The 125,637-nt window shown below is 39.0% G+C and overlaps 5 protein-coding genes across 21 annotated transcripts in view; 3 read left to right on the top strand and 2 right to left on the bottom strand.

Annotated features, from left to right (window-relative positions):
• Positions 1-4,434: 4,434 nt before the first annotated feature.
• On the bottom strand, positions 4,435-64,992 carry ephb2a (eph receptor B2a). Its single transcript, XM_060893925.1, has 16 exons — positions 64,884-64,992; positions 51,628-51,692; positions 50,593-51,277; positions 30,648-30,803; positions 28,674-29,009; positions 17,751-17,875; positions 17,405-17,567; positions 16,604-16,712; positions 16,439-16,503; positions 13,578-13,700; positions 13,244-13,491; positions 12,573-12,788; positions 11,626-11,775; positions 11,116-11,309; positions 10,791-10,946; positions 4,435-7,843 (listed from the first exon to the last, which is right to left on the bottom strand). Exons 1-16 carry the CDS (start codon positions 64,981-64,983, stop codon positions 7,735-7,737), a joined length of 3,000 nt encoding a protein of 999 aa, XP_060749908.1. The 5' UTR covers positions 64,984-64,992; the 3' UTR covers positions 4,435-7,734.
• An 8,004-nt stretch (positions 64,993-72,996) lies between these two features.
• Positions 72,997-79,989, top strand: lactbl1a (lactamase, beta-like 1a). Of its 4 annotated transcripts, none has more exons than XM_060894704.1 (6): positions 72,997-73,102; positions 75,108-75,196; positions 77,016-77,173; positions 77,400-77,602; positions 78,475-78,580; positions 79,011-79,989. In XM_060894704.1, the coding sequence occupies exons 1-6, from the start codon at positions 72,997-72,999 to the stop codon at positions 79,987-79,989; spliced, it is 1,641 nt and encodes a 546-aa protein (XP_060750687.1). The 4 variants fall into 4 exon arrangements, with proteins under 4 accessions (XP_060750687.1, XP_060750685.1, XP_060750686.1 ...); XM_060894702.1 differs by having other exon boundaries at positions 75,081-75,196; XM_060894703.1 differs by having other exon boundaries at positions 72,997-73,120.
• A 1,459-nt stretch (positions 79,990-81,448) lies between these two features.
• Positions 81,449-83,601, top strand: LOC132861931 (guanylin-like). Its single transcript, XM_060893634.1, has 3 exons — positions 81,449-81,593; positions 82,110-82,296; positions 83,044-83,601. Exons 1-3 carry the CDS (start codon positions 81,525-81,527, stop codon positions 83,106-83,108), a joined length of 321 nt encoding a protein of 106 aa, XP_060749617.1. The 5' UTR covers positions 81,449-81,524; the 3' UTR covers positions 83,109-83,601.
• Positions 83,602-83,735: 134 nt separating this feature from the next.
• eif4g3b (eukaryotic translation initiation factor 4 gamma, 3b) lies at positions 83,736-122,029 on the top strand. Of its 10 annotated transcripts, none has more exons than XM_060893626.1 (34): positions 83,736-84,714; positions 91,621-91,693; positions 97,375-97,551; positions 100,003-100,095; positions 100,431-100,463; positions 103,555-103,734; positions 104,528-104,642; positions 104,768-104,874; positions 104,967-105,092; positions 106,123-106,210; positions 106,553-107,320; positions 107,404-107,483; positions 108,192-108,411; positions 111,928-112,052; positions 112,144-112,263; positions 113,162-113,317; positions 113,429-113,626; positions 113,834-113,980; positions 114,245-114,481; positions 115,443-115,547; positions 115,641-115,785; positions 115,905-115,993; positions 117,278-117,380; positions 117,485-117,599; positions 117,712-117,926; positions 118,064-118,179; positions 118,280-118,452; positions 118,735-118,860; positions 118,967-119,048; positions 119,189-119,287; positions 119,727-119,873; positions 120,010-120,091; positions 120,197-120,343; positions 120,992-122,029. In XM_060893626.1, exons 1-34 carry the CDS (start codon positions 84,569-84,571, stop codon positions 121,171-121,173), a joined length of 5,115 nt encoding a protein of 1,704 aa, XP_060749609.1. In that variant the 5' UTR covers positions 83,736-84,568; the 3' UTR covers positions 121,174-122,029. The 10 variants fall into 10 exon arrangements, 9 of the variants coding, with proteins under 9 accessions (XP_060749609.1, XP_060749607.1, XP_060749604.1 ...); XM_060893624.1 differs by having other exon boundaries at positions 91,594-91,693; XM_060893621.1 differs by lacking the exon at positions 83,736-84,714 and having other exon boundaries at positions 91,234-91,693; positions 118,076-118,179.
• A 276-nt stretch (positions 122,030-122,305) lies between these two features.
• Positions 122,306-125,637, bottom strand: part of phc2a (polyhomeotic homolog 2a (Drosophila)) — a 41,590-nt gene continuing 38,258 nt past the window's right edge. For all 5 annotated transcript variants that reach the window (XM_060893629.1, XM_060893628.1, XM_060893630.1 and 2 more), the window contains 5 exons: positions 125,153-125,285; positions 124,923-125,037; positions 124,698-124,815; positions 124,326-124,611; positions 122,306-123,298 (listed from right to left, as the gene is read on the bottom strand). In XM_060893629.1, the coding sequence (XP_060749612.1) occupies positions 123,144-123,298; positions 124,326-124,611; positions 124,698-124,815; positions 124,923-125,037; positions 125,153-125,285 (807 nt within the window). In that variant the 3' untranslated portion in view covers positions 122,306-123,143. The remainder of the gene's footprint in view (positions 123,299-124,325; positions 124,612-124,697; positions 124,816-124,922; positions 125,038-125,152; positions 125,286-125,637) is intronic.

The raw sequence follows: 125,637 nt of genomic DNA, 5'->3' as shown, positions 1-125,637 counted from the left end.
TGCATTCCTTATATCGCACTGTAATAAGTAACAGTCACAATTTTCACTCATTTCAGACTGTCAGACTGACACTCTTTACACACATCTCTTTATCCCAGACATTTCATTTTAGCTCTCTAGCTGTTGTTTGGTATCACTAGGTTTTTTTAGGTTTGCAATTCTCAAGTGTATGCTGCTGTTGACACACACACACACACACACACACACACACACACACACACAGCACATGTGCTGGAGGCTCAGACTAAATACAGTTACAAAATGCCCTCAGAACCCTAAAGCTTTGACCTTGACCTTGTCCATTTGACAGACACCCAGGCCAGGAAATGCCATTTTCATTAATGAATGAGAGGATATCCTACCAGTGGGATAGGCGACATGCCATTTGCTATTAATGTTCAGCATCTGAATAAATGATGAATGTCAGGAGTGGCATGCTGCTGCAAACTTTAGGCATTACAGTAGGTAGGCAGTTTAACGGAGAAGCCAGAGTGGAAAATACAGTAAACACTAAACAGCCTAAGAATAGTCAGTATGTAAGGCTGCTGTTGCACACCACTTGGGTTCGATAGCCAGAATGGAATCTACCACTATGAACTGGCTGGAGCTTGGAAACGTGAGATGACCGTCCTTTGTGTAGTCGTGCATGTGTGTATGAGGTAATATGTTGGTTGGCAAACCTTAATGCTAAGGAACATTGCACATTTCACAAGCCAACAGTGAGACTATGCAACTATAAGCCTGCTGGAATGTAAAACGAGCATATAGCAAGAGAGGGGAATTTCTGAATGATAGTATGATATATGAACATGAACAAGAAATAGAATGACTACTACAGAATTTGTGACACTGTGATAAACGAGCTTTATTAGATGTCTTTCATAATAAATATCATATGCATTATATATGAATATGCATAATAGCATATTATTAAAAAAATCCTTTTCATTCATCTTCTGTAACTGTGTTATACTGGGTTGTGGATACAAAGCCGCTCCTGAGAACACCGTGTATACGACTGGATATAATACTCCTGTCTATTTCAGGACACCATGCAAACCAGCATTTACACACTCATTCATACCTAGAAACAATTTAGCGTCGCAAATCCAGCTGCATGTTTTTGAGAGGTGGGATCAAACCTGAGGCACTAGAGCTGTGAGGCACCGATGCTGATTGCCTCAAAATATACAATTTTACTGTATAAATATTAGACTGTCTAAATTAAATTGTCTGACAATGTCAGAGTATAAATTTCAAGTTGGTTTTAATCAGCACCAATCTAAGCTTTCCTTTAGCAGCAGATAGAAGTGACATTTTGGTTAATCAAATAGGCTTCAGGCATCAGATAGACAGCAATCTCTCTAGTTTCACTCTTGTTTTCCATTTAACTTTGCTTACCGTCTATAAATTATGACTACTTTTTTATATATTATAATAAAGTATAATTAAATAAATATATAATATATATTATAATATATATTATATATTATAATATATAATATATATTATATATTATAATATATATTATATATTATAATATATAATATATATTATAACTGCCTTCTAAAACCAATTCAGTCACTGCTACTTGATGGGATTTTCATACTGAAATTTAAAATGGAGCAGGTGTTAAGTATTCCTCCATCGTTCATCATACCCAGAAGTCCTTTCCTCACAGATTGACTGCTGGCTAATAGACCATCTCCTCCCTTTCAGATTGCTTTTCTCTGTGTTTTTCTGACGTCAGGAAGATGGACAAGTTTAGACAGGCAACAGTATTTAGGCTTTTGGCCTTGCTGCTGTGAGGTCACACTCTAAAAGCTTTTGAGGATGTGCAGTCTCACTTTCTGAAAATAACCTCCAAACAAGCTGGAGCAGATTATAGGGTGTAAGAAGCACAGCGAGCTCTTGATTGCTGATGCCTTGAAAAGAAGCTGAAGCAAGAGCATCTGCAGGGAACAGATGAACGCAAATGTAATTAATCCTAATGGCTGCCTGGAAGACTGAGTTAGTTTGTTCGTTTGTTCGTTTGTTCTTTCTTTCTTTCTTTCTTTCTTTCTTTCTTTCTATGCATCCATCCTACCATCCATCCATCCATCCATCCATCCATCCATCCTGATTGTTGGTGCCAGAAATCAGGCATAAACACCTTGCTGATGAGAGAGGTCAGAGGATAATGGGCTGACTGGTTCTGGCTGGCACGAAAGGTTACTCTAGCTAAAATTACTACGACTACTCTTCTTGCTACTAGAGCAGAAGAAAACCGTCAGGTTTCCACTCCTAAAAAAACCTGCCAGAAACATGAACTGTAAAAATGTATACTTCAATTTAAGTACATAATAATAATAATAATAATAATAATAATAATAATAATAATAATAATAATAATAATAATAATAATAATACCAACATTTTTGTGTTTTGTGTTTGGTTTCTTAGCTTGTTAATCCTGAATTTATTAACACACACACACACACACACACACACACACACACACACACACACACACACACACACACACACACACACACACACACACACACACACACAGTTATAGTCACACTACCATCTAGTGGCAGTAAATTGTGCTGTAAATTTCAAGGAAAAAAAATTAATTATGAAAAGAAAATTGTTAAACATATTTAAGTAATGAGCCTAAGATAATATAAGATCCCCTAAAATCCCCAAACCTGCTGGAATCCATAAAAATAAGAGAATGAGAAACTCAAAATGAAAAAACAAAACAAAACAGCAAACACTGAAGAAATATTACAATAAATTCAGAAAACTGCACAACTCTGACAGTAATGACATGAATGCCATAATATGAACGATGACATTTACCGTATATTAATATGCTCGTTTTAAAACATTATTATCTATACAGGAACTTGTATGACTACTAATCAACAGGTTTTAAAAAATGATGTTTAAAAATAGTTGACGTGGTGATATTTTTGCTAGGAGCAAAAATTATAAAAAAAATTTTTTTTAATGTTTATGAAAGGATAACAAAAATCAGCTTTTTCACAGAAAATGCTGGACCATAAATAGTATTGCAATTAGCCAACTGAGCTTCATCTAGTTCTCACTGATAGCTGGAAAGCAATCATACTCAAGCAGGAAATGGCTGTTAAAATGAAATTTCCAACAGAAAGATGTACACTCTGAAAATAAAAAAAAATAAGTGCTAGTTTAAGTGTTTCAGGAAGAAGTAGTCCCTCACTGGTCGTTTGAAGCTGTTTGGACGTCTAGGGGATGTTCATTATACCACCTCTGTGCCAGAACAGAAAAAAGTCTTGCTGTGAGTCTACCTCTTACCCTGAGAGATTTTGAGATTGTACTCAATTGTACTCAATTTTTGCCGTAAACTTCTGTTGCTTCTCCACTTAAATGGATATGTGAAACTGATTGTTGATGGGAATTGGCATTGGCACTGAAAGTGAAGCACTTGAAGAAGTGATAAAGTGTAATGTAGCTGGTAAAGAAAAGAAAAATGTTTAGGAGGAGCGTGGCAGAGGAAGCCAAGCAGCCAAAATGACAGCCTTGAAAAGTGTAGTGAAATTTATGACAGTCCGACTACAGCAGAGGAGGCTGAATACAAAGAGAATGGACCATGAAAGGGAGAAGATGCAGCAGCCGCCATTGTTTAGCAACCTGCAAGTTCCCAGGCAACAAAACAAAACTGGGAAGTTCCCTGGAAATGCTTAGATTCCCATGTCATACATTTAAAACTAAATCAAGATACTATTTTTATTTTTGAGTGACCTTTATAGATGTACAACTATTGAGCTTCCATACAGTTATTACTGTACCATATGCTCAAAAATAGGATCAAGCTATAATAGAAGCCCATTGGGGAAGGAATCATGATGCCCCAATGTTCAAGGAAGGTGCAGCGTACAGGATGGTTAATGACAGGGATGCCACGGTGAACTAGTTGCTTTTTTTAATTACCCTTTCGTCGTGAAAATGTTTTTCAGCATATCATTGGAATGAGGTCTAATAAACATCTGTAAAATAAAAGTGCAATTATATATAGTGTTCTATTTTTAAATATATTACAATAAGAGGTGTAAATTGGGGATTGTAGATTGTTTTGATGTCCATACATCACAAATGTATGTGATATGCTTGCTTCAGAAGTGTTGCTTTTCCAAAACCCAAGGTTATAGTATTGTATTAGTAGTTTCAGATGTTTTGTGTGGTTTATATGTAGATAACATATTACTATTTCTATATTTTAGATTACTTGGATCATATTTGATCTCATATCTGGGCCCTATCCTTTTCCAGAGTTTTTTTTCAGGCATGAAAATCTAACAGTGACGGTTTGGAAAAACAAAAGGACAGCTAACGTGCACTCTACATGTTCTGTAATTATGCTGAAATAAGCAATAGGATATAATGACTTAGAGCAACCAACACCGATTGATCGATTCATTTAATTTCCCTTTCTTTTCTCAGTAATACAAGATGGCAAAGTTTGGTCCAAACAAGGCAGAAATGTGCACCATGAATACAAAGAGCAAATGGGTGCATGTAAAACATCACAGACATGCCTGAGAGTTGTTGTTTTGATCCTTGCATTTCTGTCATTACAGTCTTTAAGATAAAGAAAAGAAAATACAGCAAAAATCCCAAACATTTCACTTGTATAGCACAATGCCACATCTCTATGAACTCTGTAACCAAACAAAGAAGAACGTGAGTGAAAAGTGGAAGACTGGATTACTAAATGAAAGGAAGCACACTGAGTTGAAAGGAGAAGACGTGATTGTCACACTGAAAACTCAACGACTGGAGTTAGGGTTCCTGTTAGAAATGTGCAGTATTTAGAAACATCTGTCAAAGCTGAAACTTCAAATAAATAAAATAAAAAAACTTGTAAATCTTGTACTTTACAACAAAGAGATTGAACTGGGTTATATACTATTGTACAAATGAATTCATTAATTAACAAATGATTGATTGACAAGTCATACCAGTAAAGATCGTTTCGTGTCATACATGATTACCGACTGAATAAGACTCACTTTAATAAACCGTTAAGTGAAATTCTACCATATGTAGACGTTATATAAAAACCCAGGATGGCTGGTGAAAAAATCGGTAGAGGTATGAGAAGACATTTTTCGAATGATTTCAAACAACCATGATGAGTTGACACACCACCTGTATACAAGACAGCCATAACTCCGGCACGCCACTATGCAGATGAACTGCTCTATACTATACTGCCTAATGTACATATCATTTTTATTAACTCACAATGTTTTATCATTACAAAAAAGCGAGATTTCTAGAAGCCAACTGAAAAAGTGATGCGTGATGTGTTCAGATTCAACAGCACCCAATCAGCTGTACACGTTCATTTCTGTCTGATTTTTCATGAAAACGCATAAAAGAAGGGAAAAGAAGAAATCAAGGAAACGTTTAACTTTGTCACTAAGGTGCACATATTGTATTAACACCAGGTAGAAAAGAAAACGGAAATTAACATCTGAACTATTTCAGGCTGCTGAGAAGTAACTTCAGCTTTAATCGGAGTCGGTGATGAAGTCAGAAAGTTCCTGTGATATGTGTGCATGTGGTACTTCAACCGGAAATAGCTATTTGGATTATTACACTGTTTGTTAAAAAAGACAAAATAAATAAATATACACTTACTTGGCCACTTAATTAGGAACACCTGTACAGTTCATTTATTTATCCAGTCATCCAATTATGTCGCAGAAATGTAATGCATAAAATCATGACCAAGAGCTCAGACCAAGAGCTTCAGTTACACTTCACATCAAATCTCACAACGGAAATAAAATGTGAGTTCAGGGACACTGACCATAGCATAGTTGATAGAACCAGACCCGTTGTTTTGAGTATTTTAGAAACTGCTGATGTCCTGGGATTTTCAAACGCAAAAAAAAAAGCCATGTTGATGAGAAAGCCTAGACTAGTTTGATAATGAAAGTTACAACAGCAGATAGCAGAGATGGGGGACTCGAGTCATATGACTTGACTTCAGTCAGACTTAGGTCGCAAATTTGAGACTTGAGACTTGCTTGATAAATATTAAAAAAAGACTCGACTTGACTTTGACTTGACATTCATGACTTGAGACTTACTTGTGACTTGTACATGTGTGACTTACTCCCACCTCTGGCAGATAGTCAACTCAAATTCCACTTCTTTTAGCCCAGGATAGAAATCTAAGGCTACTGTACAATGATACAATGATAAGCAGTGACTATTGGGCAGCGATACCTCAGCGATTAAGGTACTAGACAACTGAATGTAAAGTCATTAGTTCAAATCTCAGCATTACTGTTGGGCCCTTGAGAAAGACCCTTAACCCTTAACTGCACAGTTGTATTCTCTCTTACTGTAGCTGTAAGTCTCTTTGGATAAAAAACATGAGGTAAATTTAATTCTTTTCTGAGATATAGATAGTTAGTAGGCTAAAAATGCAGTGCAAAAACATGGCTGCATGGACTGCATTTATGTCAACAGTTCCAGGTGGTGTTGGTGTAATGATGTGGGAATTGCTTTCTTGGGCTCGTTAATTTCCATCCAGCATCAACTGAATGCCATGATAATGAGCCATCTAACTAACAAAGAACAATTTGTCTGAACCGGTCTCCAAAACCATGACAACGAGTTCACTGAAGTTCAGTGGTATCCTTATTCCTCAGCTCAAACAGAATCGAACAGAACACCTCTGGGATGTGGTAGAACGAGAGATTAGCAGCATGAATGTAGCTCACACATTTTCAGCAATTATGTAAAGCAGTCATGTCATCAGGATATCAAAGAAATGTTTCCAGCACTTTCCAACAACTGCTTCATCTTTAGCCATTTTAAAGGTTTTTATTCTAGGTCTAATTATGTGGTTTAATGTGACATTACATGATGTTATGTACAGCACTTGGGTCGAGTCGTTACGGTTAAACGACACGCACTTCGTGGAATCTATGCTATGGAGAATTGAGGCTGTTTTGAGAGCTTTTACATAGTATTAGTATGGTGTTCCTAATAAAGTTGCCATTGAGTATATATCCAAAATGAAATCCAGAAAAAAGGAGAAATAAAAAATATCACCATAATATTTGAAAAAAAAAAAAATAATAATAATAAAAAAAAAATCCAGACTCGTTTGTCACTAATTTTCACAATTTCTACATTACTCCTCTTGGGTTGCCACATGGATCCTTCCTTACCATATGGCATCAGCAGGAGTATAAGAGGCTCATTTTTGTGCCATTAGTCCATGGTCCATTTTCATCTTTCTCTCCTCTTGTTACTCTGCCACGCTAAGCTTTATACTTTCTCTGTCTCAAAGGTTTTATCATGAGACTAGTACCGCTATAAATAACAGAACTGTTTGGATTTTACTTATTTCCCTATTAAAGGGTTATATAATCTAACAAAACTAGACACTGGTGATGATCAATGTCTCCCTTTGAATCCTTTAATCGTTATTCTCTTTGATGTTACAATTAAAATCATCACCACTGTAATAGTACAGTACATGTGTGGGCCTCCAGACATCGCTGTCCGACTCCATCCAGTCTGCTGCGTGCTGGTGGATTTTAGGGGGTGTTTGCTGTGTGGGAGTCCCTCCTGAGGACCTACTATGCCGGGGAAATCTCCACAGGAAGGACTGCAGCTGAACTCTGAAGCCAGGGGGCTGGTGGAGGAGGGAGTCAGTCTGAGAGCCTCTAAGAATGAGGGTCAAACCTCCACCGATTGGATTTGGTTCATCTGAGCTCGCATCATTTGCACGCTGTTGAGAATCTTCTTCTGGTGGCCGGCCAAAGTGACTCCCACTCGTAGGATGTCACTGTAATTAAAAAAAGACAAATGAAAGATAAATTAAGGGCAGCATTCAAAAGAATCCAATGGTGAGGGAAAAAGTATAAGTCCAGAGTCTTTCCCTGGAATGCTGGGCATAATGCAGCTGGGACACCAGTCCATAACAGAGTGCACACACACACACACACACACACATACACATACACACACACATACCTATACACACAAAAGTATAGTGGCTTGGGTCTACTTGTCATCAGAAACTATAAATATAGCTCAAAATATGGGTCTCAAAAATTTGAGGTAATGAGAGCTGTAATCTAGCATAAAAATACATTTAGAACCTGCCAAGTGCCATAAATGTAAACTTAAATGTCTTCTATATTAATATTGTTTTGTGAGCTGTAATTGACTTGAAAGATAGAAATTTACCGAGCCAATTTACAGGTTTTACAGAAGCTCCAACTTTGTAAATCATTTTGGAAAATATATTAATGGGCAGAAGAGATGGTACAGCAGGTAGCTTTTTTTTTTTTTGCCTTGAATCTCCAGGTCCCAGGGTGAATCCTAAACACACACTATTTCTGTATCTAGATTTGCATGTCCATGTGGAAATTCCTCCAGGTTTTTCTCACCTACAAAAAACCTTAATAGTAAGTGACTTGGCTGTGTTAAATTGCCCTCAGGTGTTAATTTGTGTGAATGGTACCCTGTCATGGACTGGAGTCCCATCCAGGCTGTGTTCTGGCCAGTGTTGTATAAAGTACTAGAAAGCAATACTTGAGTAAAAGTACAAGTATTAGAACTACTACTACGTACTAGAAAAAGACTTTGGTAGAAGTGAAAGTTACCTTTTAGAATATTACTCAAGTAAAAGTCTTAAAATATCTGATATATACTGGACTTAAGTATCAAAAGTAATTTTCTGATTTTTAATGTACTTAAGTATTTGAAGTAAAATACTCTTTCATTCCAATGTACAGAAACATTTCTTGCAAATACGGCCAGGGGTGTATAAAGTTATCTTCTTCACCGAGTTCACCACTATTGTCGGGGTGGTCGTCTACCACAGGTAGCTCGTCTACCACACAGTCGTCTACTCTTTGCCCGGTTTCATGCGGCTCTTACGTTCATATCGAAGTTTGTATTTGTGTCTTTTTAATGTGCGGGTTCTCTTCGCTTGAGTTCAATACAGTAATTTTGTCAAACGCGCATGTGAGTGGGATGAAAATACCTCAAAGTTTCCCAGTAGGAGCAAGATCAATTGAGTAAACAATTTGTGTCAAGTTCGCTCTTAAAATGTTAGGGGAAAAAGGTGATGTTCATGTGTGCCCATGTGTATAATGCGGCTCTTTGCCGTAACACAGTAAAAAGGTCTCTGACCGGTTGGCCACCCCTGGTCTACGATAACGGGAGGTCCTCCAGTAGGTGCTTCCATGGCGGTTTCAGTTGTGCTTCCGCCTCCTTTAGCAACATTACGCTGAAATAGAGTGTGCGGAGCGTGATGCAATCTAGGAGCAGTGATTCGCCAAACCTCCCTTATTGCAGTCGCACACATTTCTTCTGATTTTATTTTGTAGTAATGAGTAACGAAGATGCTTAGTGGAAATATAGCGGAGTAAAAGTATACATTTTATCTAGGAAATGTAGTGGAGTAAAAGTGAAAGTTGACATAAATTTAAATAGCGTGAAATTTCTACTTAAGTACAGTAACGAAGTATTTGTACTCCGTTACATTACAACACTGGTTCTGGCCTCATATCCAGCGTTCATGGGACATATTCCAGATTCACAGTGACTCTAAATTGATTACTGACAGTGACATTATGTCAATATTATGAGCTATTTTGTGTAGATTCATGAGACATAATACCAATAAAATAAAAGCAGAATTTAGACACCTGTACACATGCACATTCAGTTCATTCAGAGCTTTTTGTTCACAACAAATATTGGAGTGGGGGAAAATGTGACCTTAGTGACTTTGCCATGGTTGTTGGCATGAGTGGTAGTTTGAGTGTAGAAACATCTGGCCTCCAGAGCTTTTCAAACCAAGGAATCTGGGAGGACAATGGGAACAAGCTCTCCAAAACTGCACAGGAAAAAATTCTGGCAATGTTTTTCCAATCTTTTCCAAGCTGTCCAGTTGGGGCTGTGTCCACAGACTGCTCCTCCCGTCTGACAGGAATGGAACCCGATGTGGTCTTCTGCGGTTGTAGCTTATCCACCTCAAGCTTTGATGTGCTGTGTGCTCTGAGATGAATTTCTGCTTGTTATGTGTTTATTTGATTTATCATTTCCTTCAGCTTATCATGCTTCTTCTCCTTTGGTCTCGCTCATTAACAAGGCGTTTCCTCCTGCAGAACCAACACTTACTATTTACCATTCTGTCTAAACCATCGTTGTCCAATCTTATCCACAAAGAGCCGGTGTGGGTGCAGGTTTTCATTCCAACCAAGCAGAAGCCACACCTGATTCCACCTGTTTAATCAGTTGTTCTTGGCTTTGAGTAGACTCTGGCGTGGCTTCTGCTTGGTTGGAATAAAAACCTGCACCCACACCGGCCCTTTGTGGATAAGCTTGGACACCGCTGGTCTAAACCCTAATGACTGTAGTATGTGAAATTCCCAGGAGATCATCAGCTTCTGAAATATTTAACCGTATACCGTTCCATGATCAAAGTGATGGAGAACACATTTTCCCCATTCTGGATCATTTCGACTCGTGACTTGTATTTGCATGAATTTTTCCTTTGTCACATGATTAGCACATTGGCTAAATGGATGTATGAGAAGGTGTACCATGGGTTGGTCAGTGAGTGTATGTTTAATCTGTTCATGTACGTTCAGAATAAAACCATTCATAAATGGCAATACATTAAGCCATTCAAGAGAAGATGCTCATGATGTATGGAAACTGAATGTAACTGTAATGGGGTAATTTGATGCTTCTGACTTCAGAACAAAGACACTTACTCCAGAGTCATTTGGGAAACGGCGTCGAAGGAGCTGAAGCCCTCACTGGCAAAGTTCTCCTTGTACTGGCCCATCTTGATAGCGTCCAACCACTCATCCACGCTACTGAAGCTGGAGAAGTCTGGAGTGCTGCGGTCCAGCAGAGGTAGGTGTACGCTGGAGTGAAAAGAATAAAAATACATACTGTATCTTTCAGCAAAACAGAAATAATCTAGACTCTAACTAGTAGCAAGCACATAGAGATCACCTCCACAATAAGCAGAACATTATGGTGGCCTCTATCAAGTGCTTTACAAGTGAATATATAGAAATTGCATATTCTTACCCGGAAGAAAGTGGGGTGGTGGCTTTCAGGCTATTAGGGTTGCGGATCATTTTGTCCAGGGTGTTCACGATCTGGCTGAATTTAGGCCGATTGTTTCTGTCCTTCTGCCAGCAGTCCAGCATTAATTGATGTAATGTATTGGGGCAGTCCATAGGAGGAGGCAACCTGTAATCCTGCTCTATAGCATTAATCACCTGGAAGGATTAGCACAACGCTTACTATGCTATCAGTTCAAACAAAGATTAACATGCTATTAGCTTGACCCCTATTTTATTGTGAAATAGTGATATATATATATATATATATATATATATATATATATATATATATATATATATATATATATATATATATATATATGTGCAGAGTCAAAATAATTATTCACTTCATTAAACCAGACAGAACAGAAGAGAACTGATAGTTTTCCACTAGAGGTCACTGCTGTATTAGCAAGACAGGAATAAAGGATCTTTTTCTAAGTGACAGGATATGGCTGTGCAAATATCCTACATCTTGATTGCTCATGTCCCAGTATGGTCTCTCTCCGTAGGACATGACCTCCCACATGACGATACCGTAGCTCCACACATCACTGGATGAGGTGAACTTCCTGTACTGGATGGCCTCTGGAGCGGTCCACCGGATGGGAATCTTTCCTCCCTGAGAACAAATGTTCACTTAGCAGATCTGGACAACTTAACACAAGGAGACTAAGATAGAAGAGACCAGAGTGAGTCATTTTAATTTTTAGATTCTCTTTGGGTTGAAATGATCCGATTCATTTTTTTTTTTTTTACAATCATATAATAGAAACATAAAAACATACTTTTTTAACGGGAGATTTTATGTCAGTCTTAATTTCTCATGCTTACCAATCTTGTGTTACAAATACTTTGTTTAGGTCATTTTTATTTGATACATTCACTTGATTCACATGATTACTTTAGTCTCTCTCACATGAACTTTATTAAACCTGAGAAAAACACAATCAACCATCTGAAAATGTTCTGTTTGTAAAATAAACAGCTACTTACAGCATTTGCATTGCTATTAAATGAGTAAGATTTAATAGACGTGACAAACGTACAGGAATAAAACTAATTCTGACAATGGGACATTCATTGCTAACCAGTAATGTGTGCCAAAACAAGTGTGCCAAAATGTTGAAAAAGATTTGGTCTATTTAGAAATACATCTTGTATGCATCTTGTATGTAAATGCATGTTTATACCTATAAGTAGCTTTTAGAGTAGACGTTAAGGTGCAAATATCTCACTTAAAATAATTTGAAAGGATTTTTAAAGGCAATAATATGTACACTAAATTTAGAAAACGTGCCGATTGTCGACACCGAAAAATAAAGTTTGGGTTGTGTACAAATGTGACACCCATTAATCTCTTCTGCTCCATGGCAATAATCTATGGCTTGGGATTTCATTGACAGCAAATGTACTTACTAGGGCACTGGTGTATGTAGGGTCTGATGTGTCATCCTCTAAGAAGCGAGAAAGCCCAAAGTCAGACACTTTGCACACCAGGTTGCTGTTGACCAGGATGTTGCGGGCAGCCAGGTCTCGGTGCACATAGTTCATATCACATAAATACTTCATGCCAGCTGCAATGCCTCTCAGCATGCCGACCAGCTGAATCACAGTGAACTGCCCATCGTTTTGCTGAAAGCACATGCAGCAAAATAACTTGACCAACATGACCAAACTGCAGACACTCAACTAAATATGCAGCAGCGGTTTCTGTAAGCTATTACAAAACACCCTTTGTATCATATTTATAATAAAACTATGACTGGCCCTTTATGCCATACAGCCCAGAAGCACTACATTTGGACTTGTAATGCCCCCTGCAGCTGTGCCTTCATTTAGCCACATCTGCTCCCTGTCTACAGGGACGCCAGTCAGCTGGAGGCCAAACTGACACACAAGGCACTGAACAATATGAAAGCTATAAAGAAAATATACAAGAATATGCAGCTAAAAGGATTCTACATTCCGTGTTTCCTTCTTTGATGCAATAGAACAAAAAAAACATGGTTTACAATTTCATATTATGTGTTAGTAACGTACATCTTCACTGAACACACAGAAAATAAGAAGCTAATATTAAGACTCACTCTAAGGAAGGAATCCAGTGAGCCATTCTCCATGAACTCGGTGATTATCATAACGGGGAAGCTTTTTGTCACTACGCCCTCCAAGTGGATGATGTTGGGGTGATCAAACTGACCCATGATGCTGGCTTCACTCAGGAAGTCCCTCCTCTGCTTCTCAGTGTAGCCAGACTTCAGCGTTTTAATGGCTACCAGGATCTCTCTCTTCCCAGGCAGGCGCAGATTTCCGCTGCAAACCTCCCCAAACTCACCTGCAGGACAATCAGTGGATGCACCTGACTTCTAAGGACCTTTTCTCAGACTAGATTTTAAAATGTTAAGAGGATGTCTTACCTACCTGCACCAATAACTTGCTCAATCTTCACACAGGACATGTCTATTTCTTTGGCAAACTCTCGTACTGCCTCATTAGGATCCTCGTATGTAAAGGGATCGATGTAGATCTTCATACCTGGTGACACTTTGAAGGAGAAGGTGAAGATTAAATTCATCTATTTAAAGTATGTAAATTAGGATTTTTAGAGCCCACTGTCTCAGTGAAAACAGTCAGAAGCCTTCACCACCACCGACTACATACAATTCATAAGTTACCTTGTAAACAACAGTGGCTGTATTCAGGCTGGGGACAGAGCTACTTTACAGTTGGGAAAAAGGAAACAGAAATAAAAACCATCATCTGGTTTTTACCAGATGTTATTGACATTACATGATTATCATAGGTAAACACTACACTGCCCATTACTCTATGTTGTAGTCAATAATGACCTAAAATCAATGACAAATGAGGCAAACGAGCTGAGCTGGGTATATAGATGGATATACAGTATACAGTACTTCACACTATATACTGAATCACTGAAGTGAGTAATCAGGTCTTATAACTTGTCCTACCGCTATGCTGACGGATGGGTGTAAATTTCATTTAACAGTAAAGGGAACAATAAATATAAAATTTCTCATGAGCAATTTTTGAAGGGGACACAAATAATACAGTCAATAATACAGTCAATGGTAAAACTATCATAAAAAAAATCACAACAATAAAAACAAGGAATTAAAAAAAAGGTTTAAAATTTTATTTCAAATTAAGACACTTAATAACAGAATATAAATTGATTATACAAAAAAAATACAGTGGGGTCAGTTCGGACGTAGCACAGTGCTCATTTAGTAAATGCACAGCTAAACAATATGCTAATTGTGGCCGTTAATGTTAAGTTAACATTATGCCAAGTCGTCCTAAATAAAACAATGCATGGGAAACGGCTTTGGCGTGTTAATTACAGTGCACTATGCAACAGGCTATTGTAAACAAGCTAACGTTAACTAGATAAGTCATATTTTAATTGCTAATATAGCAGATTCATGGAAAATTACATCGGTAATCAGCATTTTTGCCGCAACTAATTTATGAATGAGTCTGCATCAACTACATTAAAGAGAATCGCTTTATTTAAAGTGAATACAATCCCCTACTTAATGGAGTGCAACATTAACTGAGCCGCAGCCACACAACTGACTCGTGTGTGCAGAGTAGGTGATGAACTGGGAAAGCAGGCAGTGGGTCAAACCACTGTGAAGAAGGGGAGGGGGAACTCAACTGTTTCTAAATGCATTGATTGGGGTTTTTTTTTGTTTTGTGTACTTACACATTTATTTAGGTATTCATACATATATTTTTCACAATAGACAGTGCGATATTTTTTAAATCATTTGGGGGGGGGGACAAATCCTCGGGGGGAGGGGGGGTTGTGTCACGGGACGGACATGTCCCCTTCGTCCCCCCCCCGGGATTTACGCCCATGTGCTGACGACATGCAACTACATATCAACTTCCTATGAAACTTGATCACTCCCGTAATAGATGTATAAGAACTTTATTTCAAAGAGATATTGTATCTTTGCCTTATGTTCATTCTTTCTGGAAACGGTTTACAGATGATATTGTTTGGAAGAAGGTTTGGCTACTTCCAAATCAGTATTTAATCACAAATAAAATAAAGGAAGTCTCATTTAAACTTATTCATAGGATCTACCCAACAAAACATTTTCTTGTGAAATTTAAAAGCGATATAGACACAAATTGTACATTTTGTAGTAACAGCTTAGAAACTGTGGTACTGCCCACTTGTAAAACCCTTTTGGGAAAATGTTTGGGATTTTATTGTTAAGAATATTGATGTTAATTTTGCTTTATTTTGGAAAAATGTGCATTTTGGTGTTTTGAAGAATCAAAGAGACTACCATACTACCAATAGTATTTACATAATAAATCTGATCCTTTTATTAGCAAAATTTCACATTCACAAATGTACATTTTCTGGGAAAAAACCCTGTTTCATGTCATTTAAAAAAGAAATGGAACTTTATGTTTATTCTATAAGACTGTCTCTAAAGCAAACGGCACTGAAAACTTTGAAAATCTGTACTATGTTTAATATTTTGTTGTAAATTCCCCCTAGCATACTTTGTATCTGTATTGTTATTGTCTAGTTTGTTAATTGATGTCTGTTGTTAATTCAATAAAAAAAAAAATTAAACTTGATCACTGTCAACATGAGAACTGAGCTATTTATCAGCTTTGGCCTCTTGGCCACTTAACGTGTTGATCACCACTCACAATTTCGTTTGAATATTTTGGCCCAATTTCCTCAACAGTTTGATCACTTGTCAATTCTTACCCACCAGCCAGCTCTCCCCTAGTAGATTGCTACCAACTGGGAAGGCTGAAAGCTAGCATGTGCTTCCTCCATCCAGATGACTGCATTTTGTTTTAAATCACAGGGCAATATACTGTAACAAACATGGAGGAAAGGTTCACACATGAGCTCACAGATGTTACCGATCAGCTAGTGTTGCAGTGATGACATCCCAAACAACACATGGCTATGGCTATGTTGGAATTTGCTTTTGCGATTTCACAATAAAAAAGCTAACGATTTCTATTGCATCATTTGGGAGCTTGCAACTAAAAATGGAACTATTAAAGGTGATAGCAAAACTTCACCAGTCATATCATTACTACTCATTGTAGTTATCTCTGAAAACACACATCTGTCAAATGACTAAATTTAAATGATGTCTTCTGTTCTTTATTTGTATACTGATCCAGATAGGGAAGATTACTATATAGTATTTATGCTGTGTGATGAGGTTATGCTGATACAGGTCACTGTGTGGGATTGAAAGGCTACTTACAATGGCCGCTTGTGTAATGCTGGAGCTTGTCTGTGAACTCAGATTCTGTCCTGTCATTGCCTCTCCTGGGAGAAAGCAGAGATACATGAGGATGTGAGATTACATAAAGCAATCGGAGTTTTAAACTGCATGCAGTCCGTCCAAGGAAGATTTAGGATAACTCACCGGTTGCAGACGATGATGAGCACAATGACTGAGATGAGAAAAACAACACCTGCAGCGGCAGAGCCAATGATGAGTGGCAGCTTTTCCTTCAGGCTGGAATCGTACTCCTCTACACACACACACACACACGTGCGCACACACACACACACACACACAGTAAGAACAACATATAGTTTAAAACAGATGCCTAACTGGACATTTCCCTCTTCATAAAGTAAACACCTTGCAATCCAAAGGGCCAACCTGCCTAAGGTCATCCTAAAGTTACATCTTGGCAATCGTTTCTATTCAGCCATTTGGGGGTTGACAGTTAATAATATTGCCACACACTCTGTAAAATCTTCTTTTAAATGTTGACTAAAGCTATATGATTGCCAACTGGCAAAGCTTTTATTTCTGTTAGCTTATAAGAAATGTGTATAAAAAAAAGTAGCAGGAAAAGAGCAGTATGCCAGTTCACTTTTGGAAAAGCAGCAGCATGCTGGGACTGGAGTTTTGACATCTGTTTCTTGGCTATGCTCCTGGCAAGGAGATGTACTGACATGCTTAATCTGATTGAAGTTAGTGCCATTTCAATGACTGGCAGTGATTTTAAAACAGTAACTCTGTTACTTGTCAGCCAGCACCAAGTGATCAGACTAATAGCTGACAAAGATTTAATTGGTCTGTGCTGTCAGGATTATACATGGTGCAATTGTGATTGATATAGTATTTTTCAGAGGCAAAAACAAAGAAACTATTCTTTAAAGGTAAAAAAAGACAAACCTGAGATGTCTATTTCTAAGCAAATAAAAGCCTTACCTTCAGTCATGGTCTGGAAGTACATCTTTCCACTGAAGCGTCCAAACCCCGCGACTGTCCGAGCTCGCACCTGGAACACATAGATGGTGCCTGGCTTTAGGACTCGAACTACAGCTGTATTTGTCTGGCTCCTTAGTGTAGAAGAGTTGAATTCAGCAGTATTCTGGAAGAGATCAGAGGACACTTTAAAATTACAGTTATGATACAGCACATGCACCACAGTTTGGCCATCAAAACATTTCTTCAAGAAAACAGAAATGTCTCGGTTTCCATTCTTGCCAAGTGCAACACAGAAATGAAGAACTTGGTGTAATATGTGCATGTGAGTGAAGGTGTGTGTGATTACTTTCTCATAGTACTGCAGCTCATAGTCCAGTATGACCCCGTTGGGCTGATCTGGTTGAGACCACGACAGCGTGATGCTATCGATAGTCCTGCTGACCTGATGCATGATGGACACCATTGATGGAGCTGTTCAGGGAAAATAGGAAATAGGAAAAGCAATAATGAGACTCATTTTTAGGTGCAATTCTGCCCAAAGAACCTTAGTATTAGACTAAATGTGCAGTTTAAGTGCATTGAATAAGCCAACCCATAAACAGTAGAAAGTGGGAATTCAACATAATGAAAGGGTTTGGAAATAGAAAGTGCAGCTGATTACATATTCAACTTGATGACTAAACTTTGGGTGAATTAAACTGTGTGTGTATGATTTTGTCCACCTCCAAAGCCAGGTGTAAATTATACACGCACAATGCTTGGCGCAGAATAGACAATGTTGCCAGGTCTCCTAATTAACTAGAAAACTTTTGAACTGCTATCTCGCTCTCTTTTTGTTTTAATCAGTTATTGTGGATATTCTTTATTCAGGAAAATTATGAATAATAACACATGTCCATCTTTGAACCATGGAGAAAGAACTACTAAGACAAGCTATGTTTTTAAAACTGGACTACATTTGTTGTGAAGATCTTGGTGACAGTACAAATGCCATGAAGAAACACAACAATTTCCTTGCATTTAACAAAGAAATTTAATTTACCATCTGTGCCACTTTTCTTAATGTTGTAGATACCACAAGAAAAATAGAGTGCATTTGTAAAGATACATTTTCTTATTTTGTACATAACATTAGTAGGTCATCAGCAGTGGGCAGCAGTGTACAGCACACTGCAACCAAATATGTACAGAGAGAAGCAGCATTTCTTCATCTTGGATGTTGTCTGTCTGTCTGTCTGTCATGAATGGGGGTTGCCATGCAGAAATAAGGAATGCTATTTAGAAGATAAATGCTGACTTGCTGGATGCAAAGTGAGAATATTATCTCCCTCTACTTTTCCTGCCATTTTAGATTCCAGGTCTTTTCAAACAAACCATTAAACATATTGATATGCTGTCAAATGAACAAAAGTGAATTGATTTTTCCTTTATCCTTTTTTTGTACAACCACGTTCCACACACCATTCCAGAGAAGTGATATTGTAAATGGTATTTATGGTTGGCACGAAAGATTAGTCATTGCTTGATTGCTCTGTGACTTCTAGGCCTTAGGTTGTAAAGCTCCCTTTTACTTAGAAGGTTGCTGAGTAGAGCCCAGAAACATTAAACACACCAGAGCATGCAAAGCAGCACTTCACTGCATGCAGGACCTTTTTCTTCACCATGAATTTTAGGAAAACACCATTTCTGGTAAAGACTGTCCCTTTACTGTCAATTCAATTCAATTTGTATATTTTAACAATAGAAATATGGGTGTAGACTTAGATCCCTAATGATCAAGCCAGAGGAAAAATTGGCTAGGAAAATCTCTCAGAGACGGAACAAGGAACATGACTGCTCTGAATTTATTATAAAGATTTATATGCTGTTTATCAGGTTTACATCTAAGTTTAATCAAATCCAATATGACTCGTTGGCTAAAATTCTAAGCTTAGACGAGTAAAAAGGGTGAAATTCTACCAATTAATAACTGATAATTGAGTAATCAAATATCACTATTCATGATACGTAAACACCATAAACACACATATAAAGCTAGACAAATAGCAAGAGAAACTTGGAGAGGGGAAAAGTAAGAAGAGATTATTTGTTTTTTATAGGTAACGTTGGGTTACTTAACGTAATCCCCGGTTCTTTGATAACAGAGTGAGGTGTTTCACTATGGGAATCGCTTTGGGCGTGACCAACTACGGAAGCTCTTATGACACCACGTCTGTCTTTGACAGACAGGTCGACCTGCGACCAGACTCCGCCTTGCCTATATCAGCCAGGTCGACCCCTGTCTTCGTCATTAACGAGATTTCTTCCCGTCCAAGTGCAAGGAGGGAAGTGCTGGTGAAACACCTCACTCTGTTATCAAAGAACTGGGGATTACGTTAAGTAACCCAACGTTCTTTTTCTAACTTCGCTCGGTGTTTCACTATGGGAGATATAGACAGCTCCCGGATTGCACCCATATTACTGTTTCCAAACGGGTACAGCAGTACCGGCCCCCAGCACCGCGTGTGCTAAGGACGGTCCCGAAACGTCCAGCCTATAGAATCGTACAAACGTATGCGGCGTTGCCCAACTCGCCGCCGAGCAAATGTCCAGAACGGAAACTCCCCTGAGTAAAGCCCACGACGTGGCCATACCCCTAGTGGAGTGGGCTCTCAAGCCCGCAGGGGGCTGAAGACCTCTGCAACCATACGCCACAGATATCGCCTCCACAATCCAATGGGACAGCCGCTGCCGAGATAACGGCTTCCCTGTGTGGGGAGTAGCCCAAGACACAAACAGCTGGTCACAAGTTCTGAAACCAGCTGTCCTGCCCACATACGCCCGAAGAGCCCGCACCGGGCATAATGCATTGAGTTTCCGCTCCTCCGGAGAAGAAAACGGTGGAGGATGAAAAGCCGCCAGTTCAGTAGACGGGCACCTATATGTCGACTCCAAAACCTTGGGCACAAACGCAGGGTTAGGACGGAAAGAAACTTTAGTGAGCCCCGGAGCGAACTGTAAGCAAGACGGGCTAACCGACAAAGCATGTAAATCACTCACACGCTTGGCTGTCACCAAAGCCAGGAGCAGTGCCGTCTTAAGAGAGAGATACTTAAGACTCACCGCCTCTATCGGCTCAAAAGGATGTTGGGACAGGGCTTCTAAGACGATGGGCAGATCCCATAAAGGAACCATCTGCCTAGACACCGGCCGTATGCGGCGCGCCCCCTTCATAAAACGACTTATTAAAGGGTGCTGGCCTGCCGACCTGTCACCAAAACCTACATGGCAGGCTGAAATAGCCGCCAGGTACACCTTAATGGTGGAGAAAGCCTTCCTTTTATCAAGCAGATCCTGGAGGAAGCATAATATATCCCTAACAGAGCACTGAAAAGGGATAATCACTCTCCACCCACACCATTCCTCAAAAACACGCCATTTATTGCTATAAAGAGCGCGGGTAGAAGAGGCCCTCGCACTCTGAATAGTCTGTATAACTGACGAGGGCAAGCCAGCCGCATTCAGATTCCACCTCTCACGGGCCAGGCCCAGAGGGCTAACATGTCCGGATGAGGATGGTAAATCTCCCCCCCCGCCTGAGACAGGAGGTCCCTCCGTGGGGGGAGGGGCCACGGCTGCCCCGACAATAGCTGGACAATCTCCGCCACCCAATGTCGGGATGGCCAGCGCGGGGCTACCAGAATCAATGACAGACACCGCTCCCTCACTCTGGCTAAAGTGGGGGAGATTAAGCTCAGAGGGGGAAACGCATACAGAAGCACGTCCGGCCATCGATGGGCCAAAGCATCCACACCCAACGGTGCATTTGCGTCCACCAGGGAGAAATACAGAGGGCAATGAGCGTTTTCTCGCGAGGCGAAGAGATCGACGGCAGCCTGACCGTACCTCTGCCATATCTGGCTGACCACCTGAGGATGGAGTTTCCACTCTCCGTACAGGGGATTTCCCCTGGACAGTAAATCCGCCCCTCTGTTCAAGATCCCCGGAACGTGAGTCGCCCGGAGGGACAGAAGCCGTGTGTCGCACCACACGATCAGCTTCGTCGCCAACCGATGCAACTGAAGGGAGCGTGTGCCCCCCTGACGGTTGATGTAAGCAACCACCGTGGTGTTGTCCGTTTTCACTAAAACATGCCGACCTCTGAGGAAACTCAGAAAATGTTTCAGTGCCAGCCACACCGCCAACAGCTCCAAATAGTTTATATGTTCGTGCACCAACTGTGGTGGCCACGCGCCGTTCACAGTCCTGCCCATTAGGGTTGCACCCCAACCCTTCAATGACGCGTCCGTTGTCAAAGTTATTCTCGATGACACCGCCCCTAAGGGAATCCCCGATCTGAACGTCACAGGGCCTTTCCAGTGTCCGAGCGCTTCGACGCACGCATGAGTGACTCTCACCGGTCGGCTGAGATGCCGGCGAGAGCACAGACGCAAGCGCGCGATCCAGCGCTGAAAATCCCTCATTTTGAGTAGCCCCAAACGCACTACCGCGATCACCGAAGCCATCAGCCCCAGCATTCGCAAGCACAGCCTGTACGGGACTACTCGTCCCCTCTGAAAACGAGCGAGACATTGTGTGAAAGACGCTATTCTCTCTTCCGTCAACGTGACTCGATACGAAAGGGAGTCCAAGCCGAGCCCTAAATACTCCGTATGTTGAGAGGGCACCAGCCGGCTCTTCATCATGTTTATCCTGAAACCCAGGTCTCTGAGGTGATACAGGACAATCTCTGCGTCTCTTATGGCTCGCTCCCTTGACGACGAGCATATCAGATAATCGTCTATGTAAGACAATATCCTTATGCCCTTGTCCCTCAACGGGAACAGGGCTGCCTCCACACACTTGGTAAAAACCCTCGGAGCTAATGATAGCCCGAACGGTATAGTTTGAAATTCGTATGCTGTGCCCCGGTATGCAAACCTGAGGAATTTCCTGTGAGAGGGATAAATATCTATGTGGAAGTACGCGTCCGCCAGATCTATCGTAACAAACCAATCGCCTGGACGAATCGATCGACACAGCACCTTGTGTGTCAGCATTTTGAATGAATACTTTCTGAGGTGCTTGTTCAATACACGTAGATCCAAAATGGGACGGAGGGCTGAACCGCCTTTCTTTGGAACTACGAAATAACGGGAATAGAAGCCCTGACAGCTTTCCTCCCCGTGTACCACTCTGATTGCCTGCTTGTGCAGGAGGGTTTCGATTTCGGCCGTCAACACACGAGCCGATTCTCCCTCGGCCACTGACATGATCAGCCCGTTGAATCGAGGCGGTTTCATGGCAAATTGGAGCCTGTATCCCCGTGACACTGTTGCTAAAACCCACGGATGAGCCACGCATGCGCGCCAGCTGGCTATGCGGGTCGAGAGAAGGCCCCCGTACACTTCCGCCCCGCCATCGTCGCGCAGTGATGACGTCATCACACGCGCCGTGCGGGCCCCCGCTGACGGGGAAGCGAGCACTGCCCCCAGCGGAGGGACTGGGGGAGCGCATTCCATGCCTTTGCATTTTTCGGGATTTTTTAGACATATCGCCCTCGGCTGTTTGCCTGGCTGCGATAGTGCAACATTTATTTCCATGTGTCTCGAACCCGGGGAGCATATCGCCCTCAGCCCGTGGCTTGGCTGCGATAATGCATGCTTTATTATGAATTCCCCTGTGTGTGTGAGTGCTTGGTGACACCGCACATGGCTCTGACCTCCCTCTCTTCGTTGAACTGGAGGAGAGCGAACATAATGAGCCCCTAACAAACTCAGAACAGAAGGGCTGAACTCCCGCCTTCTTCTCTTCGCCGGCGGAGAGAGAAGGACCGGGGAAAAACCTGTGCGTCAGGTCGCACGCTTTTTCTTCCGTTCCTCGGGGTGGGGCGGACGGTTCCTAGCCGCCGCGGCCGCAAAAGAATGCTTACCCCAAGGTCCGGAGCCATCTGGACGCGGTCGCTGACCGACCTGTCCGCTGTGAGCTGGTCTCACAGCTCTCGCGGCCATCGGCCTCCCCCTCGATGCTGCGGCTGCTGCGAAGCCCTGCCGCGTCGGCTGAGGGGGTGGTCGCGCCGCCTGCTTGCGCGGCAAACAGAGGTGAAAAGCCTCATCCTCCTGTTTTCTGAGGGTGCTGGTTTCTCTCATTTTCTCGAGAGCGGGCCCGAATAAGCCCTTAGTCGGGTCGTAAGGGGCATCCATCACCTCCGCTTTCTGAGCGTCGCCCAGGCCTGACAGGTTTAACCACAGCGCTCTCTCACCTGACACGGCCAGGCCCATTACGTGGCCACAGCCCTGAACCGCGCCGCGTGAGGAGCGCAAAATCAGGTCGTTCACCACACAGATCTCGTCCCAGAGCGCCGGGTTCGGTACACCCGAGTCCAACTGGCGCCCCATCTCCTCCAAAATCTCCGCTTGATATGCTGACAGCAAAGTCACAGCATTCAGCGAACATACGGACTGCCCCGCGTATTTGTACATCCTCTGAAAGGTCGCGGCGGTCAAGCGGTCCGTCTTACTTGGCAGTGAAAACTGCGATGAGGAAGAAACAGATTGCCGATTCGGATGGAGGTGGAACGCCACCGAAGGCTCCACCGCTGGGGGTCCGGCCAACCCCAGCTCCTCCATCCCCTGAATCTCCAACATCGAGTGTCCCTTGGTGGGGAGCTTACTCTTAAAGGGGCTAGACCAATACCGAGACATCTCCGTCATGCACGCAGGCACGGCAGGCAAGAGCTGTCTCGCTGCCGAGTGGGTCGGCGGCAGCCTTTTCCCATCGTAAAGGTCTCTCACGGCACCTTCGGCAGCTTTGGCGGCTGGCCAGGCTAGGCCCAACTTTGCCGCGGCTCGTTTGCACACTTCGTGCAGGCTGCTGTCAGCCGGGGGAGCCGAATCGGTCGTGCTAGGTGGTCTAGACTGTTGGACTGGGAAGGGGGAATTGTCCTCCTCCTCTTCGTCGTCCATACCCAGATCGAGGAGGTCAGAGTTAGCATCGCCATCTGCGTCCTCGTCCCCCAGTTCATCATCCACCTGCATGAGCAGGCCATCGAACCGCGGAGGCATGTCCGGGGACTCGGCTTCCATCATGTCCGCCCAGCTCTTGCTAGCTCGCGGCAGATGGGCCATATCTGTCGAGGCAGCTTCAGACAGGCAAGGGTCCTGCTGGTTAGCCACCGACACTTTCAGCCTCCTTTCCAAGATTTTCACCGGCAATGACGCACAGTGAGCGCATGTCTGCGGGTCCGCTAGCGACGTCTGAGCGTGCTTCGGGCCCATACACACTATGCACATAGGATGAGGGTCCCTGCCCGAGATGGTAGCTCCACATGATGATGGACAAGGGCGGGATACAGCCTCCTTAGTCTTCGACTCATGCCCTTTGGCGGGGGTAATTGCCGTCGACATAGCGTAGTCTAAAGACTCGTCACAACACGTTAGCCTGTTAGACTGTGGATTAAACCTCCGGTAGGTCCGCCTTGACGCGCAGACCGAAGCAAATTAGATGCTATCTACCGCTGTAACTAAACACGCAGCAGGAGGTAAGAATAGCTCGCCACGACGCGGACGCTACTCCAAGTGTAGGGTTTGTCACTCACCACAATCCCTCTACTGATGTCGCGTTCGGCGACGGAGTCCAATAACGGTCCGTCTATTGAACAGTTAAGCAAGATCAGCAGGTCGGGATGCGCTGAGAGAGCTTGCTGCAGTCTCCCACGGGAAGAAAGCGCGAAAAAGACAGGGGTCGACCTGGCTGATATAGGCAAGGCGGAGTCTGGTCGCAGGTCGACCTGTCTGTCAAAGACAGACGTGGTGTCATAAGAGCTTCCGTAGTTGGTCACGCCCAAAGCGATTCCCATAGTGAAACACCGAGCGAAGTTAGAAAAAGAACTTGGAGATACAGTCTATATATATGTACACATACACTCACCGGCCACTTTATTAGGTACACCTGTCCAACTGCTCGTTAACGCAAATTTCTAATCAGCCAATCACATGGCAGCAACTCAATGCATTTAAGCATGTAGACATGGTCAAGACGATCTGCTGCAGTTCAAACCGAGCGTCAGAATGGGGAAGAAAAGCGATTTAAGTGACTTTGAACGTGGCATGGTTGTTGGTGCCAGACGGGCTGGTCTGAGTATTTCAGAAACTGCTGATCTACTGGGATTTTCACGCACAACCATCTCTAGGGTTTACAAAGAATGGTCCGAAAAAGAGAAAATATCCAGTGAGCAGCAGTTCTGTGGGTGCAAATACCTTGTTGATGCCAGAGGTCAGAGGAGAATGGCCAGACTGGTTCGAGCTGAAAGGCAACAGTAACTCAAATAACCACTCGTTACAACCGAGGTATGCAGAAGAGCATCTCTGAACGTACAACACGTCGAACCATGAGGCGGATGGGCTACAGCAGCAGAAGACCACACCGGTACTAGTAAGGTGTACCTAATAAAGTGGCCGGGGAGTGTGTATATATATATATATATATATATATATATATATATATATATATATATATATATATATATATATATATCACATATTTGTGTGTGATGATCCCCTAAAAATGCTGCGCATGAACTACTTCTTCTTCAAAAAAATTTTTGTGTGTGTGTGCTGTAGCAAAGATAAACAGAATGTGCAGACGACAAGTTAAAAAAATAAATCAGCCTACAATTTTTTTTCTTATGGATATGAGAATTGTGTCCCAGCTTGAAGAAACTAATATATTTTCTACCAAAGAAACTAAAATATGGCAGATTTCAGGCCGAATAATATGGATGGAATTACATGCTACATCTGAGTCTAATTGTTCCTTGTGTTTTGTGAGGCAGGTCCGCACTGACAGAAAGAGCCACACAAATGGAGCCAGAAATCTTTTATATTTTCAGAAATTGTTCAGCTCTGCCAAAGTGATCTATTTTCCATTTCCCAGTGTGCTGTAAGCACTACTCCATCACTCAACATCTCGCTCGGCCTTCAATTTATGATAAATGCAAGTAGTGCTCTCACACAAATTCATGTGTCCTTGTGGTATTATGGTAGAGAACCGGAGGAACCAATTAGGTATGCTTCCATCTGTAAAAAATTCAAAGATTTCTGCACTAGCCAAGAAATTTTCCACTCCTGTACAGGACAAAGTAAAATCCTAGTTAATCACGTTTTTGAACCATTTCCTATAAAAAAGGCTTTATTGTATATATACCTAGACACCACGTAAAAAGCCACAGGAGAGGTTTCATGTTATGTGGAAGGATATTTATTTAATATCATAGAACCTCAACCACTTCAACTCCAAAGATCCATCAGTGAGTCCAGACCTTCAGTGCACCCCAGAATTATTGGCCCAGAATTACTGAACATTTTCCAGTAAAACAAACTGGCACTGTTTATCTTTCTTCTAATAAAATAAAATCTCATTAAAATTACAATTTCTTTAATAGAAATGTCTCTCAAAATTATAGGTGTCCATATTATTCATACCCAGAAATATGTTTTTTAGTGTTCATATTGCATTAACAATGTCATAGTAAGAGTAACATGTAACAGTTTCCAACAGTTAATAAATAAGAGGCTGTACACATTAGTAATTAATGGTAATCCATGAACCGTGAATAAATCCCTGAAAATCTCTCATCCAGTCTCTCAAATCAGATGATTGTTATTGAACTGCACAAATCAGGTAATAGATTAAAAAGTAACTATGGCTATAACAAGAAGGTTCTGAACTGTCTGAAATTTGTCAGAAACTGGATCTACAAGTACAATCTTCTCCCAGACAGTGAGTAAGATTATGAAATAAAGAAAAAAATGCCCAAAAATTAAAAGAAAGAAAACTGCTAAATGTCACTTTCATAACAGCAAGCTGTTTGAAAGTCTTGCCAGAAAGGAGCACTTTCTGAAAACAACTCACCTAAACTTCATCATGGGTCTTGTATAACAATTAGCATCATGTGCTATAGTCAGATGAACCCAAAATCAAACATTTTGCTCATGTACATTATTAGCTTCTTTGTTAATAAAAGGAAAAAAAAACAGCATTTAAAAACCATTGAAGTATGTAGAGGTGGATTGTTAATGCTCTGCGGCTGTTGTGTGGCTAGTGGTTCAGTGGCTTCCATGAACACTGATCATCATAAAATCAGTATATTTGAACACAAAATATGGCAGCGGGCTTAAATCTAGACATAGACCACAACAAGCTTTCAAGGCTAAATGGAAGCAAGAACATCAAATTAAACAGCTTCTCCATCAGGTTAGTTGATTCATACCCTAAACGCTTTTGGGCCCAGATCTAAAATTCTTCGTATAAGCAATATAACTAATTATTAATCAATAGGCACTTTGTGTGGTATATAAATTTTGGTGCCTTTAGTATTAAATTGATTTTTAGCTTGTAATCAATAGTTATTTGTCCTCAGCATTTGCTAAAGCTGTGCATGGCTACACAGTGAGCAGCGAGCATTTTCAAAAAACCCTGATTAACACTGACTGCAAAACTTAAGAAAATCTTCCCATGTGGAGGAAAACTAGATTTATTCATTAGCTACTTCTGATCAATTTCAGGACAGCAGATGAAGATGAACTGAGGCAGGAGTGTCAAGTGAAGTGAAAGATGCTACATTAGAAACAGAGTGTAGACATAAACAAAAAGGACACTAGACACAACAAAAAAACAGTGTTTTTTAGCAGCTAAGGGTCAAAATGAAAAATGTGGAAATTTGTTCATCACTTGGCTGTCATTTACAAACATGTATGAACTAAAAATGTTCTTTCATCATGATTAAAGCAGTTTTCATACTAGCTCACTCACTGTCTGCTCATGATTTCAGTGATGGCTGACTAGCTGACTTTTAGAGGTGGTTGGTGCAGTGAGGTGAAGTTTCCCAGCACCAGTGAGGCTGTAATGTATACTGACAGGCACACCAGTGTGAACGCTGCCTGCAGAACAGCCAGGTCCAGAGCTCTCATTAAACTGCCCTATTAACGTTTTCTGTGCTCCTTTGAACTGCTGCTTCTAGTTTTTTTCCCCCAGTCCACACCCCTAGGCAATGTGATGTGAACTGTAACTGCCACTCTGGGCTAATAAAAATAAGGAAGCATGAAATATGAACAAGTGTTGAAAAACAAATACAGAACAATGGATTGATGCTAAAATCCTCACAGCAATTGTAAAAATTAGATATCTTTCAAATGAGCCAAGAGCAAAGACCGGGGCTCTTGGTTTTTAATTAAACGTATTTGATTTGCATGTGTAAAGTAAACCGCTAACGGTTTATAAAGTGGCTTACCGGCCTGGTTAGTTGTAATATTGACTGAGGCAAACTGAGGCGAGTAGGGGCTTTGGTCAGAAACACCGTTCACTGCCTGGATCTCAAAGGTGTACTGTGTGTGGGCGAGTAGATCGCTGATGTGCACGCGTGGCTCGATGAGGCCTAGCTGCCGCGGCACAAACTGCACGTTGTCTCCACAACGTGTGCAGGCTCCTCGGCCCGAGCCACAGCTTTTGCAGATGATGTTGTACACTAGGTCATGTCGGCCACCACTGTCACGAGGAGGAATCCACTCGAGCCTCAAGGATGTCTCATTCACACTGGAAATGACTGTCTGAGGGGCGGAGGGCACGGCTATGGGGTGAAAAAGAACACACATAATGACATGGGATACTGGGTCATTATCCAAAAGACATAAATATCATGTAGAAAATGGGCCAGTTCATTCTATTCAGGGGAAGGTTTGTAGATGAGCTGGCAAGACAAAGCCCTGACTCTATTTCAAGGAAACAAGAGATCAAAATAAATTTTTAAGCTGATTATTAGAATTAGCTAATTATTTTAATTGTTAGAAACAAAATCTAATAGCAAAACTAACAGTCAGTAGAAAAACACACTGAATGATGAAATAAAATGCAGCATTTAATCAACTAAGGCTGATTTCTTTCTAGCGCATGATTGTTGATTCACATGGTCTATCAGTGACTGTTGTATCCTGTAGTGAAAACCCCCTTGATAGAGTCTAGAGTTTCAATAACATATCTAAAACCCAAGATTAAGCTCGATAAAGATGCCTTTAGAGGAATAAGTGAAAGTAAATAAACACAATGTCTAAGTTCATCCAAGTTCTAATGACGCTAAAGGACAAACAACAGAACTGCAAGTTTTGTGTTCCTTTTTTTAAACAAACTCTGGTAACCATGCATGTTATTCGTAGGAGACGCTGTATGAGCCCAGCAGGACATGAGAGACTTATAACACTTGGCACAAACACAGCTGCCTATTTGTCTCTCACTGTGTGTGTGTGTGTGTGTGTGTGTGTGTGTTTTTCGCACATCTTTCTTACGCCTACGATGATACTCTGTGCCATAAGGCTCACTTAATAAAACACATACAACATATTAGAGACACACCAATGTGCAAAATACTCAAATAAAATCTGTAGACAGTGACTTTATCAGATTTACATGTTGAACAATGGTTTATTGGTCAAATTCTTTTACATAAAACCTCTCATTTCAATGTTCCCTCAAAATAAGTTTCCATCTGTAACCTTAGAGGCATCTTTGTCTTACTGGTTCTATATAAAAATGTAAATCTTTTGTTTTCCAAGTTAAACTGCTTTCGAAAGATTCAAACTGTTAAATAATGATCACAGATCTCTACTCAAAAAGTGAAACAAGTCGTCCAACGTAGAACCGGATCAACAGTCTGAGTCATTCCTCCAATGATGTCTTGAACACTAAGTGACTGTTCTCCTGTCTATACACTAGGAGCTGATTCTTATTCATTCACACCATTTTGATTGCTCCATTAGTATGAATCGAATCAAAGCAGCCTGGTCCTTCTGCAAGCTCTTTAATCTGTGATGTGTTGAAAAGAGCATTGTGTTTATTATAATGCAAAGCAACACTGTGAGAAAAGTATTCTCTACTTCTCTACTCTCAAACAGAGTGCTGTTCTCATTCACAAATGGCCACTCTTCTAAAAAGCGCAGGGAATTATGCAAATCGGACTGGGCTTGTTATTTCTTGGCTCCTTTTCAGTTACACTAGAGAGTGACATTTTCATTCAGAGTATGCTTCATCCGCTAACCACTTCTTAAAAAAAGGGCAAGAGTTTCCAGAGATAAAACAGCATTCTCTGCATGCTTAGGCTTGTGCAATATGAAGGATTTAGAGATGGATTCTGTGGATCTGTGGTTGTGGGTCATGCCATTGCTGACAGCTCTCAAAACTGTTATTGGACTTGAATCGTTTAAAAACAACGTACTTGTGCAGGGCATCTGTGCAGGATCTGAATCAGTGCGGTAGTAGCCAACACGGCAGACGCAGCTGGTAGCTCCCTCGTTGGTGGTGCGGCTGTTGATAGGACACTGCTGACATGACTGATCTCCCTGGGATGGTTTGAAGAATCCCGAGGAGCATGCTGGGCAAAAACAGACTACATTTTAGACCAATCTGATTAAACAGTGGATTATACTGTATATGTAGCAATACTATTCAACGGTTCTGTTTCTTAACCAAATACTGTGACTTTTCACTCTAAGAAATATTAAACTATCCATCAGTATTTGTTAGAATACAGATCTTATTTTCTGGCTGTAAATCCACATATAAGTAGAGACTGAGAATACATTCACAATACATTCATATGGGCCTCTGTTGCTGCTGGTGAGCTTGGCCTCACACTGTTCTGCTTTTGTCTGACACACAAAGAGCAAAGCTCTACTTAGGAATATCTGACTACTCGCACAAAGGCGATAAAAAAATTCCAGATCCATTTTCCCCCTTAAAACCACCCAGAGGCACACCAGAACCACATTTCTATTTGTGCATCTACATATTTTTATTTTAATGTAATTAGCTTTAACACACAATTGAGCACTTCTCATGAATATTCAAAGTTAACTAGAGAGTTTGGATATTTACGTTTTGTCACCTTAGTGTTAAAATCAAGAATAACACATAAATGTACTAGTTTATGTAATGTTTTCAAAGAAATTAAAAGTGAATCTCAGATCTAAAAGAACTATAATGTTCTATGTAAGTATGTAAAGCAGATTATACAGTAATGACAGTAATTTACCCTTGTGCCACATAACACACACACACACACACACACAGATGCTACTTTTAAAAATAAAATTTATTTTACCTTCAAATGGTTGAAACAGACTCACACATCTTTAATATCTCAGTTGTTGTTTGTGCTGCCTTTCAGGCTTGCTGCTGCTGCTGCTAAATAAATCTATTTGCACTAAAACCTCTGGTCATTTGTTTTTCACTTGCTGTAAAAAAAAAGCAACCAAATTGCCTGTTCATTAAGGCAGACATGCAAAATGGCTGAGGTGTGCTATTCCGCTCGAGCAATCCGTCACAGACCCTGTTAGGACATCAGCTTGCGTGTATTTTTTGCAGGTAACCTTTTTTCCTACACACAAACCATTAGGAAATAAGATACCTTCTAGTATTTGCTGACTTTGGTATATGATACGTATCTGTCGCATTGCAACTTGGCAGGTAATAAAGTCTCCTAAACTTTTCTCTTCCATCTTCCTGCTGATGAAAGGGTATAGTCCCTCATCTCCTCATTACAAATCAATCAGCAGCTTCTAGCCAACATCCATATAACGATACAAAAACAACCTTGTCCATAAAATAGAGTAATAATAACCCGAGTCTGTCTGACATTTAGAAATGAATAAAGGCAAATTAAATACGTGACACATTTTGTGTAGGTGCAAGGCAGTCTGCTTCCCAGAAAACACGTTGAGCCTGAGTGAGCACAATGAAGCTTATTCTATTAGGCTAATATCTCACGGTGGGTTTGAAAGCGGTACATTAGTCTTGGCTGTATCTTTCCAAGTATGTGATTGATGACAGCACGTTTGCTTTCCATCAGGAGGAATATGAGGATTACACATTCTCCCATCAGTTAGCCAAAATGATGGAGGTCCAGCATGAGGTGTTGGTTATACGCCAGTGGGCTGAAGGCTGAGTGGCAGAAACACGATCGGACTGGAGTGGGATTTAACAACGGCGCTTCCACGGGGAGCAACAAAACAGAGTACAAGGAAAGCAATATCCTGCTAATTTATAAGCCATGTACTGGATATCAGTACAAAATTGTTTAAGAGGCAGATGGGAATAAGACTGAAAAAGAGAAGGAGAGAGTGCACTTGTGGATTTGCAGCTCTAGATTTTATACTCCTGTACTAGTGTGTGATTTCTAACTCGGTGAGTTTATGATGCTAATGCAATATACAATACATAGAACGCTTACTTTTGACAATTATTTCCACCAAAAAAAAAACTCCACATAAAGCAACTTCTATGAAAGAGTACAACATAGGATCTGAAGGTCAAAGACATTATTTAATTATTTAAATATTTAATATGACCTTTCATACTGGGGATCGTCCTTACTTGTGACTTTGTACTATGGATGACAAATACTTTTTTATGTAGTTTTAATTAAAAGAATCAAGTTTCAGAGAAAAAACAACATTTACAGGCAACTTATCTTAAGCACTTTCTATACTATACATCATGTGAACCAGTTTTTAAACATACTGATCATAGCCCACTTGCTGCATACAGATTGCATGTGTCATGCCAAATATTATTATACTGAACAGATTCAGGAAATAGGTCTAACTCCTTTTCCCTGCAAACACAACTGGGGTTATAAGTCATGTAGTATTGTGCTGCAGTAAAGCAGGTATTATTAAAATGTTTAAATTCTCTGTAGCCTAAGACACAGAGACTATTTAACATACAGAGAATATAGATTGTACAGAAACCATCGAGATTTTAAATACTAGTGTTACTGTACCATGTTACCGGCAGCCTTGCGAGTTGGAAATCTGGCAATAATTGGATTTATGTGCATGCAATCAGCATGTGTGGTGATAAAAGTGGACCAGCACCTGATACCCACCATAAAATCTGAAGATGGATCACTGATGCTTTGTGTGTGTTTTGTAGCTGGTACTTCAGGGCATTCATTTGAATATTTATGGCTTCATGAATTGTGCTAAGTCGAAAATATTTCTGTCCAAACCCAGATCTTTCCTGGACATCACAAACATCACATTATAAGAAAAAAATACTGTTTTAAAGAAGAAATTTTAATTGTTTTTTTGTGATGTTTAATATTTAAATGTGCCTATATGTTAGAATGTTTATATGCTACAGCACTTTATATCATCAAAATATAAGGGTGCTAATAATTCTGGAGAGCGCTATTCTATACAACGAATGTGACTGACAGAAAGCCCTGTATTTTATTCTCCTAAACGCAGCAGTCACTAGCACTGCAGCCTCCTTTCTCAGACAACTGTAATTACATAACATATTAATGCAAGTGTCGTGTCATAGATTAGAGTTTGTAGCCGGTGTTGAGGAACCTTTATCTAAGCTTTCACATTACTCTTCTCTGCTTTCCTTAGCTTATTTCAGCAGGAAGCTGGCTGAGTATCTTTCCATGTCGTTTCACACAGCAGGAGCAATATTAATATCCATTAAAGGTGGCCTGATGCACTCTAACGCATCTCTACAGGAGATGCCAAGAGATGAGCTCCATCCAGTTCATTACCATTACGCTGAATCTCAGCATGTCATAAAAGAGACCAAAAAAGAGAACATGATGCTCACTGGTGGCACGGATGACACGGCGTGGTCACCAATTCATACTAAGGATGCACATAATATATTTTTGCTATAGACAATTAAAGATACATGGTTCACAAAATGTGATTTTAATACTCTAGGTATTAATACAATACATTAATACAAGAAGTAAACTCTAATTTCAAGTGCAGCTTTTGTATAACAAGAAACAAGAAAAATGCTGTTAATAAAGTATTGTATTAAATCCACCTTCTACAGCCAATTTAATAGGAACGCCTGTCCACCTTGGCAGCAGGACGGTGCAGAAACTCACGATACAGATGCAGGTCAGCTAAGAGCTTTAGCTTATTTTCACATTCCTCTAGGAAGGGAAAAAAATATGTTTTTACTATGGTATGGTTATGGGCCTGTCTCAGACCCATAACCATACCATAGTAAAAACATATTTTTTTCTCATAATCTCTTTACAACCAAGGTAAGCGGAAAGATATTTCAAAACCCACAGCACATCACACTTGGAGTCAGATGGGCTACAAGAGCATAAGATCACACACTGCTGACAGCCAAAAACAAAAATCTGTGTCCGAGTCCGGACAGCTAAAAATTGTGAAATGACTAGACGATGGTTTTATGTGTTGTGCTGTTGCCACATGTTTGGCTGATTGGATAAGTGCATGACTATGCAATGGTACCTATTAAAGTGTTTGGGCAGTGTACATTTTACATCATTATAAGTGGTTTGGGACTGCCGATGGAATGTTCAGGAAGGAAATCTCAAATGGCCGCAATAAATAAATATGATGGTACACATCTGCCTAATGCGCTTAATATTTAAATAGCTGAATCAATAAATCTGTTCTGGAGGTCTGCACATATTTTTATGCTGGAAGAGGTCCCCGGCTATGAATGCTACGAGAGGTAAATCAAATCAGTACAAATATAATTTCACTACAATAATTTGAAAATAATCTCTTAGGCATCAGTCACATATGCAATACCGACTAGGAGTAGTTGATGAAATATTGTTTGAACATAAATACTTGTGATGTTTGGTGAACTGTAGGTGTGAAGCTGAAAACAGCGGCAGTTTTGGACAAGTTTTGGACAAACAGTTTTGGACAAGTCAGCAATTAAAATCTCAAAGCACATATGGTGTTCAAGCCAAATTCTGGTTTCTGTATCCAAGTGTAAATCCACAGTCAATAAATTATGCAAACCATTAATGATCATATCGCACATCCTGGCATTAGGCATAAAACCTGTGTCAAAATCAAATTAGGATGACGACACCACCACTGAGAGGACACATGATCACCATACTGTAGGTATGCATTTAGATACTAAATGTGAGTAAATATTCACAGATGAAAATTATGGCATTATAATGATGATTATGATAAAAAAAAAAACTGGGGCCCTTGTGAGAAACTCCAAAACAATGAGATAGCTACCTACTCACATGAAAAACGGTCAGTTAGTGTATTACTGTAGTGTGTATAGTGTGTATATATTAGCTGAGTTCCCCCCCAAAAAAATGTATTACATTAAGTAGGAAACTACAAAAACAAATATCTACAAAAAATACAATTTTACTATCTTTAAAAATCTGAACCAATTCTAACTTTCTAGTCAATTTTCTTTCTTTTTTTTCTTCAAGTAACAAACTTGTTAATGGGATGTTTCCTGAGATGTTATTGTACAATCAGAGGTCTCACTAACAGGGAGTTTCTAAATTTAGGCATTTGGTATTTGGAATATTTAGGCTTTAGGAGTCCTTGAAATTTCAAAATTTTAAAAATAGGGAAAAACAACAGTAATTTCTGCCTGTGCAAAAGAAACCTCTTGTGCAAAAGAAAGTCTCAGAACTTAATTAACGTGCTAGACCTTAATTGACTTCATGGGACACTTGGCTGGTCAAAAAGTGTCTCAGTAATTACAATTCTGTGACTCTTCAGACCTTGTGCTAACACTCAGTAAACATGTGCTCTTCAAAGCAGCTAACTGAGGATATGAAAATGAATCTACTCGATGCCTAACAAAGCAGGAAAAGGCTATAAAAAGATATTAAGGCCCATCCAGCTCACAATTTCCAGTGTCTATAATGCCATTAGGAAATGGCAGTTAAGGGGACCTGGGAGAGTCAAGGAAAAATATGTAAGCTAACCTTAAAAACAGATAAAACTACCAGAAAGGTAACACAATGTTCTCTTATGACACTTAGGATGTGCTGGAGAGATTTAGCTAACACATAAGTGGTGTACCATTTTACTCTGAAGCATTACTTGCACAAAAATGATCTGCATGGGAAAGCCTTCAGAAATGAACCTTACCTGCAACCAAAAGTAAAGATCTGATGTATGCAAACAATATCTCGTTAATCCAGTGATGTAGACTGAAGAGGTAAACATGAAACTCGGTCACAATCATCGAAAGTATATTTTGAGAAAAAAAAGCAGCATTTGAGAAAACGAGCACCTTGCTTTGAGGGTTGGATCTATTATGTTTTAAGGTTATGTGACCCAGAGACACAAGAAACATTGCACACGTAGAAAGAGGAATAGATTTTAATATGTAATCAATCAAGAAAGTGAAACAAAAACGAATCTTAGACATGATGCATGTCCTAGATGGCGCAATAATATCTCAGAACTAGAAGTGTTCTGCGAGGACCAGCAAGTGAAAATACATTAAATAAGAATATTACGACTATAAGCTTTTAATAGTATTAACATTAACCTGTGAAATCTGCCACAGGGGGTGTAACGACTTCACAGGATATCCAAAGAAATCCTGACAAACTCGGACACAAATATGACACTTAATAAGGATACAAAAAACTCCAAAAACTCGACATGAAACAGTGGGAACTTGATACAATGCTATATTCATTAAAACTAAGCACTGACTGAATACGTGGCTCAGCTTTCCATTTTCAATTGATTAAAAAATAAAAACAAAACAAATGAAATGCAATTAATCGATTCTTTTTAGCAGTATATAATACGATTAGAAATGTATAAGAAAGTGTATAAGAAAGCTTTTAGAAAGTGTATTAGAATGCATGAACATTAAGCATGGTTAATTAATCATTAGATCTCCGGCAAAGGTTTTACCGGTCTGTGTCACTAAAAAGGGATGCGTCTGAAGCATAGGGCTTTTTATTTTGTATTCTGCTGTTAACTAGCTCTTTCTAGCTCCGTATGTATCTGTAACCAGAGATGTGTTTAGAGGTTTTGAAGCTCTAGAGGAAGTGCAGTGTGGCCACTTTGCGGTATTAATGCCAGTGTAACATTTTGCACCACAACCTTCAGCTTCATAACTAACAGGGGATCCAATGTGCACCAATATAGCAACCCTTGAAGATTTCAGTATAGCTTTTGTTATTTTTCCCGATTAGGACTTTATTGGCTTGTAAAAAACAATGTGCTTAGGAGATGTAATTCTCTGGAACCCCTGTAGACTATCCTAATTAAAGAAAAAGCAGGAATGCATGTGGGCTTGATTAAGTTTGAATGTTTATTACACCTCACATAATATAAATGGTATTTTATAATGACTTTATTATGCCGTGTCTTGAATGCATTGTTCAATATGCAGACCTATTCTTCATAACGTTACACCGCTACAGCATACAAGCAGCTGGTTTTTTTTGGAAACACCAGTACTGCAGTGCTAAGCAGATATGCATATGCAAAGGCCAAATATTACAATAAAATTGTGAAAGCAGGACTGAGTATGAGGTAAGACTTGGAACAGTCAAACTATATCTAAATACAATTTATTACTGTCATTTTGCAGACAGCATTGGCCACATATGTATTATATATAATTGTAAAACTGCATGGACTGATTCATTTTTTCCTCTGCTCTGGTTCTTTGCTGTGCAAGATCCAGCCTGAATAAATGAATGTCAATAGGGAGAGGGCAACAGACAGACAGACAAAAAAAAAAAAAAAAAAAAAGAGCTTGCATACAGTATGCATGGACCCGACAGGCAACTGAATTCCAGCTAAGATGAAAGCCCAGACATCACATGATCCGACAGTTCCCAATGCAACACACACACACACACACACACAGCATGCTACAACATTATTTTACTGTTATTATTTTACAATCTACTTTCAATGGTACATATTTAACTGAAATATATTCTCCTTGCACATTGTTTAACCAGTAAGTTTGGTGTGAAATTCATTAGCTAGTTAGTTAACTAAAACAGGGTACAATGAGATCTTTCACCCGAGAAAAAAACCTGAGCTAATAACAGGTCTCAGAAGCACTGTCTCTCTGCTCACTTTCCTGAACAACACATTCTGATTTCACGTTTCCGTTTTTTCGGTGAAATTTGTTGTATTTTTTTTTTTTTTTTTTACAAATTAGTAAAAACAAAAAGCAACAAAACAAAAAAGCAATATTTTGGTAGTACACCAAATGCACCAGTTTTTTTACAGTAGCATACTATACAATAAATACACTAATGTTTACTTATTAAACACAAGAAGCCTACAAAAAATGTAAATTTTTTGCCTGCTAAACATTTTTTATTTTCCATTGCTTGGACCCGGTAATATTGTCCCTTTGTATATGTAAAAAAAATTCTGACATCTGTTGTGCATTGGGTTAACTGTCTGCTGTATTGTAACACTGCACCAAAGCTCTTTAGCCATCATCTTGTTTTCATCATCGGGTAGCCTCATTATCTCCAGATGACTTCCGAGGGAATTTGAGCAAATTTTCATCGCCTACCCAAAGGACTTGCGGATTAGTCCTGGATTCTTCAGAAAGGCTATGGATTATCCAGCAGGCTAGACTGGAGCCCGAGAGGCACTAAGACAGGAATCCAACGCTTTAAAAGCCCAAAGAGAGACTAGAAGCCAGGCCAAAAGGGCCAAAGCCGACAGCAGATGACAGCCTAATATGAAGGAGGCAACGTTCCAAAACACATGCTCGTCTCAGTGTATGGCATGAGAATAAAGTAGAGGAAACTCCTTTGAGTGATGTCACTCAGGCCTGGAATTTGCACGAGGACATGGTATTTGGGGTGTGAGGGCTAGAAACATAGGCTAGAGGCAAGGCACTAAACATTTCGATATAAAGTTGTGCATTTTAATCAAGATGAGAACATTCAAAGAAAAAGTTTCCTTAAATAGTATGCACGTCCTAGCATCTGACATCCATAGTTTCATAGAGCCAGTAAAAAAACATAAAAAAGAAGACAAGCCTTAATTTTTTTTTTTAAAATCTATCCTGAAAATTAGACCTATAAAGATGGCATGGAAACTTCCAGCGCCCAAAGACAAGTTCTGCCAAAGCTTTTGGTTGAGAGCTACGTGTCGCACTCATTGTTTGCCCAGCAGAGCTCATTTTCATGGATTCGTGACTATGAATACAGGCTATTACTAAATAATACTTGTCTGAGATGGTGTCAAAACCAGTTTGGTGTTATTTATTTGTTCATTGTGTATGCTGTTAATATTTCATTAGACCCTGGTGCCTTAGACACAGCTCTCCAGGGAGCGGTTTTCTGCTGACTGCCTCCATTGAGCTGTGACTGACAGATGAAATGTATTCATTTCATCCGATGTTGTAAATATTAATGGTGTCAGCTCCATCTGCTAACTTCTACCTGAGACAAAGGCCTCGGTGTTAACCCCGACAAGCTCTTTTATGCGACATTGTGACACCCGGTCCAGAGCTGGCTGTGTGGTGTCAACATCACACATCCACAATGCTCGCTGCTCCTTTTGTACGCCTGACAACGGAATCTGAGCGCGTCAGTCATAGGCAGCACTGCTGGGGAAGAGAACTGGCAACGTGTGAATGGCAACAGCAGATAATTTGACACCGACAAAGAGGATGGTCCTTCAGCTTTATGCAGAGGGACAGCGTGGTGTGATTTGAATGAGCTTCTGCAATCAGCACTTCCCAGCAGGAACGTGGTGAGACAGACGACACGGACACACAGGTGCTGCACAAAACTACAGAACGAATCTGATGTCCACTTGTACAGGATGTGATTCGCCATGCAGAAACCGTCTGCCAGAAAAGACATTCAGCCATTAATTCTATATTATTTATTTCAAAATGACCTTTTAAATGGTTTACATTATTTAAACTCCTGGACATTTGAACTTAAAATCAAAAATTTAAATTAATTGAATGCATGTAGGATGTAGGCCTAAATGTAATCTTGTGTCATGCATGTTTGTACTAAACATTCAGCTAAATGTAAAGGTTTAGATCCACCAGAGTTAGGAAAACCTTATGATTCATGTGGCCCTGCTCCTGGTCAGGGATTGCAGTGTATGCAGAGTCTGTTCTGGGCATCATTAGTTGCAGAAATATAGAATATGCCATGGAGGAGGAGGAAACAGGAAAAAGGAGAACACGTGAAACTCCAGTGAAAATTAGTTCTGTAATTTTGGAGCCTTGTCTAAAAGCACAGTATAGTGTACGAATGAAATCATGAAAAATGCACTAAAATAAGTAAATTAGAGAGGTTTATCTGAGTGAGTGTTTATCTATTGCAGAGATGCATTTAATATTAAAACAAGCTGCAATTAAATGCAAACTACAGATTAATATTACATTGCTCACTATCACTGCTGTATACTCTTTAAGAAAATGTATCTAATAGCAGATTTGTAGATAGTACAATCGTGTGAGTGGGAGAATAATGATATGCAAGAGAATCACTCAGAGTGGCTTAACATGGGACACTGGCTAACAAATATTCAGCAGAATCAGCAGCATGCATATGAGCACTTCAGTGAGACAATATGCACTTATGTGAAAAGTTTGGTAATGAACTGTGCTGAGAGATTACCACTTGAATAAGAGTGATATTCAGTGTCATTTCACAGCTGCAGCACTGCAGCGGCCTCCTCGTGAGCTCTATTTCCTCTCGAACCCCCACATGAGCTTTTCTGCCACTCATTTGAGCAGGTGTGTCTGCGTGGGAGTTCATCTGATGATGGGTTGCAGGCCATTTTGTGCACCCCTAAGTAGGTCATTTGGCCATGTTATGTAAGCCGAGGTTGCTTGGATTTTCTAAATAAAACAAGAATGTTTGCCATGGATGCTGTCTTTTATTGTGCTTTCATTTTAAGGACATATAAAGAGGCAGGTTATATTTACAAAGACATTTCAAATTTAATCCAGTACAGATCCAAGGCCCAACAAAGGAGTTCTCATGCTTGTCTTTGTTTTGTCAGAGGCAGTTTTTCTTTGCTGATGACTGAGAGAATAAGGAGAGGCGTGAGGAGGAGAAGCACTGACAGTCTCCGCTCGTTGGACATTGTCTGCCTGCTGGAGACTGACGGACGAAGACTAGACTCCTGACGGGCCTTTGATCAATGAGTGCCTCATTGATGACAACAGGACACCTGCTTCCCATCAAAGAGAAGAAGGCCTGCTAGAGGCAGCCTGGACAGCCAGCACTCAGGATAGATTAACCCTTCATGCCCCCAGAATTTATTAATCCTGCTTCAGATTTCCAGCCCCTTTAGACAATGAATGAATTGTAGCCAATCCATACACAACTGAGACACAATGCGCTGTTAATATACAGTAAAGATATAAATAAATAGAAATACTTTGTTTGGAATGAAGAGATTTATCTTTTGTCTTTTTTTCTAAACAAAAAAACAAAAAGCAAACAGTCAGTATTGGAAGATTTTCAGCAGTATAAGAGGAATAAAACTTGCTATATGAAATGCTGTTATTAGATGCATTGGGCTGCATTTCACCACTTTATATTAATGGCAATGGTATGTTGAGCAGCTTTGGGTTTAAAAAGATATCAATAGCCAATATCCTTTCATTATATATATTATATATTATTATATTATATATATATATTAAAAAATCATTTAAACAAAAAAAAAATCTTTCAAGTTTTTCTGACATCCCGGTGCCACGGGGGTTTCCTCCGGGTACTCCGGTTTCCTCCCCTGGTCCAAAGACATGCATGGTAGGTTGATTGGCATCTCTGAAAAATTGTCCGTAGTGTGTGAGTGCGTGAGTGAATGAGAGTGTGTGTGTGCCCTGCGATGGGTTGGCACTCCGTCCAGGGTGTACAGTATCCTGCCTTGATGCCCGATGACGCCTGAGATAGGCACAGGCTCCCCGTGACCCGAGGTAGTTCGGATAAGCGGTAGAAGATGAATGAATGAATGAATGAATGAATGTTTATCTGACACTATCAACGGCAACCGTATTGTCATTTATTAACCAATTTCCATTTGACGTTATTTTATAAAATGTTTTTATGTGATATAAAGATTCAGGTCTCAGTACTGAGTTTATCAGGTCTTTAACTGCAAAAACAAAAATAAAAATGCTGAAGCAGGACCTGCTTTTCAAGACAATTAAATACTCAAATATCATTACTTGTCAGGACACCAGGGTCAAGTTCCTAAATATTCCTTACAAGGTACATCCACTGTGTATACAGTATTCTGAGAAGTGTTTCAAAATTTACACATATGATTACTTCTCGACAAGCACAACAGAATTAGGGGTAGAAGGAAAAAGCAAATCCAATCAACCAAAATCAAAGATCAGTGAAATGAAATATACCCATTTCATTAATTTATCCCTTCATTCGACTTTCATCCCCTGCTCTCCCTATTATTCTGTAGAGCTACAAAGAATGGAATGTAATTCATTTCAAAAGATTAATAAAAGCTGGGTTTGTACATAAAAAAAAAAAAAACATAAGACGAAACCAATAAATCCTCATTAATCTATAAATTAAATAAAACTTACATAGCCTTTGTTTGGGAAGCTTAGTTTTGTTCATGTACATTAATCTGTATTTTACATTAATCTGTATCTCAACTAGTATCTGTCTGTCTAGTCACATTGACTTGAACTCAGATCTGACACAACTAACCCACTGTATTTAATTCTGGAAGTGCGTGATATGATAACTGACAACAAAAATCTTGCTTGTTAACTTCATTTTCATTCATTCTCTTTCAGTAAATGTTTTATCCTAGTCAGGCAGTCAGGCTTGTGATGGATTTAGAAGCAATCCAAGGAAAGCTGAGTGTAAGGCAGGAACACACCTTTGATAGGACACCAGTCCACTGCAAGACACCACACACAGATTCCCACACGTTTACACCTACAGACAATTTAGACAATTACAGTAAACCAAATCTAAGATTATTAAACCTATACATTAGACGTTTCAAACATGAAGTAGCTCATTAACATGAAATAGTTGATAATTTGGCTTATTTTATGCATTTATTTTAGATGGAAGCTAAATAATCTGCTGGTAAAATAATATAAATTACTAGAAATGGGTTTAATAATGTTATATTTATTTTATTTCAACCAAAATCATGTAACAGATGAATCCTTTATATATTTTTACATTTTGCTAGGATGTCATTTTAGACAATTTAGAGATCCAATCAAATTCCTGGTATGTTTTTAGAAGGCTGGACTAGCACAGGATAAATATTGGGTACTGTCCTGTACACAAAGCTCTGATATTATTATTATTATTATTATTATTATATTATTATTATTAAACATAAATAAAAATTAATTTGAATATATAAATAATGCAGGGGGCACGGTGGTTAGCACATTCGCCTCACACCTCCAGGGTTGGGGGTTCGATTCCCGCCTCCGCTTTGTGAGTGTGGAGTTTGCATGTTCTCCTTGTGCCTCGGGGGTTTCCTCCGGGTACTCCGGTTTCCTCCCCCGGTCCAAAGACATACATGGTAGGTTGATTGGCATGTCTGGAAAATTGTCTGTAGTGTGTGAGTGTGTGAGTGAATGAGAGTGTGTGTGTGCCCTGTGATGGGTTGGCACTCCGTCCAGGGTGTATCCTGCCTTCATGCCCGAGAATAGTTCGGATAAGTGGTAGAAAATGAATGAATGAATATAAATAATGCAACCGCACAAATTAGATCAATTCATTTATCGATAAAGAGAAATAATAAAAAAATATTTTCTACTATATAAAGGAATAACCTTATTTTCACACATATATCGAATCACAGCCACAAAGCGACTGGAGACCATTAGTTTTCTTATGCGAGATGGTGACTTCTGATGATACGAATGACAGAGACTGTTGGTGACCAGATGAGGGTGTGTCCAGCAACGCAACAAAGATGAGAACACTGGTACTTTATGCAAATATGAAATGACTCCCAGTGAGAGCGCAGTCAGTAGAGCGCATGTGATCCGTGTAAAACAGCACACATCTCGTATGATATGATGTATACATTCACTTGTAAATTTTACATACAATCGCCACCAGAATGTTTCATTTTAGCCGCAAAAAAACTGATATGTTGTCAAGTATAATGCTAGATACACCACCTACTGAGAAACATTACTATGGCAACCAGGAGCAGGAATACGTACTGGAGACTTCTTAGTACAGTGACAGGGGACTGCATCTCCTGGCTCTGCTGCTGAGATTAGTTACAGTACATCAATATGTCTCACAACGCTGCAGCCTGATTGGCTCCTTTTATGTCCCTCTGCTCTGTCATAACTTATAATCACTTTTGTACCGTGACATTACCGTGACATGTGACAGGAAAGTCACAGGGTCTTCAGAGAATTACAACATCATCATTTAAATCATGAAGGATGTGTTTTACACTCTGGTCCAGTTAAGAATGACATTTTTAAAGATGATTTGCACACTGTATGTGTCCAAAGACAAACTCCTCAAAATTTACATCCTGGATTAGCTTAAAATGCTGCTTTAAATGATTATATAATGTACAGTTATATTATTGATATAGAATTATATACTGCCTGGAAAAAAAAAGTCACTCTAAAGAATCTGTTCTCCGAACACTGATGGTCTGCTTCAGGGTATTTTAGCTAGCTAGGTTAGTGTTATCTTGATTACCTTAGATTACCCTAGCACGGTAGGCTAGGTCACTATGTAGGCAGATGATTTAGCATCAGCAGTTACTGTTGTACTGAAGTTACTAGGGCTGTCAAACTCCTTTAAGAATAACAATCCGATTCTGATTTAAATGCATTTGAATATGAATTTAATGTTATTAACCTCTAATTATAGACTGCCACAGACTGTGAATACTAGCAGCGGTGCTACACTGTGCTTTTATTGAAGGAAAACCACAAGGCAGGATAAGAATTTAATCAAATGTTAATGCTTTAGTTCCTTTTTATTTATTCATTCATGGTAATATTTTTTGTCGCTGAAATGCATTTCAATTATACCTTGTCACATACAAAAAAAAACATTCACACAAGTAATCACACAAAAATCTGCCTTCTACAGGATAATTCAGTTGAATCCCAAATGTCTTCCTTAAAGACAGACACACTTAGTCACAAATGCTTTATTAAATTTGCCTGTTAAAATTATTTACTCGCATTGTTTACGTCTTATATTAACTACTTGTAACCATTACTGTATATTATATCTTGTATTTTTTATTATAAGTTTAATTAGTGCCTCAATTTTATTTTTTTGAAAGTAAAGGGAAATAATGCGCACCATAAATTACATGCATTTGTTCAAGTATCATTTAGCTAAAATTGATCTATTTATATTAAACCTATTTATTTAACTTTATTTACGTATCCATGAAATACAAATGGCTTTTAGTACGGAATGTTAGCCCTAAGGTTGTTGAAAAATGTTCAGTCTCACTCTACCACAAATAAGGATCAACAATTTTGATGACATCATTCTGCACTTAGATTTTTTGTCCAGTCAAATGCTCATGAGAATGTGATGTGTCTGGAAAATAACATTAAAAAAAAAACACTACTGAAGTTGCCGTTGTTGAGCAAGACACATCACATCAGCAAGAATTGGTCTTAAATTCATGTTTATTTTAGTGTCTAAAGTGACGCCATGGTTCTAGATTGAGGTTGTAGAATGCATATCTGCTCTGTTCTGTTTAACATGACAAATTATTTGTAAATCCTTACAAATATGACATTAGAACACAACAAAATAAAAAAAAGCTAAAAACTGTATACGTAGCATTTAACTATCGAAATACTGCTGACACAATAATGCTACTACTTTCTGCTAGTGTGGCTGCAGGGTTTTTCAAGGTTATGTCAGTGCAAGCGAAAGGTAATGCTCCTTTCTATTACATTCACGCCTACCAGAAAAACAGCAATAAAAGGGCAAATAACTATAACTGCTAGAGCTCCATGTCACCAACAAGCAGCTGTGTTACATAACTTTACCAAAAAATCACTTTCTTGTTTAGGAGGACATAAAAAATGCTGCTTGTAGTCAGGAAAATATGGATATATTACCCAGTATGCATCCATAAAAAATCTATCACCTGAGTATGCATTAGTTCGAAGCAGCAAATTCACAGCAATAACTGCAGACTCGGAAATAATGTATGCTAATAATCTTAGCACTGACAGCGGCATACGTTCCCATCGAGAGCGTATCTATTCTCTCGTGGAGAGAAATCCATGCCTCGCATTGATCACTGAGAACAAATGTTCAAATCAAGATACTGCATGTACATTAATTAAGCTGTGTCCATGTCCTATTTCTGTTTCCTAGGGATGTGGTAGCCTAGTGATTAAGGTGTTGGGCTACTAATCGTAAGGTTGTGAGTTCGATTCCTACGTCCACCAGGTCCCCACTGCTGGCCCCCTGAGCAAGGCACTTAACACTCACACAATGTAAGTCGCTCTGGATAAAGGCGTAAATGTAATGTATTTCTTTTCCACAAGTCCCTTTTGCAACAAGACGTCTTTAATTCCAAAAAGATAAAAGTACATTGCAATCCAACTGAATAACTAAAACGTCAGACTCCACACCTTATTGGTAGTTTATGCAATATTTCTTATAGAAAATCTCAGCTGTACAAAAAGCCCCAGTGAGGCAGATGTAGCCCCAGTGAGGCAGATGTCTTATATATCATAGAGAAATTAACATATTTTAACTCTCTGGAAATGAGCTATTGATTTGAAGCAGTAACAATATATAATTGTGCTCATAATGTTTGCATACATGCACGGTTCTTTCTACAAGGAATAGCTTTTGGCTGCGATCCATACTTAAAGCCGAGTTTATTCATGCAAGCACAAAGCCATACTTCAAGGAACACTTTGTAGTTATCAAACACGTGTTGAAGTGCAGCGCTGGAGCAAAACAGATTTTATTCTGTACGGGTTTCACCCAAAGGGTATGTCAGTTCTTTGAATGTTTCAGTTTTCATTGCAGAAGTGTTTTCTTTTCTTCTTTTTTTTTAATTTCCTGGTTGTTAATACAGCACGGACTACAAGAAATGCAAGATATGAGATATAAGAGAAATAGTTGCCACTCGAGATGAAGCTAAATATCCTTTGGTTCTTGGCATTTTGACAGATGGTCGCTGTTCGTTTTAAGCAGGGAAGAGTGTGAATATCTGTTCATATCCCCTTACGCTGCGAATGCATTAAAACAGGCAAGTCCTGGCTAAAAATCGCTGTTATTTTTCGATATAAGGTGTGATGATTATGCATAAACGTGGTGGCGTTCTGAATGAGTGGGCGCTCGTCCTGTTTCATTTCCTGGCGAAGCTGTTGATCCTAATTCATTTAATATTTTTGTTGTATTTGCATTTCCATCCAGATTTTGTTATTGCAAGCATGAAAAAATGAAAGTTAATTATATTATCAGAACAGTTTTGTCTTATATAATTTAAGTTATTAATAACTGTAATAACATTTAGAATAAAAAAAACAACATATAATAAAAAAAAACATATAATAACCTCCTTTTTGAGGTTATTCTATCCCTGTATGCAGTTTGTGGTCTGCTTGCATCAAATTAGGCTGAACAACAAGCTTATAAACACTGAAATAAACTCTGTCACCTCTGGTAATGAGAGTAATGAGAGTAGCACACAAAATACAGATCCTCATTCTTTTTTTTCTTGTACACACTTCTTGGTTAACCACCACAGGGGGATATATTAGTTGTGCGTTTGAATATTTGAATGGAATCACCAGGGAGAGCCGTGCCTAAGCATGCACACTGCTCCCTCTCCACACTCCAAATTAGTCAATTAGTAGTGTCATTAAAGTGGTGCAGGCGAGGGGATTAACACCAGGGGAAATAAAAGAGACAATCTGCCGCATGCTCGCCGAGGATATTGCCGATCTCCATCCATCACTGCTCCAGATGGAGGGACGTTAGTAATTTATAATCTGTCAACAGTGCCCAGGAGAACTCTGCCAAAATCATTTCCTCATTTCAACTCTTCTGTCTCTGTGAGCGTAATCATATCTGCAAAGAGCCGAGCGAGCGAGGGGAAAACACCTTCTCCCTAAATCCTTCTATAGGATCGCATTACCACTCACGGAAGGATTATCCACGCAGTGACGGATTTCTGTTTTCTGTGAAGAATGGGGAATATTCGTGCAAGCATTTAATTGATATTATAACCTTAAGCTACGATGCTAGTGGTGTCGTGCGTATGCGTGATTGGTGTGTTTATACTGTAACTACTGTACTGTAACTACTCTGACTCACACAATCTTAAATGACATGTTTTCTTTTATTCTACTGCATTTGGAGAGCAAATTATTGTATGCTAGATCCCTGTAGTAGACCAACTTTTTGTTCTTTTCACATCTCAGCAACTTGACGTTTTGGTTTTTATTGATATGCTATTTCAATTTTCCTTTTTTATTCCCCACTATATCTTCTCAGTTATTAATTCTATAAACATTTTAATAAACACACAAACCCCTTTTGCGCCTGGAGAATTTTCTGACGGTTGGTGTGTGTGGCCAAATGAGAGATGGATGTCATGTGCCAAGGATTAAAATCGTGTTTTTTTACTTTAATTGTTTTTACTGTAATTGTTCAAATTGTTCAAATGATAAATCAAATCATACAAAAAAATATCCATTTTATTAAATACATTTCTGAAAATAAACAGTTTTCCTTCTGAAATGAAATTTTCTTCTGTTTCAAAAATATAACTTATATAAATATAACGAAATGTATAGAATTCCATTCCAGCTCCTAAATGGTGTAATGGAAAAGTGTTTGCCCTGTTGTCCAGAGGTCATTAGTTCAAGTCCCAGATCTGTCACCAGCAGCCAAGACAGCAAAACTATCTAAGCTCTCTTGGTGGGAAGGAAAGCATAGTCTCTCTTAATGGTTAGAGAGTCTGACTCCTAACCCTAAGGTTGTGGGTTCGAGTCTCGGGCCGGCCACGACTGAGGTGCCCTTGGGAAAGGCACCGAACCCACCAACTGGTCCCCGGGCGCCACAGCATAAATGACTACCCACTGCTCCGGGTGTGTGTTCACTGTGTGTGTGTTCACTGTTGTGTGTGTGCACTTTGAATGGGTTAAATGCAGAGAACGAGCCGTATGTCACTTCACTTCACTTCTTTCACTCCCTTCCCTGTCACTCAAAGTGACACTAACCAATAGCAGGTGTCTATGAGCTCATGTGCTTGAAAAAGGGCAGATAGCACTTTCTGTCCAGCATGTTACTCTGCATGACCAGCAGTTTAAAAAGTTTGGCTTCACGTGTTACCAGCACTACTTTCCATGGTTGCTAGATACCATGCAATGCAGCAGAGATGGGAATTAGCCATGGATTAAAGCATCTTCACTGGGCAGACAGACTGTTTATACAAACGTGTATGTTAAACTGGCTTTATATTTACTTAACATGGTCTTCACAGAATGATTAAGCAAGATTAGTCTGTATTACTGCAAATAAAAACATTTCTACACAATTTTTTTTTTTTTAAGTTGTGATGTCAAATTACTCTAAAATGTTTTTTTTTTGGTTTTTTTTGGCTGTTTCAGGTGCAATAAATTCTGATGGACTTTCCCAGACCTCCAATGTTAATCATTAATAATAGAAAATAGTGAGATCAGCTCAGAATTATTTTAAAACAGCACTGGAGTCTGGAGAAAGTCCGGATTCAACTCTCTATGTGTCTCTCAGACATCACATCTCATTTTTAGTACTGGCTGATATAATAACTTATACAGTTTAACTTTATAATACAAGAAAGAAATGAGGTGTCAAGCATTTTGTTAGAAATGACTCAGACATGTACTCAGACATGTACAATGTCCAATGCAGAATTGTCAAACCACTTTACGGCAACGTCAGAAGTCAGAAATTTTCTTTTAATCATTTACTTGAATTAATTTTAATTTGTTTTTAGCTCTAATCTTTGAAAAGAAAAAAAAAAAAAGGTAAATAAACAAATTACGTAATTAATTTAAAAAAGAACAAACATGTTTTAGGAAAAAAGAATAAAGAAATTATTTAAAATGAATTACTGAAAAATGTGCAGACGAGCAAACTGTGCAGAAAAAGGTTTACATATTCATACTAAAAAGTACAGAGATGATTGTATTAATGTTTCACTTTAGTTTGTAGTATGTGGATGTAGCTAAATATTCCTTGAATGTGTATCGTGCTGGATCACACAAAGTCACCTTATGAAATCTTCATATGCGAGTAGTTTTTTCTACTAAAAAAGAGCCTGAAATCCCCAGATACCCAAAAGCTATGTCCTATCACATCAAACAGATTTCATTAAAATGAAAACTTCAGAGAAGCTCACCTTGGCAGAGAGTGCCGTTCTCGCCTGTCTCATGTCCAGCTTTGCACATGCAGCGCCCGATAGGAACCAACCACTCGCCATCTCCGTTGCAGTAAAGTTTAATTGGCACATCAACTTCCTCTCCGTTGGGTATGCAGGTACCTCTAGCTGCAACCAATGAAGTGCTCTCTGCTCCTGACAAAGTCTCTGGGAAGACAGCTCCGTTCCGGACAACGCGGGGACACTTCCGGAAAAAAACCCGCACAGCAATGAGCGACATGCAGGCGCCGTAGTCCTGAAAGGCCAAGTAGAAGCCGTTGCGAGACACAGGACCAAAGCTGCGTACCTCCGTGTTAATCTTCATCACCCGGCCACCCAGGTCCACCTGCGAGAAGCTCTCGTCGGCTGCGATGGTGTCCACCTTGATCCAGGGGTTCTCCATCCACTGAGGGTAAACTTTACTGGCCGTGTCCGAGTCAGACTCGAAGTAGTAGAGGTTGAAGGTCTCCTTGCATGATCCTGGGACATTAGGGATGCTGCTGCAGTCTCGCACTGAGAACTTGATCTCGACATGGATGCGCTGGGCCCCTCGCCGCCGGATGTATTTGGTGCGCACCCAGTTGTTTTGATTGGCTTCAAAGACGTTGCAGACCTGGTAGGTGCGGATGGTGTTCATGTTCTCATCATAGCCACTCACCTCCTCCCACTGGGGAAAGAGTGGAGGCAAGACTGAATTAGTAATGGGAAAGAAAACATCTCTGACAAATCCTTAGTGTCTCCTAGCCACTGATCTCATTTTCCAGGAATCAACGTCGAAACCCACACACGCACACACACACACGCACGCACACACACACCAGCAAATAAAAAAGGTTTCATTACATTTTATTAGGCTTCATTTGGATTTCATTCAAATGCCCTGCGGGCGCTGAACATCACGAGTCATTGTGCATTTGTGCAGTCAGGCATTCAGTTTAGATAAGGTAAAGCAGCGGAGCGTTCCGTTTACATACGGTAAATGGCCATACCAGAGTAGGTCAGCTAAACAGTGCTCACCCCTACTGATGGGTATATCGTCCAGCCCAGCTCTGCCGTTGCTGTCATCGAGTCCATCAGCACATCTGGGAGGGGGAAAAAAAAATCAAAAATAAAAACCAGGCAGAGACTCATGAATATAACATACTCCCAATTTCAATGCAGCTGCAGTAATGAGATTTTTTTTTCTCTATAGCATTCAGGCATTCATAAGGCTGTTAACTCTACTCAAGCCTCTTGACAATAATTGCGGCCCATAATAAATAGCGTTCCTGCATGCCAAATCGGTGACTCACATTGTGCCGTGTGGAATAACAATGGCTCGTTTTGTCAGGATAGCGTACCTCGCTTATCTGTTCCTCTTAATATAAAGATGCGAGATGGGGTCGTTATCGGATTAAAGGTGTCTTGTGCCATGAGGAAGGGTCACATTATTTCCTTATAGCAAACATTTATCTATGTTTATTTAACTAACTGGGAGGCTAACATAGTAATAATGTATGAAAAAAAGCAAGGATAAATGTGCTATTTTTTTAAATAATATATCAGTATGTATTTAGAACAGAATACTTATTTGTTCAATATATATTTAATAGCTTGCTAGGTACAGCAAAAAGTGTGGGTGGTCAAAAAAAGACAACTAACACACACACACACTCACATACACAAATATATATAATATATACTATATATGTCACAAATTGCTCCTGCCATTGTAAGACACTTCCTTCTCTCTTTCCACCATCAGGATAAAGCCCTGAAGTGGCCCTGTAGTCTGTCACATTTTCAATTATTCAGCTCGTTTATGCCCAACTACTGCTGCACATTTGCGGACTCGGTAAAAATCTGCCCTCCGCTGTAAGCCTTTACAGCGTGATTTATACGAGCTAAAAATATGGTATATTACGGTATATTAAATTACTGTGAATCTGTCAAACATAAGAGCATTTTACAAGACAGCCCCTACATTATAGGCGAGAAATATAGCGCCTCTCCCAAAAGATTCAGCACACGCAGGAATGCAGCCAGCAGTTCTTGTTGAACAGACTGACCATCCAGACTCTGTTGAGACACACATTTGTGTGTCTGGAGTGCACTAGACAGTAATGTGAGGCTATGAATTAGGCCATGAAATGAATTAGGCCATGTGGCTACAGCTTTAGTGTACTTTCTTTTTTGTAACCATCTTTTGTAATGAGGGATGTCAGAAAATTTGCTCCAGCAGCTTCAGAAACTGACCACTGACTGCATTTCTGATTTGGATCTTGGCTTGTGGAAAAGGAAGACTTCCTGAGATAGAAGCCAGAAACTCCTGTGACACAAAATCTTGGAATTGCAGTCAAACATTGGCTCAATACAGGCCCTCATTTATATTTCAGCAGCTTCTGCAGCTCAGGGACAACAAGAGCAATTCTGCTCAGGCAAACCATCCACCTCTGCTGGGTGATTAGAGGTCTAAAAACGCAAGCAGATCGTGTAAGCTGGGAAACCCTTCTGATTTGTTATGCTTTAAGGCATCTATATTAAATACTGGAAAACATAATTTTGCGAATGTCACACTTTAAAATCACGCCATGGTTTTAAATATTTCCTGAAAAAAAAAAAAGGCAAATATCTGTGTGTTGAGTGTGAGAGTGAGACACAGACAGAGAGAGAAAGAGACAGAGAGAAAGAGAGTGAGATAGAGAGAGAGTATTTCTCTCCCTACGTAGGATAGAAACACCCATTCCATCTGTCTACGTTCATACAATCTCTCTCTCTCTCTCTCTCTCTCTCTGTGTGTGTCTCTGTCTTTCTCTCTCTGTCTCTTTCTCTCTCACACTCAGTATTTTAATGAAAAGTAGGGCAACAATAGCACAGGTCCAAAACATATAATCCTCACAGGCTGAGCCACGCTCTGTACGCCACAGTAGATTAATCCCAGGGGAAATGCCTCACAGGATTTTAGGTCAGTGTGCCAGATTATAAATTTCTATTGTACATTTTGTTTGTTTATTCGTTTCATCATCTTATCTCAAGACAGGAAAAAGTACAGAGTGATCTATAATGTATCCGATGATTTAAACGGGCTTGCCGACATGCTGTTTAATGTAAACTATTAAAAGTCCAGAGGTTCCCTATTAAAAGTTTCCTTTTAGCTCTTAAAGAAAAAGAAAACTGACCTGAAAAATGTGGATAGCATTTCTGGTGCTAATTTTTAGTCATTGCTGAATTTTTGTTATTCCTGTGAGAAATCGGTTTTGCTGTCGAAAACGAAAAAAGATTTCTTTTTCGCTCACTAGTCTTCTCATATTAATGAGAAATCCAGCACAGATGTCGAGGAGACAGCAAACAACGGATTCAAATTTTCAGAATGCAATATAAAAATATGACTCAGAGACTCGGCTCAGGTAGTTGGCGATCTACAGTACGGGATTTCAAGCGCGATGGCACTGACAGCAGAATCGGCATGAAGGCTGAAACTTTTTATGCTGATCGGTATGAGAAGAGTGTACAGATGAAGAGGTGAGAGAACTGGAAAGACTAAAGAACTTAAGCATCGTTCTATTTAGGTAGAGATGAAACCCACTGGTGCCACTATCAAAAACAGCAATTAAACAGCGCTTTGGGTACAAAAATCTCATTTCGTTTCCATGTAAAATCTTGGGTGAATTTGGGTTAGTGATCACGTTTGATTTCTTATGCAAAAAAATCCTATGCAAGTGACTTGCATATTAATTTAAAGTCTTACTTTTGAGCCCAGTCTTATATGCCTAACCATTAGGACAATAATGTTGAAATTGAGGGTGAACTACAGTATATTACACATCGGCCCCAGCACAGCACATGACCATGTCACATGTCCCACTGATAATGCTGTGTCAATATAATAAGAAACATTATAAGTTCTGGTTTCTGTCCTTTGTCAATGTCAAATCTCTGTCTTTGTGCCTTACACGTCCTTGTTCTGTATCCGTTGTATGCGTTTATAAATCTCGTCTTACTAAGTGGTAGCTCAGTGGTTAAGGTGTGGACTGTTACTCAGAAGCTTGTGAGTTCAAATCCCAGGGCCACCAATCTGCCACTGCTGGGTTCCCGAGCAAGGCCCTCAACACTCTGCTCAGTTGTATAACATGAGATCACTGTAAATTGCTTAAGATTAGGGTGTCTGCCAAATACAGTCAATTTAAAAATCTTGCATTTGCATCTTCTACGGAATCGTAGACTTTCTTTTAGTTTCACTGCAGTATCTAAAGAATAGAGGAATAATAAGTTCTTGGATAATATGCTTAAAAATCAATAACTGAATAATAATCTGAGTTCTTAAGGGGTTAAATCAAGTTCTCAGAGACATGGGGTTTTCTATGGGGCAACTCTGCGATGACAGCTAATCTCAACACTTCATTAATGCTCCATAAATAGACCAAAACCAGGGTAATGTTTCAGCTGCAGCTGAAAAAGCACATCAGCGCTATGGAACTGGAGTCCCTCCTGGGTCTTATACACAGATCAGTCAAAACAGTGATAATATGTGATGGACTGATAGACTGTTAGATCTGAGTGAATCAAGTTTCCAGGCTGTAGTAGAAGACAAACAAAGGTGTTATTTCACCTATTAGACTACAAGTTTCAGAAAGGATATTCGGCTCAACAGACTGAAATCCAGTCGCGTTCGTCATTCCAAAATCCAGAATCTTGTATAAATACTGTATCAGCAACATGGCTTCTGTAGAGACAGACCAGACAGGATGTCTTCTTTACATGTTCATCTCTTTCACGAACATATTACATCGAACATTATAGGATATTATCATCAGGTCGGCTCTTTGTCTGTTTTCCCAAGCGGTGCTGATGAAAAGACTCATACATTGCCCTAGAAACATGCTGAATAATTCATGTGGAGATAATTAATTCACAGCAAGCTTTGATCAAACATAACACGTGCTAGAAAATCCCTCACAATCTCAGCAGCTCTAGCACACTCGCAAGCAAATTCCGTTGCACTACAAACAAAACAAGAAAATCATCGTGCTCTTTACTTAAACATGAATACATCTTATTTACTAGCCTACATAGCATAACTGTGAAGGACTAGCAGACTTACGAATGATTCCCCCCCCTCCTGAATAAATCTAAAGCAGAGACTCTGATTATGTATGCTAGTGCAGGGCTGGGAACACCTGCAGACACCATGAACCTTGATGAAACTGCGTCGCACGACGCTTTTTATAAAAATATATATAACTAAAAGAAATGCAGCATCGGAGTAGGTTGCGGTGTGTTTGAACCTCCCTGAAATTTGTGGGTGATTAACATAACTTGGTACGTGTCTTTGGACCGGGGGAGGAAACCGGAGTACCCGGAGGAAACCCCCGAGGCACGGGGAGAACATGATTTAATCAATATGATTCCTATTTTATTAACCTAAATTCCAAATGAATCAGCGTCAGTTTGTTTATTTAATAATACTTTATTCCCTGTGCTAACTGTTGTGGTGAGCTACATGCGTGCTTACTATACAGGAGTTTCTGCTTAGATCCCCAACTTTAATACAGTCATTGTCACATCACTGTTATTGAGAATCAGTGAGACATGTGAAACATGTACTAGTGAACGGTCGGTCTTAAGTAGTATGCGTTATAGGAGTTCAGTGCAGTCCTGTTGCAGATCCAATTGGATGGTAGAGAGAACCCAATTTACTCTGATTTAAAAAGGGGACAGTGTCCATTGATCCTCAGTGCTCCAGTTCTGTCAGTCCTGCCATGGAGAGGATGCTGAAACATTTACTCAGCCACCATGACTCACACCGTGTGGTTAAATATGCAAATCTGAGAAACGATTAACATTAAGCAAAAGCATTTTTTTAAATAATGATGTTTCTAAATTAATCTTTTTTATTTATTTATTTTTTTATTTTTTAACCAGAGACTTCCTGCTGCATAAATAGACAAACATGTTTGGTGGACACAATAAAACCTCTTTATGAATTATGGATTCTGGCAGTGATTCAGATTCAGAGTCAAGATTCAGAGTCAAGATTTTGAGTACAGTAAAACAAGCAGTTAGACTTTACTATGAAATTCCTACTCTTCATTCCGTCTTTTTCCATCAGCAATATACAGCTATTTGAAGTTAGTTAGAAAGTATACAGTAATATGAAACAGCGTGACATAAAATATATTATTATTAAGGTGTGAGGTACATGTTCTGTACATATAGAGGGCTAAAATTTATAGTAAATGTTTAGAGGAGGAACACGAAAAGACGTCTCCCTGGGTGAGTCACATCTTTTATTCAGGAGCCCAATTCTATACTAGAGCTGCCCATATGGTGAGCGCACATTCAGCAAAAAGGCTGAAAAGATACAGAACAAAATCAACTCTTTACATATAATTCAGCTCCATCTACAAATCACTACAGACCCTGTGCTGCAAGCTGCCATTACAGTACAGTCAGGTAAAGACCCTCTAGCAGGTTTTACTGCCTTATACACTTCAGTCCATCAGTGGCTGTCAAAGCTGGACCAAAATAACAAGAATAAAACGTCTGAGCTGAACAAAGTGCTGGAGCAAAGCAGAAAGATGCCGTATCCAACACATTTTTCAGCAAGTCTAAGAAGGAAGTGTCTGAATTATTCACACACAAATTAGGCATTATATCTTTTAAACAAAGATTATAAACTGAAATAAAAACTGATATACATTAAAAAAAATGCTAGATTTCATAATAATGAATTTTGGTAAGGATATAATAAAATTATATTTCTATATGGTTGATTGTGTTGGCCACGTATTGTATCTCCAATAGATATATAATGATTTTCTTATTCATTTGTATGCTTGCTTTAATTTGAATTGAATTTAAGTACTTTTTTTAATATTTTGAATTATCTTTATATGCATTAAAATGGGGGGCACGGTGGCTTAGTGGTTAGCACGTTCGCCTCACACCTCCAGGGTTGGGGGTTCGATTCCCACCTCCGCCTTGTGTGTGTGGAGTTTGCATGTTCTCCCCGTGCTTTGGGGGTTTCCTCCGGGTACTCCGGTTTCCTCCCCCGGTCCAAAGACATGCATGGTAGGTTGATTGGCATCTCTGGTAAATTGTCCGTAGTGTGTGATTGCGTGAGTGAATGAGAGTGTGTGTGTGCCCTCCGGGTTGGCACTCCGTCCAGGGTGTATCCTGCCTTGATGCCCGATGACGCCTGAGATAGGCACAGGCTCCCCGCGACCCGAGGTAGTTCGGTAGAAAATGAGTGAGTGAGTGAGTGCATTAAAATGTAAAGCATATTGAGACACTATAAAAGTACAGATGTTGTTGTCATTGTTATTCATGCTTTTGTTATTATTGTTATTATTAATTTGATCACATGGCCTAAATGTTTAAAGTAAATGTCATAAGAACACAGATATCAAGCCAAGAGGCTCACAGCACAAAAACGTCCTGTTCGTTTTCTCAGCACCTCATTGGCGTTTTTCCAGCCTTCTGCCATAATATACTGTATAGTCAATACGTTTCAAAAGAGTTTTAAGCCTAGTTTTCTTGCAGTGTTTTCCTCGCTTGTCAGTGTGTAAGGGAAATGTCATATACATCACTGAAGGAAATCTGTACCACAAAGTACACAGTTCTGTCAAACCCTTTGCTGAGCCATTGTTCTTAAACATGTCCGTGACATAAAAAGAAAAAAAAAGTTCATTTTTAAAATAAACATATTTCCTTCCTGAGATTCTATCAAAATGACTCAGCAGGTTTGTTTTCTGGACAAGTTTGTGTTAAGTTTCCCACAAGCTTATTAGCTAAAGGAAATGAGTCCTACTGAATAATTACAGCCATTGATTGGATGGCAGTTGTTGCTGTGATCATTATTGTTAAGCCATTGGCTCCCTGTCACAACTGAGGAGAAAATATTAACCCCTTTAACTCCCAGAAATCAACTTGTCTATATTTAAACTCCTTACTCTCCTTCGCAGTTTCATTTCATTGTAGTTTCTGAATCTCGATTTGTTACTAATAAAAAACTGATAAAACCGAACAATTTAAGAGAGATAAGAGCACCGTGCTGTAAATAGCGTACAGTGACAAAAAGATTACAATTTGTAATACAGCCTTCACTGAATTTAAAGCAATAACGATACACTTAAGTTATGAAGTAGAACTTTATGGAAGATTATTTTTACTTTTTTCTTTCCACACTGGCCCTCTATCCTTACACCTCATATTCATAGGACCATTAAGAGCTTGTTAGTGTTATTAAATGCTTCATAACGTAATGAAATCCCATAAAGAGGGAGTAAACATAACAGGAAACGCAACACTGAGTAAACATTAAGACAAATACGTTACAGATAATGATCGCTAATGATCGCTAATGATCGCGAACAGATATTAATAGTAATAATAGTATTAAACGCTTTGTCTGACTGAAAATAGGACAGTTCAGAAGAATTAAAAATAAGATTTCATATTCGCCAATCGGTAAATAGTGAAATCCAATTACTCTGTAAGAATGAGCACACGTTTCACAAGTACAGCACACGGTCCTAATGGGTGATATGACTTCCAAAGACTGATGGTCTCTAAAATATCCATATCCATTTCAAATCACATCTGCGCCTTGGTGGATATGTGAGTAGATTAGTAGCTTCAGGCCACAGAAGCAAATTAACTTTTCATCTGATTTTTAATCACTCTGAGCAGTGAATATTTAGCTCAGGGAACTCTTGCACTTTTGCCCACAATTCTCCTTGGAACAAAAGCTTTTGGGTCAGATTGTAGGTTCAAATGTGACCTGATCAACAACAAAAAAAAAAGGTACAGAGGTTCATTCATTCATTCATCTTCTACCGCTTATCCGAATTACCTCGGGTCACGGGGAGCCTGTGATGATCTCAGGCGTCATCGGGCATCAAGGCAGGATACACCCTGGACGGAGTGTCAACCCATCGCAGGGCACACACACACTCTCATTCACTCACGCAATCACACACTCTGGACAATTTTCCAGAGATGCCAATCAACCTACCATGCATGTCTTTGGACCAGGGGAGGAAACCGGAGTACCCAGAGGAAAGGCTCGGGGAGAACATGCAAACTCCACACACACACAAGTCGGAGGCGGGAATCGAACCCCCAACCCTGGAGATGTGAGGCAAACGTGCTAACCACTAAGCCACCGTGCCCCCCTACAGAGGTTCAGTTCCTTTAAAATGATAGATAAAAGATTTGGATGTGAATGTCATAAATCAATTTTTTATGCTTTTTTTTAAATCAATCAATCAATCATTTGTCCTGACTGGCGATTGGCTGAAAAAAGTTATTTGGGGCTTGATGGTTTTTCCAAAGTGCTCTGATGTACTGTATGTTTGTAATTGTGTAATTCTGAATTGAAAACAAATGATGCTTTAAATATTTGTACATTTAATGTTTTAGAAATTCAGTGCCTAAAATGCCGGCTGAAAACAGAGCATTAAACAAATCTGCGGCTCCGAATCCGACTTTTAGAAACACAAATATCATTCTAGAAACTGCTTCCATTTTCATCATGGACAGCTGACATGTTTGGATAGTGTGTGAGAGGTCAGAGGATTCTCCATTTTCTTTCACAGTATCCTCCTAAGCATCAGTTCTACTGCTGTGATAAATTATTAATGATATCTATAGTGATTCATTTCCAAAGATGACTCTATGATAGTAAAAATAAATAAATAATTTTTTTGTTTAAGAAAAATTAAACGTTCTTTGACGCATGCTCAAATGAAAAAAACAAACAAACAAACAAACAAAAAAATGAAGCTTTAAAGGCAAAAAGCAAACGCACAACTGACATGACATTACGTATATACATGCCGTTCGGCTTTGGCATATTTTATGGCCGTTTCAAACAAGAAAAAAAATTTCCATTAGGAAAAGAATGTTTCCTGCAAATTATTCGCACAATATAAGCAACACTGAAGAGACAGTCCAATTTTGTTGCCCAATTTCATCCAAATTGACACATTAAACAAAACTGAGGCGGCTGAGGGATAATTAAGCTGTCAAGGAGTTGGCAAGTCCCTCTTGAATACCTGATAATTTCACCAATCTGACCCCTGCTAAGCCTGCAGACAAACCTCCCTCATTTCAACGAGAAACCATTTCAATTCTCTTGGGCTTTACTGTAACACCAAATTCCAATCAGACATTAACATTACACTTCTCCAGACAGGCCGTGAGCCAGCGCACACTCACAACAGCTTGGATAATTACAAGCTGAATTCTCGCTTGATTATTTTGAAATGGTGAGGCAAACAAAGGAGACAGTGGCAGCGCGTTTGATTTGTTCCTGTGCAGGCCAGACAGGGCTTGCCGAGCTGCTGATGATGGCTTCTGATGTGGCTCAAATCGGTTAGGTTTTTCCTGCTTACATAAAGGAAAAGTGTCTGAAGAGCTTTGGGGGGAAGCGTCGATGACTAACACAGCAGGACGGGAAAGAGCAGCAGGCTGAGAGCGATGCTTGACACACGTCACATACGGAGCCGACATTGGCAGACATCATGTGATTTCACTACCATCATCCAGGTGTGCATGCAGAACATAAAATTATATGCATTTTATTTTCTGGAAAATGAAATCAATCTGATCCTTTACAGAGTTTATTCAGAATTTATGCATTCTGTATAGTTGTAAACATTTTTTTTTAATGCACATCTAGCTATTCATCATCATTTGGATTTTTTTTTTGCAGTCAGTAGAAGTGTCTATTATGCAATAAAATCCCTACAGGAATGTGAAATTTTTACTTTTCTTTATTTTCTATACACGTCTTTTAACAACCATTATAAGATTCAAATAACCTTTCAGTAAAGTCAAAAACAATAATCGATGAGAATCTAAGCTATGAAAAGTCAGTCCTGTACAGACAATAATGAAATACTGGAATAAAGTTTCATCATGATTTTTTAAACAGTTTGCAGACCATCAACAAATCACCAATTGTACATTTTCATTTGTACATTGTACATATGTACATTGTACAATTTATGCAAATTTATGTTATTTACAGCACAAAGGGAATATGTGAGATATGTGGGATCGACCAAACCTAGTCATTTCAGTGATTCCAACATCAAACATCAACATACAAACAAAAAGAAGGTCAATATGATGCCCAAATAAAACAATCAATATTATATCTATAGCTTACATAACAACAACATGTCACAATATCACTACATTTTTCAGCATTTCTTTTATTACATACTGTGAATGGAAGCAGCTGCTTATCTTGTTCCCTTATTTACCAGATTTATTTTTGTGCTTATTTATTTTTTATTTATAGTAAACTATCATCAGTTTCTTTATAGCTGCCAGTTTGCTAGCCAGCTAATATAATGGTATATATTGTGTTTTGTCATCATTATATCATTATATCATTATATATTATATAATATTTGTCTCCCAGGACTCTGGCCTTGCATTCGTCAACCCTGCATCTCCAAACTGTCCTGAAACTACTGAAAAGGAAATCGAATTAAGCCTCATTTAATCTGCATGAGTCCATTTGAATGAATAGACAGTTTAACAGGGTGCAGTATGTTAAATGTAATATGGAGAATGCAGTAATGGAGAAGTTACCCGAACTGACTGCTCATTCTTATTGCTCGGTTTTGGATAAAGCCTTTGTGGTTACATGACTGATTCAGCAGACATGCATGTGAAACAACTTGCCTTAAACGTACACGCAGAAGCTACGATAAGCCATGATGCATTAACCGAGTTTCCATGTAAAAACCAAAGAGACAATGAAAGCACTGGATAGCACAAGATTTCTGAATGATTTCCAGATACTCACATTTTATTTAGTAGTTTATTGCTGAATAAAAAAAATGCATCTCATTTTTATGGCAATAACAATACTGACGTAAAGACGTTGCTATGTAAAGTGTTGTTTAATGTGTCTGCTGAAAAATCAAACTTGCAATTGGGTGAGGTCTGACGTGTGAGGACGTGCTCATTGTGGACTGTACAGACAATTTGGAGCCAGATTTTTTCGTGTTCCCAAATTTCATTGGTTATTTGTAATGTTAATTATGACCCATCCAGCAAACTATAGACCTGAGATTATACAAACTCTCTAATATGAGTCATTTCTTCTCTAGAACAGATTCTGGGTGCGGACATTAGAGACACCATGGACTCTGACTGGTCCAAAAATCTATACGATCAGCCTTATAGTAAATTAGTAAAGACTATAATCGATGTAAAAGTTAGAATTGGTTCAGTTCTACACACTGGATATTAAAGCACTGAAAATGAAAAAATGAAAAGTGAAAAATAAGCATTGAGTCATCACCAGCCTCCACATTCTTATTCATCCGGCCAGTCTTTATCAAGGCTTAACACATAACTGTGTAATTTAAAACTAGAAGTGACTTCTACATAAGCACATTACATAAGCACTATTAACCGCAGAATAATCACCAACCTCGTCACTGACCTGCGATTATGATAAAAGATTTTGGGTCTGAAAAAAAAAACCCTGGAAGTTTAAAGGGTAGTTCCATAAAAGTGAAAGGAACTCAGATTGTTCCTTTATTACAACCATTGATCTAGTTGTATTAAAGAGAAAGAGCTTTTAGTGTCATGCTCAACAGGTATGAAAATAATAAAATCAGTCTTCTATATGCACAGTGGAAGGGAGAGAGAATTTCTGTGTTATTTCTTATGAGCAGATTATAGTCTTGGCTATATAAGATTATTTTATTGACATTTCTCAGCATTTCTTTTAAATTAGCTTTACTGGTCCCTTATGTGGCAATTTATACATTGTGTAATATATTTCACTGTATATGTATTTGGCTGGGATGACAGTAAAATTGAATTTTGCCTGACATTATGACTGATGGTGTTCAAGCACTGAATATTAACCACCATGAGGATGTGATTTGGAGTCATAAAATGTGAATAAAAAGAAAATGATGAACTATTTCAATTGCCATAACCTAGTTTATGGCTTAACAATGTCGAAAGTTGTGTGGATGTGCAGCCATCATGGTCCATGTAGACTTTTTTCAATCCACACTTGTCAACCGGACCTATTCCTGAACGCAGTGACTTGTGAGAAGGCATACGTCTCCCAAAATTAATTTCTTCCATTTAAGGGATGACTTGGTTTTTCATTCTGCATTCAGTGTCAGTGTGTCCACTTCCAAGTCTATTTAGGCAGAGTCTGTTGCCATGGTCACCTAATTGTAACCCCACCCCTTGACAGGAAAGACACTTATTGCCTGATGCGGTCACGCCCCTTATCAGAGTTTTATTTGGGATGATCAAAGATTTCAGTAATAAATAAGCAGTGAATAAAAAAGCTGCTGTTTTGTGGTTTTCATACATAAAAGTATTATATAATAATAATAATAATAATAATAATAATAATAATAACAACAACAACAATAATAATAATAACGATAATAACAATAATAAGTTTTATTATTGTTATTATCGTTATTATTATTATTGTTATTATTATTATTATTAAAGTCCCCTGTTTATCTCTTGGAAAAGTATGGAAAATATTCCTTGTTACGTCTACACATTAAAACCAGGTTGTGTCTTTTGTGAGATTCTTGGTATAGAGAAGCATGTGGCAAAAGAAACAGTCAGTCTGTAGGTGGAAGAAGTAGGATAGTTTTCTGATAGTTCCTGGTATGAAGTAACCTACAGAAAACAGTCTGAGTTTGAAGTTCACTAATTCGACAGAATATGTGGTAAAGTCATTGCTAAAGCCCATATTACTGAAGTCTCCACTGTGTTTCTCTGTTCAGATTCAAGAAGGCAACTGAAGCTCAAATTGAGCTTGAATCTCCAATAATGTAAAAATTTATAAAATGCATATATATAAAAATTAATACTTAAATACCATTTGAAAAGAGTCACAAAACAAGCAGACGTGTATATTTTATACTCTGGATCATAGCAATTAAATGAAAAGCAAATTTCAGAGCAATATAAAAGAAGCTTTTTTACATTGCTGGCAGTTGTTGATTTGCACCTGCTATAAACAAAAAGAGGCTACACAAAAGCCCCCATGCCACCCCATGCCACCCCATGCCACCCCCACCCCAACAAAACAAAACAACAAAAACAAAACAAACCAAACAAAAACAGCAAGGACATTAATAAGCACGGTTACTCTTCACCCTGTGTGTTTAACCATGACAGTGTTAGGATGGACGGTAGAGTCGACCATGGAACAGCTTGGCACTGATACACAAATCACAGCAAACCGCACGTTGTGACAGAGATATAGGAGCCGCACTCACCTTCTATCGCACAGATAGGTGGCATTATCCATAATAAAGCAATAATGTGCGTTAGTGCCATCAGAGGAGCCATCTGACTACGAAGAGCCGGGCTGTTCATTGGGGATGAATCCGCTGGCCCATCTGTAAAAGCGCCGTGTTCACACTGCCAGGCGGAGAGAGCACACTGAGAGCCCGCGCGCGCGCACACACGCACAACTACGGCGAGTTCGGTCGAAACCAATCAAATACGGACAAAGGGGGAGGGAGGGGAGAGGAGGGGAGGGGGGGGGTGTCTGGTCGGTAATGAGTAGCTCTGTTTAACACTAATCACTCGGTCCAGATAAATATGTATTAGTATTATTATCGTTATTATTATTATTAACAACAAAACAACAACAACAATTAATAATACAAATTTATTGGGACCGAATTAAAAAATAAATAAATAAATATTTAAAAGAAATTGTTTAAAAAATGTAATTATTTTAGCCCATGAACTATGCGTAAGTTAAAATAAAACTGATCTTTCGGAATTCTTTCAATATTTTATAAGAACCTTATACATCTATACTTGTTGTCACAATATCAGTTTTAACCACCTAGTAAACCCAAAACACATCCCCACAGGCAGCTGCCAAAGCTGAACCACTCTCAGAACTGAACAGGTTGGTGCAGATGTTTACAGTTTAGAAGTTCTGAAATTTGTGATTAGTGATTGGTCCGGGAAGTCATCAGCAGTGACCCATGATCACTTTTCAGAAACATATTCCTCCCAGTTCACTACATACTACAGCCACAGGCACTGGCATCCAGAATCAAGGATCTTCCCTACAGGGTATGAAGGTCTACCTTCTAGGACTAGGGAGAAGGAGGCTCAGTTGCTGGTATCTGCCCTTTATGAAGAACAAGCTGGTATCAGCAATTCGACATGGAAGGCTTCAGCCACCTGAGGGTACTCTGTAGTCATACATATGCCAGTTAAGAGGGATGTTTGCTTCTCCTTATCCATTGATTGACTGCAAATACCTATGACAATTCAATAAATTTGTGTGAATGCTTTTTTGAATCCTAAGCAAACTCTGATTAATTCTTAAGAACAAGCAATACTCTGTATAGATCCTGCAATTCCACTGAATCGACGGTTGAGGTGAAACCTTCTGTAATATGAGAGACTGGGACAACAGATGAGGAACCATATGCAGAAATGTTATAAGCAACCAGGTAAGCAACATAAATTCGACCATAATCCATGAGTGAGTCAATAAGATAGAGTTATAGATAGACAGAGATAGAGATCAAGAGCAGAGGATGAACCAGAACACAAACCAAACAAAAGGAAACTTGTCACAGGTCATACAAAGTGAGGTTAGATTAAATAAACAGCTCAAAACTTAAAGCTAATATCAACATGCTTTGCAATGAGAGAACTTTTTTATGCATTGCATATACAGTATAGTGGTACATCAGGAGGCATAGAAGTGTGTGCTAGTGTCAATTTTATGGGAGGTCATGCTCCCATAAATTCATTTGCTTCCATATAATAGAAGCAGTTAAAGCTGGTGGGTAAGGAAAACATCCATTGTCCTTTTCACAAATCAATCAAAATCATGCAAAAAGTAGTATAAATACACAACTAATAAATACAGAAAAAGGTAACTTGGAGTACAGTTAGGGCAGATGTTACTTAATTCTAAACTGAAAAACCATGTCTCATTGTTTAGCCAATGATTGATGGAATCTGATGAATGTTTATTGCTATATTGTGCTTTTATGGTGCATAAAAAAAATTAAAGAATCTTTTATTTTCAATTTAATCGTATACAGCATGTACCGTAGACAGTAAAATGAAACAACATTCCTCCAGAACCATGGTGCTATATAAAGCACATAGACATACACTATACTACATAACGGGTCTGTGTGCAAACAGCAGTACAGTTCAATAACTGACAGAGCAGCACAGAACAGTACCCAATTTTGTGAACTTTCAAGCTAGTTCAAGACAAGTTTCATATACATGACCTTTTGTCCTTACTTTCCATGATAGTATCCCTTTTGGTAACATTATTAATTTGTTGTAGAGAGTCCAGAATTACACCTAGAGTTATTAATATTTATTACTAATACTATTTACGCCTATGTTAAGATCTCACATCAACAGTGCCATCTGGAGTTAATAGAAATAATTTGGTTGACAGGGAAGAGTAGAGTATTTCGAGTAGTTCATAGTTATCCATTAAATTGTCATTTGGTCCACATTCACTCCTTATCACAGCACTGGTGAAAGCACTGATGTGAGGAATATAATTGGTTTACATCTTTGTTCACATCTTCTCACTGCCTTTGACCCTATGTGTGAGGCTTTTACATGGTGAACACTCAGATGTGAAGACCTTAATACTTGGCTTGTACAATTTTGTTAACCATGCCAGCATCCAAAGGCCAGAAACATTTATTTTGTCTAGTTGTGTTATTTCATAGTCAGCCTCTGGGCATGTTAGGGCCTGAAAAGGTCACGGATGAAAAATCTTTATGGACAATCTTTATGGGCCTCATTGCACAAGCAGAATTTCTGCATACAAAAATGCTTTACAATTTGTTTTTCTAAGCTGATATACATATATATTTTTTGGCACTGATGTTTAATTTGAAGGAAGGAAAATTCTTGATGTCTCATGCAGAACTACATCATATATTTATGCCACACCGGAGCAATATGCAGAGCTGTGAGCAAGAGGTCAGATAAACTAAACAGAAAGGCAGAAACATAGATAGACTGGAGGAAATAGAGCAGAAGAATATGGAGCTGACATAAAGGAATCTAGGATAATTCAGCCTCAAGATGAGTGAGGGCTGAAAACCAGCAAACTACAAGATACAGGTCGTTGCCATGGAAACCTTTGCCCAGAGAGATCGGCGACCCTCCTGTCCCCTAATGTGAGCGCAGTGCAGATTGTAGGTCACATATGCCACCAGCAACCCAATCACGTCTAATATGTCTTGACTTGTGGGTCACGTATTGTACCGTGAAATTGGTCTGTTCTGGCATGTAAAAGTTAAGTTAATGCACAACATATATACAAAAGAAAAATGATAAATCAGATTCTTAACAATAAAATAAAATAATTTTCAGGATGAAGACTTGTTAGTGTTTTGTTATTGGTGTGCATGAGAAGTGGACTGGACATCAGTGCAACTCTTATACTCGTGGGAACAGCAACCGCCAGTGTTGAGTCATGTCATGGGGGGGGGGGTGAGGTGAGGTATCTCTGCAACCATCAGAGCAGATAAATATTTGTTTATGTTATTATATGAGCTGCCCACAGGGGGAAGGGAATAATTTGGGTCATCGACACAAGTCATGGCAAGTACGCATGTATATATTTGTAAATATATATAATTACAAAAACCTTCTATATAAAATAATGAGAAATAGTGAGAAATATTTAGAAATCAAATCTTTAGAAATCAAATGCACTTATAACTAAATGAAAAAGGGAGTAAGACTATAATTTGGTCTAAGACTAAAAAAATTGTGCCAAAAATGTGACCATTAATATGCTTTGTTTAAAAAGACATTTAGCTGTTTTTCAGTTTAATGCTTTGCTGCTATTTTGCAATTTTTTTTTATTTATTCACTAATTAGAAATAACTGGAATTAGAAATAATTAGAATTTACTGAAGGATAGCTGTCCTTGTGCTTGGAAATTTATAACAAATTACTCGACTTTACAATCTGTCACATCAGCATCTCTTGTTGCTACCGGTAGTTTATATCAGATTAACTTTCAAGTGTTTTCCATGTAGATCTGGAAGACTGAACATCCCGCCTTAAAAACCTTTATTTGCTGATGAGAAACACACTCGACACCCTGCTCTACCTGTCTCAGTCAGGCCTTTGATATTAACACACTGTGAGATGCGGCTTGTCTTCCTTTGCTGCTGAAGCAAATTGGAAAAATTGACCTTGCTCAAGGAGGTGACATGGGGTCGCTCTGTCTCTGACATTTCAGGGCCGTGGCTTAGTTTTCTGCTAAGACTGCTAAGATGCCTGGAAGTTATGCAATTACTTCATGAGTATGTTTAATATGTGGATCATGGACATGCCCCGGTGTGAATAAGACTCTGGAAATAGCAGCCGACATGGAAGACTGCACAGCACCTCTAGAGTCTTGAAGGACGACCAGGGTCATCAGGACAAATAAAAATTAACATGGGATAGAGGCAAAACAATAATGAATCAATAAAAATGAAAAAGATAAGTATGGTGGTTACAACGAAGGTTCCCCCCATTTGTAGATGACAAACTCTGTTGCTTACCTCATTTATCACACACAGGTACCACAAAGAATCAGTGCTCTGAGGATATGAAAAATGAAAAATTTCTGTTGAAGCATTGTTTTAATTATACAGTTACAGATGGTACATGGAAACCCAGTGTTGCTGAATTCTCAAATCTGATTGGTCAAAAAGTGACAATAAATTTTATAGACTCTGACTCTGGGACAGGGACTTGCATGGCAGACACTTCATATAAAAGTAAATAAATGAATTATTGATAAAAACATGTTTTTTTATTCATTTATACTGAAAGTTTCTGTAAGAAGATTTATTTAATATTACAAAAAGATTCTGTAACATCCAGTATTTCTGCCATGCAAAAATCTTCATTATAGAGGAACATGTGCCTTCCAGTTTCTCCGTAACATGACAAGATGAACATTTTTATTGTTATTAAAAAAATATATTATTAGCTTCAAGAGAGAAAATAAAAGTGAGAATAGGGAATGACTGTTTCTAGCAGCTACAATGTGAGTGTACAACATGGACATTCCACAAAATGTAATTATAAACGGTTAAAAATTGATGTTTTATTCCTTGATATAAGAAAATGACAATTCTTGCCAAAATGCTGTGAAATAATAGAACTAAAACATGTTGCTATAGATAAATAGTCAACTTTGACCTCATCCGTTGCCCCGAGTGTAGATTATGGTACTATAACTTCATAGCCCGTAGTGTTTCATAGTCTGCTGTAGGTACAGTATGATGCAAAGATTTCAGCTTCTATGACTTTTCCATACATAATACACTGTAAAACATTTCAATATGGTTAAACCTAGAAACTAAAAGTTCACCTGCTACGTTAATAATGTGAATAAACCCAATTTAAAAAAAAACAAAAAAAAAAACCTTTGCTTCAACTTACTTCAGCTTCAAGTAGTCAAGACAATGGAATTAATTAACATGTTTAATATGTGAAAACTTATAAAAGAAATAAGTTCACTTAATTAAATTATGGCACTCATGTTTTACATGGTGTACTTATTTGGGTTAAACTATTAAAATGTCACTTACGCAAGCAAAACTTTATTGAAACCCCTTTTTTTCCCCCTGCTATTTTATGTTTCATGCTGCATCAATAAAACTTCAGCATTAGTCATGTCACAAGGCATGTATTTTACATTTAAAGGGAAAAAGCACATGGAAGAATCTGCTGCCCTCTTGTGCTGTTTGCTGTATGACTGTAGGAAAGCATAGTGATCACAAATGTACTCAAATATAAATGAAATAAAGTATACAGCTCGGATAACAGAGCAGTAATGCATGAGATTATGTCAGACATGTATATCGTTTATATAAAATATAAAATATCATTAAACAAATATGCACCACAAATGTAACGGAATCATTTTTCTAATAATGATAGATTTTTCAAGCATAATTAGTAAGGGAATGAAGGTTAGGAATGAAGGACTGACAAAGGAACTGTGGAAAGACAGTGCATTGTTTTCTAAAGAAATGAGATAAACAGATTTTTCCAGCTTCTTTAAATCTGCTGTTTATTTCAAGATTCAAGATGTTATTTGTCAGGTGCAAAGTTATATACTGGAGCTTTAGACCAAATTTGTGCTCTGAGAAAAGGAGATACAAATAAACGGTTCAAATCAAGTACACATGTGACTAGTGACACATACTGTAGGATGTAAAAATGTAGGATGACTACTATATTATATTTCAGTCCCGACACTTTGATTGCTTCTGTTATGGAAGCAGAATTAAGAGAAAAAGGGAACAGATTTGTCTGATTTTTTTCAGCAGTACACAAGAGTTGACCCAGATTAGGTGGGCACATGAGCTTGTAAATTTAGGCTTGTGTCTATGGCATGGTAACAGGTCAGTAATGTAAAACGTTTCAAAACAAATAACTTGACATCTTTCCAGCTTGCTCAGTGTGTTCTGCTTTGCTCTTATGCTCTGCTTATGACCATGTACTCAGCTCACTGCTAGAACATTCATGTTTAGAGAGACAAAAAGCTACAGTGTGCCATGTTAGTCTATACCCTAGCAAATTGTTCCATGAACACCACCCTAATGGTAAAACCATGCCTTAACACCTACTACGAGTGCATGTTTGTAAGAAACAAATGCTTAATCTCTTGCTTTGTACAACTTTTGTAAAAATTATGGTAGTCATGGTAAAATCTAGTATGCTTATATATAGTAATTAGAATATATGTATATGTATAAATGCAACAAAAGCTGTAAAACATAAAACAAGTTTAAAAAAACAACAACATTTTTTCACTTCATTCACTTTATCTTAATCAAGGCCATGATGGAGCCAGAGACTATCCAGGGAGCACTAGACATGAGGCGAGTATTAAATTTTAATTCACTGATTTATTTGTTTTTAAAAATTAATTTAAAGAGGATTACTTGGAATTTTTTTTAACCAAGCACTGTAGCATTTCCAATGGTCATAAGAAAAATACTCAGAATGTAATGAGGAAAAAAGGCTGCAGTTGAATTCGTTCAAGCCTAGACTGTAAAAAACGAATAGTGCTCGTGTTGTTCGTGTTGAAACTGATAACTCATCTGCTGCCTTAAAAATAAGCTTAATTAATCATGACAATGGATTACTTTAATTTTTTGAAAACTTGAGTTTAATATCCAAAACTTGGTGTTAAAGAAAAGAAACACCCAGACAGCCAAGTGAGCTCTTAGAGTTTTCATTCATAAATTATATGAACAATATATTGGTAAATATTGTTCTTTTTTCAATCACATATAATTTTTTTCCCTTTATTTAATAATAATAATAATAATAATAATAATAATAATAATAATAATAATAATATCTTCTATTTTCTATTTTCGGCTTTTCCCGTTAGGGGTCACCACAGAGAATCATCACTTTCCACGTAACTCTATACTCTGCATCCTCTACTCTCGCACCAGTAAACTTCATGTCCTCATTTAACACATCCATATAATCTACTCTTTGGCCTTCCGCCTGACCTCTTACCTGGCAGCTCCATCTCCAACATCCGTCTAACAATATAAACATCTCCCTCCTCTGTACATGTCCAAACCATCTCAATCTATCCTCTCTGACCTTGTCCCCAAAACAGCCAACCCGAGCTGTCACTCTAATGTGCTCGTTCCTGATCCCGTCCATCCTCGTCACTCCTGAAGAAATTCATAAGATTCATTTATAATTTCTAATATGTTCTATTTTAGTTCTGTACAGTGCCTCAGTGTCTTTCTTGTTACAGCTAAGATTGGAATTGTAAAAATGCAGCTTGTACTAACCAGACGATGTGTGTATAAGCCGTACAGAAGTAAAGTGAATGGGCAGAATGCATTCGTATAAAGGATTCCCTCATGGGTGAAAAGTGTGAGGAGTTAGACGAGGATATCTCCAGATTATGACGTGGAGAGGATCGTAAGAAGACAGAGAAAGGCTGGGATTACATGACTGATGAGCATACGGTAGCCACATTTTAGTTCCTGCCTGGTAGCTTTGATTTACTTCTCATTGAAGTTTTTTGACCGGCACAGCAGTATACTGTAGAAAGAAGAAAGAAGATACAGAGCAGTGTTGCATTATGAGGCTGATTGTCTGGCACCGAGTGGCTCAGCAAATCACACTTTGAAGTAAGATCCTCTGCTTATCAATTGATGGAAAAAAAAAAAATGCAGCACTGAGTTTGGAAACTGAACCTTAACAGTATCAGTTTCCTGATTTACAAGGAAATAATAATACAACTGGATATTGCTTCCTACAGTCTTGATCTGCTTAAAATTTCACACCTCTGTACCAGTGGAGACAAGTCATACCTGCAATATGAAGCTAAAGTGGACTAATCTAGGCATCATCTTTTTCTTCATCCTCTCCCTGATCATGACTGGATGTTTTATATGGCAGTACAGGCTTCCCAAGGCCAAACCAGGTAAGCGAGTACAGAATTGTAGAACAGCATTGGGGAAAAATGTCATTTCAGTACATTTAATGAATGGAAGTCCATTTGTGAGTTTGGCTTTCTGATCTCCTTATGCTTTAATGATTGTCTGTGGGCGAAAGCCAGGGGATTACACCAAGCTTGACATAGAGGCTCACAGACTACTTTGGACTGTAAAGACTGAGATATACTTGGGGGAGGGGCTGTCGAGGGAGCTGAAACACTTTAGAATGAAAGAGTACATCAACCTAATGTACCTCGTTTCACATTCACACTGCATTACATTCAACTGCAAATGCATGTGAATATTTTATGGTAATCGCCTGGGGTGAATAATGTGACCAATAGTCCAGACTGCATTAGTTTTATTTTAGAATAACTGACATAATATGTAACATCTTAACCAATAGAATGAAAGTCTGTAGTATTTTGGGAGCTTATATAAGCCTACGTATGGTTTATCTAGACGTGTATGTCTGTAAAAAATGATCAGACAACATGGGTGAGATTCAAACACCAAAAGGTGATGTTTGTTGGTTAAATAATGATTGGATTCAAATCATAACTGAATTGTTTATTGGTTAATAAAATCAAAATGCACTAATGTTAACACCAAGCTTGGTAAAATACACAGTTAGATAAAGGAAAATGTAAATTTTTATGCATAAAATGACTCACACATGTTCATCTCTTAGCAAAGAATGAGCTGTTTACCAGGCACAGGTAACAGGAAAAACTAGAAAGATAAGAACCAAGGACACTTATTTTTTATATTCTGTATGCTTGAGGTTTGATTACAATGGTAGAATAATTCTCGAGAGAATGAGAAATAATAGTGTCTAGGAAAATTCCTAACTGTCCAAAAAAGAAAATGTAGCGTAACAACCAAAAGCACAGCTTCATAGCATGGACACAGGTCATAGCATTAGATAACAAGATTGGATATAAGATGCATGATGTTGGTTTCATTTTCGATGAAGCTTTGATGTCATTTGATGCGCTACATAACTGATCAGCGCTGATTTTTTAATAAACCTTGCTCTTCCCTGCATCATCCAGTCTGACTGATTTTGGTCTTTCTCTATTTTTCATATCGTGCTAGATTGGGATGGTCTGGTCAATGTGGTGATTGGAGTCAGACAGATTATTTAGAGAATCAGTATTTGTCAAATTTTTATACCACACGTCTGTAATCTGTAATTGAAAGGATTGAAAAAATGACAACATGCTGTTATAGGAAACAGATGATAAAGTGTTTTGAAAGTCATTATAGTACCACCCTGAAGAATAGTGATAATTCTCCTGTAACTGCACTTCCATAAGTTTTATTTTATTCTATTGTTCTATTACAATCATTATACCACAGAAATCGGACGACAATACATCTGTATTAATTCGTGAACACCATAGCCTTCAACCATTTGTAGTTTACTGTTGCAGAACATCCAGACAAGGGAGTTCATAGTATCACATATGTTATAACAGCTATAAACTGATATAAACAGCCTCTTTTGTTCTACTCTCTTAAAGCTAATATGAGAAAAATGGCAGTGTGTCATGTTACCAAGAAACCAGAAAACACAAAATGGTCCAACTCTCCCAGGACAGAAAATGTCCTGACTCTTAGAAAGCACTGATGCATAGGACTCCAACCATAAATTATTCTGTATATTATGGTCATACTATATATTATGGAGACTCTTTCCATAAATTTTATATTAATGTTTCGTAACAAAAAGCTTCACAGCACCAATAATGAAAAAATTCTCTTTGTTAAAGTATGCTTTACAATTCTTTTGTTATTAGATTATGTAGAGCAGCCACCTTACAGGTTTCTCTAAATGAGTTGTTACTACCGAAATGATAAAACAAGTGCATTCGTTTTAAATTTCTTTTTGAATCTGTCCTTACATCATACAGTCCTTGATTTACAGCATCTATCGCCATTGAAGAATTTTCTTTCAAATAGGATTATTGGCTGAAATAAAAATCCAAGATGTGGATGAGGAGAAATTGTGCCCACGTTTCCCAGAGCCAGTATTTCTGAAGCATCCCATACCTGTCTTAATGGATGCTCTGGAAAAGGTAGGTCCAGCTATGAAGATAAAATCATAACAGACAACCTGGATAATAATATGCTCCAGAGTGCTTTGTCATTGCATGTCATGTGTGATCTATTTTGTTTTTAATTTCAATACAATACTATACATATTAGATTAGATTAGATTAGATTAGATTAGATTCAACTTTATTGTCATTACACATGTACAAGTACAAGGCAATGAAATGCAGTTTAGGTCTAACCAGAGTGCAATAGTAGCAAGTGCAGGATATACAGTTTGTACAAGATTTAAATAAGTTAAATAAGTGGTAATATGGAGTGATTTACAGAAGTGTGCATACTATGAACAAATATACAGATTTACAGAAGGATATGTGCTGTAGCAAATTATATGGCTATTACTATCTGTAAACAGTAATTTACAGATATGTATGTTCTATGAATATAATATACAGATGAATATATATGTGCTATGAATATAATATACAGATGAATATATATGTGCTATGAATATACTATACAGATGTCTATTACTATAAACTAAAATTTACAGAAGGATGTCTTCTATAAACAATATATTGTTATTACTATAACCAAAATATACAGGGGGATATGTACTATGAACATAATATAATATATTTCTGTTACTGTGAATAAAAATCAGGTGGGTATATACAATGTAAGGCAATGGTTAGCAGCAATGCAAAAAAAAAGAAGCGCAAGTGTGCAAATGATCATAGTTTTATGTAACAGTCCATTAGTGCAATAACTAATTGTGGGGTGAGAAATGAGCAAATGAGCAAAAGTGATCATAGGTCTTATGATAAATATTAAAGTATTTATAGTATTTATAGTAAACCATAGCTACACTTGGTAAGTATACAATTACAACCTGTAACACATTGTAAATCCATTATAAGTCCATTATTGATTATGAAAGATTTTAGTTCCATCAGCATTCACACAACCTTGTTACCCAAACACATTCACCTCTATAAAATATCTGGAACATTGCGCTTACACGTTCTACAGAAAATGAAATATTCTGTAAAGAAATTCAGAATTATTTGAATTTATTGTAAATGAGAGTGTGTGTGTGCCCTGCGATGGGTTGGCACTCCGTCCAGGGTGTATCCTGCCTTGATGCCCAATGACGCCTGAGATAGGCACAGGCTCCCCGTGACCCGAGGTAGTTCGGATAAGCGGTAGAAGATGAATGAATGAATGAATGAATGATGCTTTAGAGTATCAGAGAACTGTGTAGATTCTTCTTGTCTAGTGATATTGACTGACAAAGGTACCTTTGAAAGGGCAACAATGCTGAAATGAAAGAATTAAATCAAATGGTTAGATTAAAATATGACATTTAAGTAAATCATTATAATCATCAGAATGTCCTTAATGTGGTAATACCACTAGTATGGATGCTATATACTGTAGGAACGATGTAAAACACTATCTTGTATATTGTTACTTTGTTACTATCTTATATATATAAGTATACATATAATATATATATATATATATATATATATATATATATATATATATATATATATATATATATATATATATATATATATAATGTTGTTACTGATTGGATACGTAGATTGGAATACATAAATGCACATTTTTTCTCTAAGATTCACTGTTGAAAACTAAATAAAATATTTTGAAGTGCTAAACGGAGGCTTAAGCATATAATCAACTATACAATATGTTTACATTGTGCTCTTAAATACATCTGACAAAATGGGCAAAATTTCTTGAAGTGAGGTGTACTTAATAAACTGTCAGCTGAGTGCATGCCTGTAACAACAAAAAACCAACAACCTTTTTTAGGTGGATTCTCTATTGAGAACCAGCATTGATGTCACAACACTGCCAGCAATTTCATGCATTGTCATCTATAATGACTCAGTGCTGTGGAATGGGAACTTTGGCAGAAGAAATGGGAGTGATCCAAAATCTTCACCGCCAAACGAATACACAGTTTATAGGTGAGGAAATGACAGACCGCAGTCTCACTTACTGTACATATCGTAGCTTTGCATTTTTCTATGTCTCTTGCAGATCAGTTCATTATGTGCATACATACGTCAAAGTCAATACCTTTTCAACCCAGTGACTTTTGAACTATCACTATCTATACTTAAACATATAATTCATCATGTTGTTGTTATGATGGTTATAAAAAAATACCACTAATTCACATTTCTACACCAGAATTGGGACTTTATCAAAGCTCTTTCCCACTCTGATGCTATACAAGTTGTGGGAAGATGGTAAAGTGAGCTCCTTGGATGACCCTCTAGAGAAGTATGTAAAGTTCTCCATAAAGAACCCTCTGGCTAAAGCATTTACAAAACACAGAAAACAACAATCCCTTTCCTCCATCACTCTCAGAAGGATGGCCAGTCATCTATCAGGTACTAAGATCTAGATATGGGCGGCCAGATCACACGTTTAGGATTAGCTTTTGTTTTAGCCTTGTAATGTAATTTAGCTTGTTAATTACCCGATTTGCTGAATTGGGTATGATAATTAAAAAGAAAAAAAAAATTATATATAGTATATAGTGTATAAGTCTACAAAGATTGATTATCTATGACATGCACTGATCATAAAACTTCAGTCAGAATGTGGGCAAGACAATTGTCACACTTTTAAAAGTAAAGGTGCCAGGAAGAACCAAAAAAAGGTTTTTCGCTGTGATGACATGAAAGACCCGTTTTTGGTTCCCCAAAGAGCCTTTCATTAAATGGTTCATAAAACAATTAGCTTTTTTCTTGGTGCCATATCTTTATGCCAAACATAGACTAAAGAACTTTTTTTCCACAATGGAACAGTTTCAGTGTGTGCAATGGAAAAGATTCATGGATGTTAAAGGTTTCATTTAAGAACCATTATATTTAAAAATATATATAGACAACTAGTCAAATTGGCTTGGTGACATTATGCAAATGTGCTATGATTTATTGGAAGTCTATAATTTTGTAAAAATTGTGCCTAATTACATTGCTTACTTGGATTAGCATGGTTGGTGTAATACACATTCCCACATGTAAATGCATTTAAGAAATTTTTCTGATATTATCCTTTAATGAATATTTAATGGTAGTGTTTTGGACTGTTGCCAGAACATAATGAAATAAAGACACTCCAGACTAAATGCAATATGCCATTTTTAGTCATTTCCAGCTTTTCCACATACATAAAAAATAATAGGATAATTCTGTGCTAATAGTGTTTATTAGATCATTGCTTATTGTCTATTAGAATGAATTATCATTGGCTACAGGATTGCCAAGGCAGCTTAGAGGGACCAGTCTACGCTGGAAAGGACAGACTCATGAGGCAATTGATTTGTTGAAAGATGATATCCTTGTGGCAGACCCTGGAACAGAGTAAGATAATTGTGTGACAAAGAGTTCTCAAGACAATATGTACTGCACATTATTTGTGCTTTAACAGAGCTCTTAAAGCATTTTTTCTTTATTTGGTGATTATATGATTCTGACAAATCCAAGCATGAAGTAAGTGAAATGTGCAGGTGTCTTAGGTCTTTATTTGACTTTGGCTTTTGTTTAGATTTTCTAATGTTAATGTTAATAGATGGGTTTATTATTGCTCTAGTGTGTAAAATTCAGTAACCTGACAAATATATCTGAATATAATTGGACATAAAGACTAATAAACATTAGATCAATGCCAGATAAAAGCCACAATAAACTAGATTAATAAAAAACTCTGAGTACACCAATTTTCAGGGGCAAGGACTGACAGCCATGTGAAAGAATTTCACAGACAAGTATTCTTCTGCTTCTCTGTTCCCAGATGTCATTACAGTAACCTGGCCTTCTCCTTGCTGGCCCATGTCATGGCAGACAAGGTGACCGGAACTGATTACGAGAGCTGGCTATCCAAAAATATCCTCCTGCCATTAGGCATGGAGGACACTGGCTTTGACATCACTGCAGAGATTGAGAGAAAGATGTCAGTGGCGGTTTACCCAAGTTCCCAGCCCACGACGCTCTATGACCTTGGCTGGTACCGACCCTCGGTACAGATGTACTCTACTACAGCGGACATGGCCAAGATGATGGGTGTTCTTCTGGGGGCATATAACCATCGATTGCTCCGGGAGAACACACTGAAAACTATGCTTACGCCTATTTACCACTGTGACACCAGTTACTTTTCAAACCAAACTGGCACCCCATGGGAAGTGTATGAACAGCTGGAATATGAGATATTGCGTAAAGATGGAGATCTGGATGGTTATTCAGCTGTACTCTCACTTATTCCTCAACTTAAGCTTGGGTTGGTAATTTTTATGGCTGGTAATAAGCCTGCTGATGAAGATCTTGTAACCAAATCCTACAGTTATCTCATCCCTGCTATGGAGAGGGCCTTCAGGGATGCACCTCATGTTCTTGTACCTCCTCCAGATCCAGCTCCCTATATAGGATTTTTCACCTACAGTAACATGACCTTCTATGAAATCAAAGCAGGCTCAGGTGGAGTACTGTCAATGCAGCAGTTTGGGCCAACTGTGGATGAAACGGTCCCTTTGGACTACACCATTTGGAGGTTGAGTTATTTAGAGGAGAGGGTGTTTAAAGTTGTGTTTGAAAAGGAGTATCCATGTCAGCTGAGGGTCAAGAACACTTCTATTTCAATGGAGTCTCAGGATAGGCAACTGTTTAACTTTTACATGTTCAATGAGAATGGCCTTGCACCTGGATTTGATGTGCCAGGCCTGAACACTTACAATGTGATGCGAATATCACGCAGACCGATTTTCCCCAACTGAGAAGATACTTGAAAAAAAAGAAAAGAATTATAAACAGTTTCGTTCTTTGCTTAAATATGAAATAAAAAAAGACTGAATTTTTGTAAAACATATTTTTTTGCAAACTAACATCAGTGGTAAGAGTTAATAAATAATACACCACTAAGTCTGTGGCCAGGAGTCTAGGAGAGAAAAATCAGTCATGTCCTCTTGGGGTCAGGGATGGTATTTTATCTCTTCCGGTCAATCAAAGTGAATGGTAGCCAATTGTGACAATCTGTAGGCTCATGAATGTGGAAGTGGGAATTTGGCACTTTCTTGCATCTGTGCTAAGCTGATATGTGACGTGAGCATAAGCAGCAGTTCAAAGAGATGAGTGGCTCTACTTACTTGTGTCTATGGACAGCCTGATTAGTAGCTGGCATGTGATAGGTGAGAGCTGGCTAATGGGAGAGAACTAGCAAATGTGTAAATTATTTAATCACAATATTACCAAACACTAAAAAAGTGTATGTAAACTTCTGACCCACTAGGAATGTGATGAAAGGAATAAAATCTAGAATAAGTCATTGTTTCTATTATAATTCTGACATTTCCCATTAAAAAAAAAGTTAAGTATTAAGAGAGGGAGTTTAAATGTATTTGGCTAAGGTGGATGTAAACTTATGACTTTGTGTGTAATATCAGTTACAAGTGGTTAAGTGCTTCACTAGCTGTGTTAAAAGGTCACCTATTTCTATTTTAGCTCTTGTGATTGCTATATTCTTGTTCCTGTAAACAACAGCCTTAGACTTTGAGCCTGCTTGAATTTTTTTTACTATGCATGTTCCATATATTTTGATAGCCAGGAATTTGGTTGCAATTGTTTTTATAACCCAGTAAAAAATGCAGCATATTATTTATACTGCCTTAATCAAGAATGAACTCCTATATAAATAATCAGTAACAATCTACTACCATAACAAACAGTGTACTGTATGTTAATGTTAAATAACAAACTGAAGATTTCTAGAGACTAAAACAGTCAGGACAAACTCACAACCTGGTAATTTATTCTTGGAATAAACTAAAAATAAATCTTTCAACTAAAAAAAAAAAAAAAAATTAAAGATACAAAAGTTTGATTATATAATAATAATAATAATAATAATAATAATAATAATAATAATAATAATAATAATATGTAAATATGTAAAAATGTCTATAAATAATAGCTGATTTATAAAAAGAATCAGTAAATACACATCTAGCTACACCAGTGTAAATGTATAGAAGGTGTTTTTTCTTTAATAAATACTTTAAAAAAGTGTTTCTCACTGAAAGCTTCTGAAATACAGCTGTGACCCTGAATTGTTTGTCTATGCACTGTTACGCACAGTAATAAAACTTTTTTCATCACTACTGTGCCAATCAACCTGCAGTTTAATAACTAACATAACCACAGGGTGGAGATGATAAATTGCTCGGATTACCTTTGAAGTTGTGTTTTAAAAGGAAAGGCAAGATGTACAACAAGGTTAGAAGACAGTACAATTTTGCCCAGGGCTCAGCTGAAGATGAAGGTCTTTCCAGTCGTTCTCCTGATTTTGGCCTTTGGCCTAATCTCAGATGCGGTGATTGTTCATGTAAGTGTGTTTATCGTTATATTTAGTATTTTTCTATGATCTTAAGAAGTGAGACAGAATTAAGTGCAGCTATATAGCTGAATAGTGTCTCATTTAAGGGGAAAAGAGTTGCTTTGATACTATTGTGACTGAGCTAGACCTGTTAAATTACTACCTGCAACTAGAAAATCTAATAGAAATCAATGATAATATTATATAGACGTACTAATAGAATACAGTAGATTAATAATGGTACTAATTCACAGAGAATGACAATGTCCTTCTAGGAAAACAGTTCAGATCAGAACAGTTCAGTATTTTGAGCAGAAATTGTGTGTGTGTGTGTGTGTGTGTGTGTGTGTATGTGTGTAGAGTGTGGTGCTTGACTCCACAGTGTGTGTAGAACTGCATCTAAATTTAAGCTTATGACCATTTTATCATTTTTAACAAAACACTTTAAACATATTTTGCAATTTGGGGTCAGATTGCTCCGGTTACACCAATAGAATTGACTATGATTATTCTGTTTTTATTCAGGAAGGAGGATTTTCATTCTCACTCGAATCAGTAAAAAAGTTTTGGGACATCCTGGCTAATGGAGAATCCTCCAAACAGACCAATCTGTTGAGTGTGTTCAGCGCAGTTTGTGAAAACCCACTCCTCCCTGGGGAATTTCAGCCTCTGTGCCAAAGCAAAAATGCACAAGTTCATTTCTCCAGTCTCGGTAAGCAATAGAATGGAATAGAAAAGAATCAAATAGTTTGGGTTCCAACCAACATCAGTATGGAAATAATTTAAAATTCACAAAACAAGATACAAAAATATAGATATATTTAACACACCAGACATTCATGTATTTATTTAATGTCAATCATGTGACAACAGCACAATAAGGCATGAGAATAGCTAGAAATCTATTTCAGTCGTTTGCTGTTTTGCACAATTCTTTACATTATCTCAGGGACCGGCTGCTATGAAACTGTGTTCATTATAGTATTACTGTACACAATATTGTTGAACATACAGTATTTACACTGGCCGGCGCTCTTTCTGTTTATTCTCTTTTGTGTATTATCTTTTTTGTATTGTCTTGTAATTTTTTGTTTGCATTGTTTTTTGTCCTGCACTGTCTTGTCTGTCTTGTTTGTCTTGTCCTGTACTGTTTGCACCAGGTTGCACAGATGCACTTTATGTGGCTAGGATTTACTTACTAAGTCCTTAGCTCTGTCTTTGTTTTATGAAGCTCTATGGTCCTGGAGAAACGTCTCATTTCACTGTGTACTGCAAACAGCTATATTTGGTTAAAATGACAATAAAAAGCTTCTTGACTTGACTTGACTTGAGGTGTTGCCACTGAGTGTACATGATAAACTCTTGTGTCCAGCAGTCTGTATTCATTGATATTATGTTCTTTCTTATCCTCTAAAATAACTACTTTAAACTGAACACTTTTTTTATGTTTTACCTGTAGCATGTCTCTCCAGGAATAATGATATTTGTGAGATCTGTGGATTTGCTGCTTGCACTGGTTGCTGAACATGACTCAGTATCATGCGAGTACTTCAAGATTCTCTCTCTCTCTCTCTCTCTCTCCATACATTCTACTTCTTTTTAGTAAAACAATTTTTAATGTTTAGTAAAAAAAAAAAAAGCATTTTGTATATCTGTATGGAATCTGTCTTTGTGTGGTAAAAATTAGTATGCACAATCACCAATTGTAATAAATTGTGGTAAGATTTATATATGTTTATGGTAGTATTATGTATTTTTATATATGTAATGTTTATCTGTTTTCTATGTGTATTTTTACTAGCAACATTTATGCAAATTAGAATCCAATAATATAGAAATCCAAGTTGAAATATAATATATAAATATAATGGAAATCTCACTAACCAGTCTTCTATGTCAAAGCGTTTGTAAACATTGGAATATTAGTGTGAAAATCAGAGATACTGCGTGTTGTCAGAAATAGTGCATTACTGTAAAAAATCAACACCATGATCATGTAATAAACATTTTATCACAAGCTTAATATACAATTGTGAGCCTATTAGTTACAAAATGAATCAATAAATCAATAAATCTGAGATTAAAGTATTAGTAATTAGGTAAGATAAGATTCTAAATAATACAAGATACGCCTTGTGTAAAAGTATTTACCCCCCTGGAAAAAAACAGCTGGGGAAGTTAGCTGGTCACCAGTTACACAGGTAAACAATGTGCATAAGATTTTGTAACTTAAACCTGTTTGTTATTGAGAAACATGAAATGCAACGATGAATAACTGACACAAAGTGTCGCTGTTAGATCATGGAGCTGTTAGATCAGCTCAGAGACGAGCTTCTGTGAGAAAACACGTCAGAAATAACACAGTCCCGTATAAACAGGGTGTTAAATCCGCTGGAAACTAACACCGGTGTAATATTTTCAGACGTTATGTATGATATCACGCGCTTTTGTTTACTCTTTCGATCGCCACTTTAAATCCCGATTTCCGAAAGTTGCCGGAAATCCCCGATGTAAGCCGAAACGTCAGTCCTGTAGGACTGGCTGGAGGCGGCCACATCGCCATGTTGATCGAAGTCATCCTGCTCAGTAGAGAGTTACTCGTGAAATAGCACTTCTAAAGATCGGCTATTCTTAATTTAAGAAAGGGCACGTCGTCAAGATCGCCCTGGCAAGCAGAGACGAGCTGGATCCTCGGACACCCCGAGCGGGGAGGGGGAACAACCCCCCTACCTTCAGCAATGAAGACAAACCCCAATAAGCGCTAGCTAGCTAACGTTAGCTTGCTACTTGCTACTAGCTAGCTTAGCTTTCTGAACTAGCTTTTCCGCCACCGGCAACTCGGTCGTTGAGGCCCACTGCTGGCTCAACTCGCCAGCTAGCTACGTTTTATACGCGTTATTTTTTCAGCTGCCGGTCTACGGAGCTAGATATTTCTGTAAATAGTCGCCTTTGATTACTATTATTATTTTTTTTTTTATTTTGCAATGAGTTTGCCGCAGAAAGCGGTTCCGAAGTCAGCCGCTCCAGCCGCTGCCGGACCCGGGCCGACTAACTCCTCTCAGCTGCGGACTCCGCTAGCCTCAGTGCCGCTGCCGGGACCGCCGCTCGCCCAGCAGCCTCCTCCAACACAGTATCCTTCACTGACAACACATCGCTCACTTGTAGCTAAATAATCGTCCTGTTTGTGTTTCGTGGCTTTGTTGGGCTTTTTGTTTACGTCGTGTCCGGTGTACGAGCACCATAAACCGTATATGTTGTCAGTTTGAACATAAACATCTAGATATGTCGTCTGCCTTGTGTTGAGAATAAAACTAATTAGAAACAATTGTATTTGGTTCGTTAGAATGTCAGTTTACGTGGTACAAAGAATGTAAACACGAAACTAGCAAACTAGCCAGCTATCGGTTGCTTAGCGGCTCTGTTGGTTTGGGGTGGTTTTCTAGCTGACTAAAGATGAGCAGCAGTTGGAACTTTGTTTTTTTAGGATTTGCTTTGATAATGGAGTTCGGTGTGATATGTAATCAGTCTGTTTGTAAACAGTAACCACTTCAAGTCGTCGTTAAACAGTAAATACGAAGTCGGTAGCGTATACCGGCTGCTATGGGGTTTAGCTAGCTGTGCTAAGCGGGTAAACTGGACGTGGACAGCTTTCAGTGAGAACCCATTAGTTTGATATTTCAGTTGACACCCATCTACTTGTCAGCATCTTTTCCATAAAACAGTAGTCCACTCCCTTTCAGTACAGACCCTGACCTAATTTTAAGGAAATGTGTTTCAGGTCTTTCGCAGTGTTTCCTGTCTGCTGTACCGCAGTGCGTATGACACTTGTACACATGCTATTTGTGGATGTCTGTGTGGTCCATTTTATTTCTTAGATTGTCCTGAGAAACCTTTCCGCATTGTCAAGTTTGGACAGTTTCTTTTTTTTGTTTCATTTATTTACCCACTATTCCTTTCATTTCTGCTGTTTCCTTTTTGTATGAGAATCAAACAGAAGTGAAGTTGTAACATTGAGGGGAAAACTCTGGTTTCCTGTGGAAGTAAAAATGGGAGAATGAGAGAATTAAGATGTCTTACTGAAAGATGGCACATTTAAATAAATCACACCGGGACATACTGGTTATAGGAAAATAATCAACGCTGGGGTGGTGTGATGCAAAGACCAGGATTGTTGTCATCACAAAGTTGAAAATAGTCCAATTTTTTTCACCAGCCACTTTTTTTTCTGCCATTAAATAAGAAATAAATCGTAGCTTATCGCGTTGACTTCCCCATGGTGGAAAACTGGTTGTTACAACATCACTGACACCTAAGGTTACTTCTTTAAATGTTAAGTAAGCGTGTATTTACGGAAAGCTTCACCGATAATCACAGATAATACGTTCATCTTCGATTATCACAGATAATACGTTCATCTTCGTGAAATACCTTTGTTAAGCAGTTTCTTTTTATTCTTTGATTACGTCGATGGGAAGGAGTTGCTACTACGACAAGGATCAGCTCCTTAATATAAACCTGTCGTTTCAGTTACAGCTGGACATATTGTCTAAGTTTACAAAGGGAAATGAGTTATTATTTTGACCTGTATCGTTATCAGACTTTACAATCTAAAGTCATTTGTGGCATTTAAACACCAGCGTCATTGCCACCTCTTGACTCGTCTAATCTCTCTTATTCTTTTATTAGGTTGTTTAAATTCTTTCCCCGCTGTCACCTGTACAGAGTGAATAAGTGCATAATAGACTATTTAATACCTGATATCTGCTTACAAACTAAATTCATTAGCCATATGTTTTTTTTGGGTTTTTTTTTGAGGATTTTTATGGTACAAAGCTATTTGAGATGAATCATATTTATCATGTGAGAAATGCTAGTTAAACTTGACCCTCAACCTTTTATGATCTTTGTAGTCAAAAAAGCTTAAGAGCTTAAATGTAATTTTTTTAGTGGATATATGCAGTATATAAGGTAAAATATCTATTTATCTGCCTTGGTAAAAAGATCATTTTTTTGGCTTGATAATTTTTTGGGTGTGTTCCAGAAGTGAACCACGCTGACATTCGACAGGTTTTTCCAGGCCACCACACATTTATTTCATTGCCTCAAAGAGATTAGTTTTGGATTCACTTGTGAATAATTTTTTTGTAAAAGATTGTCTCAGCAGTTTAAACAATATGTAGTCACATTTATGTTGTCGCTATTGAGACGCATTCACTAACTCGTTAATGTTTTTGGGATAAAGTCATGTTAAAGTCGCTTTGACAAAGATTTATTTCATTTTCATTCTGCATAATGCCAGGAACCACTGAGTGACATAATGTTGAAGAAATGTTGTGAAAGCATTTCTGAAGTACTTTAGAGGCATGCTATTTTAATTGCCACTGAACTGGCTGGGTATTACTCAAGAATTAGCTGGTTGAAATCTGATAACCTGCCATATAGGGTCACAGTGTTAAGTGAGTGTGTTGTCATTTCTTTTAAGAACACCACTTTGCATATTTCGACTGAATATATTGCTCATATGTTCATAAGTCTCTCAGGATTAAGATCTCAGTCCTGTTCTCTTTACCGTTCGTATTCGAACCCTCTATTAGCTAATGCAGTACACAGTACTATTCACTGCTGTTCATTCCACATCCGTTTCATACTAGACCTTTCATTCATCATTCCCTGCAATTATCCAGGATTTAAACTCCAACTTTTATAGTTACATCAAATCTTCATGAAGCTTTGCTGTCATCAAGCTACAAACCATGCTTTTCGAATTTCCTGTTACTTTGCCATTAGTACAGCTGTAATAAATCTTTAAATAAAGCACAGCATAAATATAATCATGAATGAAAGTTGAACTTTTAATTTGAAGAAGATTTTTTTTACAACATTTAGCTTGGTGTTAGCACCGATTTATATAAATGTCGCACTGGATGTTAGTTATTACTGTAATTTGGTGTGGATGTTTGGTCCACATTTTCGGTGATGGAGTACAGTTTTTATTAACCTGAGGATGATACGACCTCTTTTTAGTTTCTGATCAGCAGCTTTAACAGTTAGAGTTCAGGCTTGTCAGTGGAACACCCTGGGATTTGTCCACTCTTGTTGAATCTTTTAACTGAATCCTGATGACTGACATTGGCCTTCCTGATAGAACTACAGCAGGAAGGCAGGGGATTCCCCAAAACCTTTCACAGTCATCTTTTATTTTCCTTTTCTCTTGTTTGCAGTGGCTTATGAATATGCACAAGCCTATGTGCTGATATACATCATCAGGCAAGTAACCAACTTGTGTTGCGGGATTCTTTTGGTGTTGTAAGCTCATGGTACTTTGTGTTCTGCCTCCACTTTGTCTCCATTGACAAAGACAGTGCTGTTTAGCATGCTGGCCTGAGATTGAGGAGCTGTGCTCAATCATAAGAGTCCTGTCATAAGACAGTAGTGTTTTACAAGCTGACTTGTTTGTGGTTTATATGTTTGTGTGAATTTTTTTATTTTTTCCCCAGAGTATATTTTGTAACTTTAATGGAAAGCAGTGCAATATGTATCTTGTGTTATAACTCTAAAGAAAGGGTATGACTTCATTCATGTTATTAATAGGACTGTAGCACTCAAAATAGTCTTTAACCTGCTGACTGTACATTTGTATTTTGAGGTTTTCTTGGCATTGTGCCAAAGGTTGAAACCAGCAGCCATGAGCTGTTCTGTTAATCCAGTTATTGGGTATCTTATATTCTGAGAATACTGTTTGAAACTGGAAGTGCGGCAGGGAAGGAAGGATTCCTCCACCCTTCTAACAATAGCCTCGTTTGTGCTGCGCCCAGACTTTTCTGCACTGCTGCTGGCTGGCGTGGAGACGGGACAGGCGTCTCCATCCGTAGGAACTCCGTAACTCTAAGAGCCACTTATTCAATCACCGCTGCTTTGTTTCACATGTTTCACAACTTTTTACACATTTTGTGGAAGAACACTATCGCTGTACCATGTTAGCATTTAACTCTCAAAAATTCTCCAAAGAGAAGTCTTCCTTCCCTTAAGTAAAGTTGAGCCTGTTCAGGTTTGATCGTGGAGTGAAGAGGTGTTTTAAACTCTCCGATATTAACTGATCCCCTGGAAGCTCCACCCACTTTTTCCAGCTTCAGATAGTAGCATAATGATTTTGGTAGCAGACTGTAGGTTCATGGTTTTCCATGTTACTTGTCTCCTTCGTGTTCCATCAGAAATTGAGAGAGAATGTTTTTTTTCTTAATGAACCTGTTATTAGTCTTGACATATGAGGTGATTATTCAGAATGCTTTGAGTGCTGCATGATTACATGGTTCGCATTATAAAGAGCATCACTGTGATACTTTCAGTTCATACTAATGGGTAACGATCGACTAACGTATCGCCAGGACTAAACAAAGAACCTATAGGCCAAATGGGATTATTCATCTCGATAACAAAAATTAAAACCTTCCTGTTTTGCCGATATGTGCAAAGCCTTTTTTTTTTGAACTTCAAACAGAACAAGTACATTCTTCCTTGTTCTTACTAAAGAACAAAAAATACTAATAGAGACCAGGCATTGATCGGTCATTTTTAATGTGGTGTTGCTTTACCAATCCTGTCTTTATTCCAACGTTAGCGTGAGATTTCAGATTTGCAGTGCAACAGGAGCAAACAAGCTCACGGTAAACACCTGTGGGAACGCAGACATGCAATAAACAAATTCACACAAAACTGAAAACACTTTTACGTCACAGTCACTAATCCTCTACCGGTTTTTCGTCAGACACGTGCGTCATCCTCATTAACTTTTAAAGACACATTTCTGTATTCCTGCAGCCTCAAATGCCTCTCTAGCCTCAAATGAAAGTTAGGTCAGAGCCGAATGGTAAGTTATATCCATGTGCATCATATTAATAACACACGTGTACAAGTGTCATATATTACGTTTTATATATATATATTATTGAAATAATACTTAGGCCTATACTTTGACTTAAGAAAATAAAACTACTTGTTAACGATTAAAATAGTTATGAGGTTAATGAGTAATTGTGTATTCCAAATAAAATACAGAGAATTACACATTTTGTGGACAGAAAACAAGTCCTCAGTTGGAGCACATTGTAGAGCCAACACAAGAAAGTGCAAAGATGCAAAGTGTATTATTTGCAATGACATGGTGGATATGGGAGCTGCAACAAGGAAGAACAAAATCCACAGGAACCGTGAAGTCATTTAAAGACTTGACACTTACCTGTATATGAAGAAGCACAAATGGAAAGCACACATTTTTCTATTCAAAGAAAGCGGCAAAACACAGATCCCAGTACAAAAGTTCTTAAAATTTTAATAAAAGGGATAATTGGGAGTTAGATTCTGGCTTTCAGTGATTGTTGGCTGTGGCTGAACCAAGGTATATCACGATGAACCATGAACTACTACACAAACATGCTTGACATGCTCTGATGAGTCTCTATGACATTTTATTCATAATAAATGGGAAACAAAGTCAGCTTCAACGTCAAGCTTGTTAGGCTCCCCTACACGAGAGCTATTTCTTGGCTTGTTGACCGGTGGTATGTTACATGAGAGAGGGTCGTGTTTGTGTTCAGAGATGTCTGGCCAAACTCAGACTTTAGCTATACTGCTCGTGGGGAATGATGGTGTCAGCAGTCAGACAGCAGTTGGGGACATCATTACTAAGTTGAGGACATGTGCAGCACACTTTAATCACGATGTACAAGCTTTTTGCTTGTACAACGTGATTAAAGTGTGCTGCATGTGCTGCAATGTCTGGGGGCCAAACAAGAAGAGCTTGGCATTCAAAAACATGGCATCATTTAAGCAGTACATGCCCACTGGAACAACACTTGTACCCGTGTTGCAGAGGATGTTGAAGCAGCAACGTGCCCTGAATTTCTTTTTTATGCAGGTGAACATGGGAAACTTTCATGCTAAACTGCTGATCAATGGGACATCATTTGAAATCTGGTAGAGACACAAAGCCCTATTGAAGAAGTCTTCATTGAAATGAGCAAATCATAACAACTTCCTTATGCATTATTCTCTGTATTGCTGTGCTGAAGATGCCTTTTCAAGGACAGTGTCCCACAACCAGAGACACAGACAAAACACAAAGACAGGCCAAAATTGAAGACAACAAATGTTTTGTGTTGGCAAAACTGCTAGAACATTGATAAAAAGCCCATATCTTTACTGCAGCAGGTGCATAAATAAAGTCAAACATTGGATAGTGGAGGAACGCGTTATAGACACACACACACACAACCAGAAGCCAATACCACACATGCAGAAAGTTAAAGACCAACAATACTTCCTAAGCAAGCAAAGAGAGAAGCAGAGGAACCAACTGGTCTTTTTAATCAGATCCATGCCAGCATTCTTGAAGCCCAAACTCCTGACGAGTGTGAATGTCCACAAGGCGCCGAATGTTTTTTAATATTTCATTTTTGGAGCTCTGTTAAATCTTACTTCTTTTACACATTTCCTAAATGAATATTAAAGTTCTGCAAAGAAAATTCATTGAGTATTATGTGCATTTAATGGTCTTTTTAGTTTCACTGTTTTTCTGTATCTCACTTGCTGGAATTAATTTATCAGCTTCATACACGCGTTGCTGGTTCCTAGATATTGGCATCGGCCACTAAAAAAAAAAAAAAAAAGCCATGTAGGTCGACCACTACTAATTGGAGCAGGCATGTCTTGACAACATTTTGAATTCCAGCACAAACACAGCTGACTTTCTCATGTCTGCAGCTCTTTAGTATTGTACTGTCTGTGCCCAGCCACAGAGCATGAGTGGAAAGTTTTCTTTTTCTGTAAGAGCTGATGACTTGTCGTTTCTCTGTAAACAGGAATTCCCTGTCTATTACCGAAAAAAAAAACACACTGAAGGATTTTTTTCAACCTCTTATGATGTTTTTGTGCTTTTATGTGTCTTCTGCATGTGTCTTGTTTGTTCTTCCACTTTGGTGATGTGTTTAGCCTTAAATAGTTGCTTCTCCAGAGTTTTCCTTAATGCGTTGCACCCCAGGATCCCCAGAGTGCAGCCGCCGCTGGACGAGCGAATCTTCTCCACACCGCCTGGCGTTGCTGCCGTCTACAGTGTGAGTAAAAAGCTTTACTTCTTCATTCTTCTGCAGAACACAAATCCTTACTCTTACACATGGTTAACATTTTGTCTCAAGTGCTTCTTAGAACCAATGGGAAAGTCTGAAGCATTTCTGGTTTTTCAAACCGTAGTGTAATTTTAGCTATTTGAAGGCTGTTTATTTATAAAAAAACTAACCAAAAAAAAGCAAACTGCACCTTGTTTCTGATTTTGCTGTGACATGACTGATTCTCATGGTTATTGAGGGGATGAGTGAGAAATAAAGACTGAATGAAGCTAAGGTCTCTATAATATGTCAGTGCAGAGCTTCCAGTAGTCAACCGAAGCTAATGTTAAGAAGGCTTAGCTGTCCGTCAAACAAGGTGTTGGGTAATAAACAATGAGGCTTAAACTGGGAAAGCACTTTTTATTTATTTATTTATGTATTTATTTTTGTTATACAGTCATAATTTCTAGTGATTAGTAACTGACGAGTATGTTGATCGTATGATTTAAAGTCATGTGTATGTTTCTTCAGCTTGGAAAAGAATTTGGTTTGGTAAGATGGCTAAATGTTCTAGTGCATTTCCTGTGTAGTGACTTATGACACTGTAGACTATGAATAAAAGATTGGCATTCAGACAGCCATAGGTGTTCTACCTACAACACATTCTCATGTAGCCTCATGAATTGATGTTTATTGGGACACTGATACCCCTTTTCCACCAAAAAGAACCGGGTGCTGGTTCAGAGCTAGTGCTGGTTCTTCTGGCGATCCTTCGGCTAGAGAGCCATCACAGAGCCGAGTCTGACGTCACTGTATACGTGTCATCTTTCCCAGCAACATTAGCGCAACAGCAGCAAACACAACATCAACAATGGCGGATGTTGCTTTACTGTTAATGCTCATGGCTTTGCGAACCTACATTAGCATCCAAACACGGCAAATCCAACGTGTACGTGCAGCTCCATGTAATTTGTATAAACGGAGGTTGTAATCGAGAAAGTACAGAACATTATTTTATCATTAACATGGAAAAAAATGGTAGCCTTAGCATGTAGCTAGCTACTATCATGTGTGCTGATAATTGATCATATTGCAGTAAAGTAAAAGTTATTAAACATTGGTATACTTAAGAACCACTTTTCCTGGTTCAGAGCCGGTGCTTTGGGTGTCGAAAAAGAAAGAACTGGTTCTAAATTAGGCTCTGGTTCCGAACCAGCACTCAAACTGCCTCGGTGGAAAAGGGGCATGAGTTTCAGAGCACCTACGGTTCTGGTGCTTATGGGTGTGAAACAGCTGTCAGAACTCCCACCGGTTTCCTCTCATCATTTCATTTACACATCTCTATTAGACAATCACAGTGGAAATGGGCAGCCAGACACATCAAATTTAGAAAGCAAAAAAAAAAATCTTCAGATCTACACAGGCATATCCAAAGTGCAATTTCAATACTCCAAAAGTGTTGAAAGTCTGTTCAGTTGGCAGTATAAGTGGGCTCTTGGGGACTGCAATGCAGTAACAGCAACAAATTAGTCTTTACACCGAGTGTGGCTCATCTTGTGTTGATGTGTTGGAAGCAGGAACAGTTGGCAAGCGCAAGATTCTGAGGGACTTTGACGAGGGCCAGATTGTAATGGCTAGACAACTGAGTCAGTGCATCTCCAAAACATTAGGTACCTACCAAAAGGAGTCCAAGGAAAGGCAACCAAGTAAACCTGGGAGAGGGTCAGATCATGGGTGACCAAGGCAGCTGAAAACAGCTGAAAAGGCTGATGCTGGCTATGATAGAAAGGTGTCAGAACTCTCATTGCATCACAGGTTGGTGTATTTGGGCTACATAGCTGCAGATTGATATGCTAACCCCTGTACACAATACCAGACCTAGTCTGAAGAATCACATTTCTTTTACATCTTCTGGATGTCCTTGTGTGTATATGTCACTTACCTGGAGAAGAGAGAGCTTCAGTATGGACTATGGATAGAAGGCAAGTCAGTGCTATGATGCCTTTTGCAGTGTTCGGCTGGGAAACCTTATATGCTGGCATTCATGTGGATGTTGATTCTTGTCATTTACCATGTACAACCGATCATGGTAATGCACCCTGCCACTTTGTCATTCTCCTTAAACTATTCCTATAAAAATGATTGCAGAGTCAACATGATGTTGACTTGGCCTCCAAATTCCCCAGATCTCAATTGATTAGAGCATTTGTGGGATATGTGACCCCATCTTACAATTTACAGAACTTAAAGGATCCTCTGCTAATGCCTTAGTGCCAGATATCATGACACACATTTAGAGGTCTTTTTGAAGTCCCCTCCTCGACATGGTAGAGCTGTTTTGGTGGCACAAGTGGGACCTACGCAAAATATTCGCCAGGCGGTTTTAATGTTATGGATGATCTGTGTACAAATCTGCTGTTAGTCCAACAAATCTGCTGTTTTTCTTTCTGTCCAATGGTCTTTCCTCTTGTACGAGAGTCATGTCAATTTTCTTACTACAACACACTTGTATTCTGTGTTTTACCAGGAGAACCTGAAATTGTGCTCAGAAGGAAAACTTTAATTCTAACGTCTGTCTCATAAATAATCTGGAACAGTCATATATCTAGAGACTGAAGATTTAATAAGCATTAATTAACCTGGAACACCATTTTTTAGTACAAAATTATATTAAAAATATAGTCAAGTAAATGTTTTGATCAACTAATTGCAACCGCTATTTCAACAGAGGAAAAATGTACAAACATTCTGAGAGGAATTTCGGGTGATGACGTGTTAAAAAAAAGGTGTTATTTGTTGTTATATTAACACGATATATGTTATATTCAACCCCTCTCCTTTTCTTGGGAAATGGAGGTACAGTTATGGCTTGACGTCTTGGGTCTTGGACCACCGGTCCTCAGACAGGTTGAACATCCTGTCCATGAGAGCGACTCCCATACTGCTGCTGAAGTGCCTTTACAACCTTTCTCTAAGATCATGGAGGAGACTTTTCAGAAGGAAGCATGGTCCAGTCTTTGGTTACCTGGTATACAATGAATTCCTTTTGGTAGAGTATTTACTGCAGAGAGAAGCAGGGAGTGTCTGTTGTGGCTAAAGAACCGTTGAGGGAAGAGGGGCAGTGGTGTTTGGATAACTGAGGAGAAGGACAAACAGGATTTTTACATTTTTTTTAATCATGTTTGCTTTTATGCTGAGCTGTACTTTGAGGTTATATCACAGTTGTGTGCTGCTGGCCTTGCGACGCTCTAGCTGCAGGGCTGCCATCAGGTTCATTTCTTATATGCATTTTCTACAGCTTTCACTTTTTACCACAAGCCCCCTCTCTGGAGAAAATAAAAATGGTTAGATAAACTTCGTAAGCCATGATCAAACTATATAAAATAGACTGCTATATACCTGCGAATACAGCTCTGGAACAAAGAAGCCTTTATTTCGGTATATTGTTTAGGGGGGTAGGGGGGTGTATGTGGGGTGGCAAGGGCAAAAGCAGAGTTTGAAAGTTTTGTATGCTATGTGCTATGAAACTAGCATCAGCTGTTTGTCAGCACAGTGTTCGGGTCTTAAATGTACCGTACAGCACCATAGTCGAGGTGGTTAAAAATGGCGAGTGTCATTTGTAGATGTGATTTGTTACTCATCATGTTTTTTAATGAGGCACAGAGACGCACATGCTGCAGCATCTCTCAGTGCAACCAAGGTAATCTCATTATGAGTTACAGTGGTGTCTCTCCAAATCCTGTCCAAAAGACTGTTCCACATTACCTCTATAGCACAACATGCTGTGACAGGCCTGGATGTAAAAGTAATTCACAAGACGCTTAGTTCGAGGCTCAGGTAACTGTTTCCCTCGAACAATAATGATGTTTGAATGGGTTAAGGGGTTTGATGAAACAGAAAACACAGGTATTAGATAAGATTTTGATATACTGGTGTCTCAATAAGAGGTATTTCTGGTACAGTAAAAAATGACACGTATTCCATTGTAGCTCCAGATTCCATTCAGAATTAAGAACTTTGGGGAGGGGGAGGTGTGTGTGTGTGTGTGTGTGTGTGTGTGTGTGTGGAACACCTTTCAGTTCACAGCTCACTGACTGTCAGTGCAGCAACATACTGGAAACTGAAGTGTTCCCAAACACCAAACTTTAAACATTTTTGGACTCTTCCAGCCCCTGCTTGTTGCTAAAGGTAGGATCTGGTACATTAGTATGATAGTATGCTGGCATATTCCCTCATGGAAAATTGAATTTACTCAATTTCTACATTACTGTAGCAGACCAAACGCAGCTGACGTTTTCTAATGAAACTTGTTTGCGTTTGTACTCGCGTTTGTACTCATGAGCAAAAATAGCTGCTAATGAATGTAAAACTTTAATCATATTAACCCTTGTATGTTGTTCGTATTTTTGTTACTCAGCCAGTGTTCATGGCTCTGGTGGACCCGCTGCATTTTTGGGTTTTTAATTCAACACAATCAAAAATTTAATGTTAAAATACTCTACAGATGTTTACTTCATCCCAATTATAAGCAATATAAACAGCATATATGGTTAATATTTGCCCTTTACCTTTATTACATCACATTATTTTAATTAAAGTGCTACTTGTTTTTTGTTGTTTTTTAATAAAATGTAATAAAAAAAGAAAATCAAATTTAGTCAAGTTATGAGTGGAAAAAATCAACAAATTTACAAGGAAGCAAAGTTTTTCAAAACTATTGATGTTTATGAATATGGGTCCCACAGACCCGAACACCATACTAGGGTTAAGGTGCTAATAGAAAGTGCAAATGAAAACAGAAATATTGAAATCTGATTTAGATAATTAATCGTGGTGGTGTGTTTAATCGTGGTGTTTATTTTTTTTTTTTAAGAAGTCATAAAACTCCTGTTTGTGAAAATCAGTCTCAATAAACATTCTCACCTAAAGCGTCAAAGGTGTGAGACAACACGCAGCCACGAATGAAAGGCCTTGTTCTTTCATTTTAAAGCATTTTATTAATTATTTATCCAGTAAAGTCACTAGGTGCTTGGCTTTGGCTCGGATACTGTGCTAAAATCAACACCTGTGTGCTGCAGATTGTTGCAAGTCTCACTCGACTCTAAAAACAGTCCAGAAGAACGTCATGCGTTGCTGTAAGCAGAAATTAAATTTGGAAGGATGAGGAAATATGAGTTAAAGTGTGATGCACTCGTGTGTTGCAGGCGGTTGTGAGCAGTAAGAGAGGTCATGACACAATTGTTATTGAAGCAAGTTGCCGTAAAATAAATTTGACACCTGAAAAAGAGAAAAACAACATGTTAATAGTATAACATGGGAATAATGACCCCATTTATTATAAATCCTGACGTACAGCTCTTGCAGGTATGTTTGGATATTGCAGTTGTTTGTTTTTGTTACAGCATTAATGTGTAAAAAATAATTTGTCAATTTTGTCTCGTGAAGCTGGAATATGTCTCATCACATGGCTTTAGTACTGATAACATTTGTCTCATTTCTAGCCCTAATAAAAGAGACGTTGTACCACTTGAATCTAATATTAAAGACGTTTGTTTCCTCACGTTTGTTTCCTCACCATGAAGCCCGACCACATCGCTTCTATTCATGGGAACACGGGTTGCACAACGTGGTGTTGTTGTTCATTCCTTACTTTGTTTTTGAATCTGTGCTTTCCCTTTGATACGTTTCAGGTTCAGAGACCCCCTGGCCCTCCTTACACAGCCCATGAAATCAGCAAGGGACACCCAAACCTTGCAGCTACGCCTCCGGGCCACGCCTCCTCACCCGGCCTTTCTCAGGTATCAGTTTCCACAGTATCCACTGCGCATCTGTATGGCCACCCTAAAGCCTGGGAGGCAGGAGGAGGGGTGAGTGCACCCATGCAGCTGCCTGACACTGCGTTTGTGTGTGTGTGTGTGTGTGTGTTTACATATTACAAAGGGCTCTACATTCAGTTAGATTTTGCAGTTTGAACATAAGCCTTCCGATGCTTGCTGCGTTAAAATCAAGCCTTGGAATTAACACCACCTCAAGCAAATGAGGCTTCCGAAATTTCCATGGTGCGTGCTCAGGTGCTCCCAGTCTAATGAGTCACAGGTGGTTCCTCAGAGAAAACAGCCATTCGACATCTCTGTTCATCAAAATGAATCACCAGAGTCACATTGTGATTCAGAATAGTGGAACCTATTTTAGTCTTGCTTGCCTTCTAATATTAGCAACTTCCAAAGCTTCCCGTCTCTTTGTTACGGGAGGTGGCATTGAGTAAAAGCTGGATATCCCGGATTTATTTGTAAATCTCTTGTACAAGCGGTCACGCAGGAAATTCCCTATTCAAGTCACACAAATCACTTAATTTTGGAGAAACGCTTTTGTACGTGTCTAATTGTACACAGTTACACAAAGCAACGTAACCCTCGATTGATCGGCTTCAAATCACATCATTCGTGATAAGTTACTGCAGTTTAATACATGGGTTACGCTGTCAGGTTTAAATATCGTTATTATACACACATGTAATAAAGATTGTGAGAATACTGCTTGTTTCACACTGATGGCTTTAATGAAAGTCATTTCATGTGGGTGGGGGGGATTAAAGCAAGCAAGCCAACATAAATCTGAAATAAGATCAGTGATTGAATCCCATCGTATAAAAAAAAGGGACGTGTTGCTATGACTCTGCATTTAATGACTAATTACTGCTTTTTTCTCAAGTACTATGTAAATATGTAAATCTTTACTATTTAAATGTTTACTGTTCTCATGCTAGATATGTATATATATATATATGTATGCATGTATGTACAGAGAGCACCTTAAAATCCACAACAAATTCCTTGTGTTTGTTCACACTTAAGCTGATTCTGATTCTAATTCTGATTCTGATCAAGTCGGTTCCATCTTCTTTTAACACTGTGCAGTACCTTATTAGAACCTGACCTGAGTGACCAGTCTGATGCGTCTTATTCCGATGCTGTCTAGTGTGTTGCATGACTTCCTGTGACACCCTCATGCTTTTGTCCAACACTGCATCACGATCGCACTAGTGCGCAAGGAAATTCTGGCCCAGAGTCACAGAGACACACGGCTTTGAAAAAGAAAAGAAAAAGAAAAATGCACAGCAAAGCACTTTGTCTTTCCTCGATATCACCTGGTTACTGCATTCTTTCCACTAATCTATTTCTTTTTCTAGTTTGGATAAAGTTGCTATGCTGTTAAATAATACATATTTTATTGGCATAGACGTGTGTGAAATAACCTGCTCGTCATTTTAACTGCGTGAGCTTTGCGGACTGGGCGTCGACCAAATGCAAATTAGCTGTCGTGCAAATGCTCGGTAATTTGCGGGCGATTGGTATCAGCATAAGCACACGGAGTACACAGAAACCAACCGTTCTGAAACTTTTGAACAGCCTGCAGATTTGTTCGGTTTGGCTTGCTCAAACATTTACACCCAACTTTAATTAAAGATCGACGAACGAGGTCCATTGTTGCTAATGAGTTTTAGCACAGAAATCGCTTTTCTTGGATCATTTTTCTTCTCAAAACCCCAGTGGTTTTGAAAATGCCCTTTAATTTGCTCGCTTTGTTTGAACTGGGTTTTTAACTGCGTTTGTGCATGCAGTGTGTCATGTTGAATAATTTACTGGTGAGAGCAAGTTGTCATAGCAGGTCTGGCGTATTCTTGTTACTGAAGTGTGTGTGCACGCGCGCGTGCGCATCTGTATAGTCTTCTCGCAAACATACACTCAAGCATAAATACTCAGCGCACCCAGCTGATTGTCTCTAAAATAGAAAGACAGTCATGGTGACTCAGCTGTTCTGGAGCTTGTTCCGCTTCTGAGCCGAGCGCTCGGATTTCCACTCTACGCCTGCACAGCTTTGCCTGCAAACACTGCTATTAATAGTAAGTCCAGTTTACATGCTCCTGAGGCTAGAGTCATCTGAACGGAGAGAAGAGTGAATGAGGGTTTGAGCTTACCTCTGTTGCTCATCTGACTCTGCAATCCCTGTGAGTCTGCTGTCTGTGCCTCTCACTCTCGCTATCTCACTCACTCTCGCCCTCATGAAGGCAGTGCTGAGGAGATGGCAGATTTGTCCGTGTCAGCAGACCGCAGTGTACTCAGAGGCAGGGAGTGGGCATTCTTGCTTTGTCACCTGCACACACAGAAGCTTGCACAAAAGCAGGTCAAACGTGGTCTGTTGTCAGAATTCTCACACCATATTTTTTCCCTCTGTTTTCTAATCATTCTGTTCTATGCTTTTTTTTGGTTGTCCCTTTCTTTTAACGCCCTTCCTTTTGGACACCCGTGACGCTGCAGTCGCCGTACACACCAGGTCAGAATGCTGGTACAGCCTCGCTGGTCTACTCAACACAGACACAACAAATGAACGTCCCGCCTCAAAGCCGCCCGGTGAGTACGTCCATTTCAGCAGCACTTACATAATATTATTATTATTATTATTATTATTATTATTATTATTATTATTATTATTATTAGTATTATTTTCTCTCATTTTATCTGCTAGTTACTCAAAGGCCTGAATATGTCTGAATACCAGAGAGCTGCTTTTTTTTCTTACTGCTTTTGCTGTGTTGTGATGCAAGTGAAAACATGCTATGCTTTAGCTTTAGGCCTACTACCTGTCTCTCACAGCTTGTGGTTTTAAAGTGTTTGTCAGTGTGTTTTCATCTTTCTTTCTCTCTTCCTTCCTTCCTCTGCTCTCTGCCATGCTCACCCCTGCTCAGTTTGCCCCAGGGCCTCGTCCCACCCATCACCAGGTAACGAACGCCGTTGCAGCACAGCACCTCATATTATAGACTATACTATGTTATCGTAGCTAAAGCTCACTAAAGCAATGCGCAGTTGCCAAAGTACACACCTTCTATTTGCTCATATTGATTGTTCAGTGCTGAAGATTTGCACCCTTCTTATTCGTTCACCTCCTTAGATCCGTGTCCTTTTTGAAATGATTATAGCTTGTTAGAGACGTGTGGAATTTGTATGAATATGAAGCCTGGTTGAAGTAGATGAGACAGGCTGGGAGGTGGCTCAGTACACCCTAATTCAAGACTAGATCAGAATAATACCATCTTAACCATAAGCACACGTACAGCGTCTGCATAACGACTTCACCAAAGGTTAACCTTCCTGTAGAGGGTCTAGAGGCGGAGGTGTCAGAAGCCCAGGTGTCCGGGACAAGCTGATTTCATGGCCCAGACAGTTATAGTCTATACCTTATGGTATAAAATATCAAGAGAAAGAAAAGTTGTCGACGAATTGCTGAATTTTTGTCAGAAAACATCAGAAATGTTACACGAGTGTACAGTCACCTCCCTGTACTTTGTTTGTTTCTCTCACTGCGTATTCATTCAGTGAACTAGCTAACTAGCAACCTCTACATTACTAACATCTGTTAGCTGGCACTTTTCTAGGCTAGTCAGTTAGGTTTCTAGCTAACAAAACATAGGACCGCACGGCACATTAGATTTTCCACTTGCCTGCTACTATAGCTGAAAATATGTTTGCTCTCCCTCAGGGATGTAAAACTTGGTATTGACAATAAAGGTTTGTATTTTACATTGGTTATTTAGCTGTGTTATGAAATCAAGAGTAACCTGCACTAGTATGTAGTGTTGCTTTCTCTAGTGAGCGTTACTTATTGGCTCTGGCATTTCCTTTGAGAAGATCAACATGGTTTATTCAGGTATTATAAGAAGGGATTAGTCAGGAGGATCACTGGAAAATGTGAGCATTGATTTCTGCATGCTAGCTGGCTTCTTTGCCACAGCATTTTTTCATTTGATGTTTTAATAAATGATGGTGTTATTTTTATATTTAGAGGATTGTCATCCGTGTATTTGTGCGCCTTGCAGAAACACAGTACTTTAAACGTCCTCGTCTGCAATTTGCTCTCTTGCACTCCTGTTGGAGACGTTTCAATGAGGAAGTAGCCTGCTTAGTTGGCTGTGTTTATTCAGAATGGGGGTTAGTGGAGCACGTTTGCTCAGGGCTCATGCGGATGATGACACAAGGCTTCCTTAACAGCACACTGCCTGGTTCTGCCTTTAAAAAAAAGAAAGGAAGAAAAGAAGAAGCAGAAGCAGCCTGAAAGTAGAGCTGATCAGATTGCAAACTCTTTGCATGCTCTTAATGCTACTGATAGCTCTTTTGTATGTGTGTGTGTGTCTTAGTCTCTCTGTCCCTCCATACCAAATAGTTCACAGTCCCATTAGACTCTCTCTTTTTCCTGCTTCAATTTTCAAGGGAGGATTCAGACCCATTCAGGTAAATTGCAGTCTTAAAGAAATGCATGGCATGAAGTCACTATTCCTCAGTGAAACTTAGTTATCTGCCCCGTCTTCCTTTGCCTGTGCACCGCAGCCGTGCTCGAACAGCCACCCCCACCCCCCTCACCCCAGAGGAAGCCATTTTATAGGGCTGCAACAAGTATTCAGTAAATCCCATCATTAAATTACTTTGAAAATGGGGGAAAAAAGCAGTGTGGTGACTTTTTTTTCCTCACAGCACTTAAGTTTTTATGTTTCTGTCCTGAAGTGTAGTTTACATCTAACTGACAGCATGGAGCCCAATCAAGTTAATCTGCAAAATCTCAGGAAAATATCCAAAATTTGTGATATGTTAAAGTTCAATGTAGTCCGTGCCAGTATTTTTCAGCCCTTTTTTTTTTTTTTTTTTTTTAGCAAGGGAGCCTTTTAATACATTTCACATAATCTTAAGGGCATATGTGAGCAGACATGACATAGACTATATAATCTGCTGGAAACAAAGTTAAGGAAATTATTAAATTATTTATTTAATGATATTCCACACAAGTATCATACGGCTTATATTCTGCTGCTGTCTGTTGTCATTACAATCAATTAAATTTTGAATATTTCTTACTATTATGCAATATTTGGGACAGGGAAAATAATTGAATAGCAAAATTAACGGTTGCAGCCCTACCTTTTTTTTTTTTATTTTATTATTTTTTAACCCAAGTTTTTCCCTCTCTATCTCATAATCATTTTAGACATGTTATGCCGCCTTCATTAAGCCTTTCTACCTGCATTCCAAGAGCATTACGAGAGTGTCGGAAATGGCATTACGTTAGCCACTTATCTATGATTATTGCAGTTAACACTTGTAATTGGAAAGGCATCTGATTCGCCGGAACGAGCCAAAAGCAAAGTAAGACCAGTATTGTTTTTGCAGTTCTTGGTGAAATTTCTATAAAATAAAGCCGTGACTCTGTTTACCAGAGATCCCTAAACTGAAAGTGAGTCTGAGATCTGAGATGGAGCCCAGCAATAAAGGGGATTCTCCATTAACACTACCTGTTAGAACAGGGGAAAAAAACAAATTGTCCTTTTACCCAAAGCCACATTTGCTGTTGCTTAATGAGATATGGTACAGTTCAGTGGTCGAGTTTCTAATAGCTTTTGTCAAATCAGAAAAAATGAGTCTGAAGAACATGTACAGTGCAAATCAAGATTTCTAGAGTTTCTTATCACTCATGTTTGTAATATTGGCTAATGCAAACACATCAAACATTTGTTTTGTCCACTTTTCGGGCTAGTTTAATTGCCCCTGTGAGTTGTATTGCATGTCAGTTTTAATATATGAATTTTTTTTATTTTGTATCTTGCATGTTTTAATAAGTAATCTAGAGCCTTTCTGCACCTGATCAAACAAGGTTTTAAAAAGTGGTTCAAGCTCCCATCACATTCTGAGAAGAACTGTAGTTTTGCTCTAGTGTCCACAACATGTAAATGAACGACTCCAGAGGTCTTTGTGCATTGACTTTGTGCACGACCGAGCGTGTCCATATCTGACTCCTCCACTTTCTTCTGCTTTCGTCTCTCCCAGTTTTTCCAGAGAACTCAGATGCAGCCTCCACGGCCCAGCATTCCAAGCAACAGCCCTTCAATTCGACCTGCTTCTCAGGCTCCGAATGCCACTGTATACTCGCCAAGCCCACCCATCATGATGTCCATGACGCCCATGCCCTTCGCTTCCCCCCAGGCTGCGCAATACTACATACCCCAGGTTTCAAACCGATACTTACACCACTGATTAATTACTTTACATTTGTATTGGGTTAAAAAAAAAATGACTAGAACCAGGGAGGAAAGACATGGAATTGGAAACTGAAAATGCCAAGTCTCTGGAAACAGGTTTATACTACTCCCTTGAGAATGGTAATAAAATTACTACTAGCAAACAGTAACAGAATAATGGTGAACATAAGGTAGTCAGTAAGGCCTGTTTTACAGTGCAGCAAATGTGATGCATGGCACCACCGTGTACAATACACTCATATCAATCAATATGGCGTATTAGTAAAACAAACTGAGTACCTACAATATATTTAAGTATATACTACAAGTATATAAGTATATATAACATTGCTACGTCTTTCTGTTGGCACAAAAAAAAGATATATAGACACTTTATATGTAAAGATACTATGAGACTTTATTTAAAACATTTAGTACATACTTCCAAACAGCTTTTGCTCAGTAATAATATTGCTACACATACATTTTGCCCAGCAATTTGAAACATCACTGTAATTCCTGGTACACCTTTAAGATAATACATAAATAATTTGCAGGGTGTAATGGAACCACGTTGGGGCAGGTAGAGACCTGATGGAGATGGTGTTTGAGTTTATGGGTATGGAGGAGGGGAGGGTCAGGTGTCGTGTGTACTATGGTGTTTAGCAGTTAGGACACTGTATATCCTAACTACAATAGGTCCTGATCTTTGTCTACATCAGTCTTAAATAGAATTAGTCTATGTGCCAGGCTTATAATTGCTCTTTCCTGATCTATTACAGTATCGCCACACTGCTCCTCCGTACGTGGGGCCTCCTCAGCAGTACTCGGTTCAACCCACAGGACCTAGTACTTTCTATCCTGGACATAACCCTGGAGAGTTTCCACAAGCCTATGGTGAGTTCATCCTGCCTTTTCACTTATACTTAGAAAAATCATCTTTCTTCTGATTGGTTGCTAATCCTTACTGTTTACATGCTAGTCTCTAACTGTAAGTGATACTGTTTTGCTGTTGCCGTTAGCTACAGGGACTCCATACTATGCTAGTCAGACCATGTACACCCCGTCTCCATCCATAATAGTGCCTACACCGCAGCAACCTCCACCTACCAAAAGGGAGAAGAAAACAGTGCGTGTGCTTTCTTATTGCTTCAGTACTGATTCATTTACTAAGTAATGAGCTTATTTATGTTTGACACTACTATTCTTTTCCTCATTAAGATCCGTATACGAGACCCTAACCAGGGCGGCAAGGACATCACAGAGGAGATCATGTCAGGAGTGGGTGGGAGTCGGAATCCCACTCCTCCGGTGGGACGGCCCTCCTCCACCCCAACTCCTCCACAGGTAACATATCCAATTACACACACAGAGACAATGCTGCTCCTTCGGGCTAATAGCTCACTTATAAACCACTGAAAGCAGTCGCACTTTTATTGGAATGATAATCTTCACTATTAGAAAGTGTTCCTGCATTAATAGGATTTATTACTGAACACACACATACTTTGGCCATATTTGAAGCTCCCTGGCTTTGGCCTGATTTTTAACTTCCATGTGATTTTTATTTTATTTGTTTATTTATTTATTTCTCCCCTTTCATGCCAGTCAGTGACTAAATCAAACTTATAGATCACCTTTCTCCAATGAAAAAGAATGCATTTATATACTTTATCTGGCACAGGCTTTAATTTTCCATTAGATGTGGCCATTATACTGCTTCCAAATATCGTTTTTGGATTTGTTTGATATTTCACATGTCTTACCTATTCTTTCATCGACCTTCATCTTAGTTCTGCCTCACAGCTGTTTGTTCCATTCTGATTTCCCATGCTGTTCTCTATACAGAGATGTCCCAAGCAAATGCTGCATAAAAGTGGTGCAGCACAAGCTTAGACTCACAGCTACTAGGGGAAATCTTTCTCTGTAAAGGGAACGCACACTATTGCCTTGTTACTCTTACTTTGTGTCTTCTCTCCCTAAATGTTAACGGTGTTCGTGTTTCCTCTTTTTCCCCCGTTTCTCTTGTCTGTTTGTTTAATCCCCCAACCCACCCCCACTCTTGTGTGGTGTCTTTCTTGTCACACCACTTCCCCAATTTTTGCTTGGCGCCTGTCTTTTGCTTTTTCCCATCTGGTTGCTGTGTCCCTTCATTTTTCTCTTTCTATGTGACTCTTTATCTTTATCATCTCTGTTTATGCTGCGTTTGCCTTGTCCCCGCTATTTGCCCGTATTACCATTTTCCCCCCTCCACTATGTCTGTTTTACGTATGTGTGCACTCTCGTTTCCCTCTTTTATCCCTTCTTTCTATTTCTCTTTTGCTAGTTTTTATGTCCTCACCCTCATTATCCTCACATTTTCTACCTCAAATCCCAGCAGCCGAACCAGGTTGTGGAACATGGGCATGTCATCTATAATGTGGACAGTGCCCAGGTCCTCCCTGCTCCTGTCGACTTGAAACCAGGTCAGTCCCTGCCTTGCGCTTCCTTTTACCCCTCACACGCATGACCATTCGTCTTGTAAGTGGCCCGGCACTTTGCACATCCCTTCCTAATGTTTTTTTTTTTTTCTTTATTAGTAGTTGTCCCTATACACATCTGCACTCATTGTGCTGCATATATTCTCTCATACGTCATAAATGTATTGTACATGCATACTTTTTTCTTAATAAAAATACTACTATTGCACATGATAATACTGAATATGATAATAATAATATGATGGTGCTTGATTTTTTTTTTGCCACTTTTTTAAACTAACAGTGTGTCTTTTTTGATGTGCCTCTCTCGGTCTATGCTGGCTACAGATGACAAGCCAAAGCTTGAGAGTGCTGTACTTAAACCTTCATCACCAGGACTGTGTGCCGTGGAGCCTGCTGTCCAAAGGCGACAGCCCAGCAGTCCTGCCCCTGACCCACATCCCACAGAGAAATCAGAGCTTCCTTCTTCGGACCCAGAAGTTGCCCAGAGTGTAGTTCCAGCCTCAGTTCCATCTCTTAGCCCCCCAAAACCCATTTCAGCAGAGGATGCAGCAGAAAAGCCCACCCCTCTAGCAGAGCCCAGTCCTACACAAGCTGTCACACCAGAGCCAGATAAACCAGAGCCTGAGCAAGTGCCACCAGAGGTGTCTGCTTCTGCATCACAAGCTCCAAAAGCCGTTAACGGGTTGGCTGAAACGGACGTCGTTCCTCCTCGTGACGAGCCCGATTTTCTTCTGCAGTCCCAGTCATCCACAGAGCCTAGTACTATCCTGGAGACCTACAGTTTGGATGTGAAGGCTGCAAGTCCACCAGCTTCAGAAATTGTTTCTTCTGGCACCTTGGCCCCTTCCCTGCCTACTGCCATTGCTGCTGCTGCTGCTGTTGCTGTTGCTGTTGTTGAAGCTGCCACTAGTGCTGTTCCCACACCTCCTCCAGGTCTTACTCACCCAGGCCAAGCTGCTCTAGAGGCAGGTCCAGCCCAGACAGCCTTGACTGGGCCAGAGTTAAGAGATGCTGAAAAAGAGCCAGAGGTTGCCCAGGAAGAGAAAGAGGAGCCCACATTACAATCCAACCTTAGACAAAGTTCAAGTCAAGGTACATAGCAAATGCACGAGACATTGTAAAATGATGTAACCATAAAGGTTTGTGGAGTTGGTGTTTATCTGTTGTTTTTGCAGTTGTATCTAGTTTACCAAAGACCTGGAAAAAGCCAAAAGAGGACACCCTTATGGAGCAGGTTCAGTGTCCTGACAGAGAGGTGAGAATAGGACACATTGCTTGTCCTACATTGTGTTTTTATTCATTTCATTTACAATTTTACTGATTGGTTTCATTTTAATTTCAGATATCTGTAAGCATCACAGTGCTGATATCTGTAACAAAATATCGGCAGATGTGGTTTTTATATGCAGCTTGTCCGTTTTTTTTGCCCTTAGCTTAATTTGTAGAAGTTATTTAAAAATGCAGTAAAAATGACTGGCTAAAACCACAGGAATTCTGTGCCAGTAGTAAGCAATGCCAACTACACTGGTAGCACAAAACATTTATACTTTCAGATATAAGACTATTTTTAAGGCAGCTTCAGACCTTAATTTACAAATATCTTTTAATGACTCATGGCAGCACTATACAAAATTTCAGCCTCTATGATTTGTCAACTGCCCTTCGACTTCCATTCTTTTAGACTTTTGTGTAACCAGGTTTTCTGCTTGTTTCTCAGAACAGGGAAACATGCAAGTTCGTGTTTGTAGTAATTGCACGTAAGTTACAGATTCAGTAGGTAGAGATTGGGTCGAAAAAATTTGGTACTTTGGTTTAATTAGCTTTATATTTATGCTGTCCCTCAACTCAAGTGGTGTTGTGGAATCTACATTTAGACTAGAAGTTCACAGTCGTCCCATATGATTTTACTCCAATACAGGCTTAAAATGTGTGCACGCATCGCATGTGTGTGTGTTTGATTTAGGATACACTGGAGCCAATCATCGAGGCCAATACTGTGGAAACTTCCAGTTCATCGTCTGTGGCTGTGGAGCATCAAGCTTCAGCTGAACTGACAGTAGAGGAGAACGGAGAGCAGGAAGCAGAGCCGCTAAAGAATGGACCCGCACACAGTTCTGAGGCTGAAGGCAGCGATGGATTTCTCACACCTGCACTGGAAGAGCCCAACAGCAACACAATTCAGAGTGAGACCCTTTCTTAGCAGCTTTTTTTATTATTATTATTAGGGCCTGAGCACCGAATGGTGCGAAGCCCTATTGTTTTTCCTCGGGAGTATTATTAGGGCCTGAGCACCGAATGGTGCGAAGCCCTATTGTTTTTCCTCGGGAGTATTTTTTTTTTTTTTTTTTTTTTTTTTTTTTACCCACACATTGGCCAATTGGGGTCCCTTAACATGCTCGAAAACTCTTGAAATTTGGCACACACGTCAGAGTCGCGCGACACTAGGATTGGACAAAGGTTGGAATACGGGCGTGGCAGGGGGGCTCTGTAGCGCCCCCTGTAATGCAAAAACAAACATTGGTGCACAGATCGGGCAATTATGTACGCACATGTACGAGAGTTGGTACGCATATAGATCTCATCGACCCGAACAACTTTCGCGCTCTAAACTATGAGCTCCGCCCAACAGGAAGTCGGCCATTTTGGATTGTTTTATAAGTGCATGCGGTGAACTTTTAAATACTCCTCCTAGGGAATTCATGCGATTGACATCAAACGTTGTGAACATGATGCCAAGACATTGCACTTGCTAAATTGCGAAGGGATTTTTGATATCTCGAACGGTGCTGCCATGGCGAGGCGACAAAATTATGGCGAATTCAGAGAAACAGGAAGTGTCTAATATCTAAAGCAAAAAATGTCTTATTGGGATGACACGCGGTGTGTATGTTCGGCCAAGGATTCCGATCGCATCGATGTGCCTATTGTGAATCTCGGACATAGCGCCACCAACAGGCGCCAGGAAGTGTGTCAGTCACAACAGTTGCATGTGGTGAACTTTTAAATACTCCTCCTAGGGAATTCATGCGATTGACACCAAAAGTGGTGAACATGATACCGAGACATTGCACTTGCTAAATTGCGAAGGGATTTTTGATATCTCGAACGGTGCTGCCATGGCGAGGCGACAAAATTATGGCGAATTCAGAGAAACAGGAAGTGTCTAATATCTAAAGCAAAAAATGTCTTATTGTGATGACACGCGGTGTGTATGTTCGGCCAAGGATTCCGATCGCATCGATGTGCTTATTGTGAGTCCCGGGTATAGCGCCACCAACAGGCCCCAGGAAGTGTGTCAGTCACAAAGGTGGATTTTTTCACAGTTGCATGCAATGAACTTTTAAATACTCCTCCTAGAGGATTCATGCGATTGACACCAAAAGTGGTGAACATGATGCCGAGACATTGCACTTGCTAAATTGCGAAGGGATTTTTGATATCTCGAACGGTGCTGCCATGGCGAGGCGACTAAGTTATGGCGAATTCAGAGAAACAGGAAGTGTCTAATATCTAAAGCAAAAAATGTCTTATTGGGAAGACACGCGGTGTTTATGTTCGGCCAAGGATTCCAATCGCATCGATGTGCCTGTTGTGAATCTCGGACATAGCGCCACCAACAGGCACCAGGAAGTGTGTCAGTCACAAAGGTGGATTTTTTCACAGTTGCATGCAATGGACTTTCAAATACTCCTCCTAGGGAATTCATGCAATTGACATCAAACGTGGTGAACATGATGCCGAGACATTGCACTTGCTAAATTGCTAAGGGATTTTTGATATCTCGAACGGTGCTGCCATGGCGAGGCGACAAAGTTATGGCGAATTCAGAGAAACAGAAAGTGTCTAATATCTAAAGCAAAAAATGTCTTATTGTGATGACACGCGGTGTGTATGTTCGGCCAAGGATTCCGATCGCATCTATGTGCTTATTGTGAGTCCCAGGTATAGCGCCACCAACAGGCCCCAGGAAGTGTGTCAGTCACAAAGGTGGATTTTTTGTCAGCTTCATGCGGTAAACTTTTAAATACTCCTCCTAGGGGATTCATGCAATTGAGACCAGACTTGGCCACCATGACGCAGAGATATTGCAGATACGAAATTGCGAACGGATTTTTGATATCTCAAACACTGTTGCCATGGCATCGTGTCAAAGTTTACTTTTATTTCAGGCATATTTAAGGCTTTTGGCGTGCTTGTATTAACTTGAAATTTGACACATACATCACATTTGTCGGCTGTTAAGTGTGGACAAAAAGGTCAGACAAAGGTGTGTCTCTTAAGTGGCTCACTAGCGCCCCCATTTCTCTATAATGTGGGGTTTCATTTACCTACAGTCCCCAAATGGGTCAGTAACAACATAAAATAGTCCACTGATATTTACCCACTTGATGCACTTGCCCACCGTGCATTGTTTTCTGGAAGGCACCGTATAGCGATGAACAAATGTGCGAAGGCCCGTCATCGCTGCTTGCAGCTATATTTATTATTATTATTTTTTTATTTTTTTTTTCCCCCCACACATTGGCCAATTGGGGTCCCTTAACATGCTCGAAAACTCTTGAAATTTGGCACACACGTCAGAGTCGCACGACACTAGGATTGGACAAAGGTTGGAATACGGGCGTGGCAGGGGGGCTCTGTAGCGCCCCCTGTAATGCAAAAACAAACATTGGTGCACAGATCGGGCAATTATGTACGAGAGTTGGTACGCATATAGATCTCATCGACCCGAACAACTTTCGCGCTCTAAACTATGAGCTCCGCCCAACAGGAAGTCGGCCATTTTGGATTGTTTTATAAGTGCATGCGGTGAACTTTTAAATACTCCTCCTAGGGAATTCATGCGATTGACATCAAACGTGGTGAACATGATGCCGAGACATTGCACTTGCTAAATTGCGAAGGGATTTTTGATATCTCGAACGGTGCTGCCATGGCGAGGCGACAAAGTTATGGCGAATTCAGAGAAACAGAAAGTGTCTAATATCTAAAGCAAAAAATGTCTTATTGTGATGAGACGCAGTGTGTATGTTCGGCCAAGGATTCCGATCGCATCGATGTGCCTATTGTGAATCTCGGACATAGCGCCACCAACAGGCACCAGGAAGTGTGTCAGTCACAAAGGTGGATTTTTTCACAGTTGCATGCAATGGACTTTTAAATACTCCTCCTAGAGGATTCATGCGATTGACACCAAAAGTGGTCAACATGATGCTTAGACGTTGTAGATGATAAATTGCGTAGGGATTTTTGCTATCTTGAACGCTGTTCACATGGCAAAGCGTCAAACTTTACTTTCTTTTTCAGGTATATTTAAGGCTTTTGGTGTGCTTAGATTAACTTGAAATTTGACACATACATCACATTTGTCGGCTGTTAAGTGTGGACAAAAAGGTCAGACAAAGGTGTGTCTCTTAAGTGGCTCACTAGCGCCCCCATTTGTCTAAAATGTGGGGTTTCATTTACCTACAGTCCCCAAATGGGTCACTAACAACATAAAATAGTCCACTCATATTTACCCACTTGATGCACTTGCCCACCGTGCATTGTTTTCTGGAAGGCACCGTATAGCGATGAACAAACGTGCGAAGGCCCGCCATCGCTGCTTGCAGCTATATTTTATGTATTGTTTTCAATAAATAAATATTGAAATTATAATTTTTTTTAAATTCATCTATTTTGCTCACATCCTCCCTCAGAGCCGGAGCTGAAGAATGGGAAGAGGCTATACAATAGAGACTTTTTACTGGGCTTCCAGTTCATGCCTGCCTGTGTGCAGAAGCCAGAGGGGCTTCCACCCATATCTGATGTGGTACTGGACAAGGTAAACCTCCTAAGACAAAGCTTACTGAAACTTCAAAACTGTGAAGGGAATAGGGTTTGACAAATTGTTGCCTGTCAATCTGATTTTACAGATAAACCAAAATAAGTTGCCCCTGCGGCCGGACCCACGGGGTCTCATCTCCAGAGGCCCAGACTTCACCCCAGCCTTTGCAGACTTTAGTAGGCTGATACCTTCAGGGAGAGGAGCACCGGTGAGTTTCTGTCCACACCCCATCTTCTTGCACAAATACACGAGTGTGCTGTGTTGTGTGGCGTTAACAATGATGAATATAAGCGATGAGTATGTCTTAACAACATAATCAATTGCTAATTTACTACCCAGAAATTGCAAATTGATTTTCTGTAACCTGACATTAAATCTAAAAATGGAAAACTACCTATAGCTTGTAAGCGTGTATAGCGTGTCTGTGGTAAACTGTATACCATGAGACAAGCTGGTATAATATTAGTTGTAAGCAACCCAAACGATGCCTAGTGTGCCAATATTTTAGTCTTAGGCACACTATCTCCAAATATTTATTTATTTATTTATTTATTTATTTATTTATTTATACATATATACTAAATTCTGTCCATTCTGTGGCTGTCTTGACAAAGGTCCCAGGTAGTTATTTGCAGTCACATAAAACCAAGCTCCTGCCTACTTGAAGGATGAATTAAAAGTTTCAAACACATTTTTTTGGAATGGATGTTAACAATGTGGTTCTTTTTACCGAGAAACAGGATTTATGTAATACAGCAGCCATGTTGAGCTCACGTACTCACTGCCCCATTCATATTTTAAGCAGTGGTCTGCCTCTTCTCATGCCGTCTCTGCTGTCACTGAGCAAGCTGACTTATAGGCCTGTCGCCCACACAAATCTCAATCTGCATCATTCTGTTGAGCACGTAGTGCAGGATGCGCAATATGGAAAGACAGCAGACTGTCTTGAAGTATTTTCAGTATTGTGACACTACTTTTATTCAGTCTACTTTTTTTTTTCTTTCTCCTCAAGTGCTTTCCCACAAAGAAAAATGCCAGTTACTAATACATACAATAATACTAACACCTATTTTGCTTACTCATAATTGCCGTATTTACCCTTTTAGCTGCTGAATCCAAATCTTAGACGGCCTCCACCACGTAAGATCATCATGAATGTGTCTGTAAACGATGAGGTACAGCTGAAGAAGGCTGAAAACGCCTGGAAGCCTGGCTTGAAGAGAGAGAGCGCCGCAGAGGACACCGAGACCCAGAATACTCAGGTTAGTGCATTACTCTGCAGTTGCATGGTATAATATTTTATGGAAAAAATTCATCTGTCTCATGCTGATTTTGCCTCGGATGTAGTCATGCTGATTTCATGTGTTCTTCAGGAGCTTTTCCGGAAGGTGCGCAGTATCCTTAACAAACTGACACCACAGATGTTTAGTCAGTTGATGAAGCAGGTGACAGACCTCACCATCGACACGGAGGAGCGCCTTAAAGGCGTCATTGACCTGGTTTTTGAGAAAGCCATCGATGAGCCCAGCTTCTCTGTGGCCTATGGCAATATGTGTAGCTGTCTGGCTACTGTGAGTAACACCTTACATCAATGTTGTTATTTTACCAAACCAGCAGTGCAATTTACAGTTCAGTTACAATTATTGCCTGTGATTTAAGGCATGTTGCAAATTTAGACTTCATTTTGACTGGAGCTCTATTCCAGAGTTTGGCTTTTTATTTATTTATTTATTTATTGTAGTTCTAGCTAATTTTGAAAATGTATTTATTTATTTTAGTTAAAAGTGCCCATGGCAGACAAGCCCAACAGCACTGTGAATTTCCGAAAGTTGCTGCTAAACCGCTGTCAGAAAGAGTTTGAGAAGGACAAAGTGAATGACGATGTCTTTGAAAAGAAACAGCGGGAACTGGAAGCAGCTGCCTCAGTAAGCACAGTTCCTCTCAAGAGGCTTTCTTTTCATTTTTTAATTTACATATCGCACAGATTACAATAAACCTGCTGAAATTGTGAATGATGCTTCAAGTAGATAATCTGTTATCAGGCTTGAAGCAATCCTTTTTGTAGAATTTGTCTTTCATATGTTTATGTGGAATGTTTCTTCTTTCAGTGCATGGATTGGTTTTAATGAAGCGGCTCACTTTTTCCTTTTTTTTTTCTTCTTTTTTTTTAAAAAAAACTCTGATTTCAGACCAGTGAACGTGAGAGGCTACAGGAAGAGCTGGAGGAAGCCAAGGACAAAGCTCGCAGAAGATCCATTGGTAACATCAAGTTCATCGGGGAGCTATTTAAGCTGCGAATGTTGACCGAGGCCATCATGCACGACTGTGTGGTGAAACTGCTAAAGAATCACGATGAGGAAAGCCTTGAGTGCCTCTGTAGGCTCCTTACAACCATTGGCAAAGATCTGGACTTCGAGAAGGCCAAGGTACTCAAAGAAAGTTAGCTTTTTAGAGGATTTGAATTGTTTGGAGTTGTTACACTTCACACCCTGCAAGAGTTGTGGACTATTCTGCCTTTAATATATAGTATATATCATTTTATTTATAGTAATACATAATATTTTTATTATGGGTTCCACCCTGTTTTAGGTCTGGCAGTTAATTATTCTCTTGTTTTTGCTTGTTTGTTTTGTAAATTGTTTTATACATAATTGCTCTTAATCATTGTAGGTGTTGAAAGGTTCCCAGTTGCGTGTCATAAAATTAGTGATGAGTCCAGACAGTCTGCAGTAAAAAAAAAAAAGTGAAATCTACATCTCTCTCTCTCTCTCTCTCTCTCTCTCTCTCTCTCTCTCTCTCTCTCTCTCTCTCTCTCTCTCTATCTATTTATCTATCTATCTATCTATCTATCTATCTAGAGAGAGGTAGAAGTAGACAAATGTGTCATTACAGCTAGCGTGCTCTATTGCCAGCATATGAACTAGTATTTAGCAGCCGTAGTATTAGTAGTGGTAAGATTAAACTTTATGTGGTTTAGATTTCTTGTTCTGTTGCTGGTGTAATACACTGTTTTGTAAATATTCCTGTTCCTGTAAATTAAGATCCTTAATTTTTAACTGACCACGTTTTAAGAAAGCACTTGCTTACGATTTATAGATCAAAAAGTCTGTTTCCTGCTGTTTAAAGTTGGAACTAGCTGTGCCAAGTGTAGGGGATGATCATGTTCATGACTCTGTAACACCAGTGAACAAATAGCTGCTGTTTAAAACTTGCAGCTGTATTCTCATAAGGCCTGTAAATGCCTTCTACCGACCAAAAAGTTGAACTGAGGACATTACTGCTACTTTAGGTTAGCAACAGAAAGGCAAAGCAAAATATCTAAAAACTGTCAGCAAGATAGGTATTGGAGCACTAATGTCGGGTCTGATATCCTTCTGTTTCCATTAGCCACGAATGGATCAGTACTTTAACCAGATGGAAAAAATAGTGAAGGAGAGGAAGACTTCATCACGGATTCGCTTCATGCTCCAGGACGTAATTGACCTGCGTCTGGTTAGTGAATTTGTCTGTCTGTGTGCTTATGTTTAACAGTAGCAGACAAAAATGTTTAGGAACAACTAGATGATGTGTGATTCCTTGTTTCAGCATAATTGGGTATCACGAAGAGCTGATCTGGGGCCCAAGACTATTGAGCAGATCCACAAGGAGGCCAAAATCGAGGAGCAGGAAGAGCAGAGAAAGGTTCACCAACAGCTGCTATCCAAGGACAAGAGGAGACCAGATCAGAGAGGTCATATGTGCTATAGGCTAATCCTCTTTACAGCTTAGTCCCCTTTCTCTCTAAGATGAGTGTTACAGCACTTACCCAGCGCACTGTATATATTGTTCTTGTTTCTGTTTATTCTACAGTCATTTCAAGAGAAGAGACCTGGAACACTGTGCCTGTGCCTAAGAACAGTAGAACAATAGACCCCAATAAGATTCCCAAAATCACCAAGGTACTGACTTTGTGTGGAGGAACAATGGTTTTCACTGAAAAGCAATTTTGTTTTTTAAATGATGATCATCTTTACTCAATATTTAAAGCTCTAGATATACAATAACTAAAACATTTCCATTACAAATATATTACACAATATTTTTGTTTTGTTTAAACATACCCAAGAGCCCCACCTGCTGGTGAAGGTTTTTCACATCATTGACTAGTTTTGTACAGTATATACCTTTTTAAAGGGTTGTCCTATATATAAACTTCAAAAAGCCCTGTGAAAAGACTTCATCTGTCTGTCAAATAAGAAAGACGTAAATAGCAATGAGCAGTGCTGAAAATGCTTTGGCGTCTAATTAGGGCTGGGCGATAAAACGATAACGATATGTATCGCAATAGACACGTGATCGATATCAATAAAAAATGTGTTTGATAAAACGTTTTTTTCTTTGTCGGAAGAAAACAGAGGTTGCGAAGCAAGTTTCAGTTGCATTAACAAAGGCACTCACTCTCTGGTAACCTAGCAACATAGGGAGTGACACGCTAACAGCCAATCATGTAACAGTATCATGTTTGGTTGCGCCATATCGTTGTCTCGTGCTGGTCTGCTGGAAATTGTAAATAAAAAAGGAAGTCAGTGCACCAGTATGGCAGTTTTTTGGATATTATAAGTCTGACCGTAGTCATACCAATGTCATCTGCAAATTATGCAATAGCACTAAACTTGCACTAAATTCTCGGGTTACTCTATGTTTATATTTAACACTTTGCACTATTTTATTACACTTTATTAAGCATTTCTTACATTTTCTTTCATTTTGCACCTTAAATGTTAAGAGATAATTGTTAAGTGTTCATTGTGACTTTAGACTTATGTTTACATTTTAATTATTTGAGTTTTCCTGGTTGTTGACGTTTCTGTCTTAATAACTGAGGGGATTATGATCAGAGGAAGGTTAAGTTTAAAATAAAAATGTTTAAATGTAATATATTTTTCTCCTGGTCCTTATTTTAAATGGGTCATAAAAAAATATCAATAATTATCTATATCGACCGATATAAAACACGATATCGTGATACAGTTTTCAGCCATATCTCCCAGCCCTACATCTAATGAGAGAGACTATGGGAAACTGTTATGTGAAAGCATGTTCTGTTGACCCAATGTAAAAGTTTTCCTTAAAATCTAAGTCATGCTGCTCCTTCAAATAAAGTGGAAGGCTTGAGAAACATAAATCGTGCACCTTGAGTATCTAGTAAGCGTAATCTAACTGCAGTGTGTGTGTTTGTGTAGTCAACAATAGATGATAAGATTCAGTTGGGCCCGTTGGGACGATCACAGCTCAGCTGGGTGAAGGGCAGCAGTGGAGGAGCTGGAGCCAAGGCCAGTGAATCAGGTTAGAAGTGAACGCATTACACCATAATCCTTTCCAAGATCTGGCTTGTTCTTTTTGTGAAAAAAATAAATAGCAAAGTATGATTGTAGATGTTGTTCTTGCAGATATCTTGCGTCCCAGCAGCCTGAACCGTTACTCACCACTTCAGTCCTCAGTTCCATCCTCTGCCTCCACTCCATCTGCCTCCCCTGACATTGACTCTAGAGGAAGCCTGAGCAGGTACTGTGCAACACTTCGAGATCCAGTGTCTGCTAACGTAGGCTGTGAAGTCACAATTAAAACTGTCTAATTTATAATGAATGAAAATGTGTGTTTGTTGTGTGGTTCCCAGTCGTGGAAGCTTAGGTCGGGAGCGCAATGATAAACCATCGACTCTGGGTCCCTCACGGTCTGGCCCTCCATCTGTGGGTGGGCCAGGGAAGGAGGCTGCTGAGGAGCAGACGCAGGAAGACGTTCACAAGGACACGCACGTATCCGACACCCCTAAACTGCAGTCCGGTATAGCTAGCGGAGGCAAACTGGAACGCAGCCAATCCAGGGAATCTGGTGAGCTGCTAATTTGGACCCAAACAAACTTAATACTTGTGCATTCAACTGATGCTACAGCAAACATACGAGTTTGAATAAGGGAATGTTTGTGAATGTATTATTTGTGATGACACTTTATGTCCCCTGTGTGGCAGTAAAACTTGAAGCAATGCCAGGCCCTACTACAGACAAGCCTGCGTTATCAGAGGAGGAGATGGAGAAACGATCCAAGTCCATTATCGATGAGTTTTTGCACATTAATGATTACAAGGTTGTTCTCTCAAACTGTTTCATAATGTTGATCAATTATATTTTATTACGCGTTGTCCTTATGTTGTCACCCTCACATCACCTTTCATGCTTATGTGCAGGAGGCCATGCAGTGCGTAGAGGAACTGGAACAGGCCACAATGCTATACGTTTTTGTGCGGGTGGGTGTGGAGTCCACGCTGGAGAGGAGCCAGATCACACGTGACCATATAGGCCAGCTGTTCCATCAGCTGCTGCAGGCTGGAATCCTCTCCAAATCTCAGTTCTTTAAAGGGTGAGTGTCACTGCTTACCACACAGCTCTGTCTAATTGTGCCTCCTGCTAGCACTTAGAGGCACAGCTGTCTGATTCATGAGATGTTGAGAGCATATTTATGACCAAAGGGATTTTTGTTGGTTATATTACTAATGGAGTTATTTTTACAGTTGCCAGTCTTTTATTATTTATAATAACAAGCATCACAATCCTCATCAAAATATGTTTTTCCTGTCTCTTTTTCAACTTTCCACTCTTTTATATTTCCTTTTCCCGTCTTTTTGCCTTTCCCTGTTTTCAGGTTTTCAGAAATCCTTGAAATAGCAGATGATATGGCCATTGACATTCCTCATATATGGCTGTACTTAGCGGAGCTAGTTAATCATTTGCTCCGGGAAAGAGGAATCTCTGTGAGAGAATTATTTAGGTATGGTTTTGTTTATTTGGGTCTCGACAAACATCATAATCTATATACGTTTTTGCCTTAAAGCATTATAATTTTGTTTTATTGCCTTTTTTTTTTTTCTCCACAGTGAATTTAGCAAACCATTACTCCCTGTGGGAAGAGCTGGCATATTATTTTCTGAAATATTGCACCTTCTATGCAAACAAATGGTAAACTAAACGTTTATATACAATTTACAATCACAAACGATGACATTCTACAATTTGACACGGTTATATTTATTTAAAATGCGGTCAGTAAATGAATGCTGTGGTGATGTTATTGTAATAGTTGTTTTTCTGTGCTTTAGAGCCATAGGAAAGTGGGGGCCTTATGGAGGGACTCTGGACTGAGCTGGGCTGATTTCCTTCCTGAATCAGAGGATGTGCACAGCTTCATTACTGAGCAGGTGAGCTCTTGCCTGGACACCACTGCAACATCTAGTGCTGATAAATGCTGACTACACTAAGTTCAAGTGGAACTTGGGGCTGCAGTTGATTTTGTTTATTTATTTATTTTTCCGCCGATCACTTTTTTGTGATTGTGGAAATGGTTTAAAAAGTGACAAAATCGTTATATCTTGATAGACTTACTTGTAAGATCGAAATACTTAGATCGTATTTTTGGTTAATGAAGGGTCTTCAAAATTTTGTCAACAACATGAGGAAAAAATCCACACTGTGATTAACGTCATTCTGCTCGTGCTGTAAAACGTGTTGTTCTGGATCGTTTGACTCGATTAAACTAGCACGAATGTTTTGACAAAGAGCACAGAGTAATTCTTGCGAAATTTCATACATACACAACTGTTCCAAACGATGACAGCAACTCTTTTTGACCTTTGCCAGAACCTAGAGTTCACTCTTTCTGATTGCTCAAGTCCACCCAACAAGGTCTCTACGACAAAACTCTCACCCGAAGAGCTGAACAAGCAACTTGAAAAACTTCTCCTGGAGGATGTGGTTAGCGATGAACAAATCTTCGACTGGGTAGAGGTACACGGCTGTTGAAGTAATTTCATTTAGGGTTGTGGTGCTAAACTCTTACATCGCGGTGTGTTTTTTTTTAAAAAATGCTTTTAAATTGTTTTGTTCTGCCGTGTTTTTATTTTCGGTCTGATTTCTCCATCAGGCAAATCTAGACGAGTCGGAAATGAGCTCAGCACCCTTCCTCAGAGCTCTGATGACTGCTGTGTGTAAAGCAGCGGTCAAATGTAAGTATCTGTGTTTACTGAATCATAAATATTGGCACACATGACTCTTCTGATTTTATCTTGGATACTACCGGTCTGTGTGTGTGTGTGTGTGTGTGTGTGCAGGGGAAAACACTTCCTGTAGAGTGGACACGGCCATTATCCAAAAGCGTATGCCTGTATTACACAAGTACCTTAACTCAGACACGGAGAGACAGTTGCAAGCACTTTATGCACTTCAAGCTTTGATCGTGAATCTGGACCAGCCTCCGAGTGAGTACAAACTGTCTTTTCAGCTTTCTAGCATTCTATGCCTACGTTCACAATACCAAGCAACAGGCAGTCATTCATTTTCTCACTACATGCAAAACACAGAGCCACACTTGCAATGGCAAACATTTGAATTTATGAAAATTAGGTATGATTGGTTCAATCACCTCAAATGTTACTTGGACCAATCCATAAGTGTTTGTGTTTGGATTTTTTTGTTGTTATTATTATTATTATTATTATTATTATTATATATATATTTTTTTTTTCCATTTTAATTCTCTCACAATCATTCACAGTTCCTACTTGCAGTTAGTTCACATAACTTTTACAGATGCTCAAAAACTGAAGAAAAATTGCAGCCGTGGTTTTATCGCAATTGTGTTATATATGAATTATGAAGAAAAATGAAGCCTGAAAGGGAGAAACAGAGAAAATGGGGCATATGGTCAGGGTACATAGCTATATTATGATTTATTGCTACCGACATTTTTCATCTGAATTTTTTAAAGATATGGTGCAGGCCAACAAGAAACTGTAAACACGAGCCGCTCGTCACTTTCGAGCATGAGCACAGTGTAATGTTGTACAGTTAAAGCCCGGGCCGATCTTCAGTCTGTAAACGTTAAGTACTTCTGCTTCTTTCCACAGACTTGCTCCGTATGTTCTTTGACTGTTTGTATGATGAGGACGTAATATCGGAGGACGCGTTCTACAAGTGGGAGGCCAGCAAAGACCCAGCTGAGCAACAGGGCAAAGGGGTAGCGCTCAAATCTGTGACGGCCTTCTTCACATGGCTCCGAGAGGCAGAGGAGGAGTCAGAAGACAATTGACAAAAGGGGAAAAAAGGACACATTTGTGGGCGTGTGCTAATACAGACAATAGTTGCTGAAACAATAACTGCATCTTCTAAAATGAAATCCAAGCAAACTTTATGTATCAATGGGAAGAACGGAGCGCACCAGTGCACATGGTACGGTTCACTGTCGTAAAGCAACGTGATGACTTACAATTGCTGGAGCACTAAAAAAAATACGTGTTATTTATAGTAATATTTCATTTACATTTTTAATTTCCTCTTTTGTTACTTTTTAAGGAAAAAAGACTTTAATAATACATTTACGTGCTATAATGAAACAGACGCTCAGTACACACTCTAATTTATGATTTCCCTTCCCCCTTTTCTTTTGTTTTCTATTTTAAAGACCGGCAAACAGTTGTATTTACAGTTGCAGATGGTCACAATGAGGCATTGGTGGATATAGAAATAAAGTTAATGATATTATTAATATAATAACTGTAAACATTGTTTGGAAATCCTCCCTGACTTAGGATTGTTCAGTTAATCAAGTTGAACAGGGAAACGACAGTCAGGGTTTTTAGAGGTTTGGCATTACGTTCCATCAGATTTTTGAGGTTAGTATCGACATAACCGTACAAGTTTTCCTTCTGCTTTAGCTCTACAAAGAACCGTTGAATCCAGCAGAACTATGCATTCAGAAGACTGCTGCGATTCCGATCAAAACAAGACCTTTGAATGGAATTAAAGAGCAAATGGCAACTTGTACAAAGACACTTAAGAGATGTTGCTAAACCTAAAGTGCTTGTAATTCTTCATACTGATAGAGCAAATTTAAAACCTGTAAATAAATTCAAAACCAAAAAAAAAATCATGTTAAAAAAATCAAATCATGGTAGAGTGCTATTTCTCTGTATTCAGTGATTAGTGATGTAACTATTTGTACAGCTGGAAACGGCTTTAAATGGAGTTCAGTTCACGTCTGAGGTCTGAAACATAAGGGTTTTTTGTTTTTTTTTTTAAACGATAATCATTTAGGAAACCAAAAACCGCATTCTCATGGGATTACTTTATGATGTCTTCCTTTTTCTGAATGAAGTTTATTCCCACAGAAAACGTCTCCTCGTGAACCCTCACTTACGGTGAACTCAGACAGAACAACTGCACAATACTGACAAAGTTTAATTCTTCCCAAATACAAAACTATTACATACTTCCTCTTAATAAATAAAATACTGATCATGTGAAAATTGGAATACTAACAACGTTGCAAAGAAATTTAATTTAGCCCACATTCCTTCTGAACCACAAGCAGAATGACATCATTATCTGTATTGTGACCGGTGACTGATGTAAAAGGGTGGCGATTTGAGTCTTTGGGATAAATACGGACATGGAAGGCAGGCACATATTGATCATTTTTTCTTTTTTATCTACACACAGTGTCCCTCATATTTATTCCCACTGGTCATCGTCCCAGGAGTCAGTATAAATAGACAAAATGAACAGAGGACATTTTTTTTTCAAACATCTTTTTCACTCTTTTGCTACAACACAAGTTCATTTCATACTTTAAAACAAATCTGAAAAGAAACTAAACTTATTGAGCACCTGAACAAGTCCTTGGCATGTAAAAAAAAAATGAAAAAATCCAGTTCTAAAATGTAAACCTGAATTTGAAATGTAAACCTGTTCACATGATGCATTTTATTAACTTTTCCTTGTGTGCAGAATCAGCCATTTGTGAACAGAACTTAAATCAGATGCCCAGATATTTGTGCTTGTATTTCATCAAGCTGATTGTTCCCCTATGGGGTAATGACTAGGCTAACCAGACTCTACATCGTTCCCTCCTCACTTCTCAGCAAGCTGGGAAGAAAAAGTCTGGCCTTAAACTCTTGGGGCTCTGAGCTACTGCCCAAGGCTTCTTGATTCATAACCGTAATGGGATATGAAGAGAAATCAGTGCAGGAGTTTTGGGTATATTCAGTCCCAAAGGAGAGGCTAGGAGTCTTTTAGCATACTGATGCGAGCAAAGATTTTCAGTGCAGGCCCTAGTTTGATGTTCATGGTGCTCATGAGATGGTCTTCTTTCAGTAACAGCAAGGCTTGGCCATCAATCTCCTGAGCACGGAACTCCTCAGCTATCTCCTGGCAGCCTGGGAATGAGAAATGACCTGAATGAGCAAAAAGACTTCAGCAACCACAAACTGCAATCAAGCACTTATGTTATTTATATTTATTAGTTAGCCCACCGGCCTAGACAAGTGTGGTACGTGTGTGTCCATGTTGTCTTTCCCAGAAAGCTGACTAGACTGAAGAGCAGTAACTAGCCGATTATAATAACATGGTGAGCTCGTTCATTGCACTAATATAGACTAAGGAAAAACTATTGGAAATAAGAATGTTTGTGGAGGAGTTGACTGTATAGTCAGAGATCTCGTCCTCTCCTTAAGAGTTTACATATACAGACTGTGTCCTTGACACAAGACACTGAATGCTTCAGTTATTTGCTGGCACAAGGGGAAAAAATATATGTATATATACATACACACACATATATATACATAAACACACACATGTGTATGTGTGTGTGTATATATATATATATATATATATAAAATTTATAGATAGATTTTTTTTACATATATATTTATGACTGATTTGCACTACATTTCATTTGTCAGATTTCATGTGTTCCTGGTTCAGGAAAAAAAAAACAAAAAAACACACACACCAGTCACCTGTGCACGGTCATTAACACACCTAATAAAAATAATTCTTATATCCAGTTTATGTCTATACAGGCGGCGGTGGCTCAGTAGTTATGGCTCTGGACTATTGATCAGTTTACAATTACAGATCAGCTCAATAATAAAAAAGTTCATCAAAGTCACGTTGAATAAATGTAATAAATATAAATATTCATAGAGCAGCAGTTGGTCAGATTTAGAATAAGTACCATGCAATATTGTTTATTCCAAATTGTGAAAAGTCAATAAGGATTATGCGTCATTAACTTAAATCCCAGTCAATAAGAAAGAAAGCTTTTTGGATGCCAGTGCTACCGATTTACCATCTTGAATGAGCTTTTGCTGGTCCCTGACACCCCATAGTGTGTGCGTTTGTTTTTTTAAACATCACAAAATGTTCAAACTGACAGTTCTTAATAGTGGCACATGGTACCTGGTAGTGAGCAGATAAACTCGTAAACTTCCTCCACGTTCCATTTGGCAGGGTCGCTGGGCATGAAGGGCTGGGTAAGGAGGGGCAGCTCCCTGCTGTGGTCCTCGCTATGATCTGCTCCTCTCTCCTTTCGCAGCCTCTGAGCTCCAGAGCTGGCTACGGACAGGGGAGACAGAGGCTCGTCATAACTCGACATGTCCGAACACTGGCTGGATTCCCCGTGACACAGCTGTGTGAGATGCGGCGAGGGTGCTGAGCCCACTGGGCCTGTCTGAGTGCTGGGATTCTATAGAAAAATGGGAAAGTGGAAATCAGTTGATGCAGAGAACAAAGAAGGGAACTGTGAATGAATATCAGTTCTCTATTCATTACTTGTTTTTTGGCCTCTGAGTTAGTGTTGTGATTACTGGAGGCCTTTGGCTTCTTGGGGTTCTCTGGAGTTGGCCGTCTCGGAAAAAGACCCATTCGCTTTGTGCATCCCACGTTATACCTACAAATTTGAATACATACTTTAAATAGTGCAGTACAAAGTCAGATTTACCTCTAAAGAGCATTCTATAGTTATCAGGATTACCAGAGTAGATATACTCTTGATACCTTTTTGCACATACTGTAGAACAGAAACGCTTTGATCTCTTGAAGTTATAAGCGAAGTCGACTTTCCCACACAGTTCACAAGAGAGCGTTGGTTCCTTCTGCATATTCTTCAAATCTAAAACGAGGGCATACAGATATGTTTAGCATGAAGAAAAATTTGAGCGGTCAAAACCTTTTCGTCTGGACGGAACAGAAATACTCCAATGCAGGTTGTGCTTGTATGTATGTACCTTGCTGTGAGAGATCCTCCATCTCGGAGTCTGCTGTGTGAGCATCTTGAACCTTCTTCTCCATGTCCGAGTGGCACTGCTGCTGCTGTTTGTTCTTTTTGACGTTCTCGAGAAGCAACGACGGTCGTTCCACCTGGAATCAGCACGCAAAGACGTTTTCTTCCCGTTTCAAAGTGGACGATCGCTGATGAATTTAATAAAATACTCAGTTCCATCACTTATTTCGCTGATCCGAAATGGGGTGTATAGTGCATGAAGAGAACGTGCATTCTTCAGTGCCATGATGTTACACACTACGTAGTGAACACACAGGAGGATTCAACCCAATAAGCGGATTTATTTATTTATTTATTTATTTATTTATTTATTTATTTATTTTTTACATAGATCACAAGCTACAAAGGTAAAACTTGTCAAAATAAGTAATAAGAAAATGTCACTCTGACAACATAAATATAAATCCAGCTAAAACGATATGTTTGTTA

Source organism: Tachysurus vachellii, chromosome 19 (genome assembly GCF_030014155.1).
Source record: "Tachysurus vachellii isolate PV-2020 chromosome 19, HZAU_Pvac_v1, whole genome shotgun sequence".
NCBI lineage: Eukaryota > Metazoa > Chordata > Actinopteri > Siluriformes > Bagridae > Tachysurus > Tachysurus vachellii.
Note: the sequence above shows the minus strand (reverse complement) of the source record. Positions and strands in the feature narration are given on the sequence as shown.

Excerpts from the sequence above, each read along its gene's own strand:
- eif4g3b (XM_060893618.1), top strand. The coding sequence starts at position 91,382 with ATGAGTGGAAAGTTTTCTTTTTCTGTAAGAGCTGATGACTTGTCGTTT. Across the intron at positions 119,049-119,188 it reads ACCTTCTATGCAAACAAATG|AGCCATAGGAAAGTGGGGGC; the intron begins GTAAACTAAACG and ends TCTGTGCTTTAG. Across the intron at positions 120,344-120,991 it reads GAATCTGGACCAGCCTCCGA|ACTTGCTCCGTATGTTCTTT; the intron begins GTGAGTACAAAC and ends TTCTTTCCACAG.
- ephb2a (XM_060893925.1), bottom strand. The coding sequence starts at position 64,983 with ATGAACAGCCCGGCTCTTCGTAGTCAGATGGCTCCTCTGATGGCACTA. Across the intron at positions 17,568-17,750 it reads AGCTGCAGTACTATGAGAAA|AATACTGCTGAATTCAACTC; the intron begins GTAATCACACAC and ends GATCTCTTCCAG. Across the intron at positions 10,947-11,115 it reads ACCACCCCACTTTCTTCCGG|CGTACACCTACCTCTGCTGG; the intron begins GTAAGAATATGC and ends TTTTCACTCCAG.
- LOC132861931 (XM_060893634.1), top strand. The coding sequence starts at position 81,525 with ATGAAGGTCTTTCCAGTCGTTCTCCTGATTTTGGCCTTTGGCCTAATC. Across the intron at positions 81,594-82,109 it reads CAGATGCGGTGATTGTTCAT|GAAGGAGGATTTTCATTCTC; the intron begins GTAAGTGTGTTT and ends GTTTTTATTCAG. Across the intron at positions 82,297-83,043 it reads AGTTCATTTCTCCAGTCTCG|CATGTCTCTCCAGGAATAAT; the intron begins GTAAGCAATAGA and ends TTTTACCTGTAG.
- lactbl1a (XM_060894701.1), top strand. The coding sequence starts at position 72,997 with ATGAAGCTAAAGTGGACTAATCTAGGCATCATCTTTTTCTTCATCCTC. Across the intron at positions 73,153-75,118 it reads TGGGGAAAAATGTCATTTCA|GAGAAATTGTGCCCACGTTT; the intron begins GTACATTTAATG and ends GATGTGGATGAG. Across the intron at positions 77,174-77,399 it reads AACGAATACACAGTTTATAG|AATTGGGACTTTATCAAAGC; the intron begins GTGAGGAAATGA and ends TTTCTACACCAG.